This window comes from Lytechinus pictus, chromosome 10, assembly GCF_037042905.1.
Source record: "Lytechinus pictus isolate F3 Inbred chromosome 10, Lp3.0, whole genome shotgun sequence".
NCBI lineage: Eukaryota > Metazoa > Echinodermata > Echinoidea > Temnopleuroida > Toxopneustidae > Lytechinus > Lytechinus pictus.
Window position 1 is genome coordinate 33,319,311 of NC_087254.1, and position 129,080 is coordinate 33,448,390.

Below are 129,080 nucleotides of genomic sequence, written 5' to 3' on the forward strand. Positions count from 1 at the left end.
ATATAATGATAATAATAATAATATAACAATAATGATCATGATAATAATAATAAGAAGAACAATAATAATAGTAAATTACGGTTAATAGCCACCTTGCTTGATGCTCAAGGTGCTCCTATAAATGTATTATTACCCAAAGCTAAGCTAATGTACTAAGTAATCAGATATTCACATGTCCTCTTCCATAAGGTCCAAGAAATCAATGCTTCTTTTGTGCACTTTTGAATTCTGTAAAATCAGATAATTAACGATTCATTTGTATACTGCGGAAAATTTGTTATCGCTGTATACTTAGAATTATTCGCTATTTTGCAAAGGACATAACTGAAGCCGTGGCGCAAGTTGTGCTTACAGTCATAGGACGCAAAAAATATCCGGTAGTCATAACTTCCTTTTATGTTTAATATATGTTTGCTTGGTGTGTATCATTATTCAATTATGGTGAAGAATATCTCCCATATTTCACAGGCCTGTATATTCCTTTCTTTTCTAGGTATAATCAACTCTTTCCTCAGCTGGAACTTCTGGATTCCAATGGGACGGTTGACCTACTGTGCCTATCTTATACATCCTCTGGTCATCTATAACGCTCTCATGAGCGGCAAGGCTCTTTTCCACTTCGGAATTATTTCCTTCGTGAGTAGTCATTAGAAATACAGACATACGGGGGTAATAAGAGTAAGGAAAGATATACATATGAAGAGTTTAGTTACAAAAGGGGTTAGGTCCACCATTCCGAGAAAAACCATGTTTTTTATTGTCACTTATTGCAATATTCTTATGAGAAACTAAATTGTCATGATGTACTACCCTATCATGTGAACATAAAATAGGGTATAAAAGAAATCTACCTGTCTTCAATTTTTTTCTATATATTTAAAAAAAAATTATAATTGTGGACCTAATCCCTTTTGCAAGTAAACTGAAATGAATCCAATCTCTTTTGATTAAAAAAGTGATTTTTCTTTGCCACTTTCATTCACGTTTTCATTTGAATTTCATATTGTCTCTGGTATCATCAGAGTAACTAAAAATTTAGAGGTTTAGAGACAGAAAACAATAAAATTTATGAAAAATTGACCTAACCCCTTTTGACAAATGAGTTCTTCAGAAGAGTTTAGTTGCAAAAGGGGTTAGGTCCACTCCAAGAAATTTTTTTTTTTTAATTCTCCCATAACGCAATATTCTTATGCGAAACTGAATTTTCATGATACCATACCATGAGAACATAAAATTGGGTATAAGAGAAATCTACCTGTCTTCATATTTTTTAAGATATTTTTTTCCAAAAAATTCTGTGTGGACCTAACCTCTTATGCAACTAAACTGAAAAGGACCTAACCCCTTTTGAAAAATAAAAGGGATTTTTCTTTGCCATATTTTAGTTCACTTTTTAATAGGAATTTCAACTTTTTTTTGGTATCATCTTATCGAGCTACTAAAAATCTATACATTAAGACATAAAAATCAAATTTGATGAAAAATGGACCTAACCCCTTTTGCAAGTGAGCTCTTCATATATACCTAGAAAGAGGGGGAGAGAAATGAGAGGGAAGGAAAGAGAGAGAGAGATGAACATGTGAGGGTGTGCAAGCAAGGAATTGGAGGTGGACGTTGGGCGGCGCGACGCGACCTAAGATGTGTGGGTGTATGGGCGGCACACCGCGGTGTAAGATGTGCATAATTATGTGGGTGTATGGGCGGCGCACCGCGGCGTAAGATGTGTGAGTGAGGGTGCGTATGTGGGTGTATGGGCGGTGCACCGCGGCGTAAGATGTGTGAGTGAGGGTGTGTATGTGGGTGTATGGGTGGCGCACCGCGGCGTAAGATGTGTGAGTGAGGGTGTGTATGTGGGTGTATGGGTGGCGCACCGCGACGTGAGATGTGTGAGTGCGGATGTGTATGTGGGTGTATGGGTGGCGCACCGCGGCGTAAGATGTGTGAGTGAGGGTGTGTATGTGGGTATATGGGTGGCGCACCGCGGCGTGAGATGTGTGAGTGAGGATGTGTATGTGGGTGTATGGGTGGCGCACCGCGGCGTGAGATGTGTGAGTGAGGGTGTGTATGTGGGTGTATGGGTGGCGCACCGCGGCGTAAGATGTGTGAGTGAGGGTGTGTATGTGGGTGTATGGGTGGCGCACCGCGGCGTAAGATGTGTGAGGGTTGGGAGGGTAATGTGTGTGTAGGCTAGGTGGGGGAGGGTGTGCGTGTGTGTATTCTTTTCTAGCGCCTCATGGAAGAGTGGAGGTGGATTTCTGGCGATAAAAATGTAAACTGTTTATTTAGGCTAATTGTTGGTCAGCCGTGAACAGTCAATACTCAAAGTGTGACATTGGATTTATACCATGGACCTACTTTATTCTGTGACTTAATTGCGTTAACATGTTTATGAACTGACAATTAAATGGTTCGAATGATTTACTCACATCAGTGTGCAAAGCGGGTCATGTGGTCCAGTGGTAAGAGCATTGGACTCATAATCGCAAGGTTGTGAGTTCGAATCCCAACTCTGCCATTGTCCCCACTTTGATCAAAAGGCCCGAGAGTGATATCTGTCATCTATAACGTCAGCCACTATGACTGATTATCCTAGACGTAAATTGTTTCATAGGTAAATGGTTATATACCAGCTTGGGGTTTACCAGCAAAATGCTGTCCTGCCGAGTTCCCACAGGAGTTACCACAATTATAATGAAAACTAAAGCATTTCTATTCAACCGAGATTTCAACATAAGGACCATCTTAAAAATCTGTATGTTTGAATTTGTTTGAGTAAGTTTTTATTGAAAATGAAAATTATCAAATTTAAATATTTACTTGTGGAATGATTGAATAACATTTTACCTAGTCCTATTACGGAACAATATTTCATCTATTCAGTTGGCAGATGGGAACTCAGATAAGGATTGTATCGATATTTTTTTTCTTTCCAGAGCTTCTACTTTGTTGGAAGTGTGGTGTTTTCTTACCTCGCTGCTCTCATCCTTTCTCTCTTGATGGAAGTACCGGCTGCTGGTCTGGAAAAAGTCCTATTCGGTCGGGATTAATGTGGAACCCAGATGCTATCTATTGCATTTTATTCTTGGTGGAGTCTAGGACCTGTCTTACATAGAGCTCTAAATGATCTGATTAATCTCAACTATGGAAATTCATCAAAACGATCAATATCACCATCCTTGATATATTTATATCAGGAAATGTAAACGATGTCCCTTTTTAAAATATAAATGGGAAAACTGATTTGTCTAGGTACTGATGCGAGTATATATCGTATCCATAAAAAAATGATGTATGTATTCTATAGATGTTGGCGTCGCTTGTTTTCCATAGTTGCAATTTTATTTTTAAAGTTGTACATATAGTAAAAACATAATGGTAAATCAGAGCAAAGTTTATATAAAAAGAATTGCAGAATATGGAATTTAGGGGGTCCACTAACAATTCTTTTAGAATGTTGTAATCATTGTCTTTGATAATTACGAATGGTAAATGTAATGCATAATTGATCATTAATGACTCTTTGTAACTCGAGGTTCTGGATTGCTAAGCACTGATATTATTCATGTTATTTTATATTCTGTTTATAACAATAAACATGATAAAATTTAGTTCTACTTCTACCTCATAATTATGATTGCAAGAAAGAATGAATTCACATAGGAAGAACTCGAAAGCTGTTTTTAAAAAGGTAAACATTTGTTTTGTAACTCTATTACTTTTCAATATAGGTCTATTATTAAACACTATGTTTAAATGATTGTCAGTCACATTGGATTCTGCATTACAAATGGTTTAAGATTGACAATTATAAATCAGCGTAGTGGAATCTAATATCGTAAAGGTATCAGAAATATTAATACAGTTTATCACTCATGCATTGCAAAGTTCAATTCAATTCAGTCTGGGGTAGTTGTACTTCTCGGCGTATTAAATGTTGCTTTAGTTGTTAAACAGTATTTATTGAATAGATATTGTTAAAGTTAAAATTAATATTGATTGATTGAATGACTGATTGATCTTATTTGCCAGGGGGCCGTTTCATAAAGCTGTTCGTAAGTTAAGAGCGGCTTTAAGAACGACTGGTGATCCTTTCTTACGCGCTAAACCATCGCCAATGAATATACCATTTACCACAAGAAAGGATCACCAGTCGTTCTTAAAGTCGCTCTTATCTTACGAACAGCTTTATGAAACACCCACCTGGTATTATAACAGGTACAAGTTTGATTTTTTAAAAAAATCAAAATTCCTTGACGGAACAGCCAATGAGAGCCGAGATGAATTATTTCCAACAGGGTCCAATATTAAAATGACGATTTTCTGTTGGGTGATGCATGTGAGACGAACTTACACAAAAATTTAAGTGGAATGATTGAACAGCTGACCGATAGCATTGTTTTATTCTGTGTCAACGGATGGAAGAATATTGGTTTTATCACACTAACGCCAGTATGAACGGTCTGAACTTGCGAAAAATTGTCCTTTTTGCATTCTTAATCAGACAAACAAAGTAGGCAATTATGATTATATTCATCAACTTTATTTGAACTCTCATACGAAAAGTCTATACAAAAATATTGGCAATAAATACTACCTTCACAATGTCTTACATAATTATATAGTTCTGTTAAATGTCAATAGTAATCATATTTACAATACTGTTCATACGTTCATTCCTATTAAAACACTTTTTACAATCCAATAATCACGGTTTTAACCTAGCAATGTAGGTGATGATGTGTGAATGTCCGAGTCAAATCCGATTACACACAGTTTCCTTTCTTTCTTTCGTTTTCTTTTGTTTTAAAGCACTTCAGTGTAACTATAACACGTTATAGTTAGGACCTCCATGGATACCATATTCCAGATAGGATAAATATGAAAATATGAAATTTGTACAGTATAATACATGGGTCAAGAATACACGCCATATGCAGGTATGGATATTGGAATGATTTCGATAATTAATTGATCATTTATTTTCAAGCAACAATGGGGATCAAAAGGATTTTAAAGATTTGTTAAAAACTTTTCCCCAAAAAAGCTGGATGAAATATTGATGCATGATAGCTGCTAATTGTATCATTATAATTCTTGTACTTCATTCTTTACACTCTTCTCTTTTGGTTCCTCAAGTAAATAGAAAATAAACACGAACCTTAATTTTGTCGCTCACAGTCTTATATTCCATGACATAATTATTCGTCCATTATCAATTAATTGCCACCACCTCCATCATCATCAAATAAATAACTATCGTCGTCTTCTTATTGTCGGGGGGTGGGTTGAGTTAGCCAATTAAGACCGTAACGGAGCAAACTTTACAGATGCTACGGGACACCAGATCTGAGCTTCTTTGACTTTATTGAGGTTTGCCAAAACCAACAAAATGAAAGGAGTAACAAAACAACAACCCCAAAGTCAGAGGCTACTGGTGGTTACACACCACCTACATCACCCAGGATACCACAAAGGAGTAGCAGCTTCTACATTATTTGAAATCTCGATGAGGATCAAATGAGTCGGACCAGATCAGCCCTTTCCCAGGCCTGCTTCGATTGCAGTCCGACCTGCACCAGAACCAGGACGTGCAATAATCTACCTAACGTAAAATGCCAACAAGCAGTGGAGTCACGGAACCACCCACAAAAATATCATTCCGCTAAGGATTTGTTAAACTTCGAAACAGCCAATATGAAAAGATATAAGTATATATATTGTTTTCACTCAATATTACGAGAAAACAAATCCTTAAAATCCTTTAAAATACATAACAAGGATTAGAAAATAACTAGAATTATATTTTTTTGAGCGTACATACATCGATCATCCTAACCCTATCCAGTGATCCGGCCGATCAAGAGAATTCTAAACACCTGTGCGAAAATAATATGCAAATTAGGCACATTCTTCTCAAGCAACCTAAATGAGAATTCCACTTTCCGACAGTTTCCCCGCTTGAAAATCAATCGACCCGAATGATTTGCTTCAAACCAATGATATAACAATATATACAATAAATTACACTATTTTCTGTACATGGTCCAATTTGTTTCTTCTATACACACTCTGTTACAATTCTTGTCAGTGTAAACAATACATTTTGTGTAGACAGCTTGGATACAGTAAAACTGAATGAACTATATTACTCACTCAAAAAAGGAATGTTCTGAAAGCAATCGAAACGTTCAGACTTTCTCTTCTTTTTTTTTTTCTTTAAAAAAATCTAATTCAATATCCTTTTCTTCAAATTTCTTCCCCGCTTGAGTCGTTGTATTATCTCCAAAAGAAATTTTGTGGATTTTTTATTTTATTTAATTTTTTTTTTTTTTATTCAGAATAGTTACTCTTTCCACAAGAAAAAAATGATGTTGAGAATAAATGCAAATTTAATCCTACAAGTCTCAACTCTGACACCAACAACTCTTTCTTTTTGCTTGAGTAACACAGCAAATATCAACTTCTGGAAAAAAAAAAACAATTTCATCTTGTCTCAAGGATAAATATATATAACAAAAATTGCCACTGAATCAACTGGAAAATCCTATTGAAATCGACGGAGGGAGTATGCAATCAAAATCGAGGAACTACTTCATCACTCAACTGGGCAATCCAGTTAAAGCCGACGTAGGAAGTCTACCTGGATTTCTATGAACTCCTCTAGTACTCCGCGTTGATCTACGAAGTGGTGTTGGTTCGACATCAACTCTTGGTGCATTAAAGTCCTCATCATACGTAATAACATATGGATATTCATCATCTTCTGAATCTGAGGTATATCGAATAACATCCACTCCTTCATTCTCATCGATACTTGAATATTCAATTCCTTGTTGATCTTCGGGAAGGACATCATCTAGATCATCAGCTTCATCTCGTGGATCTAGAATGAGGTGTCTCCTATTTACCCACTTGCTTTCACCACCCGTTGCAGGTCGTATCTCATAGACATCATCTTCAGCATTCTTACTTTCTATCACATAGGCTGTATGATAGAATTTATCAGCTAACTTGTGTCTTTTGGTGAAAGCTTGTCTTCTTAGTAACACTCTATTGCCAATACTAAGCATATCCTCTGGGACATAGTCTTTGTGTCGCTCTTCTTCCTTTCTGGCAGCTGCTTGGAGTCTGGATGTGACTACATCACATGCTCGCTTCATCAACTTTGCTTGCTTCTCTGTGTACTCTTCATTCCAATCTTGTTCTACATTGCTTAGCAGATGATCAACTGGGATTAGAGGTTCTCGGCCAAACATTAACAAGTATGGCGTTACTCTAGTCACACGATGTGGGGTGGAATTATACACATGTAGTATATGTTGGATTAACTCAGGCCATCGCCTCCTTTCCTTCGGGTCGACCGAACGCAACAAGGCACACAACGTCTTATTGAAGCGCTCACACTGTCCGTTTCCGGAAGGATGGTATGGTGTAGTATGTGATTTCTTTATGCCATACAATTTGCATAATTCCTGTATCAACAAACTCTCGAACGAACGTCCTTGGTCTGAATGGATTCGGGTAGGAATTCCATAATGCGCGAACCAGTGATTTCGTAGTGTGCTTGCGACAGTCTCCGCTGTCTGATTCTTACATGGGACAGCTTGGGCAAATTTACTAAAGACATCGGTCATAACTAGTACGTCTTCGAATCCATCTCTGCCTTTGTCTAACTTCAGGAAGTCAATCGATAGGATTTCTTGGGGACGGAAAGCAAGAAGATGTCTCAGAGGCGGGCGAACACTCGGGGTAGGGGCTTTTGAAGTTGCACATCTCCAGCACTTCTTGACATACTTCTTCACATCATTGTGTAAGCCTGGCCAAAAACATCTCTTGCGGAGAAGCTCTACAGTTCTATGGATACCTTGATGTGCCCACTTGTCATGTGTTGCTTCTAACAACATAGATTGCAGACATTTAGGCACTAGCAGTTGTCTAAACTTGCCTACAATAGAGTCATCTACTACTCGATACAGAGCTCCGTTATGTTCAGTCAACTTCGACCATTCCTTGACAAAGCCACTCAAACCTGGAAGATTCTTATCATATTCTTGACCTGGCTTCCAATTGGAACTCCACATGTTCCACACCTCCTTCAGTACCTCATCACTCTTCTGCATGGTACTTAGATCTTCATGAGAATATGATGGTAAGACAGTCGACATTGGGTTGGTTGTGGTTAACAAGTCACTAAGGGCTGGAGTCTTTGGGGCATTTACTTCGACATCTGCTCTCACCACTAAGCAAGAAGCAACCTCTTGAAGTCCAGCCTTCAGATCTTCAGTCGAAACATTCGCTGGGCATCTACTTAGTGCATCTGCGCATTGATTGGTTCTCCCTGGCTTGTATTTCACCTCTATATCATACATTGCCAGCTGGGCAACCCATCGCATTTCAGTCGCATTTAACTTTGCAGTTTTCAAATGGGCAAGTGGGTTGTGATCAGTCCAGATCACTGTGTGCGAGCCTTGAATGTAGGGACCAAACTTATCCGTTACTGCCCACTTGAGCGCAAGCAACTCTAACTTGAAACTGGACAGATCAGGATACTTCTTTTCCAATCCTCTAAGTCCTCTGCTTGCATAGGCTACTGGATGAACTTTCCCGTCATTCTCTTGAAGAAGGCAAGCTCCAAGACCTCTAGTACTTGCATCAACCTCCATGATGAAATTCCTGTCAAATCTAGGGTGAGCTAGAACTGGCGCTGTGGTTAGTGTTCTCTTCAGTTCTTGGAAGGCCGTTTCCTCCTCATTGTCCCACTTGAACGTAGCTTGTTCTCTCTTCTTCCCTTTCTGGCTTGAACCTGTGAGTGCATGTAAGGGGGCTGCTATCTTTGAGAAGTTAGGGATGAAGCGTCTATAGTAAGATGCCAATCCTAAGAATGACCTCAACTCCTTAGCATTATTGGGAACAGGCCATGTCGCCACTCTCTCTACTTTATCTTGGTCTACAGCTATACCATCATTAGATACAATGTGACCCAGGTATCGAACTTCTCTCTGAAACAGATCACATTTCTTTCCCTTGACCTTGAGTCCATGTTCATGCAACCTTGAAAGAACTGTATCTAGACGACGTAGGTGCTCTTCAAATGTCTCTGAGAATATCAAGATGTCATCCAAATAGAGTAGTATCTGAGACAAATTCAAATCTCCTAATATGCACTCCATCACTCGTTGGAATGTAGATGGGCTATTGGTAAGACCTTGGGGCATCTTCATAAACTCATACAGACCCCATGGGACTCGAAAGGCGGTCTTATCAATTGAGTCCTTATCCATCACGACTTGGAAGTAACCATGTGCTAAATCCAAAGTTGAGAAATACTTCGACCCAGACAATGCTTCCAAAGTCTCTTCAATTCTTGGTAGAGGGAATGAATCTTTCACTGTACGATCATTTAACTTGCGATAATCTATGCATAGTCTCAAACTACCATCCTTCTTTCTAACCAATACGATAGGGCTGGCAAAGCTACTCTTTGAAGGACGTATAATCTTCTGGTCTACCATCCCTTGTAGCATCTCTTTCACTTCTTTTACTTGCAAAGGGTGAATTCTCCTGTATGGTAACCTAATATCTGGACCTTCAGTCAATCGGATCTCATGTGGAATGAGGTCACATACACCTACATCATATGATCCCTTAGAGAATACATTCTTGTGCTTATGCAGTAAGCTAGCTACAGCTGCCTCTTCAACTGGGTCTAGGCCTTTTATCTCTACGCCTGGAGGTAGGGTGTCTTCAATTACGGTATAAATTCGAACAGAACCAATGTGAACATCAGTTTCTTGCTCTTGGTTACGGGATTCTTTCTTCAACTTATCATACAGTGGCTTGTATTCTGCTATGTGTTGCAATATGTTGGAGCCAAGAAGGATTGGGTACCTCATATGTTCCACAGTAGGTGCTCGATCTGACACTACCAGAAAATTACCCATCAATTCTTCTCCTTTCACCTTGATTGGTAACGCAACATAACCAACAATAGGCAACTCTACCCCTCCAACTCCAATCACGTGCAGAAAGATTCCTTCGCTCTTCTGAAGCTCTCCAATACGACACTTCAGCTTGCTCTCATACAAGGACAAAGGTATGATAGATGCTTCGGCTCCTGTATCAACTACACAGCCAATCTCTACTCCTCCAATGAGAATGTTACAGCATGGACTTTTAGCAACAAATCTCTCAACAAGGTTTGATTTAGCTTTCTCTTTAGACTCTGCTGGTCCCACAGTCCCTAAATTGGCAGTTGGTACATAATGCGATGTAGGACTGGCACTAGTTTCAGACGTAGGATGATTGCTAACTGTACTCTTCTTCGGACACTTTCTACCCATGTGACCAGTCTGATGACAGTTAAAACAGACCACTTCTTCTGTACAGTCTTTCTTTGTGTGTCCTTCTCTAAGACAGTTGTAACACTTGAGTTTCTTCTTGATCTTCTTAGGAGTTTGAGTATACTGAGTAAGAGCCTGAACACTCTTGGCAATCTGAGCTACTTCTCTTCTTAGATCTGCCAATTCAGCTTTGACATCCGACTGTTCCTGTTCTTTCTCTTGCTTGGGAAAACTAGAACACATGTCAGCACGCTCAGCATACACTTCATGAACTCGTGGTGAACTTCTTGGTTCTTGACCAGAGAAAAATTCAAGCACTTCAGATCTCATCTCAAGAAAGTTCTTACTCTTTGAAGACATTTCAATTCGTCTTAACTCTCGTTGTACCCACTTCTCTTTAGCTCCACAAACGAAACGTTCTTTCAGCGAGCTATCTTTGAGCCTCTTCAAAGCATTCTTATCTTCTGTACTGGAAGCAGCTTTCTCCATGCGATCGTACAACCTCATCAAGGCCCGGCTGTAGTCGGCCAAACTCTCGCCCTCTTGTTGTCGTCTATTGTAGAAGGATTGACTTAGTGAAGGTACCGACTCTGACGCTGCAAAGAGTGACTGTAAAACGTTGATAATTTGATCACTATCCTTTCGCACATCCTCATCTCGACATAGAACCTCTTCTTTGGCAACTCCAGCCAAATGATCGACAAGCGACTGTGCTTTTGCCTCTCCAGACAACTGATAGTGGGTAGTATAACTGGAAAACTCTTCAAGCCACTCTTCCAGAGATAAGTCTCCAGCGATTTTAGGTGGACCCTTAAATTTAGACAATTTCACTGGTGGGGGAGCACGTTGAATATTCAAGCCTTGCAGTGCCTGGGTAAGGACTGACACCATTTCCTCTACAGACTGTGACATCGTTACAAGGGCTATATAATTCTACAAAGGGGAGAGAAGGTCTATGCACATGTATAAAGTGGTGTAAATCAATGAACAATCAGAAATTAACTCTACTCATAGTTATCTAAGATTACCTAAACCACCTTTAACTCATTACCAAATGTTCATGTGTTGACCATTCACTCTCCGAAGTAAGAACGTTAAAGTCTCTTGGATGTGTAGAACTTCACTGCCATCATCCTAGTTGGTCGCTGACCTCTGGACGATAGACCTCAATCGCTGACTTTGGGGTTGATCGCTGACATCGGAACACAGCCATAATCTGATGATCCCATCCTCGTCGCCATTTTGTCGGGGGGTGGGTTGAGTTAGCCAATTAAGACCGTAACGGAGCAAACTTTACAGATGCTACGGGACACCAGATCTGAGCTTCTTTGACTTTATTGAGGTTTGCCAAAACCAACAAAATGAAAGGAGTAACAAAACAACAACCCCAAAGTCAGAGGCTACTGGTGGTTACACACCACCTACATCACCCAGGATACCACAAAGGAGTAGCAGCTTCTACATTATTTGAAATCTCGATGAGGATCAAATGAGTCGGACCAGATCAGCCCTTTCCCAGGCCTGCTTCGATTGCAGTCCGACCTGCACCAGAACCAGGACGTGCAATAATCTACCTAACGTAAAATGCCAACAAGCAGTGGAGTCACGGAACCACCCACAAAAATATCATTCCGCTAAGGATTTGTTAAACTTCGAAACAGCCAATATGAAAAGATATAAGTATATATATTGTTTTCACTCAATATTACGAGAAAACAAATCCTTAAAATCCTTTAAAATACATAACAAGGATTAGAAAATAACTAGAATTATATTTTTTTGAGCGTACATACATCGATCATCCTAACCCTATCCAGTGATCCGGCCGATCAAGAGAATTCTAAACACCTGTGCGAAAATAATATGCAAATTAGGCACATTCTTCTCAAGCAACCTAAATGAGAATTCCACTTTCCGACATTATTTATCGCTTTTTTCTTCTTTTATGGCATAAACTTGTCTGACAACAAAATAATTGTTTAAATTTCAAACAATGCGCTTCTAATTCTGATAAACATATTATTTTGAATGTTCTATACACAAAATTACATCTCATTTTCAGTTGCATTAAGGAATCACTGGTCCTCTATCACTGGCGTAAATCCGTGTTGATGGGTGGGGGGGATGACTGAAATATTTTGGCTTTTTTTTGCAATCATGTTTTTAGATATGCAAGGAATTGTCATTGATATGTCCACAGTGGCGTAACGTGGGTCACGGCATTGGGGAGGGGGCACCAGCAAACTGTTTGAATCACTGAGTGAGCGCGCTCAGTTGCCAGTTATACTGACCTAATAGAGACATTTTCTGGACAATGTCATTAAACGGATATGCATCTCACTGATCAAATAATGCGAGCGCGAAGCGCGAGCTGAATTTTTTTTATATTCACACCTAAAAGGAGACATTATAATCAAATTTGTGTAATCATGATAGGTACCTATCTCGCTAAACAATACGAGCGCGAAGCGCGAGCTGAAGTTTTCGTATATTTTGACCCCAAACAGCGAGATTTTGAGGAATATATTTTAGGAATCCATTAAGAGTATGCATATCTCACCATAGTCATCTAATGCGAGTGCCAAGCGCTTGCTGGTTTATAAGAATTACATCTGAACACATGAAACACTTTTTGTAGTCATTGCAATCATGATTATCATACGCATCTCACTAATTAAATATTGCGAGCGCGAAGCGAGAGCTGAAAATTTAGATAATTCAGACCTGAAGTGGGGCATTCTAAGGTTTCTTTGTAGGAATTAACTAGGACCATACGTATTTCAATATCTAAATGATGCGAGCGCGAAGCGCGAGCTGAAAATTTTTGATATTCAGATCAGAAGAAGGGACATTTTAAGGACTGATTTTAGGAATTCATGAAGAGCAGACATATCTCACCAATCCACCAATGCGAACGTAATCACGGACAGGAAATGTTTCATTTATACGAAGACCTTAACATGGGGCAATCACTTTTTGAGTCATGAAAATGAAGCATATGTCACTACATAAAACAATGATAACTCAAGTGCTAGGAAATATATTTGGTTTATATTGAATTGAAAACGGGATGTTTCAGTACAACAGGATTATATATCTCGTTAACAGACAATGCAAGCGCCAGGAACAATGAAGACGTAGGCCCTGGGCAAATTATGTTTCATGAAATTATGATAAAAATGTTTCTTATGTAATGTAACATAACATAATTATAATATAACATTATAATGAATAATATTTTGTTCTTTCCCACTATACGCTTCTCTTCCTTTCTCCCTCTTTTCTCCTTTCCCCCTTTCCCCGTTTTTTTTTTTTGGTCAGCCGATGGGGGGGGGGGGGGCATGTGCCGCCAATCCCCCCCCCCCCCGTAGTTACGCCACTGTATGTCCATATGGCAAATACCCCTCCAATATTATTATCTTTTTTACCCCATGATGGTTTAATGGTTTTATTAGAGATTACATTAAAAAAGAATTGACATTCCATCTTAATCCCTTCCCAAAGACCCCAACATTGATGAATTGGAAGAAACGGGAGTTTCTCTTCAATGTTATAATAAGGACATAAGTATTTCGTTTGGAAATGGTGAACTGGCTCTTTATTTGCATTTTATGATTCAATAATATTGTTTTATTTGTTAAGCGGTATTTCAGGAAGAATTTTCACCAATAAAACAATTATCTCTTGTGATTTTTTTTCATTTCTTTCGGTAAAAGTGGGGGGGATGTTTGTACAGGCCATCCCCCCTCCTCGAAAAGTGGGGGGGATATATCCCCCCATCCCCCCCGGGATTTACGCCAGTGTCCTCTATTGGTTAATCTGACCGCATGCCTCTTCCAATCTCTTCAAATCTGTAATCACTTTAAAAGCACAAAAAAAATGCATGGTCATGCAAATTAAATATAAAATCCATGTTCTTTGATCAAATGAAATGTTTAAAGACTCACAATATGTCCATTTCGATGAATATGTAAGTGCTTTTTCAATTCCTCATTCTCACGTTTAATTCGACAGTACAACACTGCAAGAGCTATAGCGAGCGAAATGAAGACTAGTAAAATGACGACCAGCGTTACTTTAAAAATATATTCCAGGTCCAATGCCGTAGACTGAAGATGTGACAGACCCGGTAAAACTGTTTTCATATCTTCATAAGATGTAATAGGTTTTGTAGTATAGGTTATCAATCCTTGAGAAGACGTTGGAATTCCATTATGTGGGGTTTCCTGTCCATTGGAAAGGGTTGTAGTTCCTTTGGAATACGTCGACATCTTGGTTGAGGTTATCACTTCGTTACCAGAGGCAGTCACTCGTTTGGAAGGCATCACCGCTTCAGGTGTTAACTGGGAAGTTGTCGGTTTGGAATTTTGAGATATTTCATACATGTCATTTATAAATTCCTGGAAGCTTTCAAAACCTGTTAAATGAAAAGAAAATATAAAGCGTGTTTTAGCAGACAGATGATTAAGTCATTTTATATTTCTAGACATTTACAGCATGTCTCGAGCTCCCGAAACTTATTGATGGAATCAATTACGTGTAAATGATTAGGGTTCATCGCCTTGCCTACTTAACTGCATAATGTTTGTATGGCTCACTCCAAGTTGATCATACATATTCCATGAAATTCATCGTTTTCAACCCTGATTGAGGTCCTGGGATTTATTGGATGCGTTTCTACTGATAAAATAGATTAATTTCTTACCTGTTACGTCGGCAGGATTGTTCAGGTCTTCATGTTGTAAATCTTCTAGATTATGATTTATGAATGAAAAGGAAGCTGCGAAACCCGTATACTCGCCAGACTGGTCAGAACTGAAGAGTAGATAGAGCGAGCTGGAGTTTGATAGAACCGTCACAGGAGCTTGGCTAAACCCACAAAGATACTCAACCCTTGGCGCCAGGGTGGAGTTCCCATCAAAGATACTGAGACTGTCAAAGTCACACGCCCCCTCTTCACGGTCTGGTTCGATTTGGTAGGAGTTGATATGAAGAGAGATGCGGTGATCCGGGGGTGCAGTGATAGTGTAATGACATCGGACATTGGGCGGGTATGCTTGTCTGATTGAGTAGAATCGTGGTGAGCTGATAGATCCAGGAGACGTGATGAAGCTCTGATTACACAACCATTCTGAAACAACAAGCGTAACAGTTCAGGGACTCGTTACAATAGGTGTGAGTTTTGTTATCTCTGAAAAATCGTCTGTTAAAGAATATTTATCACAGAAGCGATGCTCGCCGTCAATTAAACATCTAAAAAAGTTAATGTTGGTCAATACAGATTCCATTGAATAACACACTATAATAACAGCCTTCGTGACTCTAGGTCCAGGTAGATTCGATTATCTACCTACTAATGATCATAGATTCGGAAAACTTTGAAGAAAAAAATTCCTTTACCCTTTAATCTATATCTTAATCATTCAATCCCTTAAAAATACAATTTTTGGGTTGATCACACTTCCTCAGTTATATTCGTTTTCTTTCCTTCAAAAGTTGTCATCCACTTAAATTTCATGATGAAGAAAATGGTTTTTCATGTCTTCAGTTTGCTTCCTGTCTTTGCAGAAATCATTATTACCCGGGTTGCTGTTGATGTTTTTTTTTAAACCGAATCGTGATTTATCTGAGAATGATGTCCACGTTTGTTGGTATAAGCTTCCAAATTAATTACTGTCTTTGACTCTTACCAAAAATTTATTGGAATTATCGACTCTCTAAAACTTACGTATACAAGATATGCTTACTCGCTTTATATTCCAACATGAATCCAGTGTATACCAGATCCGTTGCGAAGTAGGTGATGAATGCTTCGGATGAATCGACGTAGAAGATCTCTCCGACGACGAACTCATCAAGGCATTTAGCGATACCAACCTTGCCAGCAGTGGCTGTGACGTTTCCTCCACCATTGACGGAGAGGAGAGAAAAGGATGAGCACCCACTGCAGTCGATGTGGCCCTTGACTGCTAGCATCTTGAAGATTAGGGTGTTGTAGTTTAGTTCAGAGAGATATATTGTCCAGGAGAGGGGTGAGGAGGAGAAGAAGGATAGGTTGAAGGGGGTGATAGGCAGATACGAAGGGGACAAGATGACTTCCGTGGCCGACGTGAAAACGGCATTTTGTCCAGCTGTGACGAAGAGAAACCAGAAAGTAAATGTAAAGTCAACGCGTGAGTCTTCACATATGTTTCTGAATTATATACATTTCCAGACAATAAACTGTAATTAAATGAAAGAATTTTGTCCGGTTGCCTTAAGCACTTTCTTCGTATCATATGCATGCTTATAGACCCTCAACTAATATGTCGCTATCTTACGATTTGTGACAAAGCAGTTACCCCAACAATCAAGTAAGAGAAATCGTTCTCTTTTTTATTATACTTAATAAGAGAACTGAACATCTGCTTTCATCACTTCTTGTTTCGGACAAAATAGACAACATGCATGCCATTCACGATTGAGCTGACTTCATAATTATGGCCATGCATAAATACACACTCGACGATTGTGTCATACAGACCACGAATTATAGAATTAATCCTACGAGTCATGCGATACAACCCATGAGTAAACCTCAATGAGCCCACGAGCAAAATTAAAGTGAACATGGCCCATGAGCTACAAAGCCATCAAGCCGACTTTTGATAGACTAGTGCTACAACCCAATTACCATCACGAACACTGACAAATGAACATGCTTTAAAAAGCTAGAATCTGGAACAATCCTCAATTCACAATAGTGCCTTCTGGGAGTGCCTTGCTCGTTTTTTTTTTTTTTTAAGTGTTGAGAACGTGAATCTATGCGTTGTAAGCTGCTATTCATGGTATGTTCCGGAAAAATCCCCAAAGATAGACATTAATGTTTTTCAACCTTTCTCAAAGAAAAGATAAAAAGGAGATACCTGCGATATCAATTCTTCTGACAAATTGGTGGAAATTGATTCGCTTTGACTCGGGGCTCTGCAGGGCAACCATCTGCATGTTTGGTCCAGTGATCAGGCAATCAAAGATCGGTTTGGTTTCATTCTTTACATCGGTGATCGTTCCTGCTATGTAATATTCGAAGATGCCGCATAGGAAGGAGGCATCCAGGCACATCCTAGCACACTCGTGAATATCCTGGACATTTGTGATGATCATCGCTGATCTCTTATCAGCCACACGACGGTAGAAGAAGGGGTCGAAAAGTTTCAAGACACCATCTATTTGATTTAGAAATGATATAATGAGATAAGTATATAATTATGTAATCACTGAATAACTAATATCTCTGCTAAATAAAGATTTGTTCTTGATGTGCTTTATGAAAATATGAAAAGTTATCAAAAATACATTAAAGTGGTACTCCAGGGTGAAAGTAATATCGAAATAAATAAAGTATTATGAATTCACTCCGTGAAACGCTGAAAATATCAAAGTCTGATTACAAATTAAAAAAAAGTGTATGATACGACACTATTGTGACAAAATAAGTTCAGCTATCGTTATCTTCCACATTGAATCACTTGTCAATCCATTTCTTTTTTCATTCTAATTGATGGATAAAATATGAATAAATATAATTTCGTATAATATAATATAAAAAAGTGGGGATATGACATCGTCAGCTTTATAATTGTATTCATTCTTTCAAAATATAAATCATTATTATGCCTGCCTATAACTTGATCAAGTGATCAAAACTCAAAACTTGCCACAGAAAACTTCATCTGTTTCCAGTCTGCAGTCGGGAAACCCGTCACACTTGGCAAAGTATGGAATACACCATCCTCCCTGGCAAGTGAAGTCATATGACTCACACGTCATCGTCTCTTGGCAAATCGGGTGGAAGAAAATGAAGGGGAAATGTTTAATGGATTCATATTGCACGTGATGAGTTGTGCGTTATAATAAAGGGTTATTACTGAATATTTTGCGCTACAGGGGATAAGGGCAAGGACGACCGCCCCGAGTGTAATTTTTGTAAATATATAGTGAAAAATCGAATACAGAAAAGGGGAAAATAGGAAGGAAGGTGCAGAAAGAAAAATATTTAGAAAAAGTGGGGTGTCTGGATCGGGTAAAACTTTATTACGCAAATCATTCAATTAACAAGAAAATCACGCCCCAATTATGTCGTCTTGCCCCCATGAATGACTATATCGAATGGATAAGAAATCTCCTAGTTGAACTCTTAACTTAACCATTTTAATTTTTCAAAGTTCATTTTAATGCTATTTAATTCTTATAGATACATCGTAAATCGCCAAGATGCATAATGTAAATGTATTCCTGTGATGATCTTATGTTTCGTACTTAAAGGTGAATAGATAAAGAATAGTATAGTAATAAAATATTTTTATTGATAGGCGATTCTGGAACAATTGTGGAATTTTATGAAATTATAAATTGGAAAAGGGGTATACGGAGCATTTCGGATACCACTATATTGACTTTTGATGCGAGTAGAAGTGTAATCTCAAACAGACTCCTGGTATATATTCCTTATAAACACCTCTACTCTCGATCTGTGTACGGAACATTAATCGCGTTTCTTCCGCATTTTTATCGTGACATCAACCATCAAGAATGCACTTTTACAATAGCTTTACGCATCATTTTCTTAGACGAAGCTTGTATCGTGCACTGAAGAGCCCGCTGGGATAACAGTTTTGGAACTGAAGTGGCTATGGCATTACTATTAGTATTATTATGAAAGGATGTTGGACAACGATGTGATCATAAACAATAAACAAGTATTTTTAGAAGAAAACTAATGTGTTAGTGAATACAGATATAACCAAGATGTTAACTCCCCCTTAAAAAATACCTTTTTTGCGTTTCATAAATTATGTGGTAGCAGCAGAGCGTTGTTGATCAATCGTATCTGATATATGATTTATTCAATGAATGTAGCAATATTCCCTATTGTTTTGTTAAAATATGTTTTGCCAAAAAATTATAGTATTTCTAAAATGGGGAGTTTATTTTTTCTGGGTTTTTTTTAATTTTAAATCAAGTCCACCCCAAAAATTTTTGATTTGAATAAATAGAGACAAATCTTACGAGCATAACGCTGAAAATTTCATCAAAATTGGATGTAAAATGAGGAAGTTATGACATTTTAAATTTACGCTTCTTTTTCAGAAAACAGTGATATGCACAACTCAGTGACATGCAAATGAGGCAGTCAATGATGTCCTTCACTATTTCTTTTGTTTATTATTGTTTGAATTATACATTATTTCATTTTTTTTCTTCAGATTTGACAATAAGGGCCAACTTGACTGAACCATATACAGTATTAAACAATGCTAATTCCACAAGTTCAGGGAGGAATTAATCGTTTCACTTGAAAATGAGTTGAAATTAAAATACTTCATATATCATATAACATAATACAAAATATATAGTGAGTGGATGACGTCATCAGTCTCGTCATTTGCATACCGATCAGGATGTGCATCTAACTATTTTGTGAAATAAAAAGAAAAGTTAAAATGTCATAACTTTCTTATTTTGCATCTTATTTGGATGAAAATTTTCAGTGTTATGCTTGTTGGATTTTTCTCTCTTTATTCAAATCGATTTTTGGTTGGAATTTGTCCTTTATGTCATAGCCATTCATATAATCATTATATATTTGGTTATCGTTGAAATTGAAATTCTTACTTCTGGATGGGACCCCTCCTTCGAAGATAGGGTTAATCCAGTCTTGATATGCGATGGTATCTGAGGACACACCCCTAAAGCCTGGTACTGCGCACCCTACACCACCGATTATTACCCCTATCAGCCACCATTGATCACCTAGTTTGGTTACCGTCGGTCCTCCACTGTCCCCCTGAGGGTATAAAGTAATAAAAGGAGACAAATTCTATGTGGAGTATATTTTTTTTTTTCAATCATTATGAGCAATGTAGATTCATGGAAATATATAAAGCTGTGTAAGCACCATAAAGCGACAGAAGTTGTCTGGCAATATTTAAAAAGGTTCACATGAACAATGGGGTAAAGAAGTTTATATTCCCGTTGTACTTATATTGTAGCCCACTGAAATAATGATTAACATACCTGAAATACATTTTAACACCAGAGAGTGTATGTGAACAATTATTATGAATTTAGATTGGAAAATGTACAGGAACAGAGGCCAAACCTTCAAGGATCTATGACCTTTGCATAAGTTTTCATGTATTTTTTTCTGCATGAAATGAGGTCATAGTTTCTGAAAACATAATGCTTGTAATGCTTAAATACTAGAAATATGTGACTAATGCTTTTGGCACCAAGGGCTTTCAAGTTTACAAATCATGCTTTGGAATCCAGTTTTTTTATGTGACTCACCGTAGAATCTAAGTGGCACACCGTGCCGTCCAAAGAACACAACGATACATTAGTGAATCATGATGAGAAATATAATTATACCTAATAATTTATCAGGAAAAAACATGTATATGAAAATTACTTTTCACAGCCCGATAACTCATTAATAAAAGTTTTAAAAGATCCTACTTTACCTGGCACGAATCCTTGCCTCCTTCTATTGGGCCAGTACAAATCATATTATCGGTGATGTTAAAGGGATAGTATTCTTCTTGACACAATGTATGATTTACAAGAGGTACAGTCACTTCTCGAAGTTTCTGAGTTAATCGTCCTGCATTTAAAAGAAAAAAGTGGAATATGTCAGGTGAGTGTTACTTTAAAGTAACTCAATTTGCATTTGTTTTCGTCTTTAATCAGTTTGTGTGTATGTGTGTGTGGGTGTGTGTGTAGGTGTGATAAAGGAGAAAGAAAAGATGGAACAGAGAGGTATGCGGAAAAGAGAGGGGAGATGAAAAAGAAGATGATATTTATATGGCAACAGATGAATCAATGTTTAAACTTGTCCAAGTGAAAGTGTTCTACTGGTTTGCATTCCTTAATAGGGGTGATTGTTCAATAAGTTCAAAGAGGGAGAAATATAAAATAACATTAATAAGATGTTAAAAGACGAAAGATAAAACAAAATAATGCAGACAAGATATTTAATATGATATTTGAAACTTGCGATGGATTTTAATTATTTACTGTCCAACTTTCGGTAAAGTTTAGGTTTATCAATGTCCAAAAACGCACCTCCTTGAAAAAGAGTCCCCCATCCCGACATGGTGACAGCTCGCCCTGGGGAGAATTCGCCTCTCATATCCCTGGTAGGCAAACACGCAGTCGTCACGAAGTCGGTGAGATTCATAGGACGACGAAGATGAATGAGCGCGATGTCCCAGTCCGTATGGTCTTGGTGATAGTTGGGATGGATGTAGACCTCATCGGCGTACTCCTGTTGATAGGTGTCGACATCGACGTCAATGATATCAGTTGTACCCATCAATATAGAGTATACGGATCCGTCATTCAAAATCTGACTGTGCAAAGAATGTATGATAAACGTGATAAACTAAAACAGTAATCGTGAAAGTGACTGCAACCAACCCACCCCCCCCCCCCGAAAAAAAGATAAAATTAAAGGAAAAAGTATACGCTATTTTATTAATTCTTATTTTAGTAATATGTCAAAATACAGTGCGTCCCACAAAAAACGAAACCGAGATTTATCGATGATTTATCATAACTTTATCACAAATACAATAGACAAATGACCTACCATTGTAAAGCTTAGAATCTCTTCTTTCATCTGAAATTACTTAGATTATTTCTCATTCACGCATGAGTGAGCAAAAACAATTTGAAGAGGGGATACCAAAAAGTCATTTGGCGGGCTGTATCTGGGTTTCAAAAAGAAAACCACATTTCTAAAAAGTTCAATATCTGCTCTTTAATTTGATACCTCAATTACAGAAAATGGTCAAGAAATAAGAAAGTTCTGGTTATTTGAAATAAGGCTTGAATTTCAATAATTTCATAAAATGAAGAGGTTTTACAGGCTAGCGTTCAAACTCACTCGGCACTCCTTTATGTTGAGGATCAGCCATGCATGAAGTCTTTTGTTAACCATGCGATAGCTTCTGTGGGAAACCGGTGAAAACACGTTTATTTAATGAAATTATGGAAATACAAGCATTGTTTCGAGAGAACGTAACTTTTTTACTTCTTGACCATTTTTTGTGATTAAGGTATCAAATTAAAGAGCAGATATTGAACTTTTTAGGCATGTGATTTTCTTTTTAAAATTCAGATACCCCCCGCCAAATGAGTTTTTGGTATCCTTTCTTCAAATTGTTTTTGCTCACTCATGCGTGAATGAGAAATAATCTAAGTAATATCAGATGAAAGAGGAGATTCTAAGCTTTACATTGGTAGGTCAGTTGTCTATTGTATTTGTGATTAAGTTATGATAAATCATCGCTAAATCTCGGTTTCGTTTTTTCTGGGACGCACTGTATATCTCAAAATCAGATTTGCATTTTAAAAAGCAAACATATTGCGCCCACTCGTTTCACTGCCCTTCCTCAAAAGTATCATAAAAAGAGAACGGATTGATCATTTTAGCAAGGAGTATGAAATGACAAGCCATGCTCTAATTAGCAATTTGACAGTCACAAATTTCGAATCCAACGTATCCTTACGAACTGACCAATAGAGCTCAAAACGTGATAAATACTCTACAACAAGTGGATCGCCTCTGGCAGTCTCGCCTGCATTACGCAATTTGATATAGCAGCAGTGCTAACTTTGAAAACTACTATAAAATAATCATTCACAAAACACCATTCATATAATGACATAATACCACGTTCATTGACCATAAATGACATTTGAACGGAGACTTAAGACTCAACTACACCCATGTACACATTTCATTCACTCTATCCATAAACTTTCAAAGTTATGATGGCAATTCAACAATTACCCCAACATGGCCTAAGTTTATTGACCTTAACTGACCTTTGACTTGGTTTTGTGACCTGAAACTCACAGGGGATGTTCAGTGATGCTTGATTACTCTTATATCTCAAGTTTTATGAACTAGATCCATAAACTTTCAGAGTTAGGATGGTAATTCAACAAATACCCCCAATTTGGCCAAAGTTAATTGACCCTAAATGACCTTTGACATTGGTCATGTGACCTGAAACTCGAGCAGGATGTTCACTAATACTTGATTGACCTTATGTCCAAGTTTCATGAACTAGGTCCATATAATTTTTAAGTTATGATGTCATTTTAAAAACTTAACCTTCGGTTAAGATTTTGAAAATAATTTTTCCAACATTGTCTAAGTTCATTGACGCTAAATGCCCTTTGACCTTGGTCATGTGACCTAAAACTCAGGCAGGATGTTTAGTAATACTTGATTAATCTTATGTCCAAGTTTCATGAACTAGGTCCATATACTTTCTAAGTTATGATGTCCTTTCAAAAACTTAACCTTAGGTTAAGATTTGATGTTGACGCCGCCGCCGTCGCCGTCGGAAAAGCGGCGCCTATAGTCTCGCTCTGCTATGCAGGCGAGACAAAAACTGCCAAATCGAACGACAAATCTACAATCATAAACATCATGGTCAGCAATTCGAAAGATAATGGAAATAATTCTTATTCATTGCGATATTTTTATTCGCGTGTTTGTGTGTGTGGGTGTGTGGCAGATGCGCGTATGTGCGGTGAGCGTGGTTAGAGACGATTGTACATACAGGGATCGAGTTTTCGTAAAGGCCTAATTTCGCGGTAATGTAACAAAATCATCATGATCATGGACGCCGAATAATGCATCGTCTGTTAAACTGCTAAAGTGTAACCCGCTGCTAGAGTCTAACATTTGGAAAGGACGAAGAGAGACATTGCACATTAAAGTTGTCATAAACTACACACTAAGAAATAAAGGTTCAAAATTGAACCCCGAAAGGTTGATGCAAAATCAGCACCCTATAAATGATTCAAAAATTGAACCCCTGATTGGGGTTCAAAAATTAAACCCCTGGTCAGGGTTCTTTTTTGCACCCTGTATGTTCAAAACTGCACCCCTAGGGGTTCAATTTAAAATTTAGGGTGCAGTTTTGAACCCGCAGGGTGCAAAAATGAACCCCAACCAGGGGTTCAATTTTTGAACCCATAGGGTGCTGATTTTGCATCAACCTTTTGTGGTTCAATTTTGAACCTTCATTTCTTAGTGTGTAGTTCATCGAAATTAACTAGCTAAGATCGCAAAAAAACTTCCAGAACGGATAGCCAGATAAAGTGGTTTTGCTGAGAAGTGGATAGAGAAAGATTGGTAAATGAAATAAATACTACAAAAGTTCTGAGTGAGATTATTAGAAAAAAAAATTAAATGAAACCTTGGTGAGAGAGAATGAAAGGGGCTATGATAATGACCGAAATGGTAACAGGGTAAGGCACATTAAATCGCTGAAATCAAAATCACCGTGAAATAGCTTATATCCAGCTTGTGCTCTTTATCATAACGTTGATGAAAAAGTTACCCTGGTAACGGAAGCACCTCTGGGACAACACCAATAACTTACATGCAATGTAAATTATCATCAACATTGTCAACACCACCATTAACTTCATATTGATAATCATCATCATCATGACCAACGGACCATTATCACTATCATCATCATCACCATCATCATCATCACCATTAGCATCATCATCAATAGTCCTTCATCATCATAATCAACATCATCATCATCATCATTTAAAAAAAAAATCGTCCTCATCATCAGCATCCCCGTCGTCATCATCATCATCTCCACCACTATCATCATAAGCATCATCAATTAATCATCACCACCACCTCCACCACCATCATCAACATCGTGATCATCATGCCCATTGATAGTCACCTCATAATTACACACTGCAGTAAGTATTACTGTCTTTTGAACCACCCTTTATCTGTATCCTGACATCCTTGATTATCCCACGGACCATAAGAATCACCACGCCATTATTCATTCAAGCAATAATTACCCTGGTAACGGAAGCACCTCTGGGACAACACCAATAACTTACATGCAATGTGCGGCAGTAAGAAGCCAATCAGGTGTGATCAATGTCGCTCCACAAAGCGGGTTATCATTTTCTAATAAGGATGCTATCCATGGCCATTCGCCATGTTGGGCAAGCTGCCCTCCTACAATCAAAGGTTCCGGTTTGAGAGGGGCTCGTTGGTAACCACAACTTGTGTGATCTAAAAAAAAAAAAGAGTACAATATATTGATGAACAAATAAATCGATTGGTTGACTGTTAAATTAAGGGTAACATAGAGGGAATATTAACCAATTTTTAAGGGTAGGTATCAAATTAGTGGATTTTTTTATGATTGATATTTTACGTTTTCGACACACATGATTTCCCTAATGTTAATCGTAATATAATACGGTAGCACACTGTGATAATATTGAACTGGGTGTAACACACCCAGTGATAGACATTATCTGCAATTTTTAGATCCCATTAAATTCCGCTTAACCTAAGTTAAGTCTATATGAATCATGACGAAAGGCAGTTTTCAGTATAAATGGGCCGGTACATGCATTTAATTTTACAAGTTAAATCATGGGGCCATTATCTTGATCACTGGTTGTTATGAATAAATGTCTCGTAACTTTGAAAGTACATGTATATGAATTCTCGTTGAGGGACGTTTTGTTTAGCCAGCGCCGTTTTCGTTCCGATTTCTTAATATCAAGAAATCGAATCTTGATATCATAAATCATTTCTTGATATAAATAAACCATTTAGTGTTGCCGATCTAAGATGAATGAATCTCTAATAAGTTGTTTCGAATCTTAGTATGGACGGGAAGGGGATTGGATGAAATTGCACAGGAAAATTAAGGGGAAGGAAATGTTGATTGTACTAAAAGAGGTATTTTCAGGGAAAACTGCCCCCCTCTCCCCTGCTGGATATGAACATGGATGAATAATAATCCAAGCCTATGAAAATTATGTTAGTCATATACTGAGAAAGACAAGGGGAAACGGGAAGAGGGAGTCCGAGATGAACAATTGGCATGTTTTAGACGGAGCTAAGCGGATATGTATTGAGCGATAGATAGATAGATAGAAAGATAGATAGATAGAAGGATAGATAGAGGGAGAGAGGTAGGAGGTAAATAGGGAGAGATGGAGAGGAGAGAAAGGGAGAGAGGGAGTTGATAACGGATACACCTGAGGCTAACATAAGAAGCAGTCTCAATTCGTTCAAGGACTTCGAACGTTTAAAGTCAAGAAGCCATGAACTTGGTGAACTCCTAATGGGAGGTATTAAGACCAGAGAACATACCAACATCATATGTTCCCAGCTGATGACATATGAAGCTCCTAATTCCAAAAGGCGTTAAATCCATCTTTTTAATGAAAATGTGTTATTGATATCAGCTAGTTCATCATTGTCCCCAATGCCTGTCTAATTAAATCATATTTAAATCAATTTTGAAAGAAAAATATTAATGGCATAAAACTTATCTGCTGGTATAAATTTTCAAAGGATGCCTGGTTTAAATTTATGTTATCAGTCCATTTTTACACGAAGTAACAAAAGGGAGTTTGGCGTCTTTTGGAGCTAAACTCTTCATGGTAAAGGCATGCTTTTATCTTCTAAATGCTCTCTTTTACGTTCAATTTTGATAGCTTGTAGGTATATACAACTCAGGTCCTGCATACGCTGTCACTTTCTAAAACTTGTTTTGTCTTCTTAGAAATTTGTTTGAATGACATTTCCGTTATGCGATGATGTGTTATTAGACATATGCGTGTGTACGTGTGCTGTGGGTGTGGGTGTGTGGATGGAAACGTATTTGGATGAGTCGGTTCGTAACTGCACCAGTCTCGTCGTGATTATAGTCCTCAATTTAAATCTAAAAGTAAACATTCAGATTCTGTTGAGACACGATACAGATAAACACAATAAAGGGTGAAATTAAAATAAATTATTTCATGTGAACCGTTTTTTCTTTTTCATCATTTGATGTAATAATTAAAAAGAAAAGCAAAAAATGCGACGTTGACATAATTGACTATTGAAACACTGCTGCAAACGATAATATTTGAAAGGGCCTAAAAATAAATGAACGGAAAACGATTCAGACAACAATTGTGCATTAACCACTTAACTACACTTCCGATATGTTATGTTAGTCATTCAATAATATATCACTTTTTTAGAATAATAATGACTGTGATGACAATGAGGGTTCGCTACCGGGCTGTCATGAGTATGTATGCGGTTAAGTTATCCAGGCTAAAAATCTGCCTATCGTCATGATAATGTTAAGCTGCATATAAAGTAGGACTAAATATAAAAGTGCATTGATGCATGAATCATCTTCATTCACGAGCTCTATCTAATAATAAATTATAGGACGGTATAACTTAGGGGATGCTTTTAATGTATACCTTAAAAGCTATGGTGTTCAGTTCAACACCATTCCGCGTTCTGATAGAGCAACGCCGTTATGTGTTAAAATATGCACAACGGAATCCGAATCTCACAGCAATTCGGTGTCAAACAATAAACAAAATATGTTCACAAATGGGAGTTAAGCCGACACCATGGATTTTGGCACCGGTGCCAAGTGCTTGGTGCCATCCTCTGTAAACACTGGTGCTGTAGTTTTGATACCACTGTTTTTACATCGTATATGGCTGAACCTCATTTGTCATAATGGGGCGCCGAATTTGAATAAACCTGATAACAAAGTTAACATTGAGAATGGGTGCATGCCCAGGGACCCTGCCCTTTATATCCGTTGAAATTATATTTTGAGGTATCAAAATTCATGTATATCAGAGGGGTTTTTTTTGTTAATGAATATGACATTGAAACACAAGGTCTGGGGCTCGAGCCCCGGCCATCACAGGCACTAGCGTCCTTTGAGGCGTTTATCTATACATTTGTCACTTCTTCTTCTGTTGATTTCCTCCAGTCCTGGAGAACTGCGGGATCCACTGGATACGCAGAAAAAAGTGGTTTGATAAAAATGTACATGTATAGAGACAAAAGAGCAAGGCTCAAAAGGAGGGTGGAATAAGACTGTCTAGTTGTTCACCACTCTCCACCCGATGGTAGTTAATGGGTACCGGTAGGAAGAAATTTATTGAATGCTCGAGCGTCCGATTATCATTTTTGTAATTGTTATTGTCATTATTATTTTTTTTCATTATTATCATTGTTACTATTATTAGTATTATTATTATTATTATTATCACCATCATCATCATCATTATGAACATTATAAATAGAGGTAGAAAGGGGGCACAAGGACCCTGCTCTTCTATTTGGACGAGATTGCACTCGAGGTGTATATATAATGTATCCGATGATAGAACAAAATATAAATTTACCTTGCCACATATCAACTGATATGATGAAAAAAATATTAAAGATGAACAGCTGTGTGACCGCCTTAGTCCATGGTATGCTCTGATGAAAATACATGTTTGTCCAGCTCCAAAACCCGAGTGAATGGGACAGCTGTCAACCCGATGATTTTCCTTGCTCATACTATATTGACAGACAAATTTGAGAAATTTGGGGGGCAGATTTAAGTTCTAATTAATCGAATGTCATTATTTTACAACACAATACATCAATCGATAAACATATTGGCTTAAATTCGTGTTAACCTACATTGTACCGTTCATCTCTGCCTTAGACAGATAATGTGGAAACATATTCACATTAACTCATTTATCAAAATATGTCATCATAAGGGCAATATAAATGCATGATTTCCATATGTGTGATACTAAAAAGGAACATCCACTTCTCATTATACCTCTTGGTTCAATTAATCATGAACTTGGAGAAGTAATAAAAAGTCATGACTTTAAATGACTTAAAATACAATAAGATGTATCAAAATTGAGAAATGAAACATTACCACTTCACTTGATTTGTCAATCCAATTAACTCCTGATATCTTGATTGCAGTAGGGTCTAGCCATGACTCATCCCGTCATTACGATCTCCAAAATGCGTTTTATTGACGGCGGTAAAATGATACAAATAAACGGTGACATTAATACAGCGACTTCTTGCACTTGGTTCTAGCCGGAGAATGCATAGTTCTTCATTTGAGGAGAGATGGTGGCATGTATTCTAGCTTTGAGTGACGATCGGAACTTAAAAAGGAAAAGAGTGAGAATAAAACTGTTGACGGGGGTCATTCCCCCTTCCAGTTTGTGACCCCAACTCCCTTATGAGGATTTGCTATCCGATGATCGGTATACCAACTCGGCCAATGTTTGTATTTTGTCTAGGTGCATGGTACTGCATTTGAAAGTTGAGATCACAATTTATTCATGTGTAAGGGAATATGACCGACATGCCCCCGGGTGATTCCGATTCCTAGGTACGCCTCTACCCACATGACTGCCCATTTACTGAAGTTCATCGTAAAGCAGTTACTGTAAAGTCTGGCTAATAGTTCCTTCTGGACTCGAAGAAGGCGCAGTTATAGTGATTGCTTCACTGCAAACACAGTCTAAAGAGGAGACTCACATGATCTTGAGATGTTGGCGGGATGATGATGATAATGGTGGCGGTGGTGATGGTGGTGGAGATGGTAATGATGATTATGATGATGATGCTGATCATGATAATGATGATGATGGTGGTGGTGATGATGATGATGATGGTGATGGTGGTGGTGGTGGCGATAGAGGTGGTGGTGGTGGAGATAGTAATGATGATGATAATGGTGGTGGTGGTGGTGGTGGCGGAGATGGTGAAGATGATGATGACGATGGTGTTTTGAAACTGTCTCATATTTTATGTTTAAATGTTTCCTCGAAGATTCTGTGTTGTGGACCTCAAAATATAATGATGAATGTGGGCCAGGAAGATTTCGAAAAACAGACTGAGCCAAAGAATTCAATAAAGGGTTCGCAACAGATAACTTCTTGTGCACAAAGTCTCTTATTTACTTCGGATAATGATGCAAAAATAATCAATGTTTTCAAGAGCAGTCCTCCTTGCATTAAATGCGTTTTTGGTAAATTATTGAAAATATCGACATTTACATTAAGTTCAATATACATTTATCTCCGACATTATATATTTCATCTGTGCGTTTAAAAAGACCTATATTTTCAATAAATCAATAGATCACAAATCATTCTTTTAGAGCAACTGTAAGTGATATTAAAAATTAAGCTTAAAACATAAAAAACTGTTATATCTTTTCATTGTTTTTCATTGATAAATGTTTCTCTTTCTATTCTGCTTTTATCAATAACCAATTAACACCAATTCACTGCAGTCATGGAACCGCTGAAGTCAGTATAAAAATATACATTAACGAAATCGGTATAAAGAGAACAGTGGCTAAAATGCGGAGACTAGTTATTTAGAACCTCTAATGGCATCTTGTTAATACGCTGGAGCATAACATTGTTTATTGCATCCGAGTGACATGCGAGAAAAACAAAAAGACAGAGAAGTCTGCCACAATGTTCTGAAAAGGTGCCCTTATATATACCGTATACGTTGTTTTACTATAGGACGGAGGGTATGCTGGTGAAAAAAATGAAAAAAAAAGTAAATAATAAATCAAAATCAAGAATGTTGTGTGTCCCTGTTTTAAACTAGCGATTGGTCCATGTCATTATTAATTGTATATTTTATTGAAGACTCTCCTTATTTTATAATAATAATAATAACAGGGCCCGCTAGAAGAACACTTTTCGGAACTGAAATGGCTACCCTGGGTAAATATGCCGTTATTATGATTATTATTGTTGTTATTATTATTATTATCATTATTATTATTATTATCATTATTATCATATTATTATCATTATTATTACAATTATTACAATTATTATCATTTTCCTTTCCTTACAAAAATATAAACTTTCACGGTTTTCATGGTCATCACACATGAGAAGCAAAGAACAATGTCTCAAAAGTATCTCCATAACAATTTGTAGGCATAAGTCATATATTATAATATATCAATTTTATGACATTTTAAGTTAGACCTCAATATGTCCCTTTACACCGGATGAGGAAGTTCTTGCTACGTCGTTAAAATTACAACAAAATGCCTGGGAAAGAGCGTCTTGTCCCGTGCAATGCATGATTCGCGTCGCCGCCATGTCCTAATTGCTATAGGTTTACGGTTGGTTGATTACGTTCCCATTGGGTTTATGCGCGCTGTCATGGGCCGTGCAGCGCGGTGCAGCGCGTCTGAACGGTTTTCCTCTACGTCCTCGCAATTCAAGCAAAGTGCGACTCCTTGAAGTGGCAGAGGAAAAGACTCGAACAGAGTTGTACAAGTAGGCCTACTTTTATTTTCCATATGCGCTATAGCATGCGTCTAATATTACGTCACGTTATTGTTCGTAGGTCTAATACTCACATTACACCAACTCTACGTCCATGTAGTTCTCGTTGCGTCAAATAAAGATGACCATGACGCAGTGGGAACTGCTACAGCATACTGAGGGTGTAGTGAGAACTGTTATTGACGTGACATAGTTTGCATGATCTCCCTGTCGTTGACATGTCCAAAGTCCACGTTGCGGGACATTGCGTATATCTTTTCAGTGACTTGAACTCCTGGGTGTCGATCGGGGAGGGGATATCCTTCCAATAATTCAGGTGGGGGAAGGCCTGTTATCACTCCCCCAATTATTTACGGTCGAACATCATAATATTTATGATGAATAATACAGTTGCGTATCTAGGGGGGCAAATGGCACGTGCCACTTTCAGGGGCTGCACAAAAGGGGAATAGTGCGAAAATAAGGAAGAGAAAAGGAAAAAAAATGAAGGGAAGGGGCAACGGAATAAAGGCAATGAACAGAAAAGGAATGCCACTAAAGGTGATTAATACCCCGTCCTATGCTATTACCATGGTAATGCAGTTTCCAACACATTTTGGAAAATGATTCTTGCCTGTCTTTACCTAGGAATTAGAATTCGTGCCCATTTTTTATTAGTGATGTGCTTATTTTCTTCAAAAATTCCAACAAACAGACCTTAAAATATTCCCTTTTCAAACGTAAATATCGCAACTTTTAATTTCAGTCCTGCTGCGAGTTTGCGTTTTGATGCGTTACTCTTTATTAATTCTTACAAACATTTCTGATATACATATTTTTTTCTATTTTAATTGTCAAAGCTTTTCATCACACGATGATATGATAAGGGAGATTGTAAATCCTCCCTATTTATTTTTACAAACATTAAAATGTCCCTTTTTAGGTGAGGATATACACTCTAAAAACTGGAGTGCTAATTTAGCTCTTAAGGAGCGTGTATAGTGACTGCACTTCGGAGTGCTGATTTTCTCGTTCAAATTTGAACTAAAAAATCAGCACTCCGAAGTGCAGTCACTATACACGCTCTTTAAGAGCTGAATTAGCACTTCGTTTTTTAGAGTGTATATTTAAAAAAATCAGCTCGCGCTTCGCGTTTGCATTACGCCGATGAGATACGTATCCTTTTCATGAATTCCTACAAATAGTCCTAAAAATGTCCCCTTTCAGGTAGTATATCAAAAATTTCAGCTCACCCCTCGTGCTTGCATTAGATACGCATCGTGCATGGGATGAAAATCATCCCGATTTCAGTTCTAAATATCTATAATTTTCAATTCGCGCTTCTCGCTCTAACTGTTTAGATATGCATCATAATGATTACAAAAGTGTTTAGAGTATTCAGTTTTAAGATCTTAATATTGAAAAAAAAAAAAAAAAAGCTCGCGCTTCGCCCTCGTATTAGGTCGGTTTATCTAACGAGATACCTATCATCTCTCCTAAAAAAAGTATTTTTATATGTTTTCAGCTCTGAATATCTATAATATTCAGCTCACATGTTCATGTTTATTTTTTTTATACATGACAATATCTTAATTAAATTTTTTATCCCTTCCTGCAACCAAGTGCATGCTTGGGTTTTCCTTCTTTATATTTTACCACCCTTTTGAATGTCACTTTATTCTGATATTGCGTATCAATAAAAAAAACTTTGCACTTTAAAAAAATCCTGGGAATTGAAAAATATATATGGAGATAATTTTGTTCTTATATATTCTTGGATTTTGGTCTCATCTATCAAATGAAAGTAAAAGTTTTGACAGACACTAGCTTGAGTAAATACTATCCATTTCTGTAAAGCTCGCAGAAATCCGGGTTTGCGCAGTCCTGAATTCTCATTTTCACGCTCACCTGTGTCAAGGAAAAAAGGCGAAAACAAATTGACCGTGCACACTAAGAAAAATAGGTTCAACTTTGCACTTTTAAAGGTGCAGACCAGAAGTCACAAAGAGAGCACCTTTAAGGTGCAACTTTGTACCTTTTTGGAAAGGTGCTAAATATAAATTTGCACCTCTCTGAAAGGTGCAAAGTTGCACATATAAGGTGCAGTATTGCACCACCAAGGTTCTTATTTGCACCTTCAAGAGAAGTATACCCAGTTGTTGTGTGTCCGGACAGGTTGTGTGTCCGGACGATCAGTTTTAGAAAGTCATTTGGAAAAAATTTACAAGCGAAGTTTCATAAATGTTTAGTACAAAATGTTAGGAAATATTATAGAGAACAAAATAGAAGATGATTACAACTATTGAATTCGTATTTTTAGTGTAATCCAAAGACAAAAAAGAAGGCTTCAAAAATATAAAGTGTCCGGACACCCGACCCCCATCCTACCAAGTTGTACCTTTCCAAAAAGAAACAAAGTTGCCCCATAAAGGTGTTCCCAGTGTGACATCTATTTAGACGGCCACGGATTTTAACTCTACCTTTAATTCCGCAATATTTAATTGGCACAAGAAGATAGACTGGAAGAAAAGAAACTAGCTGAACAAAAGGGTTAACCAACAAACCATTTTAGAAAATGGGACCAGTTATTTTTTTTTAGGAATGCTGATCTATATAGTCGATTGATGTTCATGGTTGAGGGGGGCCACTTACATTGACGAGTGGATACCATGCGCGACCAAAAAAACACGTAAAAAGGATGTCTTTTTCAAGATAGGGCACGTTACGTACGTAACGTGATAAGGGTGTCAAAAACACAAAAATATTGAAAAAAGGGTATCTATTTCGCAGGGAAAATTATACGTGTTTAGGGTCAAATATGCGGGGATGATAAAACAAAATCAAAATGTTTTATAAAGGATGTCCTTTTTGCCCCAACACTACGTGTTTAGAGTCCGATTTGCGCGAGGTGTGGCCGTACTAAACCAAAATAATGGTGTGTAAAGGTAAAATCGACGACCGACGGACGCGTGACATAACAATGAAATATCTCTGTACTTGTTTAGGGGTTCATTTCAGGGAATACTTGCTAAGAGTATCGTTTTGTTTCCAATACTTGTTAAGGGGTGCATTTTCAGAAAATGGAAAATACATCGCTGTACTTGTTTAGGGGCTCAGTTCTGGGAATACTTGCCAATAGTATTTGTTTCCAATACTTGTTAAGGGTAGGGTTTCACACGCCAATACTTGTTAAGGGGTGCATTTTCAGAATATGGAAAATACGTGTTTAGGGTGCTTTTCAAGACCCCGTGGTCGCGCATGGTATCCACTCGTCAATGGAAGTGGCCCCCCCGGGGATGACGGGCACAACTTTCGTTCATCCCCGCCTCGATCTGTTTACTTCCTTTGTTTTTCTCAAAGTTTAGCCAGGGGGGGGGGGGGTAGTGGTGTAACTAGTAATTTAGGGACTAGTGGTATACCGGTAGACGGTGTGGTTTCAGCGAAATGGATGAAGTAAAGAACAACTTGGCCAGTGTAAAGCACACTATTCTCGTTTTGTCAGGAAAGGGTGGCGTCGGAAAAAGCACGGTTGCAACGCAGTTGGCCCTTGGTCTTAAATTTGCAAAGAAAAAGGTAAGAAGATTAAATTTCTCTCAAAATGCACTGGTCTCATTCGCGTGCCCCAGCCCCACATGCTTATTTTTGTGTAATGTCTGGATTTGGTTGTGACGCGTGAGGAGTTTCTTTGCCTAGTGGCTAGTGTAACGTTAAGTGTGTCTGGAGCTGGAGAAAAAAGTTATATTTCTTATTAATTCAAGAAAATATTTTCTTTGTGAATTTGAATAGAAATAACCTTCAGATTTGACAGAAATCTAAAATTTTATGAAAAATATCAAATTAATGACTGCAAAAAAGAAGAAGAAATCCGGTCAATTTTCAGCATTTTCCTGCATGTGTAAGTGTAACGTTAGTTAAAGGACAAGTCCACCCCAACAAAAACTTGATTTGAATAAAAAGAGAAAAATTCAACAAGCATGACACTGAAAATTTCATCAAAATCGGATGTAAAATAAGAAAGTTATGGCATATTAAAGTTTCGCTTCATTTCACAAAACAGTTATCAGTAGAGGCGCACGGCCAATATGGGAGACAATCTCCCACATTGGCGACTTGCTTTGCAAAAGGACAAAAGAAACAACACCAACAAAAGCATGATTTTTTCCACCCAAAATTTTGTCTCACTGAGGTCAGAAGCCCATTTGTTTTGTGTGTGATTGACAACAAAAATCCTTATCAAAACAAAAGTAGACAATGAATATTTAAAGTAGACGGTGAAAAGGGGTTATTTTTCATGAGGAATCTGCTTATCACATTTTTATTTGCCGCCAAGCCCAAGGTAATCCTTTTGCAGCAAATGTAAACAAAGGAAATTGGACTCCAAAACTGGAGACTGTCTCTGAAATTGGATACCCAAATTCTTTACAAAAGTCTCTGATATTGGACATAATCTCCCACATATTGGAGACAGTCTCCAATATTGGCCGTGCGCCTCTACTGGTTATCAGGTTATATGCACATCTCGGTCGGTATGCAAATGATGAACTGATGACATCACTCACTATTTCTTTTGTATTTTAGTATATGAAATATTTTTATTTTCTCGTCATTGTCATGTGAAATGAAGTTTCATTCCTCCCTGCACACGTGGAATTCCATTATTTTAACATTTTGTGCTTCAGGCAAGGAGGTCCTAATCGTCAAATTCATAAAAATTGAAATATTGTATAATTCAAACAATAAAAAACAAAAGAAATAGTGAGTGAGTGACATCATTGACTCTCTCATTTGGATGTAACTGGCTCGTTCATATAACTATTTTGTTAAAAATAAGCGAAACTTTGAAATGTCATAACTTTCTTATTTTACATCCGATTTTGATGAAATTTTCAGCATTGTGCTTGTCTGATTTTTCTCTAGTGATTCAAATCAACATTTTTCTGTGGTGGACTTGACCTTTAAAATTAAGAAATGGACACACACAAATCCAAATTTTTAGCTTCTGAGAGCTGTTATAAATTTATTCTTGATGCCAAAAACTTGTCCATAAAGTGCCTAGTAGGAATTTGGATGCTCTTTCTGATGGTAATTGGTATGATTTTTTAAAAGATTTGGAAATCAGATCACAATGAAAAATTCAGGCACTAATCAACTTGTTAAATGCAGTTTCGCACTGGCCGACTCGACTCCGAGCAAAGTTCCCCACCATAAATTGTTTACAAATGTCAACACAAGTCTCTCACTCACAATTCGAGGTCACCGCCTTTCCAAATATCGCGATCAGGAACGGCTGTATTTTATGGTATTTTGCCAAAATTTGCTCAATCTCGAATGTTGACGTTATATAGATGTAGAATCTTGTATCATTAAACTGCATAATGCAACATGTATAGATTAGGTTTAGATATACGATCATTACTAAGCCTGAGTCGAATCGATTTTAAAATTGGTGTTCGATCGATGTCATCGAACGCCGATGCAGATTTTGCAAAATCGGTGCATCAAAAAAAAAAAAAAATATGTCGGCCGGCCGATTCATTTGGTTAACGCAATCAAACATAAAAATAAACAGTAATATCCAACTTGACTACTACTTACTTGATTTATATTGCCCCCAAAATGAAACCGATTGTGTAAATATGATGCCTATTCCCCATTAATTTGAAGTTTTTTTCGATCATAGTTCGAGTCTTACTCGTCTGCTCGTGCCGAGATAATTTATGCACGATGAATTTATGAATGGAAGTCATCACCATCGATCGTGCATGCGCAGTACTGTGCTTTAATCAAATCAGAAAATGGCCGGAAAATTGGCGCGATCAACGTAAAATAAATCTTGCTTTCATGAACAATATTAATATCATGACAATAGAACATGATTTAATCGTAATATTTAACAATAATTTGCATATGATAATCATTAATATGCATTTAGAGCTTGATGTGAAAAGTTTGTATTTCGTTTCAATTTTCAATGGCGGACATCACATGACGATCGACTTGAGACTATTCCAATCTATGACTGGAATAGTCTTCCTGAAAACCTAATACAAATGTCAACAACAGACAAATTTAAAAGAAATATTGATATATTTTGGCAAAATAAGTACTTTGAGCTTCCATGACTCCTCACGCAAGCTCATGAAGTAGTAGTTTTCAGTGACCAATCCTACAAGAAGCGACCGGGAGTTACAGGCTTGCGCCTTCATCCCGTACCAGATGATGATGATGATGATGATGAGTGAGTGCACTTGTCTAAAAAAATAATTATCACGTCAGGATTGATTCTCGAACATTGTCAACATGTAGAAACTCTTTTGAAGATCGTAATATCACCATATAATAAAATTTTACATGACAAAACAGAGAAAAATTGCGTTTTATATTTTTTCCCATCAATTTCAAGCTAGTTTGTGCCCAACTTTGGGCTCTGATTTCATGAATATGTCAGACGTCATCGACCGCGCATGCGCATTGTGCTACTTTTCTCGGAGATCGGAGACGTCCAGAGATGGAATAAAAATAATGCCAGTATAATACTATTAATTCTTCTATATGAACATAACATACTTTGCTGACATCGTCAATATTTTTAGTATGGCCATAATTTCTTATCGTAATTATTTAACATCCAATAATAATTTATTTGAATTTAGAGCTCGATCCGAGACATTCGTATTTATTTAGATCACAAGCTCTTGTGTCTAACTAAAAAATGGATTATCATTATCAGGATTAATTCTCGAACATCGTCATAACTCATATTCCACAATCTTTCCTCACAATTGTTATATCAGCATTGAATACCAATTCAAATGATCATCCAGAGAAAATTACGTATTTATTCCCATCAATTTATTTGGAGCTAATTTTGGATCCAACTACCCCGCCAACTACACAATCTCAGGCAAGTTACAGGGCTCTTCCCACTGTTTGCACAGTTTGTTAGATGGCGCTGGCAAGCGCGCCTGTCGTTTCGGGAGAGTACGGGGCTGGTGTGTGCGAGGCTGGACTGCGAATGCTAGCTGACCGAAAATCATTCGGATCGACTCTGCGTGATTCATGTCTTTAATATTGTTTCATTTTAAACTTATATGTTATCATCTGCAAATAACATTGTTGAGGATATTTTGGGAAGAATTCTGCATTGCTCCCCGGCCTTTTTTGTGTTTTGTGATCATGGAAAATACGAACAAACTTTGCTCTGTCATCTGCTTTTGCAACGCTCACCCGGCCAGAGCAGACCGTCAGTGCATGTAGTGCATGCATAGTGCATCGACGGCCGGCCGGAGCAAAAAAAATTCCCCGCCTTCAACATTTGATGCATCGATGTTCGATCGAAAAAACACTGGTTTTCAAAATAATCGATATGACTCAGGCTTAATTGTAAAAATGTACTCAAATTTATCTGGCTCACATTTATAATTAATTAATTGAATATCAAAATTGTTCAAGTATGCAATGAATTTACAGTTTTCCAATGAGTTTCTTCCTGAATTGCTCACTTCACTCATGTTCTTTTATTTGTACAATGTTTATTTATGTTTCGTTCATGTATCTGTTACAATGTTATGTTCACACTTATGTCATGTATGCTTTTGTTACCCTGTATCTCGTTCGATAAGAACTGATATCCTTGGTTTATATGTTTATTACCTTTGTTATATGATTTATATGATTTATCAATAAAGAGGTGATTTATAAAAAACTTACTTTCATCTCAGTGAGTTGTGAGACTGAGTCTTACATTTTGAGTCACAAGTCTCAGTCAGACATAGACCAAAAGCTTCAGTCTCTGTATTTGGTTGTTCCGCTGAAATTTGTCAAATTCTCATTCGTATGGCAATGTATGCCATGGCTTTGCCATAGTTTTGATATATAGCTAGACTGAAATTATCAACCAAAAGTTCTGCCTGCAGCAGCTCGCCCATTTGTTCACCGCATGTTCACTAACTTCAGCTCAGACCATATAAAAATGACAGAGAATTTAACTCCAAGCAAAACAGTGAATTTTAGATTGAAGCCAAAATACAGCTGTTCCTGATCGTGATATTCGGAGAAGCATTGGGTATATTGACCTTGAACTGTGATTGAGAGACTTGCTACATGTATGACATTTGCGAACAGTTACTGGTGGGGAAATTCTCTCGAATTCGGCTGGTGTGAAATTGCATTAATTAGCGCCAAAAAAATCTGTATTTAATCCTCGGCTATGACAAAAGTCATTCCCGGCCATTTAAAATTAAAGAGAGTCGCCATTGCTGACACCATAAGGCCATTGCTGAAAGAGTTGCAATTAAGTCGAAAAATCACCCGAAACTTGATTTTCAACTAGTGTGTATTTGGGACTTTCGCTTTTTTCAAGTTGCGATTAGACTCTGAATGCAAGTCTTTTAACAATGGGCCCCACAAAGCAACCAATTACTGCTACTGATTTTCAGTAATTAGTAGTGAAAAATTAGAAAAATACTCATGCTTTCATGCAAAATACTGATTTCTTAAGCTTCAGTTTGATGTTTTGTCCCATGGTATTTCTTTGAAAATACTGATTTCCTCACCAGAATACTGATTTCATCTTTTAAAATACTGGAATATTCTTGTTCAGGTTGGCAGCTCTGGTCTCATGTCAGACAACAAAATCTTGATGATATGCTATCCTGGTCTGTTGTCTATTTTCTTTATTTTCTATTTCTCTCTCTCCTTTGAATACAGAATTCCTAATTTTCAAATCTTTTTTTTTGTAGGTAGGGATCCTAGACATTGATCTTTGTGGACCTAGCATTCCACGGATGGTTGGAGTAGAAGGGTATGACGTACACCAATGTCCACAAGGGTAAGGAAGATGGTAGTATTACTATTCATTGTCATCTATTGTCAGGCAAGAGTCCCGGACCAATCTGACTGGTTCTTTTAGACCTGCAAATCCCTCAATACACACACACACAGACACATAAGAATCACCTTACAGTAATGGTAGTTTAACCAAGGAGATCTCCCTGGTTTAACATATATGTAGCAGATGGAAGGAAATAGAAAAGGGAGCCAGTTAATATTCCAAGTTTCGTTTGGTTTATGAAACAACCTCCCCCTTATCCTCAAGCGTACGATTGACACACTCTTCATCCTTAAAGAGTCATTTTCCGTAAGTTTAACATGTCTCTCCATCAATACCCGTACATTCTAAGGATAACTCGGCTTTGGAACTTACTTCTTGCCAACACATTTGCGTTTGCTCCCAATTTAGGCAAACTCCATAGTGTTAGTCTGTAAATATGATTTATGATTTGGTAATCATTGGCCACTTTTCATCATATATTAATGGTAACATCACTCCCAAGATCAAATAAAAAGAAATTTGTTTTTAAAGATACAAAAAAAATTGTAAAATTATTTTAAGAAGAGGTGTATTTCTGTTTGATCAAACATAAATTTGTCCAGATGCCGATAAGGAGAATAATCAGATATAACCAGGAATGTTAAATTTCTTGTTTGATCACTTTGATTCTTTTGCAGATGGGTACCTGTTTACCCTGATCCATCTTTAGCAATCATGTCAATCAGCTTCCTTCTCGGTAATCAAGATGATGCGGTGGTGTGGAGGGGACCAAAGAAAAATGGTATTGTTGAAATGATCATTCCTAAGTAATACCTGTATTCAGAAGTATATAAATTCATTGTAAAAGTTTACTTTTGTAAGTAACGGTAGTGAATATGCACCCCTGCTTACGTGTAGGATAAAAACAGAAAATATTTACAAATTAAAGTTGGGTATTTCATAAACAACTTACAATGATAGTAACTTGATATTATGGCTACTACCATGGAAACGGGCCCTGCAGCCAATCAAAATCAAAGTTTCCATGGTACTAGTTTGTAAATGGAAAAGTAACCATTGTTTTGTCTTCATGATATTGGCCCCAGGTTTCTACATTTTCATGCTTCTTTCATCAGGAGTCTTGTTTGTGATAAAGAAAAAAAAATTATTGAAATCATTTGATTTGACTTGAATACTTTTCATTCTTTTTAAAACAAAATCTCTTATCGGTCCATGTCTAACAAATTATAAAATTCATCTGACTTAAAAAGCATATTACATTATAGAACAGGAAGATATTTTCTTCATGACTCCTGTGTTGGCATAGGTTGGTCCTATAACTCTGGAACTAGTATTAGTAGTATTAAATTGTGTGATGAAGAAAACTATATCAAAGAGTTTAAGAAACCATGAGAGATGAGTGCACGTACAATATATCTGCAAGTATTTGCTGTTGATTTTCACATCCAGCGTCTTTTTTTTCTCTCTTTCAGCAATGATAAAGCAGTTTCTGACTGATGTTGTATGGGGTGAATTAGACTACCTTATTATAGATACACCACCAGGTTGGTATGATTCAGAAAGCAAATTATGAAAGTTTGGTAATTGGTTGTCATTTCATTTTACTCATTTTATTTTACATAAATTCTTTAGCATTTACATTTTTTTTACTTTTCCCTTTTTTCTTTCTTTTCCCTTTTTTCTTTCATTGGCAATGGAAATGTATCAGAAATTGTTATTTGAATAATGTATTCACATGTAAAATTGCCATTATCCAAATCATGAGCAACCTTATTTTGTACATTGTTGGAATGTTTGAGCAATTGATTTTGAAAATATTTAGATTATTTATTTAATGAAAAAGAGTTGAAAAATATATCTGTTGTAAGGGGTTATTTTGCCTCGAAATCCCCCTATTTTTATTTTTTTTTCCACATGGGATCAAAGCAGTGCATTGACCAAGATTTAAAAAAAATGATACTGACTTCATGAATCAACATGTCAGAATTTTCAACATGCTGGCATTTTTGTATGAATCATTGCCTGATTGTAACAGTAATTTTTGGTGTAGTGATTTCTTGAATCATTGTGTTATATTGCATAATCTGTTCATTGTATATTTACATAATCTATTACAAAATCTGCTTATTTTATAACAGGTACATCAGATGAACACATCACAGTGGTAGAGAATCTCCAGTCTCATAACCCGGATGGTGCTGTCCTTGTTACAACTCCTCAGGTAATTCAGGCTGGCCTATGACAGTTGTTACCTTTTATTTCCCGATTTATAGGAATCCCATGCTTTTTATAGTATTGCCTTATACATTCTCGTTATTTTCATTTACAATGGAGAGGGGAGAATTATATGAAACCATTTTGAATCATCACCTAATTTCATTTGGGAGTTATCCAATAATAGGTTTCTTTAATTTTGACACTGCTCTTCTATTGTAATGTATTCTTCCCCCCTGATGGATTCCCCTCATTTTAACAATTCCTAAGCCCTCATTTGCATGTTCATAATTTGCTCAAGAATCATTTCTTTGCCCTTGTACCTATCATGAAAAATGAATAAGATGGATTATTAGATCATTTTAGATGTGTGATTAAGCTATTATAATATTGTGGGGTTTTATCCTCTGCAGGCAGTAGCTGTAGGTGATGTTCGAAGAGAGCTAACATTCTGCAGGAAGACGAAGCTAAGAGTGTTGGGACTGGTAGAAAACATGAGCGGGTTTGTCTGCCCTCACTGTTCAGTAAGTATCTGCTTGATGATACATAAGGGAAAATAATGCATTAACGTACCCAGCCCTACCCTAAAAATATCCCTGACCCTACGTTTTTTCCTTTGTACAGTTATCGATAGAATCAATATCACATATCTTGCTGACTTTGCGATCGAATTGAAAAACGGAAGTGACGTGTGTTTGAGCCGGTGCATGAAATATCTCAGGCTTTGGTGTATGGGTAACCAGTTAATACAACAAATTGATCCTGTCTTTAGTGAGTTGTTTGTATGTATGCATGACTTGTGTGTGTATGACTGCGAGTGTTGGGGTGTATGTGTAGATATTGGTATCAAATACACTTTTCAATTTAAATAATTTTCACTCTTCTCCCCCCCCCCCCTCTTTTTTCTTCTTTGAAGGAGTGTTCCAATGTGTTCTCTCAAGGAGGTGGTGAATCACTGGCAAAGGAATGTCAAGTTCCCTTTCTAGGTAAAGATGGTTTTGCTTTTGAATTTATTGTTCTTTTTATTTCAAATGATTACCATAATAAAATAGCCACTATTTATATTTACATTTCTTAGATTAATTACCATAATGAATACCTCAGATTAGAAATAAGAATGAAGAAAAGTGGTCAGCTTGAAAATATTGATAAACAAATTACAAATTATAAATAACACATAAAAATGAAAATGAAGGGCTTATTAGAGATTAAAGATGATAAATTGAAAGTTACAGTGATATTTAGTAATTTAAAGGGGAATAAAATATTATCCCAAGAAATCAGGTGTTTTCAGAGAGCTTATTTTTACATACATGAGTCTTCTTTCATTTTGTGTATTTCACAGGTAACATTCCACTGGATCCTCAACTTGCGAGCTGCTCTGAGGGTGGTCAGGGCTTCATAGAGGCCTTCCCATCATCCCTGTCAACACAAGCCATCCAAAGCATAGTTGAAGCAGTCATAGCAAGCACCGATACAAGTACGACGTGACACATGCTGCCTGGCTACGGGAATACAAGTACTAGGAACCGTTTATATAGTTTTAATAGTTAGGAATAATCCATTGCCAGCAGTGCATGGCACAGAACCTTGTCAGTGCTCAACAGGCTCTCAAAGTCTGAGTGACAGAGGCTTCGCAGACCATATGATGGAGAATGAAATACCATTGGTGAGAAAAAGTGAACAGGATCAAAGATGAAGTATAATGAAGATACAGCCATATTCAGCTCATTATTCACCTTGTTAATCATCTTTAATACATCAAAGGAATTTATGATTAGTCAGACTGTATCTTGAAGGTAGTGGCTGAATTGCTCACAATTTGCATTCTACAAACTTATATCATTTTAACTCAGTTAAACAAATGCATGAGAAATTTCTGATAAACCTGATTTCTTCTCATTATGGCACAAATGGAACAAACATGGATAAATCCTTACCAGATTTTATGATGATAATGGCATTCTTGGTTTATAAAGCAGTGTCATTGAAACCTCCAGAATTGATTAGTCCTTCAATGGTTTGAATATTTGAGCTATTTAGTAGAGTGCTTCTGTTATCACTCTATTCAAATGTTTGATCATGATTATTCTGCAACTCAGAATTTAACCATGTAGCCATGATTCAAGTATGTTTTACCCCCATTTTGCACACAACAGATACAATTTTTTTCTTTTAGAAAGTCCCCTCGTTTTTTCTTTCTTTTATTTTTTGCAGACAGGGGTTGCATTCCAGGTACATTTTGGCTAAACCATCTCCCTTTAAATGCAGAATATTACAAAATAGAACCAGAAAAATAATTGATTACGAACTCATTAAAACAACTTTTTTTCCTCAAAATTTGATGCATTCGTTGTAAATAAACATGCCCAAAAGACCCCTCTTTACACTGTAGACAGTGGAAGATTTTGTAATCCTCTTGGTCGAATGAGCATTTGGTCAAACAATCACGTTGTCTAATACTTATGTTGTTACCAATAACACTGAACATGAAGAGTTTTAAGTTTGGACATATCTTTAACCAAGTTGAAATGAATTATTTCAAATTCAGAGTTGAAGTCTTTAATTACTAGAGTGATGATGAAAATATGTTTAGCTGATTCAAGCAACTCCGCTTCCTCTGTCATGTTATCCATTTCAATGTTAACATTATTTTTTACCAGTTTGTATTCTTTTGAATACCGGCCAAGGTATATTTATTCAATTTCATCCCGGAGTTTATTTACATACTTGAATTTTTTTCATATGAAATTATTTACCACGTCAAAGTTACAAAAATTCTTGACATAAATACAAATTATATCAGTCAAACACATCTGATGTAAAGACCTAGATTTATTTGTTGTTGATTGTTGTTTTTCTATTCTTGACTTGTTCCATTACCCTTAATTTATTACACTTTCTGTAAGACTGTTTTATAAAGCTATCTGTTAAAAAGTGATATTTTTGCATACTTTATAATTGAGATTGCAATATTATGTACATGAATGTATAAAATTTGAATAATTTGAAAAATGATTAATGAAGTTCAGTTGTATTGATTTGACAGAGATTACTTAAAGAATTTGGGTATTTCACAATCTGTTCATTATCATGAGAGGCCTACTTATCAATTTTGGAGTCAGCAACGTTTTCCCAGATAGCACAGGCTTCAAATGAAAATGGAAAAATTAAAGAAATACCGGTATTTAACTGAACAAAGAATCCCAAGTTCATGGAAGAAAAAGGATCGATTATTATAGCTAGCAGTGAGATCCTAGGAAAATAGTTTTGAATTAGGGGCCAGTAACACATAGCTCAGCAATCATCATAGAAAGAATATCTACAAATGATTGCATCGACTACAATGTGCAATCAATCTAAAAAATCAAGCTTATGATTAATTGCTAATGTTTGTGTTACCGAACCCAGGAGAGAAACATGGTGTCTAATGCAGGGTGTTTAGTGCACTGTGGTTGACCACTCTATCAGGATTAACATGGAGGAGTGACATGATATGGGTGAAATGATTGTTAAATGAGTGAATACAAAAAGTGATGCTTTTGGTAAGAAAAGGAGAGTGGAGATGAATGTGGATATTAAAGTCAAAGCATAAGTAAGGTTGGGTGTATTCAATTGTTATATTAGAGTCACTTTGCAAAAGGAGTTGCAATCAGACGCAACTAAAAAAATCAATTGCAACTTGGATTTTCAATCAATGAAAGGAGCGTATTAGAGACTTGATTTGGATTCGAATTCAAATCTTTCTGCTTTTTTTTACGAAAATAACTAATTTCTTAATTTTTTTTTGGTGAAAACCTTTTTTTTTGGTCAAATTTTCATCGGATGAAAACTCCCCCCCCCCTTTTTTTTTTGCTTGTCAAGTTTTCAATCAACTCAAAAATCCTGCGTACACTACTGTTTGCAGCAATATTCCCCAACCATCTTCAATCAATTTAATCAGTCCTATCTCTCCCTACTTGCTTCTGTATTTAGGGTTGTCCGTAGTTTCTCAAACCAGAAAAATGAATTCAAACAAAAGAAAAAAACAAGTAAAGGATTTTAATTAAATTTCCAACCAAATAAAAAAAACTAATGTTTACAGTTTTCTAATAGATTAGAGTGTTACTCCAGTCTGAAAATAACATGATCTTTGGAGCAAGAAACAAGAAAGCTTCATCAAAATCTATTTTAAAAAAGTTTATAATATCAATATTTTTTTTTATTTGTGCAAAATTTTGATCTAAGTGCTCTTCCAATTTTGATGAAACCATATCAGTGTTTTGTTTCTCTGATATTTACCATCTGTTCTAATGTTATAATTTTCAGCCTGGATTATCCCTTTAAAACTCATAATTTTGTATGCATTTCTTCTGAGCTAACACATTCTCATGAACTTTACACACACACATATAATACCATTCCATTATTTTTAAAATCCTTGCCTCTGTGCATGCCTGATAGGGGTGGGTATAGGCAGACAGAGGAGTAATTAATTGCTACCTCTTCCATCCCAAGTATTTAAAAATAATGATTTTAGCAATTTTTATGCAAATTGTCTAAAAAATATCCTCCCAAATTAAGTGTGCATGGGATCAAGCCCATGCAGATGCCATAATAAATCCTGCAATTATACTTCATAGGCCTAAATCAAAATGTAAAAAAAAAATATTAACTCCCAGCTTGTTTATGTTTCTGAATACTTTTAAATTTTCTTGCCACTATCAAAATTCCAAATTGTGGCCATGTCCCATTATCTTGTTGTATTTCTGTGTTTTAGGGTTTGTCTGCACTCGAGTCACCAAGATTCTGGCTGTGATGTCATTTTTCTTTGTTGTTCTGAAGACACTGTATGTTTAAATTTTTAGTAGAAATTGATCGCTGTATTTATTCGACGGGGTGTTGGAAAACCAATGGAGTACGCTGTTGAAGTAACAGCAGATAGACGTAAGGGTACCGTACCCGGTACGTTTGTTATGTGGATTTACGTGAATGGGTCAGGCCAGGAAGAGGTCAATCATAGATAGGATCGCCGAGTTTGCATGCAGTAATTTTTGATTTTCCACTGGTATGTATTTTGTTTGATTTTATGTGCTTGTACATTATAGTCTACTTTTCTGTTAACCCAGAGAGCTCCCGCCCGCACAGCGGGCGGGAGCCCAGAAGCTTACCGTGTATTTTACCATTGTCACCGGACTAGGGTGATTTATGGTCTAAATATTTCTCCAAATGAATTGTGAAAACAGAAAGTATACAATTACCATGATTATATGGATGAAGGTCTAACGAGTGGCAGATTCCTGACATCTGGGCACAGTCTGGAACCTCAAAAAAACGAAAAGTTCTCTCCTTCTACCCCGTCTCGATCGGCCATTTTTGTTAAAAATCGTAACAAAATGGCCGATCGAGACTGGGTAGAAGGAGAGAACTTTTCGTTTTTTTGAGGTTCCAGACTGTGCCCAGATGTCAGGAATCTGCCACTCGTTAGACCTTCATCCATATAATCGTGGTAATTGTATACTTTCCGTTTTCACAATTCATTTGGAGAAATATTTAGACCATAAATCACCCTAGTCCGGTGACAATGGTAAAATACACGGTAAGCTTCTGGGCTCCCGCCCGCTACGCGGGCGGGAGCTCTCTGACTCTGGGTTACTTTTCTGTTGGATTAGTTATTTAGCTCTGATTTTGTTAGAACTCATGACTGAGTCTTAACTTAAGACTTTTTAGCTTTGTCTTTGTTGCCGTTGGGAGGAGCCTCTCTGGGCCTGGACTGGCGGACTGGCTGCTCGCCTCTGCTACTCCGTCTCTCCGGGAAGCTCCGGGCTGCGTAATCCATGGGTCTCCGATCTCCGTTGCGTCTCAGTCACAGAATGAAAATCGCGGCGCTAGCTCTAGCGCAGCATAAATAATATGAGTGGGGTTGTTTTTGTATGGTCAGTTCCCCCATGTCTGCGCGGTCTCTCAAGTCTGCGCACCCGCGTATCTGCGCGATTCTAGTAAAAGAAGATACGCAACGAGCAAGAACTTTACACATGCAATACATAGACAGGTATTCATAAAAAATCTGACTCAAAATGGTGGAAAAATAATGAATTCAGGGCATTTCATGTGACGGCCTCAAAATGCAGCCTTTGTCATCAAAATCCCCAAATCGTGAAAGTGAATGAGTGCGCAGACATGGGGTACCATTTTTTTTTCAATCTGAAAATGACTGCCCAAAGGTTTTTTCAAGAAAATCTTATATTTTCTTTCATTTTTTAATGAGAAATTTGGTACACTTACTCTTAATAATATAAGGAACACTATTAACCAAAAGATTTTGTGAAATAAGAAGAAATTCATGTTAAATCTTAACTCAAATTGTTAGGTGCGCAGACTTGGGGCCCACCATCATAAATAAGGCGCTAATATTAAATGCAGTTTCAGACTTACACATTCATTGGCCAACAACCTGACGTCTTTGACTATGAAAGTATGATCAATGATGATTGATGGTGCCTTGGGCTTGGTGGCCAAGTCTGCGCACCTACCAATTTAAGTTAAGATATAACAATAACTAGACCAAAAGCTTCAGTCTCTGTATTTTGGTTGTTCCGCTGAACTACGTTGGCTCCACTCACCATACATAGACTGAAGGGGATGGGGCCCCGTACCTACAGCCAACGTATAGTGAACTAGCGTTTTATAGATCGCGATTTAAAACTGTTTTTTAAGCAAAATTGAAAGTTTCATGGTTTCCATTATCAGGGAAATATATATAACTTAAGTAATTGCATACCTTGGGCCGGAGTTATTGAAAAAAATCCTCTGGATGATTGAGAAATCTGTCATCTAAGACATTTTCACCTGACCTGACGGTTTTTCTTGCAAGTTGCCATCTTGAATGACGTCATTGTCGTTATTAACTTAATGTCTCGAATCGATATATCGCGATTATAACTAGTACTCGTACTAGTATAACTAGTATCGTTTATCTTCGGTTTCGTTCGCATATGGAGCAGATCGTATAATATCGAAAGCAATATCGATATCACATTCGTGATTGTTGACGTTCGTTTGTAAATATTTTATAGTTTGGCTGCCATTTTGACCATTTTTATCGTGTTCAACCCAATTAAACATCGGTAAAGTATATTTTTCATGCCTTTTTCATCTATATCGTTTAAAGTATTTAAATGTTGGAATATCATCAATTAAAAGTTTGTTGTTTATACATCCTTAGATTGTAAATTCGATGTGTAAAATTACATCAAACTTTGGACTGTGAATTGACAAAAGGGAGGGAATGAGAACACATGCGAGCCCACACGTACACCCTACCGTCGGTAAATGGGGATTACAGTAAAATGTCAGAAATTGTTGAATAAATCCCCAGAAACGACGGATATTCCTGTCTAAACAATAACAACATGATTCATGAATTACTTTTTCTTTCACAAAATCTTTCAGTTAACATTAAAATAATGATGTTCCTTATTTATATTATTATGAGTAAGTGTACCAAATATCTCATAACAATTTGAAAGATATAGGCCTAGGCCTATAGGATTTTCTTGGAAAAAACCTCGGGCTGTAATTTTCAGATTGAAAAAAAAAATGGTACGGTACCGTTACCCCATGTCTGCGCACCCATTCACTTTGCACACGATTCAGAGATTTTGATGAGAAAGGCTGCATTTTGAGGCTGTAACATGAAATGCTCCAAATATATTATTTTTCCACCATTTTGAGTCAGATTTTTTAATGAATATCTGTCTATGTATTGCATGTGTAAAGTCTGTGTTCGTTGCGTATCTTTTTCTACTAGAATCGCGCAGATACGCATGTGCGCAGACAAGGGGGACTGCGCAGACTTGAGGGAACTTGCCATACTTGAGTCAGGAAACTTATTTCACCTCAGTCAAATTTTGTCTGAATTTTTGCCAAAAATATCGCAAAGGCTTTGCCTTTGATCCCTTAACAGGTAATCATGGTAATGGTTAACCCAGGGAGCTCCGGCCCGCACAGCGGGCCGGAGCCCAGGGGCTTACCGTGTATTTGACCATGATACTCACGGGACTAGCGTGATTTATGGTCTAAATATTTCTCCAAATGAATTGTGAAAACAGAAATTATGCACTAACCGCAATTATATGGATGAAGGTCTAACGAGTGGCAGTTTCCTGACATCGAGGCACAGACTGGAACTTAAAAAAAACGAAAAGTTCTCTCCTTCTACCCCCGTCTCGATCGGCCATTTTTGTTATGAATCGTAACTCCCCAGAGCTCCCTGGGTTAGGTAATGGTGTGTGTAGTCTGTAGACAGCTGGCAGCCGTCTGTTTCAAGGAGTTTTTTAAACATTTTAATTTTTTTTCTTCGTACACAGACGGCCTGCGATCGTGCAGCCGCCATTAGGGGGTTAACAATGCAAAATCCCCCCGACGGGGCTCATCGATTTTTGTCTTTATTTCATGAAAATATATAAAAAGAACTGGACCTAAATAAAGATTATTCTATTCCGTTTTGGCCTGAAATGCACCAAAATGGGAAAAAATAAACTTAAATAATAATAATACTATTCAGTTCTTTTATAGCGCATAACACATAGCAACGCATGTCCCTATGTACTTGGATGAAATTAAGGAAAGAAATTAAAAAGTACAATGTACTTCGGCTGTCGCGCAACTCCCACTTCCCTGGTTTATCCGAACTTAATACATAAACATATGGCCATTGAGTCCCTGTACAGATCGAGTTAGAACTCTGGTCTCTGTAATTGGTGAGTGGAGCCAACGGAGTTCAGCGGAACAACCAATATAACAGAGACCTAAGCTTTTGGTCTATGGCAATGTGAACCCCTACCCTACGGCCTACAAAACTCCTAAGTATTGGAAACAAAACGAGACCATTGACAAGTATTCCCTGAATGGGCACCTAAACAAGTACAACGATATCTTAATTGTTATGTCACGGACGTGATCATGGATGTCGGCTTTACCTTTACTTTTCATAGTACCACCCAAGACACCTCTCTTAAATCGGACCCTAAACACGTAGTGTTGGGGCAAAAAGTAAATCCTTTATAAAGTATTTTAGTCTTTTTATACCATCGCAAATTGGACCATAAACACATAGTTTTCCTAGCGAAATATATATACCCCTTTTTCATTATTTTAGTGTTTTCGACACTCTTATTACGTTACGTATGTAACATGCCCTGTCTTGAAAAAAGAGATCCTTTTTACATGTTTTTTTGGTCACGTATGGTATCCACTCGTCAATGGAAGTGGCCCCACGCGGCCCCACCAGCCATGCACAAGTCAGATTTAGGCCTATTGAATTATCATTTTTCATATAGCAGGATTCACTTTGGTTTTCATTTCAGGACTTGTAGGTGACCAGCTGATGCTAGAGTGTATCTTCCAACGTTGAATTGATATCTATCATCTGCAAATATGGAAGATACTGCACAAAAGATTCGGATGATAGAGGAAAAATTGGCAGTTGTAAGCAAACAATAATTTCTGCTCACATGTATTGCATGATTTATAGAAGTCCATTCTAAAATTGAAACAAATTGTATTTGCAAACATAGATGACATACATGTGCATTACAAATGTTTTTTTTTTGCATAACATAGAGTATATTGCATGAAAAAAGTAAGGCAAATTTTATTGCTCCTGTAACCTTTGCAGAATACATTTAGATTAGATTTTCAGGAAAATTTTGCATTTTTACATTTTTATCATTTTACTTTTGCATAATTATGCATTATTTAGATTTATATTATATTTCATGTGATGTGATAAAGACATAATGATTAACTTTTTTTTTCTTCAAATGATTCTGAAGAGTGGCATTTTTCATTTGTTTATCAGATGGATTTTGCATTTACAGTATTTCAATTCATTCCATATTTCATGTGATATTACTTAATTGTTTTCTTTTCTTCAAATGATGCTGAAGAGTTGCATTTTGAATTTGTTTATAATTGGAATTTCAATTCTTTATTTTGTGTGATATTAAATAATTAGCTTGTTTTATTTCAAAGGATGCTGAAGAGTTGACTTTTATCAGAGATAACTTACACAAGAGTCAGCATATGAGTCAGAATATGGTGAGTTTGACTCTGGTGATAATTCCACTTCAGTATGATAAATTGAGAAATACTTGTTAAATTGTAAATTGCAGGGGGGAAAAATTACACTACGGCCATGGAACATAAAAGAGATCCCTCAAAAATCCCTGTTGCAGATTTAGGCAGTAGGTTTTGAAAATAATCCCCAAAAATGGGAAATTATTTTTTTGCCTGGTATATAAGTTATTTTGTAAAGTCATACTCTATTTAATCCTGTTTAAAGCACAATTTATCTGTCACTTGCTTGATTTATTAAGATTTAAATTGGGTCACTACAAAGAGGTATATTCCTCCATGCATAAACAGTGTCGGGTTTGTCTCAAATTGAGTGGTTAAAATTTTCAGTGTAGAACAAGGGATCATTCTGAAAATTATATCTTTGGAACAGGTCTGACATGCTTGAGGCATAGTCGACTATTGGACTATTTATAAGGTGACAAGTGTGGGTAATTATTCTAATGCCCAAGCAGAAATCGGTGTAGGCCTATTACATGTATATGTATCTACAATCCCCTCTCATCAATTTATTTGTATTCAACAACTAGCGAATTGGGCAGCACTATTTTACAGGTTTGTCAAGATCATCCTTCCCAGCCACTATTCAATTCATTTGCTGGCTTCCTTTGAAACAGAGAATTATGTTCAAATTACTCTTGATTGTCTACAAAACACTGAATAAACAGGCTCTAGATTATTCAAATAACTGTTTGACGCTGTATACACCAACTAGAGCACTAAGGTCGGCTGGTGACCCTCTTCCTCTAACATATTCATTAACTCGTACATTAGCCGGTGAAAGAACTTTTACTGTGTCAGCTTAAAAATACTGGAATTATTTGCCTCTTATAATAAGACAGTCTCCATCGATAGAAATTTTCAAAAAGCCATTGTAAACCCATCTCTTTTGTAGTTTCATAGTTTTAGCTTAAGTGCTTTGGGCCTTATTGGAAAAGTGCCGTATAAGTAATAACTATTTTTATTATTATATGTTTTATAAGATAGTGATGTGGGTCCTTGTTATTTGATAAACATCTTTATTTCAAAACTATGACCAGTTAATAGAACTAGTCATTAGTACCAGTCATTAGAAAATTTGCATGTTAGCTATAATAAATAGCTGGTTAAGGGGCCATTCCACAGAGAGAAAGACCGCTGAAAGACCTTTGAAAGACCATGAATTTTGGTCGATCTTACAGAGGTCTCTCAATGAACCTACAATGGTCTTTGAGGTCTTACACGAGTCCTGACCAATCTTTCAGCGGTCTTCGTGGTCTTCATGGGCTCCAAAACTTTTTGAAACGGTTCAAAACAGTCTTACAACGGTCTTACAAGAAAATGGTCTTTCAGTGGTCTTTCAGCGGTCTTTCAGCAGTCTTTCGATGAACTTTCAAAGGTCTTCATAGTCTTTCAATGATCTTTCGGCAGTCTCTCAAGATTTTGCGGAGATCACTGTAAGACTCATGAGAGATCATTGAAAGACCAGGCAAAGTCCATGGAGAGAATTCTGAAAGATCACTTGTTGCATAAAAGATCTCTGAAAGACCATTGATAGATCTCTATAGGACTAGTCTAAGACCAGTAAGACAAGGAATATCCATCAGTCTTTTAGAGTTCTTTGAGGGGTCTTTCTGAGCCATTCCACAGAGATGACAAATTTCAGTGATCTTGAAGACCGCTGTAAGACCTCACCAATTTTAAGTCTTTCAGTGGTCTTTCAACGGTCTCCGTTCTGTGGAATGGGGGCCTTATGTGACACAATTCAGTCAATCATTTGACTAGGATCCATATCACCATTTTATAATGCTTGACATGCATGCATTGTACAAGAACAGACACTCTATTATTTACTGTTTTGAAAGGTGATGATCCTAACATCTTTTGAGAATCGTCTTCGTCAGCTTGAGGAAACCATCTTACCCGTCCACAGGGAGACGGTCACTTTGCAAAAACTACAAGAAAGTATCCTTTCTTATTGTTCAGCACGATTAAATTGGACATGATTTGATCACAGAATATTATACCTATTTCCGTAGACTTCATGATAATAATAATAATACTTTCTTATAACTCTTACAAGTAGCACTTCCTTTTAACAAATATTAACAAATATAATACAGCATAATTTCTCCGACCTGAGCAGGGCAGCTCTTGTGTGCTCAAATACTGGATTCTAAGCATTGAATTCTATTTGTTCACAATATGTTACAGCCTCATCATTTAGGTCCTCAAGATTGGAACATCAGTATTTGACAAATTAATATATATTCCATGGAAAAGGATAAATTCATGGTTTTAAATATTATTTTCAACATAAAACAACTTATATTGAGCCTGCTTTGATGTTCTTAAATTATATATATATATATTTTTAAATATTGTTGATGCATTTTGGTTGAATTATGTTCCTTAATTTGCCAATCTTGTAAGATATTGAATGCACCCTAGTTTCATTTGATCATGTTCTGAGCTACCATGATGCTGTTAGAGAATTAGAAAATGCTATCAAGGAAGGGTAAGTAAATACTCAAGAGTACCTTTTAGTGATTTGAGCAGTATCTTGTCAATGATTTTCACCGATTGATTTCTTCTGAGCCAACCAGGGCCCTGTTACATAGAAATTTCTATTATAGTAACTTTGCCATTCAGTGGTAACTACCATGGTAACAATGCTAATCAACCAATCAGAATCAAGGATTTCATGGAAGATACCACTGGATGGCAAAGTTACTGTAACAGTAACTTTATGCAACAGAGCCCAGATGCAAGGATATCAGCTTGTAACAGTTATTGGTGAAAATTACTATTTACAGTATTTCATGTAATATGTTTCCCCGGCCTCAACCAGTAGCATGTTTATTGGAGCTCATACCTATCTGCTCTATTTGAATCAAGTATTTTGATAAATATGAATGAGCCTTGATTGAAAAGCAAGTGGTTTTGGGCATTGGGGCAAGTCATTAAGTATGTACATCAAAGACCCTATATGAGGGACCTACAGTATAATTCACCTTTGGGGCATTGAAGGAAACTTGCAATCAATTGTAAGTCAAGTTTGGGTCCAAAAAATCCATCATAATTCTGGCAATTGATTGCAAAATTGCAGTTGATTGCTGATCTGCTTCTTGCAATGAGCTTTAGAAATCAATTTGCAATTGATATTTCAATTTTAAATTCACATCATAAATATGAAATTGATTGCAAATAGTAAATTCTTGCAACATCCCCTAGTGAATATCACTGTTATCATTTGATCTCTATATACTTCTTTAGGCCTGGAGGAAACTATGAAAAGTATCTCAGTCAGATGGCACAGATACAGGAAGCTCTTGATTTCTTTGCCAAGAACAACCCAGAAAGTCCAGAATTGTCCAAAGCTGTGAGTATAATGTGCTCATGATCAGTCATGGCTAGGGGACGCGGGATGGGCTTGCCTGAAATTTTTTCTACAGAACGGTACTTTTGAAAGTGATGATGATCTTCATTTTTTTTTGCTTTTCGGAAATTTGTTACAATATCCTGTAAACCTGGATACACCCCTGCTTTTGATGAACTGATTGGCTATGAGAACCACATGGTCACTGTAATATAAGTCCATTATAATTAGAAAGTCAATGGATTGATATACCTTCATGAATATGTGGGTTCCTATAATATTCTTGGATAAGGGAAATCATTGAAAAGCTGCTATGCATTTTTATGTAATGACCCTGCCCTCCAAAAGGTCAGGTCTACATTTGGCCTGGGCACCATTTCATTAAAGTTATTAGCATTGACAAATGAACATTTTCCGACAGTTGTCATAGTGACAGTCAGAGACCGGAGCTTCTCAGCCAATCAAAACAAAGGATTTCACCAAAATTGGTGGTGCCTTCAACTTCATGAAAAAGGTCTGTTTCTGAGGGAAGAGGAAATGTACTTTTTACCCTGTATAACATTTTATGGGAGGAATAAAATTGGCTTAATTAGTAAAGCATGTTGTCAAGAGTTCATACAAAAGATTTCTTAGATCTCTATTAACAAATTCATCTTAAATTTGCCTTGATTTACTGCATCAGTGATGATTTAGCATAGATAGTTTGTAAACACTGTACTGGGATACCAGTTAAAATCACAAGAGAAATTTGTTCAGATGTAATAATAAAGCATTGTTTTGTTGTCTTTTATTCAGACTTCAATATTCAACACTGGTAAAGAATTACTTCAGCATGAATTCAGGAATCTACTTTCTAGACACAGTAACCCTGTTCCTCCGATCAAGATTTTAGATATTCTGGGTACAGATGAAGGTAATATTTCCAATAATAGTAATGATAATAATTTGCAACATTTATGAAGCTTTTGATATATATTTGTAAGCGCTGCATGCTATTACTCCTGCTCTAGCAAGACTACCCTGATTAGACGATCATGCATTCAAGGAATCAGAAAGTTAATTCCAAGCCTTTCAGTTATCATGATTTTTCTTTCAAATTGGTATGTATCAGTAGTATGTGTATCTGTTTTGTTGTTGCTACACTGATGGAATATAATTCAATGGCCAATCATTTGATATGAGTTGATATACAATGCCGGTACAGTTTGAATCATTTTGAGGTTTCACTAAAATATGTTTTGCAAGTCAAGAAGCATTATCATTATTTTCTCTAATATTAGATGGTTATATGATTTTAAAGTTTCTTTTTTAACAGTTCTGTTTATTTCATGCTCTCAAATCATCATAATACATGATTTGTTTTTCTAATGTTTATAAATTTATTATTGATTCAAACTATTTCAGAGTTGGCTCCAGAGGACGCATCATTCAAGCAATTACCAGGTAATTTTGAGGCTTTTAGCAAATGGTTTGATACTGATTCATGCTCAGAGAAATCCTAAGGGTACATGAAATAAATATAATCCTCAGGCATTTTCCCTATTTCAGTCCTTGACATTTTAACACTTCAGGCCTTATCAGGTTTTTTAATGTAGAGCAGGCATGGGGCTTTATTGTGTTAGTTTCTTTTCAGGCCCAGTCTGCAAAATTGACTGACATTCCTGATTATTGTTTTAAGGTAGCAATTGGACCAATCTGTTAGTAGGCCAAGTTGGTTTGGCCATGATTGTGTCAGGTAGTGTAAGATTTAGATCATTTACCAATAAACCAAGGGAATACAACCCTTTTGAGTGAGTGTAATAACAAATATTGAAGCTTTGGGCAGTGAATAGGTAATGATAATTGGTATGTATTTTCATTTTGAAGTTTCCAGTATAAATCATGATTGGAAAATGGAATGAATGAAACCAAGTTATTAAGGAATTATTGCTTATAGTGATAAAAACATTATTCAGGCTCTATTAGCAGACCTTTCATAGGCCATTAAAAAAAATCTGCATTATAGATGATGTCATAGAAGAACTTTCTGAGATTTCAAGATGGTTGCTAAACCAAGGGCAGACTACAGAGTTCATTGAGATCTACCATTCCACAAGAGCGGCCACACTGCGTAAATCAATGGAGGGACTCAAAGATCACCTTAATAATAAATCTGGAGGGACAGGTCCTGGTGGGCCATACTCCCCTCTAGTGGTAAGTGGTTTGGTCTGCCCACCGTGTGATTAGCCAGTTGGAATTGATGAATGGTTTTGAAAATTGAATATGAGATAGATGTTCGTACCCTGTTTTATTTGTTTTCGAGTAGTTTTAGACACATTTTATTCAATAACAACAAATTTGAATTATTCAGTTAGTAATCATTATATAGGTTTGTAAGTTATGATATTCATTCCAGTAATGAATATTATTATTTTTTTACACATTTTATAGTTATATTAATTTTTTTAGTTTCTGTTTCATATATTTCTCCTAAAGAGATCTGATAAAAATACATAAAATAGAAAATGAAAAGCAATGTATAAATAACAAATGTACATCAAACAAATTAAAGAAAAATGAGGAGGGAATTGGCTGAAAAGGAAGATACCTTGTGATTGGCCGACCCATATAAAAAATTTAGTAATGTGATGAAGTTTAAATGTCTTTAGTTATATGAGAATGCACACAAACCATTTCTGTCTGCACATTTTTTTTTATATCTTTGAGATATGAGGAATAAAAATCAGATTCATTCAATTAATGTGGATCAAATTTTAAATCAAGTATCTATTTTCTACTGTTGATACAGGTTGGTGGTAAATTGCATAGAGGAAAGGAGCAACCTCTAAAGAGAACTTCTCATCTTCTAAGATCGTAAGTTATTTAGGGGGCTGTTTCACCGGGGGGGGGATGTTTCACAAAGTCTAAAGTGTGAGGTGACATAATCTGATTGATGGATACATGGTAGTGTTTGTCCTGTGCACATGATCTGACCAATGCAGTGATGCATTACATGAAATTTAATCTTTGTGAAACACCCCCCTGACATTATGGCCAGTGTATGCCGATGTACATGTCACATACAATGAATATTATATTTTATTGGATAGTACATTGTGTTGTGACTGAAATTTTATCATTTATTATGTTTGCCTATTGAATTCTGCTGTTTCTCTCATTTGCAGGGGAGGAAAGGGAAAAGTCTCCTCCAGTATGTTTGGTAAGTGTACATTACGTTATTAGTTAGTCACTTGAAATGTAAGATTGATTATGTTATCTCATTATCAGTGTTATGAATTATACCATTGATGGGCTGTCAAAACCTGGGGGTGTTTCACAGAGAGTTATGTACGATTTTATAGAGTCATGCTTAAGACAAGTCCACCCCAATAAAAAGTTGATTTCCATATAAAGAGAAAAATCCAACAAGCAAAGCACTGAAAATGTCATCAAAATTGGATGTAAAATAAGAAAGTTTTGACATTTTGAAGTTTTGCTCAAGTTCACAAAACAGTTATATGCACATCCCGTTCTGTATGCAAATGAAGGAACTGATGACATCACTCACTCACTATTTCTTTTTTATTTTATTATATGAAATATTCTAATTTTCTCCTCATTGTCCTGTGAAACAAAGTTGTATTTCTCCCTGAACATGTGAAATTACCATTGTTTAATATTTTATGGTTCATTCAAGTTGGTCCTTATTGTCAAATCTGAAAAAAATGAAATACCGGTATAGTATAATTCAAACAGTAAAAAACAAAAGAAATAGTGACTAAGGGACATGGATTTTCTCTTTGCATGTGACTAAATTGTGCATATAACTATTTTGTGAAAAATGAACGGAACTTTAAAATGTCATAACTTTCTTATTTTACATCCGATTTTGATAAAATTTTCAGCATTGTGCTAGTTTGATTTTTCTCTATTTATTCAAATCAACATTTTTCTAGGGTGGACTTGACCTTTAAATGCAGATGCACGCATGACATGTACTATGCCATCTGGACAGCTGGATCAACACATGCCCATAAAAGAATACATGGTGTACCGTGAAACCACTACACTCTGGCTACAAAACAGCTACTCAAATAATTGCAACAAATTTCTCAATTTTGCTTTATAATACCTCGATTCACTAATAGTGAGGTTTTTGTTTGTTATTTTCTTTTTGCTCCATACGTAATTTAGAACTTATTTTTTCATATACCGGCGCGTACAAACATATTTTTCTTTGTGATTTTGATTGATACAGGCCATAGACGAACAGGATCTAATGTATCAGAGAACACCTCAACCAAAGATGAACAGTTGGACCCAGAGACGGCCTGCTATCTCTTCTGTGTATCAAGTCTTATTAAACTCATGCAGGTACTCTAGAAACTGAATATATCTCTCTGTTTTGCTCAGTGTGGTGGTATCTTCAAATTCACCAAAACCTTGGTAAAGCAAATTTTGTTAGTCCCAAGATATTCTGTTCAGATTTAGCTATGCACATCAGGTGTGTATTCAGCATCAGATCCTACAAAGCATTTCATGGGCCCAATTGTCTGGGGACAACAGTGACTCTATACATTTCTTTGTCATAGTTGATGCTGGATACGCTAGCGCACATAGTATGTTATCTTCTAGTAATGTACAATATACAAACCAAAATGAATGAATCAAAGAATCTTTTCTATCCTATATATTTCAGAGTGAATCTCAGCTAATGGCAAACATCATACCTGATGAACACCAGAAGAAAACCTTTGATAGGGTCATTGAGAAACCTCTTGATACTATTCTACATGATGGAGAGGTAAGAAGAATGAATTATTTCATGCGTACATACATTTTGCATATGTTGAACACTTCATAGAAGTTTCTTTTATGCTCTTTTCCTCCATCCATCATTATTGAGAGGTGAGTATGTGCATTATTACATGTGTACATCAAGAATTGCATATGTTGAACACTTAATTAAAATGATGTAGATGTTTCTTTATGCTTTGCTGGCTCCACCAACCATAGGTGGTTGTCAGAGTCATTAAGTTGTCTTATCTGTCCTGTTTTCCTTGTAAAAATAACCAAAGAAATGCTTAAGCAATTGGTCCAAATAGACAAGTGGCAATTATCTGATTAGATATTTTGGTCACAGAGTTCAATGCCAGTTGTTGTATGTGTTCTGGCAATGTAGGATTCATAAATATCAACTGCCAAAACTTCCAAAATTTTGTTTACCAAAATTTCTAACTTTGTGAAATTAACAATACAGTTGACAAAAATGACCTGATGTAATCAACAACATTGTTGATTTAAAAGGCCTGGTTAGGGAAGGCATGATGTTCATTACAGGATGGATGAATTCAGTAATGTACATCATTCCTTTCTCATTAGTTCAGCTTGATTTCATTCGTAATGCTAGTTTGCCATTAATATTATTGAAGTATGATAACTAATTTTGTTGTCTATAGACCATAATATTTGCAAACTAAGCTCTATTTTTTCATAATATTGATAATGATGATTTGCCATTAATATTATTGAAGTATGATAACTAATTTTGTTGTCTATAGACCATAATATTTGCAAACTAAGCTCTATTTTTTCATAATATTGATAATGATGATTTGCCATTAATATTATTGAAGTATGATAACTAATTTTGTTGTCTATAGACCATAATATTTGTAAACTAAGCTCTACTTTTTCATAATATTGATTATGATGATTTGCCATTAATATATTATTGAAGTACGATAACTAATTTTGTTATCTATAGACCATAATATTTGTAAACTCATCTCTACTTTTTCATATGTATTGATAATGATGGTAATAGAGATGATGATGATATGATGACGATGACGATGATGATGATGATAATCTAGTCATTTATGAGGTGCTAAGGACATATCTAAAATACTTATTGATTATTACTACCCTGGTCATTTTATAGCTTTTCTCCACTCCCAGGGGAGTATTTAAAGCACATTCAAAAGTGGACATTGAAAATGCACCATAAAACATACACCCATTTATTATTACACAAATTTATAAGAAATGAGATTCGGGAAGAGGCGTTATATGGAAAAAGATATTTGTTAAGTTATTGATTATTTTCCTCACAGCAAATCATCAGTGCAGCAAAGAGGGCTATAGCTAAGCACGAATACTCTGCCATCCTAGGTATATTCCCTGTGCTGAAACACCTATTAGCCGTCAAACCAGACTTTGATGAAGCTTTACAGGTATGTGGTCATGTTTATGTTACATGGGGTTTTTTTCATATCATATTTGTATTATCCATCCATTTATTCTATGTAGCCTACTGATATTGATGTGTTAACAAAATCAATTTTCATTTGTCATGATGGACACAAATTAAATTCTTATCCTCATACTCATACCCTTAAAGGTCAAATCCACCCCAGGAAAATTATGACGTGAATAAATAGAGAAAAATCAAACTAGCATAGTGCTGAAAATTTCATCAAAATCGGATGTAAAATAAGAAAGTTATGACATTTTAAAGTTTCGCTTATTTTTCACAAAACAGTTATATGCACAACTCAGTGACATGCAAATGAGAGATTCGATGATGTCCATCACTCACTATTTCTTTTGTTTGTTATTGTTTGAATTATACAATATTTCAATTTTCACCAATTTGACATTGAGGACCAACTTAACTGAGCCATAAGATGTTATAACAACGGTAATACCACATGTTCAGGGAGGAATAAAACTTTGTCTCACAGGACAATGAGGAGAAAATTAGAATAATTCATATTTCCTATAATAAAATACAAAAGAAATAGTGAGTAAGTTATGTCATCAGTTCCCTCATTTGCATATCGAACAGGATGTGCATATAACTGTTTTGTGAAATTAAGCGAAACTTTAAAATGTCATAACTTTCTTATTTTACATCAGATTTTGATGAAATTTTCGGTGTTATACTTGTTGGATTTTTCTCTTATTATTCAAATCAACTTTTTGCTGGGGTGGACTTGTCCTTTAATTGATGTTTAAAAATAAAATTTGAAGATTTGCTTCTTTCTTTTTAATTCTTGATAGCAATTCAAAGTCTATCTGAAGCTTTAACAAAGGGTCAGTACCTCAATGTGAATTATACTCGAGTATCATTAAGGATGGCAATATAACAAAGGTGAAGTGGTCATGCTCATGCATTTTTTAGGGGGGGGGGTACAAAAACGATAGATAGCCAGGCTCTGAATGACAAATTATGTGTTGTCCAGTGTATTATTCTTACTAGGCCTATATTGTATTTTGCATTGGATGGTTGTGCAAATGAAGAAAGTAGAATGATAGAAACAAAGCAAAATAGGAGAGTAAGAGAAATGTGAAAAAAATATACAGTATGTGCAGTGTACTTCATGCATATTGTATAACATTGCTATTGTTATGTTGGTAATACAGGGCACGGCACCAAGTACGCGTAGTAAACTACCTAGTCTCATCTCCAGTCTGGAATCGACAGGATCAAAGGCTCTGGAAGAATTCTTTGATATCATAAAGGTACTCACTGGTTGTGTATTCACATATATCTCTTATACTAGATTGATGGGTTATTCTTTGGTTTATAGGAGAATGGAACCCTTGTAATCATTTTAATTCATACAAAAGAGAAAAATTGAAGAAACAGATCAGTGAAATTTTGAGGAAGATTGATTGGATGATAAGGAAATTATGAGCATTTGAATGTTGAGATCACTATGCTATGTAGATCTTCCCATTGGCAATGTGAACAATATCTGTGATGCCTCACATGAACAAATTTCTTATTGCTTGTCCAAGTTTGTCCAAACTATCATTCTTATTCTTTGATTTCCTGTTTTCACACGAGTTAACTTTTTTCTTTTTTTTGCAGGAGTTTCTGCATTTTATTCATAAATCAATGATAAATTAACATGTTCACATAATATCAAACATATAAATGAATACAATTTAAATGTGACAATTGAAGATATACATTGTAAATAATACATGAAAAGACTGATAATTAAATCATACATAAGCATGTGATAAAGTGAATTCAGTAAAATACAGGGGCCAGCTATTATAAGCACAGAGGTGCTTGAAGCAATAGCAGTCAGCCCTTACTTGCTGTAAGGGATTAATTCTCCTTTGATTATGCAAACATTGAGTGTTGGATTTCGTTCATTAAACTGACATGGATTTTGGGGTAGTGAGGGTGATTATTTGTTCCTGTTGTATTTTCTTTTCATGCTCACCATATCATAGAAATTCTTGTGAATGAATATACATCAACATTATAAATCTGTCTGAGCATTTGAGCCTCCGAGAATAAAATACATAATAATAATGATGGTAATGCTACTGATGATTGATGATGATGATGATGACGATGATGATGATGATGATGATGATGGCGGCGATGGTGATGGCGATGATTATGATGAAAATGATAACAATGAATGAAAAATATGTTAGGAAATACCATTAAAAGTACATGTATAGTCCCAAATGAAATATATATTTACAGATTCCCTAATTCTAGAACCTTTCTATCAATTATTTTCAATTTTATCAAATTTCATTCCCTGATAACAGAATGATCCTGATAAATCCAATATGCCAAAGGATGGTACTGTCCATGGTTTAACTAGCAATGTAAGTAAAAACATTTCTCTTACTTAACTTTACCTACATGTACAGCGATGTTCAAAAGTTAGTAAACCTCACCAGAAAATGAACATATTTAAAGTGTTAAAGTTCTGCCATGTTTTAGATATTTAGTTGTGAAATCAGGTGATAAAATATTACATTCAGTAAAGTTTATTCTCTGGGCTCGCCGAATATTGTAGTGTTGTTGTCTCGATTCAACACTCAACATGAAGGAGTGCATTTTGCGGTGGGATTCCTTAACTTTTGAAGACAATTGTATATAATAATAAATCATATTGTTGTGAAATAGTAAATTTAGAACAAACACCTTGAAAACACATATAAAGTGAGGACACATTATCCATGGAAGATTAAGAACAATTTCTATTTCCACAATATGACACAATCATTTTTTTATCTTTCTTTCAACAGGCACTTATTTTCCTGGATAATCTATTGGATTTTGTAGAAACAGCTGCTGCTATGCTTGCCACACAAAAAGGTAATAATCATTACTCAGCTTTGTGGAAGTTTTGAAATCAAATTAACCAAATTCAGTTATAAAATCATAACTATATATAGAAATGTGAAATGTATGCTCATGAAAAAATGTCCCCCTCTTTTCAGCTTCTGCCATTATGAAGCACTTTTCTTGTTCTAGTTCTGGGAAAAAATTCCCCCCTTCCAACCCCCCCCCCCCCCTTCCTCAATATCTTAATAATTATGAATATGAACAAACAATTTCAATGGAAATTGATTTTCCGTTTTATTTTATATTAATTCAGATCAAAGACATTCTCTTTAATCTGTTGTTTGAAATTTAATTGGCTTGATTTATATGCTAGAAGTTTCATTTAATTTTATATTTTGCAGACCCCACCCTGCAGATGCGTAGTGCTGATCCTAAAGCAAAACAAAGAAGAGTTGCAACCTATGTTGGTAAGTATGGGAACTGTAGCTTTACATATAAATAACTAAAAACCTGTATTTCCATTTCAAACTGATCTAAAATGGAAATTATCTTTTGTCATAGAAAATTCACACAGCAGGAACATTAATTCCATTTCACAAAGGTAAATTCAATGAATTTTCATACTAAAAATAAAGCTCCAAAATGATTTTCCGTTCTGATTTTACCAGTAAATGGAAAGTCACTGGCCTTGTGGTAACAATCTGATTATGAGTTGAACAGAAACAACCACGTAAATCTTTATATATAAATAACAATATTTTAAAAATTGATTTTAGTAGAAAATTTGTAATTTGCTGGGGTGTTTGCTTTGTTTTGGTTTTTTTTTTTCTTCAGATAAAATTTGTGAGGCGCTATGTTTGCCATGCTGTCATACAGAATATTTCCATCTGTTTTTCTTTGGGGGTTCGGATTCGTTTGTTGTTTGGGTTTTTTGGGGGGTTCAGGTAAAGTTCATGATGCTATGTGTTTGCCATGTTGTCACACTGAATATTTTTCTCTTTTTTCAGGTAAAGTTCTTGGAGCTCTTAGTTTGAACCTAGATCAGAAGGCTAAGACCTATTCAGACCAGTATCTTGGTGCTATCTTTCTTCTCAACAACTATCATTACATCCTGAAATCACTTCAGAGGTAAAGTCATCTGTGTTCAATGATGTAATGTCCATAAAAACTTCTGAATTCCAGGAGATTGTAGCATTGAAAGTGTACATAAAGGAGAAAAGGAAAATAGTTTCCCTTGAAATAGTTTGTTTAATTGCTGACACCATGCATAATTCTTTTTTTTTTCCAGAGAAAAGGTGAACTATTTGTCCCCCCTCATATGTGCATTGAGCTAAAAAAAACAAACATACACTGCACCTGGCAAACTCAAGCCACTGTGCTCATCGTGTGGTCCCTAGGTGCACCTAGGGCTGGCTACCTGCCAAGCTAGCTAGCAGCATATCCAAAGAGTTAGGGGAAAATTTTCATAAGTTGTGACCTTATTTGTTCTTTCTTTGTTATTGCTAATGTGGTTTGATGTACGAAGGAATAATACATGTGGAAGGGATATAAAGCAAACACATGACTCGTTCTCAGAAAAAGCTAAAAATATTCACACTCTGGGAAATCAATTCTCTCTCGGGGCCATGTCCTTTTTGTAGAAGAGTACTGTTTGATGATCCTTGGTTTTCAATAATTTAGCCAAATCCTTGAGCATCATGGTGTATTTGTGTACTATGCTGCTATCAGCTATTTGATGTGTTTGTTGTTTTCTTTGTTTGTTTTTGTAGGAGTGGTTTGGTGAAGTTAGTGGTATTGAGTAATCCTGATATTGAATCTCACTATGAAGACATTATCAAGGAACAGAAGAGAGAATACTCCAGAAGGTAAGAAAACCTACATGGAGCCCATTTCATAAAACTTGTTACAATCACAAACTTGCAATAACAGTTAAAAGCTACTGAAATCATGCAATTTGATTTGCTATTAGGAAACTTGTTATGGAAATTGTTCATTTGTTATTAAAACAAGTCTTTATGAAATAGAACCCTTGTGTTACATTCATTGATTAGTTGGTTACATGAAAATACAAATCAGAGCTGCCAAGTAGTGCAGACTTTCAGTATTTAGTTGTGAAAATGAGAAGAATACTGATGGTTTCATGCCAAATGCTCATTTTTAAAGTTCAGTTTTATGTGTTATCCTATGGCATTTCTTTGAAAGTATTGATTTCCTCACCAAACTACTGAAATGTTCTTCTTCATGTTGGCAACTCTTCAAGATGACAGACTCAAAGGAAAATGAAACCTTTGGAGCAAGTTAGCTTGTGTGAAAACAGGAAGAAAATAAATTAAGAAAATGGAATTTAAGAAATTTTTAGTAAAAGTGGATGAATACTGAAGTTGTGAGCATTTGAATGTGGATAAGGCTACGGAGATCCTCCCATCGTTAAAGGAGAATTAAACTGTTGGAGCAAGTCAACTTGTACGAAAGTTGAAAACTCATGATCAATGAAAGTTTAAGTAAAATTTGACAAGCAATGAAAAATCAACCATGAGCATTTGAATGTCGAGATCACTAATGCTATGGAGATCCTCCTGTTGCCAAAGTGAACAAGATCTGTGATGTCACAGAAGTACAACTGTCCCTTTAAACACTGAAATACCCTAAAACCTCTGTTTTTTGCTCATTCTTATGATAGGACAATCAATTTATCAATGATATAATGTTGAGAAACCTGTATTACATGTCCTCGCAAAAAATAGACTAGATCTGTGATTAGATATGATGTCCTTTTTCAGAGTCTGTCTGACCTTTCTATTTCTCTTTTTCTGTCTTTCTCCCTCTCTCTCTCTCTCTCTCTCTCTTGCCCTTTCCCACTTGTCTATTATGATCGCCATCATGTCACTTTCTTTTTTGTTTTTACTTCTTATTGCAATCCTGCTGTTTTCTCCTTCATCCCTTTTTTTTCCTTCTTTCCTTTATTTTTGCTACATCCCCCTCTCTTTTCTCAGCTTTTGACATGCTTACTCTTGCCATGCTTGCTCCCCTTTCTTGCTCCCCACCTGCTTGCCTGTCTTTTTGTTTTTTAGATTAAATCTGTTTTATTACATGCATCTTCTCATTCAGTTTGTTGTTATACTGGTATTGCAGTTTTACACATAATTTTTTTTCCCTTTTGTAATTGGTTGAATAATGGTTACTGCATGTTATATATTCATTTATTTTCTCTGTTATGTTTTTTGAATAAAAACCAAATTGAATTTGAATTTAGATAAAAGAGAAAATTTAAGTGAAATATGTATTAAAAGGAATGGGGAAGTTGTATGTGTGTGACCTCACAGATCTTGGTCACATTGCCATTTGGAGGTTCTACACAGTATAGTGATTTAAATATTCAAATGCTCATAACTTTCTTATTTTTCATTCACTCTCCCTCAAGGATTATTGATCTAGTTTTTTTTTTTTCTCTCTTTTATATGAATTCAACTGGATTCAAGGGTTTCATTCTTCTTTAATGCAACCAAGATGGGTGATGTCACACATAAATAACTGGATATCATTTCATCGACAAAATATGAAAAACCTCTCTTTTTGCTCATTCTAATGGAAGTGCAAACTATCACTCAGAAGTTCATTATATAAACCTTGATATATTTTGTTGAACTTGCATTACATGCCTTCCAATAAAAAGAACACTCATATAGCATACCAACTATGGTAAATATTCAATTATGGTCGTTATTATGGTAACAACTCAGCAGACATTACCATAATGGCAAGTCACCATAATTGTAAAGCAAGTCTTTATGAAAAAAGACCTCTGATCTACCAATACATGTAAACTCACTTAAAGGTCAAGTCCACCTCAGAAAAATGTTGATTTGAACCAATAGAGAAAAATCAAACAAACATGCTGAAAATTTCATCAAAATCGGATGTAAAATAAGAAAGGCATGACATTTTAAAGTTTCGCTTATTTTTCACAAAATAGTTATGTGCCATTCAGTCACATGCAAATGAGAGAATCGATGATGTCCCTCACTCACTATTTCTTTTGTTTTATATTGTTTGAATTATACAATATTTCAATTTTTACAGATTTGACAATAAGGACCAACTTGACTGAACCATAAAATGTTAAACAATGCTAATTCCACATGTTCAGGGCGGAATAAAACTTTGTTACACAACAATGAGGAGAAAATTAGAATGTTTCATATGATAAAATACAAAAGATATAGTGAGTGAGTGATGTCATCAGTTAAATTAAGCGAAACTTAAAAATGTCATAACTTTCTTATTTTACATCTGATTTGGATGAAATTTACAGTGTTGTACTTGTTTGATTTTTCTCTTCTTATTCAAATCAACTTTTTGTTGGGGTGGAATTGTCCTTTAAAGAGATGATTCAACTGAAATATGTACAAAGGTCATGGGAAAGTTTTTTCGTATGTGACATCAAACATCCTGGTTGATTGTAATTTTTGTGTAGAATTTATATTTTTTTAAAGAATCCTGTGAATTGGTTGAAGATTAAACTGATCCCTAGACAAACATGTCATTCCTTGTCATTTTCATAATTAATGAATAACTTAATGCTCTCATATCTACCCACTTGAAAGCATATCAGAGTCCAAGGTGGGTTAACTATATTTGCACTGATAAAGTATTGTTCATTTATTGAAAAAAAGAATTGTTGTATGGTATTTCTTATCATTCATGCTCTTCACAAGTCAGTGCCCTAATAGTTGAACCAGTAATCGACCGGTTCAACAATCAACATGAAAGTGAATTGTCAAGTAAATCCCGTGGAATGAAATTATCCAAATAAAAATGAATTTAATGATTTATTTTGCTAGCAGCTAGGGCTCTTTATAACCCAACGTCAAATTTTAGGTTTTATTTCACAATACTTTTTTTTTTTGGGGGGGGGGTATCTTTGTAAATAACAGAGTTGCCAAATAGTACTGGTTTTCAGTAATTATTACTGAAAGATGAGAAAGAATAGTGGTGGTTTCATGCAAAATACTGATTATCTATAGTTTCAGTTTATGTGTTGTCCTATGGTACTTCTGTGAAATTATTGATTTCTTCACCAAAATACTGATTTCCAGCCTTTAAAATACTTGAACAGGTTAGCATCTCTGAAATAACACACAATATCATTTATTTCATGAGCCATATGTTTGTATCTTTATTCGTTTTGTTGTTGAAATGATCATTATATGCCATAATCCCTCCCCCACCCCTAATCTGAAAGCACAGACTAATATTTGACACCAATTATACCATGTGGAGGGTGAAGACTAGTCTCTTTAACTCTCAGGCCCGTATTCTAAAGTCAGGTTTAACTTAGATCATGGTCTAACTCTGTGCTAAAATTATGGGAAGCCAAACGTGTCAAAATTTTTATTCAGTTGTATGTTTCTTGTGTTTGCTGTGCTCTTTCCTGATTCATTGATGGTGAAGAAAATCATATTTTATACTTCCTAGACAATTATGAATGATTTGAGAGCCAAATGAGCTGAAATATGATATCTCTACCGTTAGTGATTTATGTAAGAATTGGCTATCCATACTTAAACCACAACTTTAAACCTGAGTTTAATTTAAACCCGACTTCTAAATACGGGCCTATGTGTCAGTCACAGTATATGATTGACATTAGTCACTTCTTCTGATTCTGCATTATTCATTATGCAAATACCAAAGGTCTGTGCCTGCAGACTACTATCCCCCTCCCCTTTACTACCAGGATTGAGAATACCCTCAGGTTGTAATGGCTGAAATACCAACATGTGGATCAATCTTAATTCAGTCGAAAAGCAAAAAAGGCATTTTCCCCCATTTTCTTGTTGCTTTTAATAGTTTTCCACTTTCCTTGGTTTTATTTGTCATGGTATCAGTGGCATATTATTGTTCATTTTTTATGTTATTTATGTAAGATTTCTTCAATGAAAACCAGTATCACTATAATGTCATTAATCATCAGTTTGTACATATATATCTGTTTACATTGAGAGGGCTTTCTTGTGAATCAAACCAATTCGGCTTGTAGAAAAGAAAACATAAATGAATAATTGATAATTATTATCCTCTTCATTTATGTGTGTAGTTGGAACAAGGTCCTAGCCTACATCCTAGAAGTCAACAAACCAGTGGGTACCCAGCGATTAGCACAGGATGCAAGCAAACTCAAAGACAAGGAAAGACAACAAATCAAGGATAAATTCAAGGTTATATTTTCAATTATTTTTCCTTATCAGAACAGCAACATAAGACGCTTAGATAGATTACATGGTAGCTCAAGCAGGGCAGTAATAATGCGTATTCAGACCTCCTTGAAGTTTGTGAGCTCCAGGTATTCTCTGATCGGGATATTTAAAATATCAGGTATTTTTTTCCAATGTGAAAGCAAAATACATGTTAATATCCCCCAAAAGAAAATACCTGAGAAATAGTAGGTTATTGCTTAAATTACAAGAATCTTCGCTGGTACTTTTTTTTTTAAGGTTGTAGGCTAGGCAGGGGCAGATTCCAAAGGGCACATTTCTGTTTTAACAACATTTTTACATTACAAATTTTAATTGTGCCTCTCATGGGTCAGCTCTGCCCCCCCCCCCCCCTGGATCCGCCAGTGGTTGTAGGTATTTCTGAAGTGTGAAAGCTAATTACAGGAACTTTCTCCACCCACCCAGCCTTTGCCTTCGCCTAGCCTGCTTATCAGACCATACTGTGCATGCATGTAACTTAGAGAGCTTTTCCCAAAAGGGTGTGCTTCTGGTCATTGTGAATGCAGGAAATAATTATTGGGTTATTTTAGCCTGAACGTGTTTTTAACAGGTACTCTGGTGATTAAGGCTGTCTGAACACACCCAATGTTGCATTTTGTAGCCTCTGGAAAAAAGTATCATATAAATCTAGTTATTATTATTATTATTAGACCAAACACCCTGATAGTGGTCTTTTGGGCAGAGTGCAATATACCTGTATATAAACTGAAAATTTATTATCTTACAAGTTGATATTTTCAAATACTTGTAGATTGTCCTAATGCTCTGATTTTTTTTATATGGTATACAATGAAAAAATTATGAGAGTTTTGATTGTATTTTTTTCATACTAAGGTCTGAATTCTTACTTTTTCATCATGTTTTTGGCCTTATTTATGTAGGAAAAGAGTCATTCTAGATGATTTTCAGACTTTTTGAATCAATTCTAAGTGGCATTGCACCTGGCATGCCTGATTTATATGTAGAATGAAGGTCAGACTAATGAATAGTACTATGGAGTATGAAATAAGCAAATTTCCCTAGTAGTTTGAATTATAGAAATGATTTTTCATTATCCAAATAGCAATGTCAAGAATGGTAAAATCTTAGTGTCTTGACAATTATCTTTTGAAATTTAGAATTCATTGAAGATAAATGAAATCCAGTTGGTTTATTTTATTATTCCTATTGATCAGGGGTTTAACACTGAGCTTGAAGACCTGCACCGGATCCAACGAGTCTATTCGATCCCAGACGTAACACTAAGAGATGCTGTGAGGAGAGATAATAGAGACTTCATTGTCCCTCAATACTCCCAGTTCAGAGACAGGTGAGGCTCACTTTTACTTTAGAGTGCAAAAGACGTTACAAAAAACCTCCGCATTTCAGTGTATTTTATACCATTTCTCTGCAGAGCCTGATGAAAAAGCATTCACAATTCAAATTTTTAAGATATTTATGTTATCAAAAATTGTTTGTCTTGCAGAAAGTAAAAGAAAGCAAAAATGACCTGAAAATTATATTCATGCTAGTCCAGGGTATGGATAACAAAAACTTAAGTTTGATAGGAAGTGATCCTTAGGTGCCCAAGATTTGGTCATATGAATACCAAATTTTCCCCATTAATTTGTTTGGTTCCAAACAGTCATCATCATTATTATTTGTAGCTGGATTTGTCACAGGGCCATCTTCATTTCAGTTTGGTGCTATGTTGATATAAATTTCACTTAATGTAATGTTTTTTTTCTTACAATTACAGGTATTTCAACACAAACTTCACCAAGAACCCTGAGAAGTACATCAAGTACACACCGGACAATGTTAAAGAGCTTCTTGATAAATTCTTTGACCTATGAGCACTGTATCCCTGTTTTCTAGTTGGTCACACTCCAAATTGTAATGAAGTAGTATGCAGCAAATCATTGTAATTGATTTGTTAATTCAGCTTACTTCATTTAACTACATGTGAAATTAAACTTGTTCATTCAAGGTGTTTAGCCAAGCTCTATATAAAGTTACGCATTAATTAATGTACAGCTGATACATGAAATGCGATAATGTCATGAATTATACTTTGGCTTGAAAATGGAATTGAACAGTTAGAAAAATGGTCAACCAACTACCTTTTTATATTTTAACCTCTGCTAATTGATTCTATACATGTCACAATACATCTGCGGCCATGGGTGTCGATCACGGGGGGATGGGGGGGATATATCCCCCCCAATATTTCAAGTGGGGGGGATGGCCTGTATTATCATCCCCCCCAATAATTTAGGGTAGAAAAATTATAATAATGATGATGAAAAAATGAAAAGTTTGATCATGATGATTATAGTGATGATTATAGTATGCCATCAATCAGTTTGTTTCCCTCGCAATTTGTGTATATTGTTATTCAATGAAAACATTCTTTTTCAGGACTATTAAACAGATGGGTGGAAGTTCAAGATGAAAAAGTATGTATATGATATTTTTTAACACATGACATAAAAGGACCCCAACGAAAAACAACTTTTGTTGATAGGGTGTTCCATCCCACCAGTTGTGAAAGAATTAATTTTGATAAATCAATTAATTCAAAAGGGTGGAAAAACAAACGGGAGTAAAAGGGTGGCAAGATAAATCGTCTAAGGAATGACCATATAGCTATTAGAGTAATAGCCCCACCAATTAAAATATTTGGGGGGAACATATCGTTTTGCCCCCCTCCCAATAATTCCGCATGTGCAACTAAAAATAAAATAAGATTGTAATGCTACACTGAAACCAGCAAGCGAGATTAAGATACCAACTCGATTTTGATCTAAAATCGTGCTCAAAATGTCTGCTTTTCAGATCGGAATATAAAATTTTTCAGCTCGCGCTTCGCGCTCGCATCATTTCTGTACCAAAACCCCATACTTTTCATGATTAAATAGGTGAATAGAATGTCCCGTTTTCAGTTCTATACCTCAAAAGAACTCCCGCTTCGATTTGCAATAATCTTTTGTTGGATATATATCTTGTTCTTTATTTAAAGCGTCCATTAAATTGTCTTTTTGTCCAGATCGAAATATTAAAATTTTCAGCTGACGCTTTGCGCTCGCATCTATTGTTCTTCTAGATACCCATCTTAATCATTGGTACCAAAAGTGCTTAGAATATCAAGTTTTCACATCAGAATAAAAAGAAATTTTTGCTCGCTCTCTAGTGAGATCCATGTATCTATGCTCCTCATGAGTTACTACAAGCAAACCTAAACAGGTACATTTTTCCTGTTTTCATGTCATACTAAAAATTTTCAGCTCGCGCTTCGCGCTCGCATTGTTGGTGAGGTTGAGATATGTGTCTCTTTCTCATGATTCATATATATATATATATATATATATATATATATATAAAATATAGGCCTATGTGTAGGGGTGTGTGGGTGAGTTTGTTCGTTTTATATGATCGAGCGTCTTTGGAACGTTGATTCATGATTTTGCCCCCCCCCCAATCTAAAAAATGGATCGATGCCCCTGTGTATACATCATGCTCAATCAACAGATCACTATGTACATGTTCCAGATAATTTTTGTCATTTTTTCTTTCGTATGAGTTTAGAATAGGCTTACTTGTAACACAAATTGAATTTTTAAAAAAATTATATAAGTACAGTACACTACAACAATGAAGGAATTTCCAAGAACACCATGCATATCAATCACTCCCAAATGTCCTAACTTGTGATTTTAGTGGGGGTAATGTTGAAAGATCCCCATCCACAAGAACTTTTGTGTCATCATCCCCCCCAACCAAGAATACTGATCGACACCCATGCATCTGCCACTAACATTCATTATCATTACTTTGCATGTTGACAACCCTCTTGAAAAATATCAACTGACTGATAAATCCTAATTGCAGGGAAGAGTAATAATCAGTGAAACTAGCAGTGAGATGCTTGGTAAAGTACATTGTAGTGTTGGGAAATTTGTAATCACTTGGAATAGAGGTGAGGCATAGGGATTAATACTGGATATTAAGTGCACTGTTGTCAACCAATCTCTCAGGGTTACTGCAAAGGGGTAATGTCGCGATAAGAGCACAAATGCAGCAAGTGTGAAATGTGCAAATTGAGACACACCTTTGTCTTACTTTACTTCATTATTTATGCATAATTTTCAAATAGCTGTATGAAACAGCATATAGCCTCCAGTAACAGTGTAAGTGTGGTGTCAATGTTTAAACAAAAATGAAATGTTATAAATTTATGAATCTACCTTTGAAAACACATTCTATGATTGAAGAGTGTGATGAATGTAAAAGATTGCATGAGACCTAACACAGATAGGTGCTAGCCTAGTGGTGGTACCTTTGAAGGTAAAATAAACTACAAATTTATTTTCTATTTGATCAATAACTAACATTCTTAGGCTTCCTAAATCAATGAAGCTTTCAATATCTCTGAAACAACTAACCCTATATATGCATAATTTAAAAAAATAAGTCTCGCAATCTTCCCCTTTTGTTCTGTGAATAAAGTGTCCAACTAGTGAAAAGGGAAAAAATAAGTTTCCTCAATTCCCACATGTGAATCTGAAATTTATTTCATGCTATCTATTCCAACCACATCCAGCCCAAGTCCACTGGAATTCTGTGTGCTAAGTAATATCCCTGATCTTTCAGATCACTCTTATACAAAAACGACAAGATATACTAATGAATTAATCCATATAAAAGACAAACAAACCAACAGATAGACATGAAACAAAGCACACAATACTAGACAACTTTTAAATAAGACGTGAAAATATATATAGTCACTTTTTGCAAGAGAACATCGTTGAGGGATACTCCTTGATAAGGCGCAGAGCAGTCAAAGACCACTCTGATCAAAGACCAATCTGATCTTATCAGGCTTTCTAGGATGATACCTCCCAGTGTGATGGATATAGTTAACCCAATCCTGTAGTCTGACATGGTCAGCAGGCACTCTCTCTGCATAATTTTGGATGATGTCGTCCATGAATTCCCTGTAGTCTCTGCCGAACTTTGGGTTCATCCGCAACCTTCCAGACAGCTGGTTTCACCTCTTCAGGGAGAGGCCTGCTAAAGGACTAACCTATGTAGACTTCGGAGGTAGCGGCATATGGTAGTAGCCTGTCGTGTCTGCAGATACCACTTTCCAGGATGTCCAGGAATCTTTTTTTCCTCCACAGAGTACGGCTTATATTTTCAAACCCGAGTCCTTGAAGTCCTGTTCGAGGATTCTGATCATTTTCTCTGGTCCATGATCTCCTTTACCTTATTCGCAAAGGCAAACCTTGGATACTATTCACTGCAGAAATTGTATTGTAGATGTGTACCTCTCCTGAAGATGTCTGGCATGCCCTGCGGACTACTCTCCATCCGAGTGCTGTCTTTATTGCATATGGGTCGTCTTCTTCACCTGTAATAACCTCTTGAGGGCGTATGGCCCGGGGGCAGTTGTTCCCAATAGGAGTGATACCTTGATACTCATGTTGCAGGGCATGAGACACTGGTTCCAGATGAAGCCACTCCTGTATGACTTCACCTTCGGGGATCTGGGACATATGAGCTGGAACAGACTCTCTGGAGAAGCATGATGGAAGATCGATCTCCTTGAAGTCCAGCACCTGAGGTCCACATACCTTCATGCTCTTGATGCTCATTGTGATGTGCATTGTCGTTAGTCTGAGCATGGTTTCGGCTCCTTGGACTCGCAAAGGTTTGGAGGTGCAAGCCTTTGTTAACACATGGCATGCCCCTCCATTCTCTTATCACGTCGGAATGTTTCCATGCCGTTGACCTTCTCAAATGTCAATAAAATATCAGTTCACTGTTACATGATACATACAATCAATCTCATACAATAATTTATATCAATCATAATTCTTTGACACAACCTTTAGTGAATAATTATACCATTGATTACATATTTTTATGTAGCAGGAATGTGAAAGACAGTTATATCCAATCTTTTCCAGCTTTTATAGAGAAGGTGCAATAATGTCAACAGGTCCAGAACTATGTTTATAAGGGGCTGCAGAATGATTTTAAAGGTGAAGGTGGGGCTGAACATGCCAGAAAAACAATCAGATGGTTATTGTTTCGTTTTGTTCCAAGACCCCTGTATATAAAATTTTTGAAAGTTATAGGTATCAACATAATGATTTCCAAACATTCCATTTGCGCTCAATGTAATTTCCATTTGACTTTCTGTTTTATTACATTTGACTTAGCAGTCATGTAAATCTATGACTGGAACACCCTTCTGTAGGTAACAACATGTACTTAAATGCTGGAACTTTATGAATGATATTTTTGCTATTTATATTTCTTCAAATAATTTTAGGGAGCCAACATTTAAAATAAGCAAGAAGGAGATCGTCTCATGACTAATCCCTTTGTCTAGGGGAAAGTCATGTTTATTTTTTTTTCAATTTGATTAACTCATTTGTGTTACATCAAATGATGGATTGCACGAGAAGAAATATCTTTGTACTTTGTAGCCTATGTATCGTAGATGAGTGCAATATGTAAATAATATTAACAATTTTTGTTATCACCTATAGAAAAATAAATCTAGATAAATGCTTTGAATTATAGAATATGTCTTTGGTAGTAGGTTTTATTATTTGTTTTTGCCTCATGTTTGAAAAAAAACAGTTTTTTTTATCTTAATGAGCATTATATAATTGTATAAGATTTGTGATGCTGATGATGATGTTAATAGTGATGATGAAGAGGAGTATAATGGTGATGACAATGATGATGGTGGTGATTATTATAATGGTGATGACAATGATGATGGTGGTGATTATGGTAATGATATTGATGATGGTGATGATGAGGAGGAGGAGTTTGGGGATAATGATATTGACGCATGGTGATGATGTCGATAGTGATGACCATGACGATGATGGTAATGATGAAGATGACGATGATGGTGATTTTGATGGTGAAGATGACAATGATGTTAATAAAGATGATAAAGATTATGTTGATGGCAGAGATGATGGTGTTGATGGTTATGATGATGATGATTGTTAAGATATGGTGATGATGATGATCATGATGACAATTATGATGATGATGATTATTATAATGATGATGAAGATAATTGTAAAGATATGGTGATGATAATTGTGATGATGATGATGAAGGTGATAATGATGATGATAATGATGGTGATGATGATGGTTGCGTCAGTCAGTGGCGGTGATGAGACGGAAAATGAACTGAAAAAAATGTTGCCAAGATGATTGGGAAATTTTCTTTTCACCTCTGGTGGGCCAATAAACTTAACGATGATTTCGGTTTATATAATTATATTGTGTATATATTTTATTCAGTAATTTTAGATTGCTCTTCTTTTCAATTAAGTACACACTCGGGACTACAGGTCTATTCGAATTTCCTCGCATTCCACATTATCATAGGTCACGCGGGTACACAAAATTGTGCATATATACAAGTCATTAATCCCTCACCTCAAGCAATACATCGGTTAGGTAGACGATAAATAACGCGTGAGCGTGAAGTATTTGTTCCTCCATTTATTCATCAAGGGTGATGCTAATTTGTATTTTGATATAAGGAGGGCAAGACGACTTATTTTGTACAACTGAATTACGTTATATGACTTATATACCCCTGTTTTTTATGCTCTCGCACCTCTCTTTCTTCTCCCTCTTTGTCTTGTTCTTTTTCCTCCCTTTCAGTTTTCTTTTGAGCTCCTATTTTTCACTCCTTGAAAAATAATAGGGGCCGTCGCCCCTGCCTCTTTTTAGCAGCACTCCCGTTCATTCATATAGACCTTCGTGTTTAATTCCAGCTCCCATTTGTCAAAAACCTTGATTTTTAAAATGTTATTCCATTCCCCCACCCCATGACCTATATGCAGGATTTCTTTCCCTAGGGAGCAATATTAAAAGCACATACAATGCCAAAGAATTCGAAAGTATCAGAATAATAAAGTGAAACCACCTGCTTTAAGGGCGTTATTTTGTATTTTATTGATATTGAAATACCTGATCCATATTTTGAGAAAATTTGAAATGAAATAAAAGAAAGGCTTTGTCTCTCACATAGGGGGTAAAACCCCTCTTCATACGGCCATGCGTGCACCATAGTTTGGAAGTGATTATTATACTCGATATGTATATATACCAAGCAAACAATCTGTAAGGGACAAACCCAAAATTGGATTGCAATTTCATAATGAAAAATGCATAAGATCTTATAATATATCAATTTCGATTTGTGAACATCGCCTAAAAGCGTGTACAAGAAAGCCATCAATACCTCACTGTGTCTAGTTATATTTACATTGTTAATGCATGGTTAAATGAGTAAGCATCTTTATCAATATATGGTGGCATAGTCCAACCAGCCACTGCCCACCACTAACTACGTCTTTTGACAATTAATCATTAACCCGTTTTGTTACGTCATTGGATAAATTGAACCTTCTTGTTTCAAGTATACGAATTACGTGATGTAATGAGAGAAAGGGGAAATATAGGATCACCAATTGTCTTCGCTTCCATTTAATGATATTCATCTCTACTGGTTATTAAATGTTTTTACTGTGTGGTGTTTTGTCTACCTTGCTGAGAAAAAAAATAAACATCTGATTTGTGGGACTATTGTTTCTTTAGGTACCAACTTAGCTCTGGAAAACACATTATCAATTGTGATTCTTGAAGTTAACTCTCGGACAACAGTAATTAGGATAAAGGCTCTATCCTATACGCCTCTCGGAGATAAATATCGTCATTGTAAATCATTGTCGGATTTTTTTCTCATTTTGTGTTACATTGGCACGTTCTTCACGTACCATCTATGCATTTGAGTGATCTCATGAAGTACCGGGATAATTATGAATTTTGAGTTTTTTGTATAATCTAGCTTATTCCTGCATCGCACAAGAGCTGAGAAGATCTTATTGTCATCGCCGATATATACACATTGAGGAAGTCAGGTCACACTGTGGATGTAATTAAGTGGATTATTATCGCTGCATGCTTTTCGGTTTCTTTATCATTAATGAGGTGGTCGCTTGCAGATTGAATTATTTATAGCCTACTTTTCCAACTCAACATCTGATTCATAGTTGATTGATGGTACTTAACATTTGACAACGAATCGTATGCATTTTTCAATTGCGACATAAACATTTCATTGCCAGGAGCCACAGTTCATCACTTCGTATTATATCCGTGAATAAAGTTCAAATCAGTCATGACTTCAGAGAAGCCCGCCGATGCTCCAGAAATGGGGGCACCCCCTCCCTACACCCCCGGAGCTGCGGGTCCTCCTCCCACTGGAATACCATATCCCGCTCCACCACCAGGCTTTAATCGTGAGTATTATAATTTTCATATATCTTTTATATATAATTTAAACTGCTAACAATGAATCAAGATCGCAACTCGTTAAAAAATTATAACGAAATGGTAGTATGAAATATATCGTTTGATTTTCTCAAGCCGATGTAGCAGTTTGGGCTATTGCCAAATCCAATAGGATGCACATATCATTGTCAGCATCGATTCCAGAATAATCGTCGGCAAACTCGAGTCATTATAGGTTAATAGGTGATCAATGAATACCAGATCTTTAGAATTAGTGTAATTCGTTTATGTAAAGACGAGGTATTTCCCCCCATTCTCATGATTGAAAATGCGAAGTAATGGAGATACCTGTATACATGCACATAGTAACTGCGCTATTTAAATGGACATATTATTATTATATGCCCTATCATTATTTAAAACAAAAAAAATGAAAGAGCATAAATCTACATAAGTAACGAATCAAGATTTAAAGATTATAATCCTAGACTCTAAATAATTATGCAAATTTTACCAAATTTTATTTTTTGTCTGTAATTTTTTTCTAAGTTTCAGATGATCCTTACCCAGGTTCGTATATTTAACAATGAATTTCATACATTATCAGAATGATTAACATCATATCACCATAATGATGTGATAAGAACTTTACACTTTTCACCTTACTAACTCATTATGAATTACATACATTTATACGTACGTGATGTTTTCACAACCACTTTAAAAACTATTTCATGGGGTAAATCAACATGTTGGTGAACATTAATTTATTATCCATTTTATTTCCAGTTTGAGACATCTTCATGGTTGGTTTGATTATAAATTCCATTCACGGAAGTTTATGACTATAAAGTCCCACTGACACGATTACAACGCACTTCTATAATTTGGTATGATCGTGGCTGTAATATCACTTGCGTTTAATAATTTCGCTGATATCTACACACTAAAAAAAATGAATATCTGAAAATTGAACTTATACGAACAAATTGTACGAATTACGACAACTAGTAGTACACTACTACCACTACTACTACTACTACCACCACCACTACTACTACAACTACTACTACATACTACTACTACTATTACTGATAATAAGAAGAAGAGCAATAATAATGATAATAATAATGATTATAATTATAATTATAATAATGATAATGATAATATAACATTGATGATGATGATTGATAGTATATATCTATATTTATATTAGCAGTATCACCATGGAATGACGCGTATGGTGCTCTGCATTTTATTTAAAGCAGAAACATGAAGGAGAAAAAAAGATATAGAAATAGAAAATAGAAAACATGAAAATAAATTACATAGAAAATGAATATAGTAAAGAACAGAAATGAAGATATTAATAATAGAATAGAATAGAGTAGAGCATAATAGAACAAAATATTTTATTTAAAAAAATGAAATAACATAAAATAGATTGAATAAAATAAGAGATAATATAAGAAAGGCGAAGAGAACCGAAGAAAAGAGAATAAGCAAGAAGATAGAAGAGAGAAAAAAGAGAAAAGAGCAAAGAAGAATGAATGAATATATGGAAAGAAGATAATTAAGAGAGAAAGGGGAATAATAATATGTCGCTTTCATCAAGTTCAAGTGCCCATTGGTAATGGCCATATTGATTAATATTCATGGCGAGTCATTTCCAGTTACTTGATAATATCTACATATTTTAACGTGGTGCTCATCACTGACGATTAACACGACCAAAATATAATATGAATTCTTAATTACATCTTTAATACGTTTGTGGCATTTTAATCTGGGACAAGACGGCATGCATATGACATAATTTCTCTCAATATGGGGAATGTAAAAGAGTCCACTAATCAAGACATCTCTTACAAAAAAAATCTTTCTTCTCTCCTATTATTGATTTCTTCCTCATTTTAATTCCCTCCTCATCTTTTTTTGGATTAATTGTAAATCACTTGAATAATCAAGGGAGTCGTCCCATACCCTTTGATATTCCGTGATTCGCGGCGCCTGTATCAATCATTAAGCTATTCCTCCACCTCATTCAGCCACAGAGGGATGAAAGTCCAGTGTGATCATACCAATTATGATCATCGTTGTTATGGTTTCATTTCGTAATTCCTAATGCGACTCTTCTAATGAATGACTGCTAACGGAACAGCCAAATAAAAGGACATGAATAAATCATTTTGTTCATTTATGGGAGCAGGCCATGATCACTCCATTATAGGCTCGAGTATTGGCCTATATAGCCCTATAAGTTACATCATAACATATATAAGACCTCTTAATGTTTCGAATTATGTTTAGAACGTTAAACATTTATTCTCATGGGCATTTTTACTAATCCATCGTGTATATTCTAATGGTCACCTCGTCATTGTCTATCGGTTTCCACTCACACTTGATCCTCGGCCGCTATATCTAGCTAGTCAGAGTTCATTAATTGTTTCTGTTAATGACTCACTGCAAATTAACTAAGCACGATGATGATAGAAAGTGACTTAGCAAAATCGTACGGTTCGACTTCATAATCATTTTCTACAAGTGGAATTATCATAGGCCAATATGCCAATCATTGAAAAAGAGAATAAGTGATCAACATTGTTGTTTTCATATTTTGTGCTATTCTAAGGATAAAGTGGGTCGACGACCGTGTAACGAGACCACATTATAATATACTTAATTATTGTGCTATACCTGTACGTTATCGTGATCACATGCGACCGATTAGTTGTCAATAAATAAACAAAGCTTATTCGAGTTTCACAACGGTCATGACACAATGACGTATAAATTCAAGACAATAATCATCTTTCACAAGACCCAACATATAGTATTCAAGAAAACCAAAACTTAAATCAAAATGAAAATGAATCACTCATGGGGAACATTCTCCCACATAATGGAACGATATTCCATCCATCCTGGAGCATGACATCCGCATAAATCCCCCTCAAAAATAAATATGATAATAACAAGGATAGATGTAATATAATAGTAATAATTATGACAATGAATAAACAATTAAAATCTTCAAAATGTATCAAAATTAATCAAAATTGCAACAACAAACAACTGACAAAAAATGATAATCAGAAGTGAAATAGATTAGCAGGAAGTATAACATATACTTCTAAAATGAAATAAATTAGATTTTTGAAACATATGTTTCTGTATAATGGACCTCTGCTTATGCAGTTGTGTCTGGAATAAAGTCTTGAATTTAATTGACTTGAAACAAAATAATACATAAACTTTGCGTTCTATATTGAATAAATTATCTAACGATTTACTTCCTTTTTATTTTTTTTCAGCCTCAACCGCCTATCCACCCCAACCGGGTATGCCACAACCCGGAGCAAACCCCTACATGCAACAAACCGTCGTGCCACCAGCACCACAAACCATTACCGTCACATCCCACCAAGCACCAATGGTGGCCATCGTGAACCAGTGCCCCAACTGCAAAGTCGGCAGCCTCCAAGAGCAGTTCACACCGTTCGGGATTCTGTGCGCTATCTTCTTTTTCCCGTTCGGGATCCTTTGTTGCCTGATGTCCCGCCATAAGATTTGCCCTGTCTGTGGAACCATCTTTCACGGCCGTTAGCTGGTCTGCCATAAGAACACTGAAATAATTGTAGGGTCGTTTGCTGGGGTTTGCTTTTGAAGAGAGAAAAAAAAGGGAGTTTAGTATTATTCCTAAGAAGACGTCATAGTAATTATCTTTGGATGGAAAATCGGATGCTCTGAATGCTAATGAAAAAAGACTGGGGAATTTTTGTTTACAGTTCACCGCTTTATATGTTGTCCTCTTCTCCTTGATGAGATTTAATTGGGACCTCACCCCTATTTAGTGGAACTTTTCATAAGATGGCTATAGGCCCCTAATCATGATAAAGAAACCACACACACACCCACACACACACACAATTAACTCCGCAGCTGGGATCTCCCATTGCGTTGTCGTGAAATTTAACTTTATTTATGCATAATTATAACACACAAAATATACCACTTTATCAACGTTACTAAAGGCATTACTTTTTCAGTGCCATGGTACTTGTTATGGGTGTGCAAATTGAATTTAGCAGGAATTTCTCACATACGTACAAAAGAATCGACGTACCGTTACTGAAAATGGCGATATTGTTAACAGATTGAGGAAAGAAAAATCCTCATGTACGTTCATTTGAATAGGACTATCATATATGTCTTTTTAAGAATGTATGTCTTGCATAATTTATTGAAATTAGGTCATAATGTTATGTACTATTTTTTGTCGGTTGGAAATTAATGAATACTAATTTGATATTGAATTGAATATATCATGTTGTTTTAAGAAAGTTTATGATGTTATCTAAAGTCATTGTTTTTTTAATAATCATATGTCCATGCCTGCAATTATATACAGCTGACTGATATACGATTTGTCTCGTACAGAGTGGTTTATTATACATTGCTTTTTAATAGTTTTTTTTTTGCATAATGACTACATATGTCCGATCAACTGATCAAAAGCATGATGACAGTGATGTATTTTTATGATCAGACTGTCCTGTGTATCTAGCAGGGGCGTCGGTCCATGTTTCAGATGGAAAACAAAAGTGAAAAAAAGTCTACAACTTTCCAAATCATAATCACTAGCGTACCTAAGGGGGGCAGGGGGCAGAGTGCCCCCCCCCCCCCCTGACGAGACACAAGCCAAAAAAAGGAAGCGAAAAAAGGGAAAGAAAAGAGGAAAAAGGAAAGAGAGAAAAATGGGGAAGGGGAAAGAGTTTAAGGAAAGGGGAAAACAAAGACTGGACTGCAGACTGTCGGAAACAATTATAAACTGTCGGGCAAATGATTCGGTTTTTTAGTTCCACCATCTTTGTCGGTAAATGTCAATTAAACTGTACACTTTTATCGGTAAATTGTGAATTTTACGCAATGCGACTTTTAGAGCTCTCTGTACCGATAGTGAGTACGGACTGGGCTGACCAGGGACAGGAAAAAGTTACAGAATAACTTTTAGGTAATGTAATTAAAACAATAAAAATTTCGCTCGCGCTAAGCGCTCGCATCAATTTTTTAGTTGGATACCTAAAATAAATGTTTAGTTTTCAGGTTAAAATATCAAAAAAATTCAGCTCGCACTTCGCGCTCGCCTCAATCGATTAGTTAGAAACCAATTTGTTCACGGTTACAAAAAGTGCTTATAATATCTAGTTCTTAGGCCGGAATATCAAAAATTTCAGCTCGCACCTCGTGCTCACATATAACTTTTTAGGTATATCCATCCTGTTCATAGTTAAATGAAGTGTTTAGAATGTCCGGTTTTCAGGTCGGAATATAAAAATAAAAAATATATCATTAGAAACCAATTTGTTCACGGTTACAAAAATTACTTAGAATATCAAGTTCTTAGGTCGGAATATCAAAAATTTCAGCTTGAGCTTCGCACACGCAAAAAATTCCATCCTGTTCATAATTAAATGAAGTGCTCAGAATGTAAAGTTTTCAGGTCGAAATCTCAAAAAATTTCAGCTCGCGCTTCGCGCTCACACCAATTAATTGTTTTAACTACCATCTTGTTCATAAATAAAATAAAAAAATAAAAAAAGGTGCTTAGAATGTCCACTTTTCAGGGGGGAATATCTCAAATTTTCAGCTCGCTCTTCGCGCTCGCATCAATTCATTATTCAGTTAGAAACCAATTTGTTCATGGTTACTAAAAGTGCTTAGAATATCAAGTTCTTAAGTAGGAATATCAAAAGTTTTAGCTCGCGCTTCGCGCCCGCACGACTGTTTAGATACCCATCCTGTAAAACTGCTTAGAATGTCTAGTGTCCAGTTAGGAATATCAAATTTTTAGCTCGCGCTTCGCGCTTGCATAATTTATTAAGGAAGATACCCATCGTATTAACAATTAAGTGCACAAAATGTATCGTTTTAGGTCTAAATTTTTAGAAAAATCGCGCTCGCAATTATCATTTTTATATTATTATTTTTAACTGATTTCAATGTCAAATACCTTTTTTATAACGTCTCCAAATCAGCAGAATTGGGAACATAATGTAAACACCTTCAAAGAGGAATAAAAGAAGTATGTTAATATAAACATTGCAATTACCACTTGATTAGAAATATATCGATCACGATCCAATACATGTACATTCCATTTCTGGAATGATATACAAAAAAAAAATAATTTCGACTATAAAGTGCAATCGCCCGATTGCAAATATCAGTAGTAGCAAGATCCCAACTGTTTTATTGGGCACCCCTGGGTAACCTTTCCCACCTTCAGTGCCACTGCCAGACCTACACATCCAAACGTGTATGGGGGGTGGGCTGCAAAATGCAGGGCAACGAGGACTGCGAGGTGCCCAAATATCCTCGTGTATTGGTAATTTTATGACCGAATGTATAATTTCCGAACGTTTCACATAATGTAAAAAGACTAAATAATAATTGAAAAAAATGTTCGCTAGCTCGAAAATTAAAAACTGTGAAGTTGATATTTGGGCAATTATTATCAGCCCCCCTTGAAAAAATTGTGCCTATATATGTCCATGCCTACAACCCCCCCCCCCCTTGCTCATTCTTGTCGCTTGCCCCCCCCCCCCCCCTGACGAAATATGCCAGGTACGCCACTAATCATAATGTTTATGGTATCCCGGCATCTTACATGCATGTATATTTCTTTCAAGTTGTCAAAATTAATTGGGGTTCACTCCCCCTCCCCAGGATCGACGCATCTGATATCTAGTAAGATATTGGCCTGCAGTGCTCTGTTTAATCTATACATGCATGATATCCTTATTTCGATAGTTACTGTTTTAACAGTAACTAAACAGGTATCAAATTTGATATCGTGCTAAAAGCAACAGTCCCAATGATATAGATGTACTCTTTAATTTCCGTTTCGATGCTAGTCGGTGACAGTGATCAAGTATAAATACTAATCATAGGCCTATCACTGAAATAATTAATCGGTCATGTCATATGATGAATTTAAAAAATCTCTGTACATATAGAAGACTAATAAATGAAGTCACTGTAGTTGGTCAAGAAACAATCTTATAGAAGACGCATGAACTCGACTTTACAGGCCTATCATATTTTAGAAATGCTACATTCATATTATCTTAAAATGATATATTGAGAATTGTGAGAATGTAGTGTATATACAATTTCTGTATATAGGTTAAGGAAAACCATTTCAATAATTTAATCTCACATAAAAATTGTTGATAGCTTAAGGATAGTCTATAACGATTGTGACGGAAACTTAAAAAAGACAAATTGAATTGTATGAGTTTCTTATTTTTAAATCTCGTTTGGTGGTGATTGTATGGAAAATAAATCATGTATAACAATGAGCTGTCAATTCTATAAAAAGACGAATTGAACTGTCTGAGTTTCTTTTTTTTATATCTCGTTTGGTGGTAATTGTATGGAAAATAAATCTTGTATAACAATTATAGCTATCATTCTATAACTGAGAAGCTTTTATGGATCCAATGTGACTATGATGAGATAGAGAATTAATATGGAAAGGGCCGTGTGTGTGCGTGAGGGTGTGTGTGTGTGTGTGTGTGTGAGGGTGTGTGTGTAAATCTGGTCGGTGATCAAAGGTAAGATCCACCCCAATTAACATAAGTTAATTGCTTTGAATTAAACGAAAAATAAAAAGGGCATAATATTAAAAATTTCATCAAGATCAGATGTTAAATAGAATGACATTTTAAGATTACGCTTGATTTCATCGTGAACATTGTGTTATGCAAATGAGAGATTCGATGGTGTAACTAATTTGATTATACTTTATATTTTTAATTCCTGAAGATTTGACAATAACGAGACTCATGAAATTTCAGTTGGTTACAACAATGGCAAACATTATGTTCAGGAAGAAAATAAAAATTTGTTTCACATAGTGAGTGGGAGACGTCATTGGTTCCCTCGTTTGTATACTGACCGAGATGCATGTGCATACAGTGCATGAAACTGTTTCGCGAAACAAGCGAAACTTGAAATAGCATTATATTTGACACCAGATTTTTGTAATGAAGCTTTACATTATATGATTTAACGGTAAAATTTATACTTTAAATATTCTAAAAACAAAACATGTCGGCTTACTTAGTGGTACTCTGGGCTGAAAATAATTATATAATAAATCAATAAAGTGAAATTCAACGAGCAAAGCACTCGAGCAGCAACTTCATCAAAATCTGATAACAAATAACGAAGTTATTGAATTTTAAATGTAAAGCTTGGCAATATTTTAGGAAGACAAAATAATGTGCACCCAACATAAACATACCATCGGTTGGCGAATGATGTCTTGTCCCCTCATTCCCTTTCTCATTTCTAACATGAAATCATGATTATTTCATATTTTCATACCTGTGTGTATGATATTTTTCCCTGTAACAAAATAAGTTGCAGCAATGATTATCTGACACATTATTTAATAATCAATCAATAATTTTTTTATTATTATTCTTGGAGGAAAATATTTGAATGAATAGTGTAATATCCTCAATAAGATACACAATAATAAGTGGGGATATTTGACATCAACAGCGTTTAATGGAATATTCATTATGACATACGTATAATTATTTAAGTTAAATAATGCAAAACTTAAATATTTCATATATCTTTTTTAATCCTTGTCCGAAAATGAAATTTTCAGTGTTTTGTTTGTCTGATTTTGATTTACATGCTCTATATTATTCAAATCATTATTTTCAGCCTGGATTACCCCTAACATTTCTAGGGGGGAAAAACGTTTTGAAAATATTTTTCCGTTATCATTTTTTAACGTCACTATGTGAAATATTTTATTGATACCCACAAGACCAAAAGAAAACACGAAAATCAATTAGAACCCCAATATATATATTCCCCATCGAATACCGTTTGACAATTGGAAGTTTGTACGAATTAAGTGAAACAATGGGTACCAACTGAAATCACTTGACATTGGGGACAAATTCACCATTGCCAATTATTTGGGAGGCAACAATGTGTCATTGTCAATTGGTAAATCGATGTGGGGGCAATTTGTTTCAATGTCCATAAGTAATTTGGTATTTCAATTGGCATTTAAAGGTCATTGATCAAACTGAAACCATAATTTTTCAATACCATATAGGCCTGTAACCTTGGACTTCAATAATGGCATAAGTGGATCTAGGGGGCGAAGCGCAGCCCCCCCCCCCCCCCCATCATATTAGCAGAGTAAAAAATAAAAAGGAAAAAAGAGGAAAGGGTATGGGAGAGTAGGGGGGGAAAAGACGAAGGGTGATAAGAAAAGGAAGAATGAGAAAGTGAATGAAATAAGGGGAGGGGGATAATGCAGAAAAAAATATCAGGTCATTATCTAAAAATAAGAATTACACTCGCGCTCGCCATGCCAGCTGAATTAGATAATACTCCGCTCAAAAGATAGCATGGAGCTTAACAGATGGATAAATGAATGAATGAAAAAAAAAAAAAAGTAAATAAACAAATAAATAAATTGAAATTGAAACTTTATTTACCACAATCTTCATAAAAAACTAATAAAATGGAATGTATACACGAAATGCTGATTCACTGAATGCTGTATTACCTAACTGAGCCAAATATTGAAAGTTTCAAGCAATCCTTTAAATACACTGCAGTGCAATAAAGACATGGAACTCCTTGCCAAATGAACTCCAGAATATTTCAAACCTCCTATACATTTCAAGAGGTCGTACAAAAAAGTATTTTTAAATTGACAGTAGATTGATATTTTATCCATATCTTATTGTGTAATTACAGTTAATTCTGTATTATGTTGTTGCACTCCTTTCTTTCCTCTCCCTCTTTCTCTCTCTCTCTCCCTCTCTACTTCTATTATATACTTAACCACACTATCTATATCTATGTATTTTTTTCCTGAACTCTGCATCCTCAGATTCAATCTTCCTACTCTTTCTATTTTTCTTGCAACTTTTATTGTAAATTAAGTATACCCAGTATTTTAACTTAAGTTTCTATGCATTTTTACTGTTGTTTGATATTTTTAATGTAGCATTAAGATCGTGTTGAAAAAAGTGTATTTTATCTGAACAAGTTATCCTGTATAAAGATGCCTAAATAAATAAATAAATAAATTTCATTTCATTTCCACAAAATCAAAATATATACAAAGCAATATACAAATACATTTTAAAATAGTGGTGGACCAAATGAAAGCTCATCAGGCTTGTTTGGATGGCCCAAAATAACATTCATAAGCGCACATAGTACGTAATACATAATACATAAAACATAATACATACATAATCATAAAAATACATCCATATGACATAAGACAGGACAGGAAATAAGGAGGAAAGAAACAGAGAGGTTATGATTATTTGTCAAGAGAAAGGGGTTGCTGAGTGTAAAGTAAATGTCGTTTGTATTTAAAGGAGAAGTTCACCCTGAAGAAAAGTTTGTTGTAAAAATAGCAGAAAAAATAATAAAAAATATTGGTGAAGGTTTGAGGAAAATCCGTTAAAGATTAAGAAAGTTATTAGAATTCAAAGTTTTGGATTTGTGACGTCATATGCGAGCAGCATTCCTACATAGCGAATGGTAAAAAATCAATGAATTTCAAATTTTGTATGGTTCGTGATGACTTTATTTTGTTTTCTATTTATGATCGGGTGTGAAATGATTTGTCTATTGATATACAAAAGGCACAGTAAAAATCATTTTCAATTTTCTGAGAAAATGACATTTCATTGATTTTTTATTTCATTGATATGCTGCTCGCATATGACGTCACAAATCCAAAACTTTGAATTCTAATAACTTTCTTAATCTTTGACGGATTATCCTCAAACCTTCACCAATATTATTTATTACTTTTTCTGCTATTTTTACAATTAAACTTTTCTTCAGGGTGAACTTCCTCTTTAAAGTTGAAAAGTTTACATGTCTTAGCTGTCTGAAGTTTAACAGAGAGATTGTTTCACAGTATAGGGCCCTGATAAAAAATGGTGGATTTGGCTAGCTCAGTGCGACACAGAGGAGGATGAAATTTACATCTATTTCGTGTATTATGGGAATGAATGGATTGATTCAATATAAAATAATTCAAAAGTGACAGTGGAATATTACCATGATAACAGTTTGAGATTGGGGTGGTCCTTTTCAGGAACAACATCTGCCCAAGAAAGATACATGGTGTACCGTGAAACCTACTACACTATGATAACAGTTATTCATGAATGAACCAGTTTGTAAAGAAATAATACTATGGATTGAAAAAATATTCATTTTGGAAAATAGAGGGGAAGAAGGATGTAAATGATAAGAATGAATTATAAATCTTAGTGCCCTTTTCTGCAGACGAAATATACGATTAAGATTACATGTTGATGAAAAGCCCCACACTGTGGAACAATAACTTAAATGAGAAGATATTAAAGAATGATACAATAATTTAAGAACATTTATGGGCAAAAATGATAATTTCCTAAGAATTCCGATATTTCTAGATATGGTACCACATAGATGACTTATATGATTATTCCAAGACAACTTATCATCAATTATAACACCTAAAAACTTAGTACTTGACACTTTATTAATAATACGATGATTATAATATATATTTGAGATGTTATTACTAATTTTACGTGTACCAAATATTACATAGTTAGTTTTATCTACATTTAAAATCAACTTATTGGCACACATCCATTGATGTAATTTTATTAATTGGGTGTTCATGGTATTGATAAGTTGCGTTGGATCAGGATTGGAAAGGAAAATACTGGTATCGTCTGCAAATATTATGTAATTTAATAAGGTTGAACATTTTGGCAAGTCATTTATGGAAATCAAAAACAGAAGGGGACCAAGTATAGAGCCCTGGGGCACTCCACGTCTTACTGTATTGTATTTTGATTCCATACCATCTATAACTGTATACTGTTGTCGTTCATTCAAATAACTTCGAAACCAATTTAAAACTATACCTCTGATCCCATAGTAATTATGCAATTTATGAAATAAAATTGAGTGATCTATAAATGTCAAAAGCTTTTGACAAATCAATAAAAACTGTTAATGTATATTCTTTCCTTTCTATTGCTTGCGTAATTTTATGAATGCCCACATCTAAAACCAAACTGGGTACAGAAAAGAACTTGGAGTTTATCAAAAAAGAAACAACTCTATTATACATACATCTTTCGAGTATTTTAGCAAATATTGAGAGTACAGAAATTGGTCTATAATTATTAAGTTCACTCGTATCACCTTTTTTGTGAATTGTGGTTACTCTGGCTATTTTCATTAAGTCAGGATATTTGCCGGTAGATATACTACAGTTAAAAATATAACTAAGATTTTCACAAATGACTGGTAAACGAATTATTTTCTTGACAACTTTGATACCTTAGAATCATGACCAGAACTTGTATTGCTTTTCATTTTTAAAACTATATAAATTATTTCACTTGGTTTTATTGGTTTGAGATATAACGATTGCAAATTGGGGTCATCTAGATAAGAAGCAAAATTAGTGTTATATAGTATTATTAATGTGTTGAGAAGACAATTTAGTACCAATTGTAGCAAAATAATCATCAAAGGCATTTTCAATTGTTTCTTTATTATTTACGATTTCACCATTCAGTTTTATAGAATTGATACTTGAAGATGAGCTTTTGTTTTTTCCCAAAATTGTATTGAATAATACATTGCCAAGTCTTTCTTGTATTGTCTTTGAAATCATTGAATTTCTTGAAATAAAAATTACTCTTAGCCTGCCTTAGCTGTAAGGTTACATAATTTCTGTATGCTTTCTCACGATACTGTGTAGGGTATTGTAAAAACTTTTTATAAAGTTCTGATTTTTTTTCTGGCAGAGCTTTTTTAATCATGCGTCATCCATACTCTTTTATTACATATCTTTTTCTGTTGACTTTCTTTTTTCATAAAGCATTTATTATATAAATTGGTAAAATGTGTGAGAAATGAATTTTACGAACTATTTACATCATCAGTTAAACTAAATGACAGATTTTGAACTTCACTATAAAACATATTAATTGTGTCATCATTAATACAGTGTACAGTATAAATAGATTCATGTGGCACACTTGTTAACGAACCAGTAATTGCAAAAACAGGTAAATGGTCGCTTATGTCAGATATAAGAATACCAGCATTGACAAATAAATCTGAGTTAATAAAAATATTATCCAACAAAGTGGCAGATGAAGCTGTAACACGAGTTGGTGCACCAATAAGCGGATGAAAAGAATAACTAAGCAACAAATCGAAAAAATCATCGATTTTAATATTTTGTGAAACTTTTAACATATCTAAGTTGAAATCACCCATGATGTAGCATTCATAATTATTCATAATATTGTTTTTAAAAAAAATTGTGAAATCTTCTAAAAAAAAACATCAACAGATTTGTCAGGAGGATGATAAATGACAACAATTAATTTATTTTTACCCTTTTGTGGAATTTCAATGAATAACGATTCAAAAGTACTGTATTGCGTAGCTAAATCATTAATTTTGTAATGCACAGACTTATTGATATACATTCTAATTCCACCACCTTTTTTACCAACTCGGTGTTTATGTTCAAATAAATAACCTTCTAATTGAAACATTGATAAAGGAGATGAATCCATTTAGCCAAGTCTCTGATATTCCTATAATATCAAAGTGATGTTCAATTTCATTAAAAAATATGTCTAAATTTTCAAAAATTTTATTGAGACTTCTGCAATTGAGATGTACAATAGAATATGTTTTACCTAATGATCTGTTATTTTCATTAAATGTTTTTACAGTAAAATACTGATCTGACAAATTAATAGGATCAAAGGGCTCATCATTATTCAAGGATAACTTCGGTGTGCCATTATTAATCATTTCATGTAGGAATGAATCTGAAAACTTATTTCTACGGTCATTAAGAGACATATGGCAAGTATCATAGAATTGTTCATCATTAATATTATTAAAAGGAAAAATTTCACTTAAGCATTCATTACATAAAAAGTTATTATTTGTTACATCATTTCTGAAGCTAAGCAAATCCTGTTTCAAATTATAAATGTTTTCTGTAATGCTACAAATTGAACATTTTACCCAATGATTATCAAGATTCATTGGAGAGGAATTACAGTTAATTACTGACAGAGACATGTACGATTAAAGTTTTGAAACAGGCCAAGTATTAGAAGAGAGGAAAGACAGAAGAGAAGAAGAACTTGAGAAAAGAGAAGAATTGAAGAAATATACAACATTATAAAAAACATATCACAACATATAAAAGCCATCTTTGTAATATCAGAGCAATTTCGTGAGAAATACATGGAAATGTGAAAAAAGTTCAGTATCAGTTCAATAGCAGTCAACATATAGGAGTCCACCAGGGTACATATAAATAATGAATTTCCCATGTGTATGATTCAGTTTGATTCATGCATGTATTTAATTTTCATTTGTTTACATTCAGTTTGATATGTTATAGTTTATTCAAGTCTTCAGTCATCGCAGGTAATCAGCTTAGTCATGGTCTTCCCTCCTTGGGCTGGTAGCAGGGCGATGATACGACCATCTGATTTCTTGCAGTAAGATCTTCTACGATGATGATACCCGATCCCTTCAGGAGTTTTCTTTTTTGCAGAATTTCTTTCCTTTTCCTATAGGAAGTCAGTTTGACGATAATTGGGCGTGGTGGCAATGGATTGTCTGAGGACTGGGACCTAAATCTCCCTGTTCGATGCGATCTATCGATGTCTTTGCTTATGTCAATAGATTGGCAAATGTCAGACACAACAGTGTCAGTATTTTCACCATTTATTTCATTTTTCCCTAGGATCCTACGAGAATATTGTTCGAGATTGTTTATACTTCGATCAAGCATTTCGATTTTGGATTTTTGTGTTGTGTTGATTTTTGTTAGATTCTGAATTTCTCTATTCTTGTTATCCATATCTGTTTGCAGATCGTAGATGGAGCTCTGCATTTTGTCCAAGCTCTCAATTAACTCTGACATTTTTTTATCAACAGCTCTACAGCGGAATCAAGAATATTAAGGAACTCTTCATTCTGTATATGAGGTCTTTAATCACTTGGCATGTTACAGCTGCAATTTGTCTAGTGTTCATTGAGCTTGAAGAAGGGGATGGACCAGCCATTGTTCAGAATAAAAAGCCTGAGCTTATTATGTTGGAATGTGATCAAGTAGGCTTTCACTCTCAGCTAATCTATAAATAAATAAATGAATATATAAATAAAAAAATAAATAATAAACGTTGCTGCCCTCTACGTTCGTTGGTATTATATTGCGAATTTGCGATCACGATTTTGCGAATTGCGTGATGAATCAAGGATTGGAAGCCGGTCTCGATCTTCTGCAGACGCTGACTACGGAGAATATTTTCCTTTCTCCACAATCTCCAGTTTTGGATGGTAAGGTTCACAAGACAGATTGGCAAACATCATAGATCGAATAATTAATTTTTAAGATTTTTACTATAAAGATCAGTAAACTTGTCACCGGGAGACTGAAATTTGAGTTAAGGCAGCATCTGGCCTTCTGGTCCCATACGACGTTATTTGTGTATGGTTCAGAGTCCTCTGTTAAGTTCAGACTCGTCTCCTGTGCATGTGGTGTGGTGAAATAATTAAGGTTGGCAATGTTTGGCCAATTTTCTCTTGTTCTCGTGGATAAATGCTTGATTTTTTTACACTGACAATATCAAATACAGCTATTCATCATTTAACTTGGCTCTCAAGGAAATTGAATTCTTTAATTATTTTTTTGTAAATTAAGAGGATTTTGCCTTTTTTGGCACTCTACAGTAAATTTAGAGGCGCTGGTCAGAAAATTGGGATCGTCCCAGTTTACAGGGACTGTCTCAGTTTATAAGGATTTCTTCACACAAGAAATCTAGGAAAGTTCATTCACCTGTCAAGTGCCGACACCAATCAAGTGTGCTAGTCAATGTAAACATATCGGGTTTCATAACAAGATTATTGGAAGACAGTAAGTCATGAAAAATAGACGGTGAACTGGGGGTAATTGAGGTCACTGAATCTATTTTTAGCACTCTCAATTCCCGTAATTGCTGTCTTTGTCCCGTAGGGGGAAGTGAAAAAAAAACGTCCCCATAAACAAGGACAGTCTCAATTTATCAAGACATGATTTGTCTTGGTTTATGAGGATATCCTTGTTTTCTGGGACAATCCCAATTTTTGGACCAGCGCCTCTACCACATAGAACTTTCCCCATAGGCACACAGTAGACGGATTCCCTGCACGCTGATTGGCTGATCGCGCGACCCTCTTCCCTTCCTCGCCCAGCGCTGTGTGTGAGAATCTTTACACCGCGCGATCGGCTGACTCACGGAGCACTACACTCTGTCGGGTAAAGATGCCAGCGTGTAGATTTCGGGCACATGTTCGGATGATATCGGCACTTCGGCAGGCAGGGTCCGAAGTCTAAGCAAAACATGTGGTTTTCATCGGGTTACGCAAGGCCGAAGGCCGCTTGCATAAATTGTATTTGCATAGAGTACAGTGCAGTGCACAGCGTATATATAATGTACATGTATACTTGTCTGTACTGAATTCTGCGTTGCCTCCGCGATAAATGAATTTCCTGATAGACTGCCTTTTGATTAGATGCTCGGCGCAGACTTCATGCATGTATATTAATGTCCTACAAATTAACTTTGTTTTTTAATAGAATCATTTGATGTTCAAAAAGGGTGTAATTGTAGGATGTTTGAACTATAAAAGGCAGTACATTCTATAAGAGCATATATTTTGTATTTTTTGTGTGCTCACGAGAATTCATGTGACACTTTGTCTGGAGTGTGGGAGTGCTTCTAGACTAGCATGAGTCTACCCTGTGTATGTCTGGACAGGTTGTGTGTCCGGACGATCACTTTTAGAAAGTCATATAGAAAAATTTACAAGCGAAGTTTCTTCAATTTTTAGTACAAGATATTAGGAAATATTATAGAGAACAAGATGAGTACAACCATTGAATTCATACTTACAGTGTAATGCAAAGACGAAAAAGAAGCCTTAAAAAATAGTGTCCGGACGCCCAACCCCCCCCCCCCACAACTACGAGAGTGAGAACGAATGTGACCTGATTGTGTGTTATAATTTTCATATTTTATTTGACTTAATTGTTGGTTTATAATTCAATCATTTTTCATGAACTATTTGACAATTTTCTTTTTGCTGGACAATGTCATGAGTATTCAACATATTTGTATTATGCACTTTTACTTGAGCTAGGCTGTGTCATCATTTTTCAGACAGGAATCTTAGCAATCAATTTTAACAGAAAATATTTTTTATCTAAAATGTATTTTACAGGAGATATCAAAGTGATTGTTTTCAGGAAGGTGGTTTAATCAACGATCTAAATGATTATTCAAAATTCACTATAGTCATATAAAATATATTTCTGTATTAAAAACTTATTTTCATTGTCAATATATTGAGATTGATGAAACACATGTAAACATTGACTGAAAGGTTTTCAACATTATTACAGCTAGTATTATTGTTCTACTGAACAATTCTATAAAAATATTGAGCTTTTAACTTTTTGTTTATTTCGTTCATGTTCATGAAAATATTCTACTTTTGTATTTTATTGGAAAATGAAATACTCTCGATCTCTCCCAATACCCTCAGTCCTAAATTTACAATAATTGGTTATCATTAATACCAATATTGTATAGGGTCTCAACGTGATGTCATTGTTTTGGTGTTTTTTTCCTCACTTCGATGTGCTGAAAAAATAGAAATTCCAAAAAAGGGTAGACTCCGATCTCCCTGCTCTAATCATGGACTAATAATCTGAATGCTGATGGTAATGTAATTTTCTTACACATTTTGAAACACGTTGCATAATATGGAATGTATATATTAGTTGACAAGAATATCTGACCTCTATAATATATCAAAGTGCACAAAATATTTTATGTAATAGCTTTCAGGCTTTAACATGTCACAGCCACGGCAATGGTGACATTTCATGAAATAATTGTGAATGTATTTATGAAGATGTCGTCAGTACCTAACAATGTAAATAAGATACCACATGGGTTATGTAATGTTATCTGTGGTGATTGGGAAACCTATACCTTGTATCGGGAGGGGTACGTGATTCAATAGATCCCAAAAGAATTCATATTCAACAGTATGACAATTAGACTCCATGAAGCATATGATGGAATTGAACAATTCATCGAATGATATGGATTTCAAGTTAATTGATTTGTCTAAACGTTAAAGCTTGTATTTCGTCTGTTCATCCCTATAGATCTACACAAGTTGATATTTTTATTTGAATATCGTTGGGAATTTCGATTAATTATTTTTCAATTTAAATTGTCATTTTATATTTGAATAACGCTTCAAATAGTTATCTTTACAACGGCATCGGCCTAATTTGTAAGAGTACCTATTTATGAAATGAAAGTTTAAATGTGAACGAGAACACTCGGCCCTAAAGCCGATGGCACGTTATCGAATTAGTATTGCTTGAAAATGATGTTTCCCGAATTCCCGTCATAGGGTGAAATTCTCTTCTGTAACTTTAAAACTGAACTGCTATTGAAATTTACTGAATCACTCACCTCTCCACACCCATGGTATAAGAAAACATTTCCCAAATCGCCAAAATTAAGATGTGAAGATTTATCAACCATCATCGTGATCAGCAGTGACAACATTCGCCTCGAACACCCCCCCCCCCAACACACACACATGATCTCAACATCCCCTCTTCATTTCTGGACCCCTTCCTCTTTCGCTCGATCGCTCTTTGCGACCCTAGCTCCTACCCCCCCCCTTCTCTCTCTCGTACACTACACGCTGATGTAGAGTAGCAACAGTAGCTCCATAAGTGTGGTATGCAAAAAAATTAGGCCTGTCAAACTACTTACATGTACAAGACATTTATAATCGTATATTTAAAAAATTATGTATGCATTATTAAAACATTCGTGATCATGGGTGAACAAAGAACAATAAAAATCACCGGTGGATCGGGGGGGGGGGGGGCACAGCCGGCCCGTGCGCACCCCCCCCCCCCACCATTCAGAGGCACAAGTAAAATTTGTAATGTAAAAATAGTGGTAAACAGAAGCGTGCGCCCCCCCCCCTCCGATAGTGAAGACCAAAATCCCCTTAATTATTTTTGGTTGAAACCCTTTTCTATTTTTTTTGTTTTGCTTGTCAATTTTTTCCTCGGGGAAAACGTGCCCTCCCCCCTTCGAAAAATCCTGGATCCGCTCCTGATACGAATGTAAATACTTTTAATTCATATTAAAAAAGAAAATAATTGGATACGAATCATAAACTTTAACAGGAAGCTATTAATTATGAAAGTTATATTTTATCCGAAATTGAAAAACATTTAATGTATTACAGAGAAGTTTGGGACCCCGTCTAATGAATGCAGATGTCCATTAATTATTTGAAGGCCTGCAAACAATTCATCTTGGGATTTCACGGACCGAGGGGCTATGGTCCTTACACCTCGGTCACATTTGCTCTACGGCGGCCGTACGGCGAGTCGAAACAGTCGTTTTAATATTGTTTTTGTACCAGCTACATTATACATGTAAGATTATGTACAATATAAAAATGAATAAAAATACTGTTTTCGACTACATGTAGCCGTGCGGCAAATGTGACCGAGGTACGAGTCTGTCATCGACATGAAAAACAATGGTTGACAGAACCAAACACGCATTCAGAAAATTAAATCACAATTTCAAAAGATGTAGAAAGTATGGGGTAAATTTATTGATCAATTTGAGAATAAATCTGGCTTTAAGTAATTTCGTTGGACTTAATATCAATCCTTTCCAGTTTTCTATTAAAATATGTTCTATAAAATTTGACGTCCTTAGTAGTCACATTTGCTCTACGGCGGTCGTACAGCGAGTCGAAAACAGCCGTTTTATTCATTTCTTTCAAACTATGTATACAACACTGGTACAAAATAATGTTAAACTGCCGTTTTCGACTTGCCGTACGGCCGCCGTATAGGGGAAATGTGACTGGTGTAATAAACTGACATTAAAATAGTAAAGTTGATGCAGTTGCAAATTGTTAAAATCTTTATTAAAAGAAATCATGATATAGGGTTTGCTTACACTTTACAGTTTGGCTTTGATTTATCTTGATGATTTTCATTATTCTTTTCATGATAATTTTTAGTTAAAACAGCGTTTTACTATATTCCGTGAAAGTGAATGTCCTTCCAGAATTCCATGTTTTTAATAATTCATACTGAACTGGAAACTCTTATTAAAGGCAAATTTAATGCATAAGAATTTATTGAGCATATGATAATAATTCAAACAATGCTGTTTACTACATGAATCCCATAGTAGTTTAAACAGTTTAATAAAGTGTTTAAAATCTGAAACAATCATGCTTTATTTATTGATAATTAAATATTAGAGTTTATAAAACTTTGTTGTTTATAAAGTTGTTAAACACTTAAAATGTTTAAACAACTACTATGCAATTCACATATTAAACAACGTTGTTTGAATTATATTTTAACAATGAAACAACATAATACATAAATTAATTACAAATAAATCACAAGAATATTATGACCATACATATAAATAGCATTTTACAGTGCATCATTGTTAACAGAAACTGTTTTTCGACCCTTCTCAGCATCATATTCATAACTTTTTTAAATTATTCACTTATTCAATTTTAAGTAAAAATAAAGTTGAAAGATTATCTCATAAGACAATAAAATTGTTTTTATATCGTCTTGATTTAGTGATCCCCAATCCTTCACCTTCTTGAGCAGTTGTAAAATGCGATATGAACTTGTAGCTCTCGACCTTTGCACCGTTTGGGTCTTGTGAACAACAGTCTTTCAAGCAGTGTCAGTCAGTCATCTTCGGATTATATGCTGTAAATTATACAATGAAAATAGACCATAGTTTTAACTTTTGAGTTATTGCTAATGTCATAATTGGTCATTCAAAGATTTAAAAAGAAAATAGATAAGAAAAAGAACAGGGCAGGAAAATATTTATGATTTTTGCAAAACAAATACTGAAGGAAACAAAATCAAAATCAATCTCCATCCATATCAACTTGGTACATTTCTGCACTTCAGTGATTATAATTTGCATTATTTTTCAATTCAATTTCCTGTATTTTAGGGTCTAATTATTGATATCATCATGTCTCAAAAATTCCATTGACGATTGACTGTCCCTGGCCTTACCGAAAAAAATAAAAACAGTGTCCAGTTTTAGAAGTTAAATCAGTATCGCGAAAGTTCCAACAAATAAAATGCCCAAACTTATATTCCTAAAATACTACGAGTATGATATTCGCCATTCCATTAATACAAGCAGAGCTTCAATTTCAGAGCCATACACAACAACAGGTGCAGCTGCCATTCATTACATACACGCCCCAAGGCCGCATGGCCGAGCTCACACACATTCCACAGCCATTCACGAACCATGCACGAACAACCGAGCGAAGCCCGATCACAACACAACGTACGCCATGCTTTATATACACCATTGCGGACTAAGCACAAACACCACCGCAAAACAGTTCACAAAATAAACCTCGGTGTAGACGGTTTTCCGTATGTCGCTCTGTACCAATACATGTCGCTCACATACACTTTGCACACATTGACACACAGTAAACAACGAACACAGTCGTGCGATTTTCACTTCTCGACGGTAAATATCTTCAAAAATATGACTTACCAAATGACGAGAAGTCCGCAAAATATCATCAGATTTTCTGAGGTAATGTAGCTACACCGTATGAAGAAAATGAGATTTTCAACTCGAAATCTTGAAGGAAATACGTCGTGTTTAGTATGAGGTTGATCGGTGGTTCGCAGAGAAAATTCTCGCACTACATAGGTTTTGTATTATGGGAAAATATGCAAATGAGAGCCAAAACACCCAATGAGATCACAGCTCAAGATTTGTGAATGAAACATGACGTCACGCACTACGCTGGCGATCGAACGAGCGTACTGCGCATGCGCGGGTTTCCTGTACAATTCTTCTTTGTGTCTACTGCTCTAGGGCCTAGGCGACACCCACTCTAGGCGACACCGCAATACTTACCCGTGTTAATAAAGTGGGACTCCGCTCACGCGCGTTTGGGCCTCCCTAGCTTAGAACTAAGCACTAATATCACCTAAAAAACTAAATCTACAAGGTATGTATAATCTATTTAGTAATTTGATAATGTTTAAACGGTACTCACCAGTTCTTTTGATGTATTTTCTCCAGAATTCCCACGGATTTGTCCCAAATCTTGCGACAAACCACGTCGCGGTAGACAGCTGTACATTTTTTTTTATTTATAAATAAAGCGCCCCTTACGATAGTTGTTAACAACGCGGCCAAATCGTTAGGTTTTTTGCACTGTGTCCAAGGCTTTTTTATTTTGTTTTATTTTTTATTTTTTAATAAATATTTTGTTCAATAGCGATTTTTACGTCAAATATTAAATTTATATCACAAAATATTTTTTAATTGTAGAAATATACATAATATTATGCAATAATTTATTCTATATATATTTTATAATAAAATTTATAATTGTTGCGGTCTTTAAAAAAGGATAGTCGATTGATCAGGTGATGACCACACGTATCACGTGATCTGAAAATCAGCTTCATACCGCTTTGATCACACTCGACGGTGACCGGACTGACTGCCAAAAAAAGATCGAAAAATGACTCAAATGTAAGTTTCCCTTTATTTTATTAAATTCAAATTAGGAATAGGAATATATTTAATGGGCAATCTTTTAATAAATGATAAACAAACGAGGACAAAACTCATATTTTGGGAGTAATATCATACTTGGGTGCAGGAAACAGTACGGTTAGAAGTTCTAACCTGTTTTTAACGCATTGTCGCCTATGAGGTCCATACATGCTAATGTTTGGACCTCATTGGTACTAGGAGTGGCGACACCCCAATACTTACCCGTGCTAATAAACTGGGACTCCACTCACGCGCATTTGGGCCACCCTAGCTTAGAACTAAGCAATATTATCTAGAAATTTTTAAATTGTAGTCATGAAATATGTTCTATTAAATAAATTGATAATGTTTAATCGGTACTCACCGGTTCTTTTGTTGCATTTTCAGACCATTTCTCACAATTCTTCGTAAATATTTGCGGCAAATTTTGTCGCCATAGACAGCTATACGTCCATCTTTATTAATAAATGGAGCGCCCTTTACGATAGTTGTTAATGCCGCGGAGAAATCGTTAGGCATTTTGGCATGTGTTCAAGGCGTTCTTTCTGTTTTATTTTTTATATTGAAGAATTTGTTGAATAGCGCCGTCTACGTCAGGTATGAGATCGAGTGTATAAATACACTCTTCCAAAATAATTATGATTCCGACCTGGCGCTGTTTAACTTCAATCTCTTTCACCTAAATTAGCGATGAATGCTAGCATTATAAAATATATATTATTAACGTCTGACGAAAAGAATAACCAACCGATCAGCTGACGAGAACGCGAATCACGTGATCTTCATATCAGCTTCGATCGCGAGTCAGAAGTGAAGAGCAACTGCCCAGAAAATCAGGAAAAAGCCGTGAAAATGTAAGTTCCCCTTCATTTCTTTCATTTTTTTGTTGTTGCTAACGATGCATTTACACTATAAAATTATAATTTAAATAAGAGAAAGGAATATAGCTTGTACTTGTGATATAATATATAAATATCCTGTTCTCAGAGATTTCTAACCAAAAATACTACTGATGTCGCCTATGAGGTCCATACATGTAATGTTTGGACCTCATTGGTACTAGGAGTGTTTTTTGGGGGGTGAAAATTCAGAATCAGAGTACTCACACATATTGCGGAGGTTAGTATGCTATACAAACCTCGCACTACGAACATGATTTCACAATGTATTTTGGATTTGTCGGTTAACATCGCTTCATAACATGAATAATCTTTGCCGAAACTCGTTCCGCTATTCACTGGGGCTTTTTCCGTTGAGTATCTTTCAGTTATTCATTTTTTCATTATTTTTTATATAAAAAGCACATTAAAAAGAGCAAAATTGCTTACCTCGGCCTGGAAAGGTGCTTCACATGTCTCTTCCACGGATATAAAAGAAGCTTGATGGTGGCGCTAATACAATTCACAACCTTAATTCAGCTCGTCGGTATTTTATAGCTAGATCTATGTCTAAGTAAATTCATCAAATGCACAATTCTTATGATTGTTTGATAAGATATAGACACCAATAAATGCAATAACTTAAAAACATACTTTTAGATAATTATTACTGATGATAACCCTTGTTGGAAAACATTCGAAGCGATGAAACAAAATTAGAAAATTCTACGTGCCTTGAACGAAGCCAGCAGTGAGAGCCTTTGTTCGTGTGTCAACAAACATTTTATCAAAGTCTATACAATAAAAAGAATGGACGCTTTACCGACTTCGCGTAATGCTTTGCATCGATTTACATGTAAAATAATTTTAGTGCCTAGTCTTACCCTTGTAGTGTCATTGATATGAATTTAAATCACAGAACACAATTTTCCAGATAGAAAAGGAAACAAAATAAAGTTTCCACTTACATTGATTATTCATTCAGTTACATGTATTCATCAAATCAATTTCAATTTCATTTCCATGAAGGCATGTTCTTTTCCATGTCATGAAAAAAAAATTGAGGAAACTGGCTTTATCATGATTTGTCACCAGTTTTCTTGTGTTTGTTAATTTTTTTTTACAGTCTGCATTAGGCCCTATGTGTGGACGCCCAAAATTAAAGATGTCTTTCTTACCTCAATTTTCTTAAAAGTTTGGCTTGTTGTAGTTACACAGGACTCAGGGTATTTTATCCTCGAAGTGCTAACAAGAGCCTTGGGGATTTTCAGAAGCCTTCTATATATCCCCATTCCCTGCTATGTTAAAGCTTATTCAATTTAACAGATTTAGGCAATAGGCATCCGTGTCTGTTTGTTGGAAGAGTCTGCATCACAATCAAAATGAAGGGAATGGGGCTGCAGGGAATTACAGTTCACCCTCCATGGTTTCCAAACTAGACTGAGTAGTCTCACTCACACTATTGAAAGGATAGTACCCATGGGTCGGTACTTAAAAGGAGTTGTTGCTTCCAGCAGAGCTCAAGATAGTTGACCCAGTGAACATGGGGGTAACCGTCCCTATTTTTTCACTGAATATAAAAATATGCATAAAAAGTTTGCATTTGCATCAATTCTTGACTCCATCATTTTGAAAACATTGCCCATTAATTCATGATTCCAAGTTCTTTTTCATAAATAAATAAGGAAAATTGGCATTCAGTATGTCTAATATGCAACTTACATTTAACAGCCTCAGTGCTGATTTGTAAAAAAAAAAATGTAAATGTAGGAGGTTATTTTGAATACAAAGTAAGGAATGTTTCTACATCTTTTCTTTGATAGAAAAAAAATGTGTGAATACATATAGAACTTGTCCCAGCCCAGAGCTTTTTAACCCTAAAATGACCGGGGGGGGGGTTGATTCAACCCCCCCTCAACATTTTCTGCGATCATTCCGCCGCGCGAAATTTTTTGACCGCGCCACTCGCAGAGTTTATACTTTTAAGTCTCGCGCATCTTTTGAGACCAAATTTACGACGCCCGGGTACGCGGTTCCAAAATTGCGCAACATTTCATAAGTGCATGTCAGACCAAAAATTGTTCCAAAACGTGATTTTGTGTACAAAGTCAATGCAAATTGAGTTTTCTCATCTTATTCATAAAGATATGATTATTTTTACTTTAAACAGCTGAAATCAATTGATTTTAGCATAATTATGCTTCAAAAAGGTTGTACAATAAATCTGGTAAAATAAACAAAGAAAAACAAAAGGTTGAAAAACAATGAAATACATAAGAAATTCATAAAACAATAAAATACATAAGAAATTGATTTCCAAACCGAAGTTTTTTTCGATTGCGATTGTTAAGAATGCTACAAAGAATATTTTTACCAAAAATTAGCATTCTAGGAGCTTTATTTAGTGAATTAGAGCAAAAAGTATGATTTATGCATAAATTAGCATAATTAATTCATATAAAATAAAATCTCATTATTTTGGAAAATTTTACCATACAGCCTTGTAGATTACATCGCACACTACCAGCGTGCACATTTTTGCGGCGCTCACGCGATCGGCGGCCGAGATCTCAGGGGGGGGTTGAATCAACCCCCCCCCCCCCCCGGCCACAGAACAGCCAAAAAAGCCCGGCCTAGTTAGGGTTAAAGAGAACACTTCTTTCACCAATGATGCAAGACTCTATGACCCGTATCCTGAAGCCCGGTTTAACTTAGGCCATGGTCTAACTCTGTGTTAAAATGGTTTATTTCCAATTCGTCTCATGCCAATCCATCCAATTGCCAACTCGTCAAATATCATTTGGTCTACTATCAGTTCGTCCACTCACCACATGGTCTACTTTCATTAATAGTCTAATGCCATTCTGTCTTACAACCAGTTGGTCCAATAGCCATTTAGTCCATATACCATTTGGTCTAATTGGACCAAGTGTTTAATTGTGCAAAATGAATAAAAATTTAATGGATATTAGACCAATTGGTTATGAGACGAAATGGTCATAGACAAAGTGATGATTGGACCAATGTTGATGGACGGAATGGCATTAGACTAAATGAAATTAGACCATGTGGTGAGTGGACGAGTTGGCAGTAGACGAATTGGCAATTTAGTGTTGAAATTATAGGAGCCGAAAATGTCAAAATTTTGTTTACTCTGTATATTTATTGTTTTTACTGTTTTCTATACTCACAAATTTGGTAAAATCTTACCTAATGCTTTTCAAAATTAGATTGACGACCTGATGCCATACAGGAAAGTAGTGCCATGCATTGTTTGTTGATCAAGCAGATGAGAAGTTTGGTGAAATTCAAGCATTCGCTGACCAAACATTTTGTGATCGGAGTGGCATACTCTACGTTCAACATGAGCCAAGCTAGACAGTCTTCCAGGCATCCTGATGGGATTCATCGACTTCCGTTCCAGTGGCTCAAACTGAGAGCCCCTGAATTCAGAGTCAATGGAGATCAAATAACAATCCTACAGGAGCCATCAGAATTCTACAATGCAATTAAGGTTTGTTTCTAATTTGAGATTTTGAATGAGCTTGAAAAGGAACACAGTAAGCTTAAATATGTTACGGTATATAATTGTCAAAATTGCTCAACATTAAGCCACTCAAGTACTTGGTTGAAGTTAGAAGAAATTCATGGATACATGTAGCTTCAAAAGATTAGCAGAAAACAAGGTATAAAGTTTGAAGTTCACTCAAGTATTAGATGTGCACACTATCCAATTTCGGTGAAACTTCCAAGTATTTTGGGGAAAAAATGATGCATAAAAAAATCCTACATTCGGTATTTTATTATATTTAACAATTTCAATTTGACAGTACGAGGGAAAATTACTCGTTTAGATAAGCTAATTTTCCAATTTTTACCTTTTGAAAACCGAATGACTACAGATTCTTTCCTGGCAACTTATTGATTTTTGGGTGGCAGGTCACGTATGTAAAGTGATCAATCTTTTGAGACTATGCAATAATAATCCTGGGGTGGGGGGGGGCATTATGGTTCTCCTCCAGGTTTTGCATGATAAACAAAGAAATGCCATGTGATTTTTTTCAAACAGTATTATAAATACATGTACAATAAAGGAAATTATTAATACCAGCTTTTTGGACACAACTGATCCCACATAGAGTCCGTAAACAAAAATATATTTTCACATTTACAGCCATTTTTTCTGTGCATAAATCGTCTGAAATTAAATGAAAAGATTTAATGAAATTTGTTGTGCCAAGATTCAGCCAAGAACCAAAAGGGGCAGCCATACTATTGCGAATTACTGTTATCATCATTGCTATTATTATCATTATTGATTTTGTTACAATTTGTATCTTTTTGTACTACTGGAGTAAATAAAGATTATTAGTGATGGAGTAAACATTGTTGGATGTGATTTGAAGGAGCTTTTATTACTTAATGATATTGTTCACCCCTTTATAAACAAGAATGACTATCATCTCCCTTTTTTTGACATCTCATATTTCTTTGGCTATATAACCAATATTCAATATTCTATCATTTGTTTTGACTAGGATAATATTGGTTTTTCAAAGAAGAGCATTGTTTTAGCATCTCTTTACCTTGGTGATGGACCTATGGAAGCAGAACTGGTACGTATAGATCTAGTATCATTTAACCATTATAAAAGATTACCATGTGGTAAGTTAATACCTGTCATTTAAGTACACTGAAAAGATTGAAACAAATGCATTTTTAAAATGCTTTGGTTCAGATCATGAATTATTTAACTGATGAAAGAATTTGCTGAAATGTGTAACCAATGGCATTTTCCAATCTTTTATCCTTAAATATTTGGAAAAATTTGGCTGTTCATGAAATTCTCTTATTTCTATATTAAAAGAAATACCAGTGTTATCATTTGGAGGCAACTTTCTTTTGTTTTGTTTTTATTTATACAGGTATACAGCTACATTTTATTTTATGATACACCATAAGACAGTTTGTGAACTTAACATGGATCATTGTAATGCTTTCAAAATGTTCATATTAAAAAAGAAATCTCTAATAATCTCTAAATATAAGGATGAATTGTTTGCCTCAAAAATTATTCTATTGATTCAAATCAAATCTGTTTGATTTCAGTTTTAGTTATTAGTTACATGTAATATTGCATTGGTGGTTGATAAACATATTTACCATGTGACAAAAATAAAGTTGTTATCTGCTTTGATAACAATGGACAATTAAATACCTTCAATTTTAAGATATTAAAGATTAAAGTTGCACTAATCTTGCAGGTGAAATCACTACGTGATGCGTGTGAGAGAGCTGAGAGTGAAGGGGACGACCTGTGTGTTCACGTCCATCTGGACTGTGTCCGAGGATCGCGAGGAGCGAAGAACTCCCGCACCATGCTGCAACCGCTCTTGAAGGAATTCAGGGATCGAGTAACGGTATCTCTCTACCACACCCCTGAGCTTAGGGGGGTAAAGAAGGCTCTTATCCCTGAAAGATTCAACGAGGCCATCGGTCTCTCCCATCTCAAAGTCTACACCTTTGATGATAATTTACTTATGTCAGGGTGCGTATGCATGTTTGGGATTCGTAATTTAATGTTTAAAGGACAAGTCCACCCCAACAAAAAGATGATTTGAATAGAAAGAGAAAAATCAAACAAGGATAACAAATTTCATCAAAATCGGATCAGTATGGTCAGTATGCAAATGAGGGGACCAATGACATCACCCACTCACTATTTCTTCTGTATTTTATTATATGAAATATAATATTTGAATTTTCTCCTCATTGTCATGCAGAAAATTTTTCATTCTCCCTGAACATGTAGAATTCTATGTTTAAAAATTTTGTGGTTCACACAAGATGGTCATAATTTTCAAATCCGTAAAAAAATGAAATATTGTATAATTTAAACAATAAAAAACAAAAGAAATAGTGGGTGAGTGACATCATCGACTCTCTTATTTTCTATCCTATTTTGATGACGTTTTCAACATTATTCTTGTTTGATTTTTCTATATTTTGTTCAAATCAACTTTTTTCTGGGGTGGACTTGACCTTTAACAATTGATCATGAGACTGATTTCTACACTTGATTGCATTGATTGTTGTGTATTATCAATCATAGAAATTAGCTTCAGGATCAATTGCTGAGCTTGATTGACAAGTACTTGATTGAATGCACAAAGAATTCTGCAAGGACTTCAAAACACAAGGAGAAAATAAGGGTTGAAGTTCGGGGTTCACGTAAACATGAGACGTGCAAACTAGGTGAAACTTCCAGGCAGTCCGCACAAAAGTAATGTCAATAAAACTCTTGCATGTGCTCTTTTACTCAACTTCACAACTTTGAATTTTTACAATATGAAGAAGAAGAAGAAGAATTACACTCTCAGATAGGCCAATTTTTAATTTTTGCTTTTTGACAACCAAATTACTTACAGAGAACCCTCCCTCTTGAATTGTTGGTCTGGGGGTGGCTGGTCACATACATGTATGCCATATAACATTTCTGGGCCCCATTTTACAAAGAGTTACGATTGATCCGATCAATCACAACTATGGACAGCCAGCAACATCAACATCTATTATGCATGTTTGTTCAAAATATTTTCTAGCTATGATGTATATTCATGCATTCATTGTTTTCTTGAAAATTCAATGCCCTTCTCTTTGCATTCAAAGGACATTGTGCAAATTTTTCGTAGAAAAAAATTATGACACTGAAAGATTTTCATAGAGTTACGATTGATCAGATCAACCGTAACTCTTTGTAAGACGGGGCCCTGATGAACAGACTGAATGTCACTCAATGGCTATTTGTATCACAGTTTTGTTGTCTTATTTTGCAGGGCCAATTTAAGTGAGATGTATTTCACCAACAGACAAGACCGTTGCATCCTTATCAGGAACTGTCCTGAGTTAGTAAACTTCTTCAACAAACTGGTCCTTGCTGTCGGCTCTCTGTCTTTCCAACTCCATCCAGATAATTCATTAAGTCTCTATTCAGCCAACAGCATTCACCCATTTGAAGGTGAGATTTTCTTTCTATTTCTTGATGTATTGTTATATATATTGGAGCATTTTATGAAAAGACTTCTTAAATATTTATCTCACAGAGTCTGTTTTATCTGACAGTCACAATTGTAATGGTTGGGCACGCTTCTTAGCCAATCAAAAGTAAAGAAAGTTGTTGTTTTGACAACTCGTCAGATGTCACGTTTAAAATACTCTTCTCACTTTTCTTCCTCAAATATTCTGATATTGCATGATTTATTTAAAATTCTGTGATTGAAGGTTGTAATTGGTTTAAATTTTCTTCAGAAACGAATACTAATGAAACAGTTCCTTTTCTATCTTAATATCATTTGTATCACTTGATTTTCTTATTTTAGGAGATTTTGAGGAATTTAAGTTGAGAGCATTCAACAAAATACAGAATGTTCTAGAATCCCAAGATGATAGCCATAGCTCAGAGTCACTAAGAACATGGCAGAGGACAGTCATAGAAGGGAGTGAAAGCAATCGTACAACGGACAGTCTCCAAGAATCAAGAACTGACCAAAGCTATCAAGAACAGGCTCCATTAGGAAGTCTTTTAGTAGCTCAAGAGTCAAGAGGTGTGCATTATATATATGATGAATCGGCGAGTATTAGAACTAAGCACTCTGACAGAGAACAAGCGAGCAGTTCAGGAGAATCTCAGGGAGACAGTTTCCATGGTCATCCGAGACAGGGTAGAACTGAAAGTGATTCTGTCGAGGAAACGGTGGATCAGGTCAAAGTTCACCTGCAGGATGAGGAAGCCATACACGTCGGGGGGCACGATACTCAATATGGAACAAATACCATGCAAAAAACTTCAGATGACTCAAGAACAACAACGGAAATGAAAGGCCTTGAGGATCAGGTCAAAAACATCAAGGAGGCTGACACTGTGATTTATCCTTTGGTTCAGATGGGTCCTCTAGGTATAATAGTAGACCAGGAGGTTACTATACAGCTGCTTGGAGAAGGTGATCCTGCAGCAGTGTGCTACTTAGCATCAGGGTACTTCAATCTCACATCACAGTACATGGATACCATCTTGCAGTCCAATGCTACCTTTGAAATGCTGATGGCTTCTCCTCAGGTAAGTATCTTTATACGACCCACCACATGAGGGTAGTTTCTTTCTGGCCATAACCAGCTTTGCCATGTAATCTTTTTTGTATTGCCAGATTATTACCTGTTATTCAATTCAATTCAATTTTGGTTAATTACATACATTTGGAAGTTTTAAGACTAATACTACAAATTTTACATTAAAAATATGATTCCCATGAACTGATTTTAAATTTTCATGTATATACATTTGAATGTATTAAAAAATGTCCATTTATTTTAATTGCAAAGTTAAATGAATTTAAAATTGAAAATACAAACACAGTGAAAGTTTTAATGGTTGTTGCTAAAAGATGATACTATTACCTTATTGCTCTCTATCCACACAAAATATTAATATAGAGGGCAAGAAAGGGGTTAGAGAGGGGTAGAGAAATAAAGTGAGGCTATGAAAATACTAAATTAGCATGGTTTTATCTTTCTCGATTATAAGCTGTTATTAGGAGTTCAAAGGCAACAACGCCAACCAACCTTGCTGTGACTAAATTTTGGTTAATAAAAGAACCAATTTTTCACAAGATAAAATCCTCAATATTATCAGAATATTTAAAGTAAGTTTTCTGTGTCAGTATTTCAGTTAATCATTAAATCACTTTCCCTGTGATTTAATCATCACCAAACACTCTCCCATGACCACCACCATCATCATCATCAACTCCATCTCCATCATGGCCTTCATTTTCACCATTATCACCATCCTCATTCATACCATCTCCATCTTCATCATTATAAAATTATGAACAAAATAACATTTCCATTCTGCTTTATAAATGTATGAATTAATTTCATGAGTTTTATTCCGGGGTTGTCATTTTTTTCAAGCAATCTGCTTATAATGACAATCCTTCTCCTGCAAATTGTAAATGTTAAATTTTCTTTGTTGGTAGTAGATCATATTTGTTTAGAACGACTTTTATTTATTTTTTTTCTTTATGATTCATACCAAAATAAATTACAAATGTATTATGTTTGTTACGTAATGAAAATTGTATTGGATACCAATGTTATGAATGCAGAAGAAAACAATAAATCAAATCAAAATCAAAACTCTGGTGAACTATTCAATTTTTTCAATTCAATTCAATTCAATTCATTTATTCTTTTCCATTAAAAAACAACAAAATATGTACATTTGAAATACACATGTATATACAAAAATAGATCAAATACATAAGCATAGTAAATTAATATTGTAAGTAATAGAAATAAATGGAAAATGGAACACCTGTAGAAAGCTTTTTTGAAAAAGCTTGTAAATGGCAGGAGTCCAAAAGTTAGCAAAATACAAATATAATAATGATAACAATATTAGATGGCGCATGTATTTGAATTCAACGTCTTGCCCCCTATCCCCACCTGCCCCCTGTCCCCACCCCCCTATCCCCACCTGCCCCCATCCCCCTATCCCCACCTGCCCCCTTCCCACCCCCCTACCCCCATCTCTCTCTCAGGTAGAATTCAAAATTAATATAGGTTAAAATCTAAATTGAAATAAAATTAATATGACAACAAATAAACTTTAAGATTTTTTTTGAAAGTATTCAAAAAGACATTCTCCGTAATCGAAGTTGGTAATGAGTTCCATACTGTGGGCCCTGTATATCTAACTGTTTTTTGCATATACTGCTTATCAATATTCCAGATATGTAATTTTTTACTATTTCGAGTGTTATATTTGTGAATCATAGAATTAGTTTCAAACATATTGGCAAGAGGAGGCAAAACGGTTCCTTTGATACACTTGAATACAAAAACTAGTGTCCATATAAGAAAATCTTTTACACCATTTTTTCGTGGGCAGCTTGGAATTTCACTGAGATTATTCAGTGTGCACATCTCATACTGAAGTGAACTCCAAACTCCAATCCTTGTTTCCTCCTTTTTCTTTGAAGCTTTCGCTGAATTTTTGTACATTCAGTCAAGTACTTGTGTTATTGTCGGATCAATTTTAACAAGTTATATATCATTTTACAGTTTAGGATGTGCTTTTTAAAGCTCAATAAAAATCTCAAAATTCACTTTGGGTGACTTATGGCAGGTTTTAGGGTGGCAGGTATCATATGTTTTTATCACTAATCTCCTTCACAGGTCAATGGATTCTATGGCTCCCGTGGAATATCAGGATACGTCCCTGACTCGTATACCTTTATCGCTAGCCAGTTCTTCAAAGCTATCAACCAGTGTCAACAGCAGCGTAGGATAACACTATATGAGTATTACAGAGATGCTTGGACATTCCATGTTAAAGGTTTGGAAAATGCTTTTGATACCCGCCGAATTCTATTTCATTTTTTGTTGTCCTTTTGGCATTACCAGTTTGCCACTTTTTTGGATGAGAGGGTGTTGCCCCTTGAAGCAAATGCTGATTTCATAAATTGAAATGAATTCTCAATCCTCACACACCCTTGAAATTCTGATTAATGTTGTTTTCCTCACAGGTTTGTGGTATTATCTTCCTGAAGAGAGTCACCCTTCTCTTACTCTCATTGGATCTCCAAACTTTGGTGAGTAATGATGAAAAATAAAACATAGCATATATGATTATCTAGTTGCATATTCAATGGCACACTATATACCCAAAGTTTAGCTCTATCTGCTAAAAGTGCTTGGTGCATTGAAGGAATCAATCCTGCCAGGTACCATTCACCTCACCTGGGTTTGATATAGAATAAATGGGGATTAATCTCTTGCTGAAGGAAATCATGCCTTGGCTGGGATTCGAACCTGTGATCCTCTGTTTCGAAGGCAAGAGTTTGAACCGCTAGACTACAACGCTCGATATGATCTAAACAATATCAATGATCATCACACATTGGACAGTCAATGCTCTTTATTTTTTATATTTTTGATAAGTGGCACCTTCATAGCAGGATCATACAAAAGATTTCACAAACTCATTTTCCTATTTTACTCAAATCAGAACTTGATCCTCATTTCTTGCTCTCATCCATGTGTAGATTTTGACTTATTAGCCCCCCCCCCCCCCCATCTAAGCTGTTGATGCGCTATCACAAAGAAAATTGGCATGCATGTCATCTGCGACACAAAAATCATAATTCAAAGGTTAGTCTTGAAATAAAGCTCTAAAAACTACTCAGTTTCCATTTCAACACTCTTTTAGTAATCTTACCAAATATATGTTCAAAATATGGCGTTAAAATTTTTCTCATGTACTGTATTTTAATCTTCACAAAATAAACTTATTATTTATTATTTTATCAGGTCATAGGTCAGTTCATCGTGATCTTGAGGCTCAACTTGCCATCGTAACCCATAATGCCTCACTCAGGAAGCAGTTACATGAGGTAAGAAAATCACATTTTTGAGATCATGCTTTCTGAGAGAAAAAAAATTACTATGTGAAATGACAAAATGACAGTGTTCTGTTTCCCCAAGCAAAGCCAGTATCCATTGGGGTAGGAAGGGGGCTACCAGGCCATTCGTCACATTTTATGCAATAAGCCTGCATCACAGAAAAACTATCACCAGGGACCTTAACACAAAGGTTAGGGATTAATCGTATCAATTTTAATTTTCAATTGTAAAAATATGTTTTGTGATGATTGCTAAGCTTTGTGTTACAGGCCCCAGGACGTTTCATGACTTGTTTCTTTCAAATATCGAGCATCTACAGAAACTGTGGTACATGAATAAAGGAAAATGAAACCTTTGGAACAAGATAGCTTGTGTGAAAACAGAAAAATCAAAGATACGGATCAACGAATGTTTGAGAAAAATTGAAGGAATAATAAGAAAGTTATGAGTATTTTAAGTTTAGATCATTATTGTAATGTAGATCCTCCTCTTGGCAATGCGACAAAGATGTGTGATATCACATGTGAACACTTTCCCATTGCTTTTGTATATATTTCACTTAAAATGCCTCTTTTATTGCATCTATCAGTAGATCATTAATTATTTCTATAGGAGGGCTTGTAATACAGATTTTCAAAAAATATATTATGGATAAAGAGTTTGTATCACCATAAGAAAGAGCAAAAAGAGACATTTTGGGGGTATTTTACAGTCCATCTAAGGGAAAGTTGTTCACATGTGACATCACACATATCTGTCGCATTGCCAATATGAGGATCTCCATAGCATTAGTGATCGCAATATTCAAATGCTCATAACTTTCTCATTATTTGTTCGATCTTTCTCAAACTTTCTTTGTTCTTATTCTTTGATTTTTCTCTTTCCACACAAACCCACTTAGTCCAAGGGTTTCATTCCCCTTTAAATCAGAATTTGTTAATGTATATCTTTACATTTTCATCATCTCAGGAACATGAACGGCTTTATGCAAGATCAGAAAAAGTATCAGCTAACACATTCACTCAACCAGAGAGGAGAGTACCACTTTGGACAAGATTGGTTACCATAGTAACTCGTAACTTCTTTTGAAACAAGAATTTGAGCTTTGAAAAGGGCGGTGTAAGTCCAGAGTGCTGAATGGGATATTTTTGTTATGTTATGGTGTTATAAATGAAAAATATTTTGTTGTTGTGGGGTACTGGTAGGGTGACGGAAGTATAGAGTTAATATATTGTTCCGAATTTATATCAAACAATCAAACTGTGCTTGATGGTAATAATATTGATTTTCTTTCATTAACATGGGCTATGAGCCTCTCTGTTGAGAATATCAGAGAGTTAAAAACTGGCTACTTTTGAGTAGGTACCTATTTTACACAGATTCTGCAATGCTTTCTCGTTTTAACAAGTCAGACAGTATACAAATAGCGAATAGGCATGAGTGCGATGGTGCGAGATTTCGCATGAGGTGAAAGAAAGATGCTCTATTCAACGAGGCGTTAGCCGAGTTGAATAGAGTGTTTCTTTCTTTCACCGAATGCGAAATCTCGCACCATTGCACGAATAAGAATATTCGCTATTTGTGTTGTACAACGCCTCGGAGTTTAGCGAATTTATGAAAAAACAAAGAGTTTTTCCTGCAGTAATCTATGAAAAGGGAGCAAAAATATGGAAGCGAAAAGCAAAATCCCACAAGCGAACACCTCGGGCAGCATTGCGCATTTAGCCAGCAGGCCAGGCTATACGCGTATTGCACCTGCAATTTTACTGAGCGCAATGAATTGAATCGTATTGTGACGTCACCTCCTAAAGCCGTGCAACGGTACATTTTGGATGGTACGTCTTTTGTGCAACAGTACGAATGTTTGACATTCAGCCTCCCATTTGCTCGCGTACAACAAGCTAAGTAGGCGTTGTACAATATGAATTACCATTATAAATGGGCACCGATAGTCATTTTAGAAAGATTATTCAACAAGTACTTGTTCATTTTCTTCAAGAGGAAAAAATATTTTTGACAACTCTTGACAGTTGGTCTTCATACAGAGATTCTTAGCTTGTGCAACTTTATACTGGAAACAATTAGCGTCACTAATGTGGACTGGTGGCCTTTATAGACAGATAGAGGGGGAAAATTAGGACAACTATGGTGGATTTTGCAAGGTTTATTCTTCTTTTATAACATGAATGATGTTGAATAATGAAATACTTGTATTGGTTCTTCAAAATTTCAATTTGTTTCATAAAACTTTGTTTTTCTTAAAAAAGGTGAATTCTTTCTGAAGTTAGCCCCATGTTAAACTGGAATTATTTATGCCTTTTTTTCTTTATGGGAAAATGTAAAATTAACTCAGGTATGTGTGTAGTTCTAATGGATAGTGTGCTATCAATATTTGGTACTTTCTGTTATCTTCACTATAAATAAGCTGATATGGACATATGTTGAAGTGAAATGGTTTGCAAGTCTCATGAAAACTACAGCAATAAAAAAGATTGATTTTTTCCTTTTTACTCATCACAAATGTTTTGTGTTGAAAACAAAATCACAATACAACAATTGTTGCAGAAATATCTTCCAAAATGAAAACTCCATTTCAAACAGAGTAAAGCAGGTGAAGTCCACCGATTGTTATGAATGGCAAGTCTCATGCAGTTCTACACTGTGAATCAATTGTCATCATCCTTCTGATAGCATTTCACACAGATTGTGATCAATTGTTCTTTGCATGTTATGTTACCACTTTTTTTGCACTGGTTGTGCATCTTTGCCATGTTTTTCCACAGGTATTGATAGGAGTGTGATTAGCCACATAAAGTGGGTATTTGGATTTGTTGCGTCTGTCTTTCCTGGTTGGCAGTTTAACGCTAACCGATGCCCCTGTATCAGTCAGATATTTTGTCCCAGTTTGGATATTCATTATGTAGAAGAGGTGACTAATAGGATGTGTACTGCCAGGGCTGCATGTCACCAACTACTCCTGGTCAGGGTTGCTTGAGTTGACGTCAGATTTTAGGTGTGTGCATGGAGGTTTACAACATTTTGCCTTGTCGCCTATTTTCCAATGGTACCAGCATTCTGTACCCGCTTGCGCTTCACACCTGGTACAGCTCTTACTACATGAACGTTTTGCCTCTGAAGACCACAATCCTCTGCGAGTTGGTTGACAGTCGCCTGTGATATGCTAGGTGGCCAACTCAATATATTATCATCCATCTCTGAAAGTTGCTCTATAGGGGTTGTCTTGGGGGAGGAAGCATGTACAGCTGCACATTGTCCGAAAGTCTTTGCAAGAAAAGGTGTTCATAATACTCTCCTCCAAAGAGCTTTCCCCTAAGAGCTGTCTCATCTTTAGGAATAGCTGTGATGGCATCCTATTTCCCAGCTCCTCAGCAATCAGGAGTTGGTGGAGCCGCTTCTGTTCAGACTCCAACTGTACCCTTGATCAGTTTGGCCTTACATTTATCATAACGATCTGTCGCAGGAGGCAAAATTATAAAATCATACACTTAGGAGTAATCTTCCTGTATCAAGCTTACCATACATATGCGAACATATTCTCTTGCCTTTACCCGGGTAAACCTTAGTGCAGTGTCGCTGGGCCAAAAGGGTGGCAACCTCTAATAATACAGCCGTCACCAAATTAGATTTTGGATGGGAGTCTTGCTGTCTGTCAGTGGTTGACGAAGTAGCGACCCCCGTCTCCTCTTTTCGCTCAGTACTCATTGTGATAAAGCAAAAACATGAAAGTCTGCTCTCATTGATCATGTTGAGGTCACCAATTTAAGAATCGCAGTTGCGATTGTGACAAAGCTTCCCCTGATGAGGTCTGCTTTGTCTTAATTAGGAGAAACGCCTGCAACCTTTAAGCTGTACGAAGCACAGGAATAAAAATGCTTAACACAGTTGTGTTGCTGTTGATTCTTTCCTGCTGGATTTATTACAAGTGTTCACTCGATGAGAAGAAACAAGTCACAATATCATTGTCGAAAATGACGGACTTAGCAGCTCCTATGTCTGCACTTGGCCACGCCCGAGAATCTTCTCCCTTTTCCAACTCTGCTCGCCTAGTCTCAGCTATACGCATTTCATGCTGCATTCTTTCTCTCTCAACACTCAATTGCATCATTTCTAACTCCACACTAGTATTTTGAGAATTTATATTCCCTGCCTCTGAACCTGCCATGATATCTACATGCGGTTTCAAAATTTCTATCAATTCAGTTTTATTGAGCCCTTCATGGACTAAACCCAATTCGCTGCACTTATCACGCAATTCCGCCACCTTCATTTGTCGCAAGTCACTCAAAGTGATTCAATTAACGCAATTAAAAGATCCTACTATATTCTCAATCCTATTAATGGTCCCTAAAAATAATCCGACCAGGAGAATTCTCCTCTTAAAGAAATTTAACAACCTTAGCTTGCATTTCAAAGTTCATTAAATGGCCACACACTCACACCACCAGTCTCTATTTAAACTTAGCTCATGTCTTGGTTGATCACTCCTGTCTGTCTCCACCAGTGAATCCGATACCTCTGATCTGCTTTGCTGCTCCAATCTTGCTCCTCCCATTCTGTGATCGATCTCCAGCCCTCAGTCAATGCTTTCCAGCTCTCAGTCTTACTGCTAACCACTGCCACTGTCTCTGTCACCACCTTGGACATTCAACCTTTCAGCTCACAAAGTATTTGTGGTCGTTATCAGAGTTCTGCCTCAGTCTCACTGCTCAACTCTGTCACCAACTGTTGTTACTAGTTCAATCAATCGTTCAACATTGCTATCAACTGACATCCATCATCAGTTCTAACTCTGTATAAAGCATTTTTCACTCTGAATTCAAAAATGACGGACTTAGCAGCTCCTATGTCTGCACTTGGCCACGCCCGAGAATCTTCTCCCTTTTCCAACTCTGCTCGCCTAGTCTCAGCTATACGCATTTCATGCTGCATTCTTTCTCTCTCAACACTCAATTGCATCATTTCTAACTCCACACTAGTATTTTGAGAATTTATATTCCCTGCCTCTGAACCTGCCATGATATCTACATGCGGTTTCAAAATTTCTATCAATTCAGTTTTATTGAGCCCTTCATGGACTAAACCCAATTCGCTGCACTTATCACGCAATTCCGCCACCTTCATTTGTCGCAAGTCACTCAAAGTGATTCAATTAACGCAATTAAAAGATCCTACTATATTCTCAATCCTATTAATGGTCCCTAAAAATAATCCGACCAGGAGAATTCTCCTCTTAAAGAAATTTAACAACCTTAGCTTGCATTTCAAAGTTCATTAAATGGCCACACACTCACACCACCAGTCTCTATTTAAACTTAGCTCATGTCTTGGTTGATCACTCCTGTCTGTCTCCACCAGTGAATCCGATACCTCTGATCTGCTTTGCTGCTCCAATCTTGCTCCTCCCATTCTGTGATCGATCTCCAGCCCTCAGTCAATGCTTTCCAGCTCTCAGTCTTACTGCTAACCACTGCCACTGTCTCTGTCACCACCTTGGACATTCAACCTTTCAGCTCACAAAGTATTTGTGGTCGTTATCAGAGTTCTGCCTCAGTCTCACTGCTCAACTCTGTCACCAACTGTTGTTACTAGTTCAATCAATCGTTCAACATTGCTATCAACTGACATCCATCATCAGTTCTAACTCTGTATAAAGCATTTTTCACTCTGAATTCAACATTAAAATTGTGTCTTTCACAAGTCAATGTAATGTTTTTCTCGCTTCGATGAACTGGTGCAATATAAAATTGCTTCTGGACAATCCCACCGCTGCCACCAAGATGTGACAAAGCTTCCCCTGATGCGGTCTGCTTTGTCTTAATTAGGAGAAACGCCTGCAACTATTAAGCTGTACGAAGCACAGGAATAAAAATGCTTAACACAGTTGTGTTGCTGTTGATTCTTTCCTGCTGGATTTAAGAAACAAGTCACAATATCGTTTTCGAAAATGATGGACTTAGCAGCTCCTATGTCTGCACTCGGCCGCGCCCGAGAATCTTCTCCCAAAACTCTCACTTTCCCCTACTTTTATCCTTTTCTAAAATCTAAAACAACCGTGTTGGCCATGTTAGAATTTTTCGGGTTACATAAAATTGTATAAAGAAATACTTAAAGAATTCTGGTTATGTAAAATATATATAAAGAAATACTTAAGAAAGCCCCTTTTCATGTTTTCCCCTTGTCTGGAACTTACACAACCAGAATCTTTTCAGACAGGATCCCTTGACCCTCTTTGGACATTTGTTTTGAGATGAAAGAATCTTGGGGTCAAGCAAGGGACACCAAGATACAGCAGAAAGTGGAGCCAACATAATGAATGCCAAATGCCATGTGAATAGGGTCATTCTAGCTACTATGGGTAAATTCACATGGAAATTTTAAGACAGGGTATATATTCATTAGTTATTGTTGACATATTACTGAGACATTTATATATCAATGTCACAGCGATAATGGGTATTCCTTTAACACTTTGCTGGGCGGACACTAAAGGTTTCTGATTTAGGTGATTTCTGACCAGGGTGTATTTCTGTTCAGCAGAGCATATGTTTATAAGTTCAATTCAAGTTATCTAATGTTCAATGATAATTACACAAAAGATATTGAAAATTTTGTGGTAGATGACAACGTCACATCCATAACAAGCTTAATCAACTTAATCAAGAAGATATACAACTTGCAGGTTGACAACAAAGATATTGTTTTAATTGATAGCATTGAAGAATCCCTCACAAGTTCAGTTTCAGAGATAGCTAGCTGCAATGCATGTGATATATTCAACCAGCATAAGAGTGTCTAGGTGGGATTATAGACAAGGGACAGTCCAGTTCAACATTAATTCACATATCATTCTTCAATAAGTAATTCCTCAGTGAAATATTCCTCATGTTCCAAAGGCTTGGATGTGCTGTAAGTATGATATCGAATAGAATGAAACATTATATATTAAAATAAACATGGCAATATCTTATCAAATTTTTCTGTGAACATTAACATTTGCATAGTACATTTCTGTGTGTTAGCAACCAACCTGGTTGAATGACCCGTATGCAAGTGTACACATGCAGTACTGTCTGAAAGATTATGTACAGATACTTCTGTAAGGATACAAGGAATTTTGGCAGTTCAATTTTAATAAGATGCATTTTAATGAAATATTGTTCATCAGACTTCACTGGTGCAACACAGATCTCTTTCTTTGTGTAGACAACAAGATCGCACTGACTGATCCCGCACACCCCCATCTACCCCTGAATCTAGGCAAAGTACTGGCATGAAGATTTCATAGTCAGCTGACTCGGCTCCCTGTCCAGACCATAACTGCACCCATGTTTCCTTACTGCATCCTCTAGATGAGTGCCTTTCTCACATATGGCCACTAAATAATTTTGTTTACATAATGATCTTAACTTTGAGAGAGCAAGAGTTCTAAGGAAAACATAAACAAACAAATATGACATTGAATGTAAAATAAAGAGAGACATCAGGCCCAGGTAGGTAGGCCTAAATGTGTGGCATGTCAACTGAAATATATTTTTTTTTTGCCTTCTGGTGGAAGCGTGCTTTATGGAATTTCCAGACTAACACATGTACAGGGTGTGAAACAATTTCCTACGCTACAGTCTATTATACCAAGCTCAATAATAGTTCAAATTAGATCTAAAGCAGCTTACCCAGCAAAACATGTGCAAGAGGCACTCTGTACTGCTCCAGTCTTCTTTTCCAGACATACCCATACCTTCCAAGGTATGTTATTTACCCTTTGAGAAGGGGTACACTCTGTTCGCAAAAAGCAATATTTGCTGTCTTCATCGATGGGATGGTACTCAACTTCCTTAACCCACCCAGAGGCAAAGTAGCTATATGCTATCAGTCTGTTCCTTAGGGGCACATCATCGATGTTTCTCAGGTATGTTCCTATGTCAAACGCCATTGTTGCGGGCTATTCCGTTATTGAAGAAGTCTCCGACTTCCAATCCTGGATTTGACGTGGGTCCGGCAAATTGCTTCCACCAGGAAGCCACAGCAGATCAGCGTACTGTTGGTCCTTCTCCCCCGCTGAACTCCCCGTCGCAACACATTGCTGCAAACACGGGCGCAACCAGTTCATCTTTGCACCCAGAAAGCTTTAGCTTTCGGTCTCTCAGAAAACTTTTCAAACGCGACACATTCCATAAACGGATTTTGTCTATGGTGACAGATTCATCACCATCCATTTCAAAGAAATATAGTGCAAAATAGCAAACAGATATCAATCACATACGCTGATATTGATCGGACATAGACAAATTCGTATTCACTTTGTACACAATAACTGAACAAAGCGCAGCCCCCCCCCCCCCCCAATCCGAGTTTTGTCTCAATTAACCCTCTTCAGTTCGTTCCAGTAGGTTTTTCAGTCGTTTTTACTGCTTTGAAAATTGTATTTGTGACCTCGGCCTCCAATTGAATTTTACTTTAATAAGTGATGTTTTCTCTGCCATGATGTCTAGGAGTCAATTGTCTTATATTGAAATTTTTTAATTCTCTGTTTTCAGATAATTTTTTGTTATTTCACATTTGAACAGCATGAGAGTGTGTAGATAAGTGTGTGTAGAGTCATTTGCTGAATGTACATGTAGTTTGGACAGCTTGTATCCTCCTGCCATTGCCTGTAGCCTTCCACTGTTGGCCGTATATTATTGCTGATATAACATACGGGGTAACTAATTCCTTGCTAAACGCAAGGTAGCATATTTCCTGTATGGTGAATTTTTATGGTGGTCCAATCCTTTTTGGCAGTACTTCTGGGTCTTTCCTCATTTGAATCCCAAACAGTAAGCGATGGTTGACATGAATATGTCCCACTTAAGCTTCAAGAGCGATCAGGAAATATTCATCTCCAGGTGGAGCAATCCCAAGACCAAGACAACCCAGGAAAACTCCCTGTAGGCATCTGCTTTTCCAATGAGATGGCATGGGTGCTCCTCTAGTTTGTCCTGTCCAAAGTGACATTCCTTGCATCTTTTACAGAACCAAACATTGTCTATCAGACTCCTCATGATTGTATAGGGCAATCCATCACACTCTACAAACATCCCTCTCCTCTCCTTACTGCCTCTTGCCATCTCTTCTCCTCTCAGCACAGTGACTATGGTATCAAAGCTGTTGGGATTCAAGAATTCCGGTTCACCCAGTGTCACAGTTGTCCCATTTTCAGTACAACCCATTTCTTCAAAAGCATGAAGTGGGTCTAAAGACTTGTCTCCTTCTTGATGGATATCTGGCTCGGGGCGCTTTATCAAACCGCCTTTGCAAGCACGACATACCCTGTAGGCGATATCATTAGCTCCTTCGCACTCAACACAGATCTTTTTCACTTTCTGCATCTCTCATTTCCTGAACACATTTGTCTATGAGGTCTTCAGTTTGCTGATTATGTTCATCATATACTTTTTGGGTTGCTTGAGAAAGTTATCTCTCGTATTTTGAAAAACAAAATCATCATGGTCAGTCGAAAATACAAGCAGGTTACTTCCTTCTTCATGTGGAGGTGAAGTCCACATCCAGATGGCTTTAAATGGCTTTAGTTTTGCCTTTCTTTGTGCATATCCTTTGTTGAGGTAGAAAATATTTCAAAGTAATGCTATATACTAGAGCTTCTGTGGGGTTTATGAAATTGGTGGTTGGCTGGAAGGAGAGGTGCTTGGCTGTATGGAGATAGATAAAAATAATTCAATGTAACGCCCTATAGGCCTACTGTAGCATCTGAGGGGGTGCTTGGCTGCCGCTTATAGGCCTACTGGAGCATCTGAGGTGTTTATGAAATTGGTGCTTGGCTGGAAGGAGAGGTGCTTGACTGGATGGAGTTAGATAAAAATAATTCAATGTAACGCTCTATAGGCCTACTGTAGCATCTGAGGGGGTGCTTGGCTGCCGCTTGGCTGGATGGAGTTAGATAAAGATAATTCAATGTAACGCTATATAGGCCTACTGGAGCATCTGAGGGGTTTATGAAATTGGTGAGAGTTTGGGGACTCAAATAATAAGGAACTGAGGAAATACAGCATGAACGTTACAGTGTAGCCGTTATTATGAAACTGTGGAACTATGGAACGCTATACATAACATTTTCCCCTCTTTTTAAAACATGTATAAATACAGATGAGAAAATCATAACTTCAACATTAACATTATACTGACTGACTTAGTTGGAGTTATTAAATTTAGAGTTAAGTTCTTTATGGTAACCAATAACGACAGAGAAGTGTGAGTGCGTTGTGTTTAATTGAATCCAGCCTGTGCATCTGTAAATGTCTCCAAGATATACTCATTTTAACATTAAAAATCTTCAAAATATCTAAAGCGCTCTTCGTTGGCGCTGCGAACGTCGTACCATGGGTTCGTTGCCAAACTCACAGTCTTCCGTCGTAGGGAAAAGGAAGGATTCCTCTTCGTAGGTATTCCCAGGCGACTAGCGACGAGTCACCTGGCATTCCACTTACTCTGGTCCTGGAGCAGGAATGCGTTGTCCCCAAGCTTCCGAATGATTTGCTGGGGTGCAGAGAGGCACGATGCAAGCTTGTGCTTGTTTTGCGGACGCTTGATTCAAACCCACTGGCCAACTGAGAACGTTGGCGTCTTAGCTCGCGATCTCGTGTCGTAGTAGGTTTTCGCTTTCTGCTGTTTTTCCACGATAGCTTTTGCTCTCTCCTGTGTGTCAGCGGTTGCGGATGTGGGAGGCTTGAGAACGCAAAGAGGCATTCGAAGATTGCGACCAATCATCAGCTCTGCCGGTGTCTTTCCGGTCAGCGAATGTGGTGTACTGCGATAGGTGCGTAGAAGGGTATGGATGGCCTTATCGAAGACGCTATACATAACAGTAACGCTATATACTAGAGCTTGTGTGGGGTTTTACAATTGTTGTCATCATGAAGTTTCATGGTTGGATAATACCGTTTTGATTTTTTGCATCATTTATTTAAAAAACTGCAGTCTAAAAATGACAAGATAATGCATATGTTTCATGTTACTTTATTACATGTATGTCTTTTGTTTTCCTGTTGTGATTGATTTTTCACTCACTGAAAACAATTAGGTGTGTTTTCTTACCAGGAAAAGAAACTTACCAGTAAGCATTTCTCCTTTTCAACTGCAATTTTCCGTTTTCGTGCAGCATGCCAGTCCCTTCCAAACATACATTCGTAGGTATCAGTATGTACGATGGAGAACGGGTGTTCATTGTTGCAGATGACATTTTGCTTATCAATGAAATGAATATTCACTCCATGCTCTAAAGAGTGAGAGATAAATGTTGAAATGATAAGTTATTTGTTTTGGATTTTGTAATGTCAGTCTTATCCCCCTCCCCCGCCCTCTCTCTGAGGGCAGAGGAAAATGCATCTGCATGCCATGACAAAGATTATTCCCAATAGAGATAAGACCATGAAACCCTTGGAATGAAACACCACTCTCCTTTTCATTTTATTTATATGCTGGTGTCAATCTTAGTCTTTACCACAAACTCTAAATCCTAAAAACCTAACAGCCAAGATAATCATAACACAGACATGTAGATGACATAGGCCAAGGGCTAACGTTAGGCCTAATCTGTGAATGAGATTTGTTTTGTTACAAAAATCCTCTTTTTAAAATCGTATTTTGTGTGCATGCCTCTAGCTCAGTGACACAGGGTCAGGTGGTTCAGCAGTGCGAGTGTTATACCCAGCTACTTAAGGACGTTCCACAGTTAAAGTGAAATCCATGTCATTTTTACCAAACTTTGCACATAGATACTTTAGAACCTTAATATTCGAAATATGCAAAAATCAACATAGGTCCATGTGCTTGATTTTTTGCTATAGAGCTTCAAAGTTCACCCAAATTGATGTTCTTAAGAATTGCGCATTCAACAGAATTTGGCATTTTTAGACCGCCCAAGATAAGTACAATGAGTTTAAACCTCTATTACTCAGTCAAAATACACGAAAAAGTCATCAAATTTCGCAAGAGAGTTAATAATTGTGTCGTTAGAATGGAGAATCTATTTATAGTGCTATTTGTTTGCAATTTTAAGTTTAACAGCACTGTCAGTTCTTAAAAATGGCGTAAAAGATAACAAACTCCCAATCTAACACATGTGAAATTTCAGTAACAAACTACAAAAGTACAATAAATGCGGCACTTTATTCAAAATCCATGTCATTTTCACCAAAATTTTCAGAGTTGTAGAGGAAGGTATACCTAAGAGGTAGAAACATTAAAAAATAGGGGTTCATGTGCTTGTTTTTAAACTATCAGCATTTTTATTAGAGCAAATGTGCTTTTTAAAACACCAAAAATGCGCCGAATGCTTTGTATCTATGTGAAGAAAAAATCAAAACCACTCTACCATTTATTCAAACTCTGGGTAATATTCGTGATTCTTGTCAGCACTGCAGAGTGAAGTATTTTGAAATTGTAGAGAATTTTTTTTTTTTAATGATCCATGGAATAATTCAATTTTTTAGCTTCATGAAATAACGCATCGGATCTGCAGTTAAAGTGCAGAAGATGAGAAAAATCAGCTTATGCCCGCAGCTAATTAATCACCAATTCATCCATTGTGACGTCACTGCGCAGAGTGTAAACTATGCGCAGATAATAATGCGCACAAACATAACTGTGGAACGTCCTTAAGCCTAGATCTAGGTCTAGGCCTAATGAAAAGACCTCACATTTTTTTTTATTTAAAAAAGATTAAGTTTTACTTCCTTTGAGAATAATGTATCAGATGGTCCAGAGTCAAAATTATAATCCTGCAAAAATTATTCACCATCCAGCCACAGTTGCTCTGTATAATTTGGTCAAGCACCCTCGTCAAATCAGGCAATAACTTTTTCTGTTTTCAATATGCAATGCAGCCTGAGGAAGTATGATTAGGCCTAGATCTAGGTCTAGGCCTACTACAAATTAAAAATTGGGTTGTCAGAATTGGAAAATTTGATTAGATTTGCAGACTTTGAGTTTCCCATATTGGCACTAATTTTGTTAACTTTTCATCAGCATTTCCTATTTGTTCTGTATTTTTGTTTCCTCTTGCACTATTTCACTCGGAAATTGAATTTTCTAGACCTAAAGATTCTAGAGGATCTATGATTATGTCATGATACCAAACAAAAATGTTTGCAGAATC

General features: G+C 35.9%; 6 protein-coding genes across 9 annotated transcripts in view; 5 read left to right on the plus strand and 1 right to left on the minus strand.

The window, feature by feature from the left end:
* LOC129270116 (nose resistant to fluoxetine protein 6-like) overlaps positions 1-5,174 on the plus strand; it is a 19,637-nt gene extending 14,463 nt beyond the window's left edge. The window contains exons 16-17 of the mRNA XM_054907522.2: positions 494-636; positions 2,934-5,174. Of these exons, the coding sequence (XP_054763497.2) occupies positions 494-636; positions 2,934-3,047 (257 nt within the window). The 3' untranslated portion in view covers positions 3,048-5,174. The remainder of the gene's footprint in view (positions 1-493; positions 637-2,933) is intronic.
* A 7,085-nt stretch (positions 5,175-12,259) lies between these two features.
* LOC129270519 (uncharacterized) lies at positions 12,260-29,582 on the minus strand. 2 transcript variants are annotated; one of them, XM_064105888.1, is made up of 11 exons: positions 29,156-29,582; positions 28,617-28,776; positions 25,281-25,458; positions 21,444-21,730; positions 20,843-20,982; positions 19,995-20,166; positions 18,038-18,154; positions 17,246-17,545; positions 16,088-16,471; positions 15,046-15,471; positions 13,656-14,757 (listed from the first exon to the last, which is right to left on the minus strand). In XM_064105888.1, exons 2-11 carry the CDS (start codon positions 28,708-28,710, stop codon positions 14,276-14,278), a joined length of 2,580 nt encoding a protein of 859 aa, XP_063961958.1. In that variant the 5' UTR covers positions 28,711-28,776; positions 29,156-29,582; the 3' UTR covers positions 13,656-14,275. The 2 variants fall into 2 exon arrangements, 1 of the variants encoding a protein (XP_063961958.1); XR_010294928.1 differs by lacking the exons at positions 25,281-25,458; positions 28,617-28,776; positions 29,156-29,582 and adding an exon at positions 12,260-12,418 and having other exon boundaries at positions 14,139-14,757; positions 21,444-21,713.
* A 5,165-nt stretch (positions 29,583-34,747) lies between these two features.
* Positions 34,748-45,244, plus strand: LOC129270158 (cytosolic Fe-S cluster assembly factor NUBP2 homolog). Its single transcript, XM_064105889.1, has 8 exons — positions 34,748-35,114; positions 40,283-40,371; positions 41,052-41,155; positions 41,847-41,918; positions 42,513-42,595; positions 43,002-43,112; positions 43,505-43,574; positions 43,934-45,244. Exons 1-8 carry the CDS (start codon positions 34,986-34,988, stop codon positions 44,077-44,079), a joined length of 804 nt encoding a protein of 267 aa, XP_063961959.1. The 5' UTR covers positions 34,748-34,985; the 3' UTR covers positions 44,080-45,244.
* A 2,170-nt stretch (positions 45,245-47,414) lies between these two features.
* On the plus strand, positions 47,415-74,679 carry LOC129269512 (exocyst complex component 7-like). The gene is made up of 23 exons (XM_064105890.1): positions 47,415-47,635; positions 51,936-52,056; positions 52,603-52,668; positions 54,549-54,648; positions 55,117-55,201; positions 55,960-56,065; positions 56,858-56,975; positions 57,467-57,505; positions 58,068-58,255; positions 58,851-58,915; positions 59,227-59,261; positions 60,300-60,415; positions 60,741-60,845; positions 62,158-62,277; positions 63,470-63,568; positions 64,625-64,684; positions 65,111-65,180; positions 65,552-65,617; positions 66,158-66,278; positions 66,920-67,015; positions 71,248-71,368; positions 72,601-72,734; positions 73,164-74,679. The coding sequence occupies exons 2-23, from the start codon at positions 52,006-52,008 to the stop codon at positions 73,258-73,260; spliced, it is 2,058 nt and encodes a 685-aa protein (XP_063961960.1). The 5' UTR covers positions 47,415-47,635; positions 51,936-52,005; the 3' UTR covers positions 73,261-74,679.
* A 5,180-nt stretch (positions 74,680-79,859) lies between these two features.
* On the plus strand, positions 79,860-88,143 carry LOC129270276 (membrane protein BRI3-like). 3 transcript variants are annotated; one of them, XM_054907672.2, is made up of 3 exons: positions 79,889-80,759; positions 81,301-81,321; positions 84,069-88,143. In XM_054907672.2, exons 1-3 carry the CDS (start codon positions 80,639-80,641, stop codon positions 84,359-84,361), a joined length of 435 nt encoding a protein of 144 aa, XP_054763647.1. In that variant the 5' UTR covers positions 79,889-80,638; the 3' UTR covers positions 84,362-88,143. The 3 variants fall into 3 exon arrangements, with proteins under 3 accessions (XP_054763649.1, XP_054763647.1, XP_054763648.1); XM_054907673.2 differs by having other exon boundaries at positions 81,307-81,321; XM_054907674.2 differs by lacking the exon at positions 81,301-81,321 and having other exon boundaries at positions 79,860-80,759.
* A 15,347-nt stretch (positions 88,144-103,490) lies between these two features.
* On the plus strand, positions 103,491-117,083 carry LOC129269513 (CDP-diacylglycerol--glycerol-3-phosphate 3-phosphatidyltransferase, mitochondrial-like). The gene is made up of 10 exons (XM_064105891.1): positions 103,491-103,544; positions 107,677-107,960; positions 108,985-109,062; positions 109,711-109,994; positions 111,283-111,464; positions 111,826-112,562; positions 114,683-114,842; positions 115,033-115,098; positions 115,817-115,899; positions 116,879-117,083. Exons 2-10 carry the CDS (start codon positions 107,712-107,714, stop codon positions 116,996-116,998), a joined length of 1,959 nt encoding a protein of 652 aa, XP_063961961.1. The 5' UTR covers positions 103,491-103,544; positions 107,677-107,711; the 3' UTR covers positions 116,999-117,083.
* Positions 117,084-129,080: the final 11,997 nt, after the last annotated feature.

Excerpts from the sequence above, each read along its gene's own strand:
- LOC129270519 (XM_064105888.1), bottom strand. The coding sequence starts at position 28,710 with ATGTATTTTCATCAGAGCATACCATGGACTAAGGCGGTCACACAGCTG. Across the intron at positions 25,459-28,616 it reads ATCAGTTGATATGTGGCAAG|ATCACACAAGTTGTGGTTAC; the intron begins GTAAATTTATAT and ends TTTTTTTTTTAG. Across the intron at positions 15,472-16,087 it reads CATGTTGGAATATAAAGCGA|AATGGTTGTGTAATCAGAGC; the intron begins GTAAGCATATCT and ends TTGTTGTTTCAG.
- LOC129270158 (XM_064105889.1), top strand. The coding sequence starts at position 34,986 with ATGGATGAAGTAAAGAACAACTTGGCCAGTGTAAAGCACACTATTCTC. Across the intron at positions 40,372-41,051 it reads GTACACCAATGTCCACAAGG|ATGGGTACCTGTTTACCCTG; the intron begins GTAAGGAAGATG and ends ATTCTTTTGCAG. Across the intron at positions 43,113-43,504 it reads TTGTCTGCCCTCACTGTTCA|GAGTGTTCCAATGTGTTCTC; the intron begins GTAAGTATCTGC and ends TCTTCTTTGAAG.
- LOC129269512 (XM_064105890.1), top strand. The coding sequence starts at position 52,006 with ATGGAAGATACTGCACAAAAGATTCGGATGATAGAGGAAAAATTGGCA. Across the intron at positions 56,066-56,857 it reads GTCCAGAATTGTCCAAAGCT|ACTTCAATATTCAACACTGG; the intron begins GTGAGTATAATG and ends TCTTTTATTCAG. Across the intron at positions 72,735-73,163 it reads TACTCCCAGTTCAGAGACAG|GTATTTCAACACAAACTTCA; the intron begins GTGAGGCTCACT and ends TTACAATTACAG.
- LOC129270276 (XM_054907672.2), top strand. The coding sequence starts at position 80,639 with ATGACTTCAGAGAAGCCCGCCGATGCTCCAGAAATGGGGGCACCCCCT. Across the intron at positions 80,760-81,300 it reads TCCACCACCAGGCTTTAATC|TTTCAGATGATCCTTACCCA; the intron begins GTGAGTATTATA and ends TTTTTTTCTAAG. Across the intron at positions 81,322-84,068 it reads TTCAGATGATCCTTACCCAG|CCTCAACCGCCTATCCACCC; the intron begins GTTCGTATATTT and ends ATTTTTTTTCAG.
- LOC129269513 (XM_064105891.1), top strand. The coding sequence starts at position 107,712 with ATGCATTGTTTGTTGATCAAGCAGATGAGAAGTTTGGTGAAATTCAAG. Across the intron at positions 112,563-114,682 it reads TGCTGATGGCTTCTCCTCAG|GTCAATGGATTCTATGGCTC; the intron begins GTAAGTATCTTT and ends TCTCCTTCACAG. Across the intron at positions 115,099-115,816 it reads CATTGGATCTCCAAACTTTG|GTCATAGGTCAGTTCATCGT; the intron begins GTGAGTAATGAT and ends TTATTTTATCAG.